General features: G+C 44.4%; 7 protein-coding genes, 3 long non-coding RNA genes and 2 other non-coding genes across 16 annotated transcripts in view; 6 read left to right on the forward strand and 6 right to left on the reverse strand.

Moving 5' to 3' along the window:
* LOC103792335 (large ribosomal subunit protein uL4) overlaps positions 1-12,790 on the reverse strand; it is a 521,713-nt gene extending 508,923 nt beyond the window's left edge. Inside the window, exons 1-3 of the transcript XR_013533875.1 lie at positions 12,665-12,790; positions 6,814-7,823; positions 3,471-3,546 (exon numbers count right to left, since the gene is read on the reverse strand). This is a non-coding gene — a transcript (large ribosomal subunit protein uL4). The remainder of the gene's footprint in view (positions 1-3,470; positions 3,547-6,813; positions 7,824-12,664) is intronic.
* On the forward strand, positions 4,551-6,178 carry LOC144582073 (uncharacterized). The gene is made up of 2 exons (XR_013533894.1): positions 4,551-4,764; positions 5,550-6,178. It is a non-coding gene; the product is annotated as an uncharacterized LOC144582073 (long non-coding RNA).
* POLR1H (RNA polymerase I subunit H) lies at positions 7,311-10,672 on the forward strand. 2 transcript variants are annotated; one of them, XM_002746299.7, is made up of 5 exons: positions 7,311-7,424; positions 7,591-7,745; positions 7,983-8,083; positions 8,290-8,399; positions 10,446-10,672. In XM_002746299.7, exons 1-5 carry the CDS (start codon positions 7,354-7,356, stop codon positions 10,468-10,470), a joined length of 462 nt encoding a protein of 153 aa, XP_002746345.2. In that variant the 5' UTR covers positions 7,311-7,353; the 3' UTR covers positions 10,471-10,672. The 2 variants fall into 2 exon arrangements, with proteins under 2 accessions (XP_002746345.2, XP_008992337.1); XM_008994089.5 differs by having other exon boundaries at positions 7,392-7,508.
* On the forward strand, positions 10,446-16,049 carry PPP1R11 (protein phosphatase 1 regulatory inhibitor subunit 11). 3 transcript variants are annotated; one of them, XM_078368487.1, is made up of 4 exons: positions 10,446-13,024; positions 14,313-14,421; positions 14,845-14,936; positions 15,140-16,049. In XM_078368487.1, exons 1-4 carry the CDS (start codon positions 12,630-12,632, stop codon positions 15,222-15,224), a joined length of 681 nt encoding a protein of 226 aa, XP_078224613.1. In that variant the 5' UTR covers positions 10,446-12,629; the 3' UTR covers positions 15,225-16,049. The 3 variants fall into 3 exon arrangements, with proteins under 3 accessions (XP_078224613.1, XP_008992334.1, XP_002746336.1); XM_008994086.5 differs by having other exon boundaries at positions 12,940-13,212; XM_002746290.7 differs by having other exon boundaries at positions 12,940-13,212; positions 14,845-16,049.
* RNF39 (ring finger protein 39) lies at positions 15,988-21,512 on the reverse strand. The gene is made up of 4 exons (XM_003732608.6): positions 20,968-21,512; positions 19,204-19,226; positions 18,901-18,992; positions 15,988-17,419 (listed from the first exon to the last, which is right to left on the reverse strand). The coding sequence occupies exons 1-4, from the start codon at positions 21,328-21,330 to the stop codon at positions 16,839-16,841; spliced, it is 1,059 nt and encodes a 352-aa protein (XP_003732656.3). The 5' UTR covers positions 21,331-21,512; the 3' UTR covers positions 15,988-16,838.
* An 18,608-nt stretch (positions 21,513-40,120) lies between these two features.
* LOC118153093 (uncharacterized) lies at positions 40,121-41,766 on the reverse strand. Its single transcript, XR_004742317.3, has 2 exons — positions 41,713-41,766; positions 40,121-41,352 (listed from the first exon to the last, which is right to left on the reverse strand). It is a non-coding gene; the product is annotated as an uncharacterized LOC118153093 (long non-coding RNA).
* A 16,545-nt stretch (positions 41,767-58,311) lies between these two features.
* On the reverse strand, positions 58,312-72,042 carry TRIM31 (tripartite motif containing 31). The gene is given in 9 exon segments (XM_078368496.1): positions 58,312-58,544; positions 60,946-60,987; positions 60,990-61,060; positions 61,717-61,739; positions 63,185-63,378; positions 69,613-69,650; positions 70,842-70,933; positions 71,579-71,655; positions 71,658-72,042. Coding segments are annotated over 9 exon segments (942 nt in total). The 5' UTR covers positions 71,980-72,042; the 3' UTR covers positions 58,312-58,461.
* Positions 58,542-73,877, forward strand: LOC144582074 (uncharacterized). The gene is made up of 4 exons (XR_013533895.1): positions 58,542-58,680; positions 60,555-60,678; positions 70,908-71,030; positions 73,725-73,877. It is a non-coding gene; the product is annotated as an uncharacterized LOC144582074 (long non-coding RNA).
* A 19,716-nt stretch (positions 73,878-93,593) lies between these two features.
* On the reverse strand, positions 93,594-93,723 carry LOC118153373 (small nucleolar RNA SNORA48). Its single transcript, XR_004742612.1, has one exon. It is a non-coding gene; the product is annotated as a small nucleolar RNA SNORA48 (small nucleolar RNA).
* A 2,547-nt stretch (positions 93,724-96,270) lies between these two features.
* Positions 96,271-111,767, forward strand: TRIM40 (tripartite motif containing 40). The gene is made up of 5 exons (XM_054254818.2): positions 96,271-97,529; positions 107,738-107,833; positions 108,706-108,909; positions 109,215-109,237; positions 109,414-111,767. Exons 1-5 carry the CDS (start codon positions 97,185-97,187, stop codon positions 109,667-109,669), a joined length of 924 nt encoding a protein of 307 aa, XP_054110793.1. The 5' UTR covers positions 96,271-97,184; the 3' UTR covers positions 109,670-111,767.
* TRIM10 (tripartite motif containing 10) lies at positions 111,540-121,500 on the reverse strand. Its single transcript, XM_003732609.6, has 7 exons — positions 120,726-121,500; positions 119,452-119,547; positions 118,700-118,930; positions 117,724-117,746; positions 117,306-117,421; positions 115,980-116,012; positions 111,540-114,639 (listed from the first exon to the last, which is right to left on the reverse strand). Exons 1-7 carry the CDS (start codon positions 121,152-121,154, stop codon positions 114,122-114,124), a joined length of 1,446 nt encoding a protein of 481 aa, XP_003732657.2. The 5' UTR covers positions 121,155-121,500; the 3' UTR covers positions 111,540-114,121.
* Positions 121,501-123,705: 2,205 nt separating this feature from the next.
* On the forward strand, positions 123,706-131,380 carry TRIM15 (tripartite motif containing 15). 2 transcript variants are annotated; one of them, XM_054254817.2, is made up of 7 exons: positions 123,706-124,217; positions 125,906-126,001; positions 127,028-127,258; positions 127,964-127,986; positions 129,213-129,328; positions 129,517-129,721; positions 130,535-131,380. In XM_054254817.2, the coding sequence occupies exons 1-7, from the start codon at positions 123,837-123,839 to the stop codon at positions 131,205-131,207; spliced, it is 1,725 nt and encodes a 574-aa protein (XP_054110792.1). In that variant the 5' UTR covers positions 123,706-123,836; the 3' UTR covers positions 131,208-131,380. The 2 variants fall into 2 exon arrangements, with proteins under 2 accessions (XP_054110792.1, XP_017827093.3); XM_017971604.5 differs by having other exon boundaries at positions 129,689-129,721.
* Positions 131,381-139,009: the final 7,629 nt, after the last annotated feature.

Genomic DNA, 139,009 nt, shown 5'->3' on the forward strand with positions numbered 1-139,009 from the left:
GATAGAAGGCCAGAGAACAGACACAGCAGCAAAGTTTACATGAGGCAAATCAGGAGGGTAGGACTGAGATTCTGATATGCATCCTGGCCAAATTCCAGAACTAGCAAAGAGAGGGCCAGTTCCTAATTCCAATCAAAGCAAATTCAGCCCTCTTATTTTCACACAGAAGTGGTCTATCTTGATTTTTAAATCTCTTGAAGGGATTAGGGAGCCTCTGAAATATAAAGGAAACTAAACTGACAGTAATGTAAAATGAATAGTGACCTATCATACCAGCAAACACTGTCAAAAACAGTAAGCTACTGGTGGGACTGGCCAGAGTCTAGAACACAGGAGTTATGTTTATCCAGTGCCACACTGTACAACAAAGCAGTCACTTCGCACATGTGGCAACTTAAATTTAAAAGAAATTCAATTAAACATTCCATTCCACAGCTGCACTAGCCACATTTTAAATGCCTCAATACCCACATGTAGCGAGGACTACTGTACTGAAGAGCAGAGGCACAGAACATTTCTATCATAACTGAAAGTTCTATTGAACAGCGGCTGACCTCGCAATATCCAGGGTAAAGGGTGTTCTGCTGGTAAAGCAAGTGGACATCAGAATTATCACAACTTAAGCATAATATTCCTGAGGGCATCCATTTCCATGTATTTGCATCTCTGCTCCTCTACTCTGGATCCCTGCTTTTCCAACTTTCTGGTATGTTGGAAGAAAATAACTGACTAGAAAACATAAATTTCATTCTGCTTTACAAGTGTAATTCTCACTTAAATTTATAAATTTACTTTCTGATTTATCAGTGAGTGCTGGAGGCCCGAGTTTGAGAAAGGCTAAGTTTGATTACCCCTGAATAGGTCCAAACATCAGGAAGGTCTTGCTTAAGTGGGTGACAGAAAGTGACAAAAAGAGCTGGAAGGAACGTGAGAGACTATTACACTCCCTTCTCTAACCTTTCTCCTTTTCACCCTGCTCACCTGAGCCAGGTTAGAATCCGTCCTTTGTACAGCACCCTGTACCTTTCTATGGCAACCTTTACTACATTATGTTTGTAGAGTGATCTATGCCATTACGAAAACTAGTCAAGGGCAGAGACTTCTCTTTATTCACCTTCAGTAACTAATACAATGCCTAGGGAAAAGCATGTAGGAGGCTCTCTAAGTTTCTCATACAAATAACTTGTATGGGGCAAATTACATTTTTAGGGCCTGGCTAGTAGTTCTCTGATGAAGGTATGATATTAAAGACAATATACTAAAAGATAGCAATCTCATCAAAATAACCCTTGGAGAGCTGGGGAGCAGGGAGAATAAAAGAAGCAGTTTAGAACAATTCTTCATTCACCATCATTGCCCAACACCAGTCTTCCCAAGTGGGGAAACTAATAGTTATGAAACAACTAATATATACTTACATTTCACAAAAACAATCGTCTTTCCAAAATGCTAGCAAATATTACTATTGCCACTTTAAAGATGAGGACACTGAGGCTGGGCACTGTGGCTCATGCCTGTAATCCCAGCACTTTGGGAGGCCAATGTGGGTGGATTACCTAAGGTCAGGAGTTTGAGACCAGCTTGGCCAATATGGTGAAACCCCATCTTTACTAAAAATACAAAAATCAGCCTGGTGTAATGGCAGGTGCCTGTAATCCCAGCTATTCGGGAGGCTGAGGCAGAAGAATCCATTGAAACTGGGAGGTGGAGGTTGCAGTGAGCTGAGATCACACCACTGCACTCCAGCCTGGGTGACACAGTGAGACTCCATCTCAAAAAAAAAAAAAAGCAGGGGCGCTGAACATTAGAAAGGATATAAAACTTGAACAAATGCAAATCAACTAAAAATAGTTAAGCTAATTTTCAAGTCCAGAACTATCTTCTTTTTTTTTTTTTTTTTTTTTGAGACAGAGTTTCGCTCTTGTTACCCAGGCTGGAGTGCAATGGCACGATCTCGGCTCACCGCAACCTCCACCTCCTGGGTTCAGGCAATTCTCCTGCCTCAACCTCCTGAGTACCTGGGATTACAAGCACGCGCCACCATGCCCAGCTAATTTTTTGTATTTTTAGTAGAGACGGGGTTTCACTTTGTTTACCAGGATGGTCTCGATCTGTTGACCTCGTGATCCACCCGCCTCAGCCTCCCAAAGTGCTGGGATTACAGGCTTGAGCCACTGCGCCCAGCCCAGAACTATCTTATATATCTGATACACACGGAAATATTCACTGAACCCCAGGGAGAAATGAGAATGAGCATTTTAAAAAGAAAAAGGTTCACATAAGAGATATAATTTTATCATAACAGCATTGAAAGTTTAATCTCTTATTTTTCCCATTTGACTTCTTAAAAAGGGTGGCATGGTCAAGAATTCTCTTTGATATGGTTTCATAATTGTATTCACTTTCTCTCCATCCTGAGACTTTTCCATAAGAATATTCACCTTAATCCGACTTCTACTGCATGGCTGGAAAAGAGGATATGCAATAACTCTTTCCAACTCCTTTATCTCTTTCTTTACTCTCTCATGCTTCTCACATGTAGGTAGTTGGCTCTGGCTTCTTCTCAAGATTCTTTCCTTGAGTCTTTGCTCTGTAAGTGCTCTCCCTTGAATCATGCGTTCCTGGTGATCCTAAATTTGCATCTGTTTCCTCTCATTTACCTGCTTTCTTCTCTGTGCATTCTGGATGCCATGCCCTTCTGGCATAATTTTTGGTAATTTTGTTTCACTGGGGAGTTGTAGCACTTGTCTAAGTGATTTGTTCTTAGATTTTCTAGCCTGTCCTGTATGATGTATGTGCCTTTCTATGTGTTTCATCTCTCTCTCAGGTACCAAATAATACTGTTTTAGTCCTGTGCTTTGGGTTGTTTTCCCCTTCATTTTTTTCTTGATTTCATTGCCAGTCTCTTCTTTCATCATTTCCAGTATTCTTTTATGATGAAAAGACTCTGCTTTGGCAACCAGTAGTCAAGAGAAAGAGCTTTCTCCCTACAGAGTGTTACATACTCATCTTGATATTTCTGAGCTACCAACCGTCTTGCTGCTGTTGTATGCAGACCACCTAGATTCTGTCAAAGTGAAGTTAGGAATTTACGATATGATCATCTTTTTCCTTTGAGAACACATTTAAACAAGATCCAAGCCCACCCTCCCTACTGACACCAGGAAAAGCTAGATGCTCTTTTACTTTAGCTCAATAATTATTATTTTTATTCCCATCACTCGCAGGTGAGCCTGTGAGCTCTGAAAGCATGAAGTATTCACTACCACAAATCAATAACTAGTTTAAAAAATGCATGGTGTTCGAAGTTTTCAAAATGATTTTTTATTTTGCAACTGTGGCTATAGCTGGGAAACATCTGCCAGTGTAGACATACTACCGGAATGCGTCACTTGGGCAGAAGGATTTTAAACCTAAGATTCCTTCTCTGTGTAGTTCTAAACTGTACAATATAAAGACAGTTTACTTACCAAGATCTTTTTCTCCAGTGGAGACTGCTGACCTGCAGCAATCCTAGGATCTTTAGATGAAGTAGCCCAGGCCAATCTGGAAGATAAAAAAACAAAGGTAAATTAAAATGTAGGAGGTGTCAGAACAAAGTTGCTAATAGGCAGGACTACAGCAGGGCCATTGCCCCCATGGGAAACCAGTGCATTCCTGTGGTGGAAAATAATGAATGCTCTTCTAAAAAGAGGATCTTTCCTTTCACATGAACAAGGATACTTTTCCTGTGGACTCAGTGTGAACCACTGTGAATCTTGTATTGGGGATTGTGAGTGGGAAGAGACATGCTCCTTATTGAGGTGTTGTCCAAGTACATCTGTGTCAGACTGCTCAGTCCTCAAGCCTCCTCTGTGTTCTGAGATGATTCTAGGTCCTAGTTTTCTAGATGATTCTAGGTTTCTAGTTTTCTCTTTCTGTAGTTTCTTGATCCAAGCCCTCTCTGCCTCTATCAGCACATACAGCGTTTCTGCCCTCTAATCTTTTGTTCTGAAATTCTGCTTTTTTTTTTTTTTTTTTGAGACAGTCTTGCTCTGTTGCCCAGGCTGGAGTGCAGTGGCGCCATCTCGGCTCACTGCAACCTCCACCTCCTGCTGGGTTCAAGAAATTCTCCTGCCTCAACCTCCCAAGTAACTGGGATTACAGGTGCATATCACCACACCCAGCTAATTTTTTTGTATTTTAGTAGAGATGGGGTTTCACCATGTTGCCCAGGCTGGTCTCTAACTCCTGAGCTCAGGCAATCCACCTGCCTCAGCCTCCCAAAGTGCTAGGATTACAGGTATGAGCCACTGTGCCCAGCCTGAAATTCTGTTGTTATTTGATTGCCCAGCCCTCTGCTTGCCTGCCTTCCAACGCCAATCATCCTTTACCCTAAATCCATCATGAAACTGTTCCCTGTTAGACTCCTCAGGATGGGAATTTGTGGTTTATTTGTAGAGAAGGCTGGTAGCAACACAAATGAAAACTATCAACTTTTATGTGTCATCCCTGGTCAAACCTGAGCTTACTGTGAGGTCATATTTAAGTCACTGAGGATGCCTGGCATTTCCTCTCTGTGCCTTTTATACCATTTACAGCTCAAAGGATGGGCTTTAGAGTCTGACAGGGCTAGATCTGAATCCTAATTCCACCACTTCCTAGGTGTGAAACTCAGGGCATGTAAATTCTGTCAGTTTTCTCATCTATAAAATGGAGACGTAAGACAAAAATCTGCCTCTCAGTGTTATAAAGAACAATTATGAATTCAAGGTAAAGAGCTTGGTAAGTTCTCAATAAATTCTATCTGTCCTTCACAGGTCAAGCTCCTGACTATAAAGTCTTTCTGCTCTACTCTGTCACAGTGATTTTCCCTTCCTCTAAACACTTGGCATATTTTAATTCTATAACTCATTTGAAAATTAATCATGACTTACACTGATATCTGTAGTCATATATCACTTTTAACATTTTGATGCTGAGATTTAGGCTCATGAGTGGAAAACTGTAATTTGTATCTACAATTGTGATGCCTCTATATTATTGGAAAGGACTTGATATCAAATATTTGGTCTCACTCACCTCTTAGGAACATTCTTATTTGCCTATGTAAGCTTATTTTGAGATTTTAAAAGTATGATCTTACTTTTACTTCTCTGTACATGGCTTCTAGCACAGTACTTAACATTACAGTCTGTGATCCCAAGTTCTCAAAATTAATGACTTTGTTGATTGCTGATGATCCTTGACACATATCTGAACATCTTTTTAAATATTTGCCATACATTGTATCTATCTTTTTATTAAATCATTTCCCAGTCCTCCTTGAAGTTTACAGACATGTTTTCTTTATATGCATGTTCTGGGCTCTCACATTTTGTACCTACTAGCACACTTTTATTGTATCATAATTATTCATTCATGTTCGTTGATGTCAGAGAACACATACTTCAACTTCGCAGCCTCAGCTCAAAACCTGGAATAGTTGCTCAATAAATACTTTGATTGTGAGCTTTTCTTGGGAAAAGGATATGCCTTGTAATGCTTTGTTCCTTTACTGAAATTCACAGGGGATGTTAGCTGAGTGTTTTTCAAATTAAAAAAAAAAAAACTGAGGAGGGCAGAAGGCTAATTTCAAGTTCCATTGACAAAGGACGCAGACACACAGATAAGTGAGAATAAAAACTGCCTATGACAATCAGCTCAACAACACATCTCCCTTTGTAAGACAAGACAAAATAACAAGCCATTTCACAGTTAAGTGATAGGCCTTGTCATTCTTCAGCAGTTTGAGTTTTAACCCTTTCGCTATGGTGTTCTCTCCATTACAGAGAAAGGCAGATGGGAGCCTCTTCCAACGAAAGACTACAGCTTCTGTCCTTCACAAGAGAAAATAGTGATGGCTTAATTATTCACAAGTGATCTTAGTTATTTATAGGTGATCTTAATTCTTTTACTAATGCCTCTCAGGTCTCAGGCCGGAAAGTGAGAACCTGGGGTGACATTGTGAGGGCAATGACCCTAAAGCAAGACGCTTTACAGCAGCTATGCCTGCATAAGGGCGACTAGGGCCGCCTCTGCTGTGCTACCGCGTCAGCACTGAGAAAATGCCCGCTGTTGAGCCAGCTAGGGAAGGAGGCGTCCAAAGCTGGCTGAGACGTCTCATTCACCGGGGGAGTTAAGCGAAAACTCCACTCCTCCAATCTCTTGCCTTAGGCCTGACAGCTGTCAGGTAGACCCACAGGCATCCGGGGGCTTATTTGTCTCTATGTGATGCTGTGCTTCAGTGGTCACATTCCATGTCCACTCTCATGTCCTACTTCTGTACCAGGTTCCTATTTTCTTAGAAGAGATAATCAGTAAGAGTAATATAAACTTAATGTCTTTGTTCTTTCTTAACAAGTATGGAAAAGTGCTAACGCATTAGGCTCCTTGCCTCATCCCGGCTCCTAGAAATTCCTGGGTCCGTACCTGTATGATATGTGATGTACTTGACCCTATCACTGCTACGCCCCATCTACCTTTCCCCTGGTTGCTGACCACCAACCACCAATGCCACACCTACTTACCCTGCCCTCAGCTTTGTACTCAAAAAAAGTCAGAATGCGCAGACACGACCGGGGCCACTGCCGGACTCCGCGATCTGGCTGGCAGTGAACCCCCCCCACCCCACGCCACCCCACCCAAACTTTCTATCTCTGTGTCTTATGTCTTTTATTTCTGGTTTCTTTTCTCCACACCAACAGAGAGGGGCTCACAGAACCCTGTAGGGCTGGACCCTGTACCTCCTGACTTCACCCTCACCACTTGCGGTCCCTCAAGAATCCGACTTACCCCTTACAAGCGGCGAACTGTTCCCAAAGCACACAAGGCTAGTTGCGCTCTGCTGAAAGCCCACGTTCTCCAGCGGGACCCAAGGAACACTAAAACTGTACGTCCCAGAACACTTAGCTTTCTTTTTAACTACTCTGCAGCCGCAAAAGGGAAAAACCTGCTCAGGATCAGGGATAGTTGTAGTTCTCTAATCCAAAGAAATCAGTATTCAGCAAAATACAGTTTTCAGGGGGATATCTCCCGGGACTCGGTTCCTGTAGGATGTGAGACAAAGAATAAATATCCGAGGATTGGGTACTGGTGGGAAAATTTGCTGGAAGCGCAGCATTGGCTACGAATTTTGTGCTCAACGTCTCAGCACTAGGGTGAAAGTGAAGCCGCAAACTCCCTTCGGAGAGGTTAGGCTCCATCTCTAAGGCTCCCGAGACAAGGTTCGCAATTATTTATGACGTCACAACCAATTGTCAGCCCGAATGCGTGACGCTCTAGCCGGCTCTAGCTCGCCGCTGAGCGGCGGGCGTAGAGCTGCCGCTCTAGCCCATGGAGTTGGCTCGCTCCTCTCGCCGGCCCCAGGAAAGGGTTGCAAGTCCTTTACTACCCGACGCTAGCTGGTAAGCCATTCCGGGCGTTTCAGCTCCCTGGTCACAGAGGCAGGAGGCGTGCGTGGGAGGAGAGCTCGGGTTATATACTCCCAGGTACTGGGACAGAACTGTTATGACCTCTGTGTTGGGGGGATTCCTCTCTTTTTGTTAATATAACTTCTAACTCCCTCTTCAGGCCTGACCGCATATGCGTCATGGACCTAGCCAGCACTTGCTCCAGCTTTCAGTCGGACTTGGATTTCTGTTCAGAGTGCGGCTCGGTCCTGCCTCTGCCAGGGGCTCAGGATACGGTTACCTGTACTCGCTGTGGCTTCAACATCAACGTTCGGGGTGAGAGGCTTGTACGCAGTGGTCCTGGCGGAGGGTCCAGGGTCGGAAACTTGGGGACCTCAAGATCGGCAGGGGACCCTAGAGCAGGAGATCAGGCAATTGTACATTTGGTCTCGAGATGAAAAATGAAGGAAAGGATATAGGGCTTCCTGGCCTAACCAGTCAGGGGAAAGGGGAGGTTTCCGGTGTCAGCTCCCTCTGGTTGTCTCCATAACCAGTTCTTACTTGCCTGTGCAGACTTTGAGGGGAAGGTTGTGAAGACTTCAGTTGTGTTCCACCAGCTGGGGACAGCCATGCCTGTGTCGGTGGAGGAAGGGCCTGAGTTCCAGGGACCTGTGGTAAGTTAATGAGCTCAATGACTGGCTCCATAAGGTGGGTAGGAAAGAAACGGAGGAATGATTGCAGAGATCTGGAGAGTTGTGTGCCCAAGTCCAAGAGGGAAAAGAGATGTAAAGCATCCATGTTTGAGAGGAGTGATCGCCTGATTCCTGTGGGAAGTGAGGGGATATGAACTGGCCTCCCTAACCCACCGGTTTCTTCCCAGGTTGACAGGCGCTGCTCTCGATGTGGTCATGAAGGAATGGCTTACCACACCAGACAGATGCGTTCAGCAGACGAAGGGCAAACTGTCTTCTACACCTGTACCAACTGCAAGTGGGCATCCCTTCCCCTCCCTCTGCTCAGTCTGTTTGCTAACTAAACAAATCCAGTGATTCTGTTGTTGTTGTTCTAAACCACCATTTCCTTTCGTCCCATTTCTGTGCAGTTCTGGTAATAAGAACATTTGTGGTTGGTTTTTTTTTTTTATTTTTTTTATTACACTTTTTTCTTTTTTTTTTAGTAGAGATGGGATTTCTCTGTGTTTCCCAGGCTGGTCTTGAACTCCTGAGCTCAAGCGATCCACCCACCTCAGCCTCCCAAAGGGCTGGGATTACAGGCATGAGCTACCCTGTCTGACCTACTTTTAGGATATATAAAAGGAAATGAAAAAACAAACAAACAAAAAACATAAGAAGCAGGTATTGTTTAGTGGTCGGCATCTTATACTGCAGTCTTCAACTGCAGTCAAGGTAGCTTTACATTGGAGAAAATTAGTCACGCACGATTTAGGGAACATGGGCTTTCTGAATTATTTTAAGACATCATCTTTGTCTTTGGTGTCCTTCAGTCACTACAGTATATAAAAATGTGATTTTTTAAAAATTCCGTTTGGGATTTGTTGCACTTTCTGAAACTGAGAGTGAATTTTTTTTTTTTTTAATCAGCCTTGGAAAATTATCAGCTATCATCTCATTTAATATTGCCTTTCCCCCATGTTCCCAGTCCTCACATTCTGGACCTCTAATTAGTTACAAGAAGAGAGGTGTCTCTTTTGTCCTCCATTTCTCTCACCCTCTTTTCATATTTCAATCGCTTTTCTCTTTATGCCACCTTCTGGGTAATTTCTTCAGGTCCCTCTTCCATGTCACTAATTCTGTCTTCAGTTTATTTTAAATATTATTTTTTATTATTGCTATTACTTTGAATTCTATTTACTTTTCAAATCTCCTCAATTTTTAAATAATTTTCAGTTCCTTAATCATATTTTAAATTGTTCATTCTTTATATATTTAAAATATTAATTATGGTTATTATAGTCTATGTCTCATAATTCTGATATCCATGGATTTTGTCTTCTGATGCTGCTGTCTTTTGTTTCTGCTCTCTCATGGTGCCTTTTTTCTGTTTTGTGATTTTGTCTATAAATTTGAGTTTTTTAGAACTTGAACTGTAGGAATTCTTTGAGACCTTGAGTGAGTGCTGTATTCTCAGCATTTGCATTTCTTTTCCTTGAAGCACTATCAAGCTGGAATTACTTTAAATAAATTCTTGGCTTCATGTTTTTTGGAGCAGACAGATAGTATGAATTTGAGCTGCAAATCCACGTAAGGGTTAGCTTATGGTTAGAAATTCTCAGGAGAGAGTTTTCTCTCCTGCCTACTAAGACAAATTCCCCTTCTATAGAGTTGAATTTTTTCTTTTCTTGTTCACTTTTACAAAAAAGGGCAGCTCTTTGCAGTTCCCAAATTTATGCAGGGAATCTCCTATCAGACCTTTTACATTTTGTCCCTCATTTCCTATGCTTTCAGTGACCGTCATAACAGTATTAAGGGCACCATAGTGTCACGTTTCATTGGGACTTCAGTTTTCACTGTCTGGATTTCTGGTTTTGCATAACTTTTACCAGTGTGAAGTTTGCCTTTACTTTCTCACCATCTCATCAATGGATTAAAAATATTCACAGTCAGATATATCTTTTAAGAGTATTTTTTCCTATCGCTGGTTGTCATTTTACCAAAAAAAAAAAAAAAAAAAGATTTTTTTTCCCTGACTGTGGCTTGCCTATTTATTTTCTTAACCCTCTTTAAATGAGCAGAAGTTTTAAGTTTTTATGAGGTCCAGCTTATCCCTTTTTATTCTTTTACAGCTAGTGCTTTTTGTGTCCTAAGAAACCTTTGCTTTGAGGTTATAATTCATTGGATATATTTTTAATCCCAGCATTTTTAGTTGTCTTGGAATTGGAATTGGAGGATTATTTAAGGGAGCTAGTCCTCAATGATGTCGTAAATAAAAGTCCTTCCTTGATTATTTAATTGCATATCTTATACTACTAGAAACTCTTCTTTGAGTGAATATAACAAGTCCTTTCTTTCCTCATAGGTTCCAGGAGAAGGAAGACTCTTGACCTTTTTTCTGGACAACTCAACAGTCCCTCCCTCCTTTTGGAAAGTGAAGGATGCTGGGTTCTTCAATGCCTTATCCATCCCATCTGGTTGCAATGTTTTGCTCCCAGAAGAGAATCAGATCATCATGTGGGGATTATCATTGTTCCCAGAGTACTCTTACCTTTAGTTGAATTTCCTTATTAAAGTTATATTTTTCCATAAGACCCTGACATATGTATGTTACTTATAATCTACCTTATTCCAAAAGGAATTTAAATGAGTTTACAGAGATATATGAAAACGAAAAGGGGGAAAAATAAGGACAAAAAAGTAGAGTCAGAAATGAGGCTAATGTAAACAAAAAGCAATTATAAGTATTGCCACTCTACTTAAATCTATTTGGTTCCTGAATTTAGGGTAAGAAAAACTAGGAATTTGGAGAGTGAGACATTTCACAGAAATTCTGACCAGATCTCTTCAGTATATAAATTTGGACAACAAAAAATCTACATAATACCACTAAGTGATCACTACAGGTGGATATTTTATTACTGAGATAAATACAATATACAGTTGACTCTTGAACAACACGGGTTTGAACTACTTGAGTTTACTTATGTGGATTTTCTTCCACCTCTGATACCCGTAAGATAGCATCACATTTAAGCCCTCCTTTTCCTCCTCCTCAGCCTACTCGACATGAAAATGTGATCCACTTCTACTTAGTGAATAGTAAATATATTTTCTTTTCCTTATGATTTTCTTAATGTTTTCTCTAGCTTACTTGGCTGTAAGACTGCAGTATATAATGCTATACAAAACGTGTTAATCAACTGTTTATGTTATTGGTAAGGCATCCAGTCAACAGTAGTTAGGTTTTGGGGGAGTCAAAGTTATATATGGATTTTCAGCTGTTCAAATGGTGAGCACCCCTTATCCCCACATTGTTCAAGGATCGACTGTATATTATAATAGATTCCTATATAGTAACATAGAAAAAAGTAAAGTCACAAGGAATCCTACTCCACAGAGATAACCAAATTATACGGTGTATCTGTGCTTGTGTATATGTATGTGGCTCTATATATGTGTGGTGCTATATGTGTTTGGTTTTTCTTAATGGACTATACTAGATATGCTGAACTGTCTTGCTGTTTTCTGTTTGGACCAAAAACTTTCAAGGGGAACAAATACATACTCAGGTTCTGCATTCTTGGGCTTAAATGGCGATCGAAGGGTTCAGTAATAATTATCACATAATTGTATGGCCCTTTATATATATTCAGAGCTCTCAAACAGCTATCTTGTTTGACAGCAACCTGGAAAATGGGTAGGGTAGTCTTTCCCACTGTACATTTGAACTGTTGCAGCAGTTGACTTTCCTGACCCACTCCTGAAATCTGAAACAAACCTATTCATGTTTCTACCCTACTTTAAGCCTTTCTCTGGCCCATAACACTGACTGGATTAAGCCCAAGTTTCTTAGGAAAGTATTCAGATCCTTGCATATAACCACTACTTACCTGTCAAGCTTCATCTGGCAGTCCCTCAGATCCAAGCAGTACAAAACTCCATTTCCTGTAGTACACACATCTACAACTTTGTAAGCTGCTCTCTAAAACCTACTTGTCTGCCTTCCTGGTTCTTGTTTTACCACTTTCTTTTGCCCTCTTAAGAAACGTGCATATATCTTTATAAAACGGTCTATACTGTAATTTATGACCATTTCTCTGCTTCATCCTACTCATCACCCCAGAGAGAATGTTGGCAGTAACTAAATTCAGATTTACAGATCAGACTTGGCATTTGTTAATGCTCCAATACTTCATATTTTTGTCAGTTTTCCGCTTGCCTACCTTTCCTACTAGAGTGGGAGCTAAAAGTCAGGGTCTGAGTGTCTTACGCGCCTCCATCTTCAAGGCGTAGCACAGTGACTGGGAAAAAAAAAAAAAACACCCACGTTGAACGTGCACTAAACTGCCCTGCTCAAACACCTACAGGCACGAGGCGAGGGCTAGGACCCACATCACTTGAGTCTTAAGTGTGTTTCCAACTGCTCCCAAGTTCCTTTTTCATTAGAGAAACCCAGACGAAACAACAAGGAAAGGGAAATAGGCCACGATAGGGTCTATATTTCTCCTCAAGTTTCCTCGCCCGTCCACTCACCCAGACAGGGTAAATGGACTGCGGCAGGACTCAGCCTGGTGCACACACCTCGCCCTCGTCACACCCACTATGCAGTTTCTTGCCCGGCTGTACCCATCTGGGCGCCTCTCCTGCTTCCTCTAGGCTGTGCAAGCGCGAGCTGCCCTTGACTCTCGCCCCGCCTCCGACACCGGCAATGATACCCCTTCCGCCAAATTTGTTTCTCTTTCTTGCAGCGCCTGCGCGCTGTCACGTTACGGCGGAACTAATCCAGCGACGCCTGCGCTTTGACGCATTTGGTGCCGGGGAAGGGAAAAAGGAGGACTGCAGAATGCGTCACACCCGGAAGCAGAGAGCCGGAAGTGGAGTTGGCCAGGCTATCCCGAGGGGTGGAGAAGCGGAGGCCCAAGAGGAGGGGGAAAAAAGAAGGTGGAGGATCCTGGCTACCACTCTGAATCCGATACCGCTTCTCTTAGACCTCAGAGACAGAAAAAGGGAAGGGTGTCTTATCCCCCTTCCTCCTCTCATCCCTCTCCTGAGCCTTAGCCATGGCCGAGGCAGGGGCTGGGCTGAGCGAGACCGTCACTGAGACAACGGTTACCGTGACAACCGAGCCCGTGAGAAAGGCGGGGGGCGGTGCTGTTAGGGGTCTGGGAGATACTGGGAGGGAGGGGACAGGGCTGAGAAGAGTTGCTGGAGGAGCTGGGCCTGGGGATATGGGAGGTGTGGGGTTGGGTATCTGGGGCTGGGAGAATCGGAAGGTATTGGAGCTATTTGGAGTGGCAGAGATGGTGCAGGAGGCTGATCAAGAGACGTAATAGGGAGGTACAGTAAGGATATGGATGTATGCTGCTTGGGTTATGTGTATAAGTAATGAACGAATGGGAAATTGAGGATTAAGGAGCCAGGAAGATGTTGGGAGGAAATCAAAGGTCGTGTAAGATAGCACAGTTGAAGGCCAACTTATCAATATTATCAATACTTATCATAAATATTTGTTGAATGGATGAATGTAAAAGGAAGTGACAGGAATGAGGAAACAAGAAAATTAGATGAAAACAGGCATTTTGAGAAATCAGAGAGCAAAGATGTAAATGGAGAAACAAGAAGTATTTTTCCAAAAACATGTTAAGTTTCCTTCAAAGGGAGAAGGTTGCATTGGGCTTAATACTCTTGGATTAAAGGGAGTTTAGTAATTAATAGATTAGTAATACTTGCTACTAGAGATGCCAGGATGCAAGGGAATGGGCGGATAAGAGGTAAGGAGGGCTGGAGCTTGAGAATGAGAGTTGTTGTTGTTGTTGTTGTTTTTAATGGGAAAAAGAATAGGGGATCTGGAAAAAGGAAAGGAAATCAAAGATTAGGTGCTGGGGACCGAAAAATAATTTTCATGTATTCATACTACCAAGGATGATTTGGGGAGGAAGACAGAGAAACAGCAAGGATTATATTTTCCTTCAAAGAGTTGCTGGGACCTTCCCTAGGTTAGCAATTGAATCCTCTTATACTGGTGGTATAAGAACAGGAAATAATACTATTCCTCAAGGGACTCCCTGAGGTCAAAGACCTGTTCTGTTTTATCTTGTCTCAGCTCCTCTGGTGCTATGTCTATGGTACTGATTGAACTAAAGAAGAAAAGAGAAAAGGTTCCCTGGGAGGGAGTGGGAAAGGTCAGTAGGAAGGAACTAGATAGGTACGCCCATCCTTAACCTTCTAGGAGAACCGGAGCCTTACCATCAAACTTCGGAAACGGAAGCCAGAGAAAAAGGTGGAATGGACAAGTGACACTGTGGACAATGAACACATGGGCCGCCGCTCATCAAAATGTGAGTAATTGTTGGCCCACAGTAGTCCTGGAGTTCTGGCTCCCTTCAGCATATCTTGTATCTACTCATATTCACTGGCTTTCCAGAAGCCCCCAGATGCTTGTAATTCTGTCACTTTTTTGGCGGTTCTCTGGTATCAGGGAAAGAGGTTAAGGGCTGAGGGAAAGAGGTAGGGACGGGCTAGAATTGGATTTGCCTAGGTCTGCCAGCAAGAAGTATCAGAGGTGGCAGAAGTGGGGCTTTGATTTCTTGGTTCTGTAAGAGGACAAGGGGGCTAGGGCCTGAGTCCCAAGGGGTGGGCCTGGGGGAGCTGGATCCTGGAAGGTAAGAGGAAATAGAAATTTTCACTGAGATTGAGTGCAAATGGAACTGATTGTACATCTTACCCTTCCTCTTTAACTGGGCTCCTCTCTCTAAATCCAGGCTGCTGTATTTATGAGAAACCTCGGGCCTTTGGTGAGAGCTCTACGGAAAGTGATGAGGAGGAAGAAGAGGGCTGTGGTCATACACACTGTGTACGTGGCCACCGCAAAGGACGGCGTCGTGCATCCCTGGGACCGACCACCCCTCCCCAGCCTCCTGACCCTTCCCAGCCCCCACCAGGGCCAATGCAGCACTAAATTCCTCTCTACCCAACCATTCCTGTGTCTGTCTGGCCCTGAATGTATCCATGTGGCTACTTCTCCAGCCCCTTCCTTCCCTCTCTTTTGCCTGATAGAGGGAAGAGGAAGAGAAGAGTGGACAGAGATCCTGGAATTCTGACTTGCTGCTATTCCAGAACCCAGGCTCCTGGGTTCCCCTAGTCCTCATTTTTCCTCCCAATACTCACCCTTCTCTCTCGAGGGATCTAGGCACCCTGGTCCCAGTCTCTTCCTTTTGTTCTCACTGCCAAACTGCCTGTCCTGGGATCTAGTTATCCTGGCCCTGCACTCTCAACTTGAGTAGTGAACACTTAAATTGGGTTTTCAACAATCCCAGCTTTCACTGCCAGGGCCCCAGTCAGATTCCAGGAATTCGCACTCTAGCTATGCTTGCTAATCCTGGTTTAGAGCTATCCCACTAAAATAGTTAATCCAATTCTTAGTTCTTGCCTGTGAGATATGAGGTCTTACAGGAGACCTCAGGGCTCCCAGCCCTTCTCCTTTTGCTAACCCTCTTCATGCCCTCAAGAGGAGTTAGGAGAGAGGTCCTTGCCATTCTCACCTCTAATGGAAAATGGAACGAGAAATAATCATATCCTGTCTTCCCACCCTTCTCCTGTGATTTAGGATTTCTGACAAAGCTGGCTTGAGATTGATCACTTAGAGCCAACTATCTACTCAGCCTTTTGTTTTTCACCTTCAGAGACAAATCCAATATAGTCCCAGGGACCTGGGGGGAAAGGGAGGGAGCAAAGAGATGGGGGTATATCCCCTATACTACACTCTTACCGCTTACTTCCTAGGCATTGATTTCTCTACCAGTCCAGATGATCAGTTCTCTTGGCCCTCCCTACCCCTTACTGGGATCTGGTTTTCATTTTCCAGCCCTTGCCATACACAATTGCAGAGATCAGTCAAATCCATACCACCACTGAGATCTCATTTATTGCCACAGATGCACAAAATAAATAACCCAAAATCACAAAATGTGTTAAATATGGGCCCATTTATACATATGGGGAAGGGCGTGAGACTATACACAAGGATGAGTTTGGGGATGTCTGAAGTATTCCCAGGTTGAGGAGGGAGAAGGGAAGTAGCACCATTGGTTTCTTTCTGTAAATATGTGCGCAGAGAAGTTTCAAGAAAGTTCTTATGGAAAAAAGGCTGTGAGCATAGAAAGCAGTCATAAGAGGTTGGGGAACTAGCTTGTCCCTCCCCACCCCCTGATCCCCCAAAAGGGTTATGAAGCTTCCTAGAGGGTCCCAGGGCCCAGACCAGGGTCAAGCCTCTTGTTTTAGGAGAACCCTCAGTGGACAGGCAGGGTAGCCCAGTCCTTAGATCTGTGGGGAAGGCCCTGAGCCCTTCTTTGGAGCTGAGAGGCAAGAGTGGGAGTTAAGTATTTGACTAGCAGAGCCTCTGTGTAGGAAATGCAATCACTTTACCAGTACTGCTAGGGAGGAGGAACTGTCCCCCACTGCAGGCCTAGAATAGTATAGAAGGGGGGAAGTCAGTTAGGAAGTAAGTACTGTAGTAGCTGTAGGGGAGAGAAGATCCTTAGAGCCAGGGAGCCCGAATGGATTTGGTTTTGAGCAGGGATGTGAAAACTTGGAGGCCAGCTGTCTTATTATTTTAGGGGAAAAAATGTGGGTTGGTATTAATACTCCTACAATGGGCGTGTGAATGAGCTCCCTGAAATTAGAAGGGAATTCCACGCCCAAAAAGAAGCAGCTGCAGGGCCAGTGGCCGGGCCAGACTTCTAGCTGGAGACGAGACTCAGCTTTCCGCTGGTACAATGCGGAGTGGGGCACGAGGGTCACGGGTGCAGAACAGCGGGAAGATGCGCTCCCCCAAGGGACCGGGCGCCTGGAAGGCGAAAAGCAAGTCCAGTGAGCGGCCGTCGTAGAAGGCCACACGGCCCCGCTCCCAGTCCAAGTCCACGCGAATGCGCCGCGGCGGGGGCTCGGCGCCGCCCAGCAGGGTAGGCTCGGGTGCCGTGAGGGCCCACAGGCGGCCACCGCGGCCCTCCACGGCCCACACGGCCCCCGCAGGGCACAGCCTCACGCGGCCCTTGCGTTGCACGGATTCCCCAGCGGCGCCCACAGCATAGTGGCTCTCCCCGTCGTCCTCATCCTCCCCAGAAGAGTCTCTGCAGGAGGCGGCGTCCCCAGTCTCTACTTCCCAGCAGTGGCGGCCGGCCCCGAAGCCCTGCGAGCCCAGCACAGCCGGGAGCTGATCGAAGCGCGTGGGGGCGTCAGGAGGCGAGGGTGTTCCTGGTGGAGCCAGTTGGACGCTGCGGCGGTCGGCGGAGATGAGTAAGCGACGGTGCGCAGTTCCAGGGTCCAGGGTCAGGTCGGCTGAAGAGGGGGAGGGAAGGAGAGGACATCATGAGTTTTCTAAATCACAGGTGGGGTAGGGTGGCGAATAGTCGACGGAGAGCATGTAAAAGACTGAGTGCTAGTGACCCCACAACAGCTCAAAAGGACCCAAAAGAAGGAAGGCATTTGACGAGCAGGCTTGGGCAATATCGGACGTTGCTCTGATGCACCACTTCTGTAGAAATGAACTTGGGGAAGGATCATACCGGCCCAGGCCCGGGGAGCACATCAGGAAAATCAAAGGAGAGGCTGTGGGGTTGAGGGAGGAAGAGTGAGGCTGATCTGACTTCGAGGGAGGAGTAAGGGCTGATACCTCAATTTGCAGCATCTGGGGTGGAGAATGGGAGCTGGGTCAGCAAAATGGGGATGGCTCATCTAAAGAGAAAGGCATACTGATACTGGAACCTCAAGTGACAGGGAGGGGCACAGGGAGGAATCCAAGGTATCCTGAGAAACCAGACCACCCACCCACAGCAATAGGCGGGGGTGGACAGGCCTATTTCTATAGAGGGTGTGGGGAAGAGGCGGAGAGCAAGTAGTGATAGCCAGAGACCAGAAAGAAAGAACCATTAACCTTGTATGTGTGGGGTGCTTTGAAGAAAGATTTCTGAATTAGGGGGTACCAGAAGCAATCTGGACTAGGTGAGATGATGGATGACCAAGAGGGTGAACCATTTTCTCTAGGCGGTTTAAAGAAGGGTAGAGGGCACCCTTGTTCTTGGGAGTGAGTGAGGAAGGAAGGGTCAAAGAGATGCTGGGGTCCCCTTCCAGAGAGGAGTGATGAGAGGTGGTGGAAGCAGAGGTTTCCTGGGAGGCACCTAACCTTCAGGGAGCTGCTGTTTGACTATGAAAAAGGAAGAGGGAAAATGGTTGGAATATGAGGACTCGAGGATGGACGTTGTTATAGGCTGAATTGTGCCCTCCCCCCACCCAACCCCCACCACTCGCGCGGGCACACACACACACACACACACACACACACACACAAAGATAGGTTGAAGTCCTACAAACTTCCGAATGTGACCTTGTTTAGAAACAGGATCTTTACAGAGGTAATCAAGTTAAAATGAGGGTCATCAGCATGGCCCCTAATCCAGATTGCTGACTTACAGAAAGAGAAAATTTGGGCACAGAGACAAATGCATGCAAAAGAAAATGTGCAGGCCTGTCACCCAAAGCAAGCGAGGCTACCAGAGGGCAGGAGACAGGCAGGGAACAGGTTCTGTCTCATGGCCTTCAGAAGGAAGCGACACTACCCACGCCTTGATTTAAAACTTCTACCTCCTGAACTCCAAGATAAACGTCAGTGGTTTAAGCCCCCTGTTTTATAGACTTCATTGCAGCAGTGCAGGAAACTAATGCAGACATAAGAAAGGACCTGATCTTTTTTAGGGCCAAAAGGGAGAAAATCTAACACAGACGCTCATTCAATTCCCTTCCCTCCCTTCTTCCCTCCTTACCTGTCAGTCTGTGAAGCATGTTTTTGACCACTGGATAATCTTCAGGGAGATCAGCCTCTGGATTAGGTGACTTGGGTGCTGGGACTTCAAATCTAGACAGATGAGGGGAAGGGTCAGCAAATCAGCCCTCTGATGCTAATGCCCCACACACATACCTCACTTGAATCTCTGGAGGGAGAAGGGGTGAGGCTATACCCCCAGAAAACCTGCCTATTAATGGGAACAAAGATGTGGGCCCAGTGGGAACATGATGGCTATGGTAGCTGCTAGTGAAAAGGAAAGAACAGTAAAAGCAGAACTCACCGTCTCCACGTCTTCCTCATATCCTACGATGGACAGAAACAAACATGGATGTGAGGTCTGGGCTTCATTCTGGGGCATCCTTCCCTATCTTCCCCCCTGCCCAGGTGAGCTCTGAGTTGGCAGCGTCCCACCTTACCTTTCAGGCTGATCTCGCCTCCTTACCCCCTGTGCTCCTTTACCTCTCATTCTCCTCCTTCACCTTTCATGATCCCTCCTTCCTCTCACCCTGTAACTTTTTCCTCATCCTCCTAACTCCATCCCCACTGTCCTCCCCATCTCCACTCCCCAAGCGTTCTCAATTTTCCTTTCCCAGCCTCATCCATGCCTGTTTCTTGTCCCCAGAGCCCTTGTCTTCCTCTGCTGCCTCCCATTCTCTGTCTCTTTCAGTGCCTCTATCCTTATCTGTCTTCCCCAGTGCATCCCAGAAAAACATCTGTCCCTTCCACCCTCCATCACACAGACCAAATACACACCCAGAGCCCTTGGGCTAAGAGTTGGTATATAAAAGCCTTACAATAAAGCTGTTTCCCCTCTTACAGTAAAAGCCCCATGGCATTTATTGGGCCCTTTGCATTGTGTCTCTGGACGCTGGCCAGGGAGGCAGCTGGGCTTGAGTGTGTCCCTAAAAGCCCAGCAGATCCGCAGAGTACTATGGGAGCCAGGAGAGGGCACTGGATGCTCCCCTCCAAATACTGGGATGCCGACCCCTCCACTTTACTGTCCAGTGCTGATGGCTGGAGTAGGCTGGTAAGGTAGAGAGGGGTAGAGAGAAACAATTTGCCTAATTGTGCCAATTACACTCAGACTAATTAGGTCTATGAAGACTTCAAAGGCCAGAAGCAAGACCCAAGACCAGCTTGGCTGCTGGGGAGAAGCCAGTCAGGAATCTCAGACGCCCAGGTGTCGGGCAAGGGAATGGGGTTGGTGGTGGCCAAGAAGCCGGGGCGAGGGAGAGACGCGGGGTTAGGTGGGTGTTAAGACTGAGAGGTGGAGAGGAGCCAGAGGCCGCGAGGACGGTTCTCCCGCACCTCGCCTCCACCCGTCCCCGCTCCTGCCCGGGGCCCTGGGAGGAGCCGAAATAACAATAACAAACAACACACAGCTTAGCTTGAGCCAGAGTCCGGGACCAACCCCCACGACGCTATAAGGGCGTTTGCATCTGCGCTCCCCTCCCCACCTCTTCCATCCTCCGATCAATCTCCTCCTCTCCAGCTTTTTCTCCGCCACCCACCAACCGGCCGAACCTCCTACTCCCCTCCTCTAAGCAGATTCTGCCCTCGCCCACCATCCTCCCAGACCCCCGCTCGCCCTCTCCTGGGTTGGCTCCCCTTTGCGCCCACCGCTCCCTTCCCTCCGCCAGCTCTCCTCCTGCCGGGCGCCTGCAGCGGCCCTGTCAAAACTCCTGCAGTTCCCGCGCTCTTCGCGGCAACTCTAGGGCTCTCCGCGTTCTATCCAGTACCCCTTCTCTGCCTTCCCAATCTCTTCTCCCCAGCCCCTCTCACAAGGCTCAGGCATCCGTCCAGCCTCCTCCCCTGTGAACCAAGTGTCAACTCCTCTTTCGTCCTTCTCGGCGTCTCGCACCTTAAGGAGCCAGCGTCAGCCCTCGCCCCCTCATCCTTTGCTTTTCTCTCCCCACCCCATCCTTTGCCTAAACTTCCACAGGGGCTCCGCCTCCGGAGGTGCCATTCCCGGCTTCCCCGAGGAACCCAGAAACCTCCCCCTTACACCAACAACTCCGCACTCGCAACGCGCGCCCAGCCTCACCTCTCCGTGCGGGTCCAGAGAGCCCATGGTGGGGATGCGCCCCCCTCGGCGTCTCCCAGTGAGGGCCCCAGGCTCAGCCAGCTTCTGTCGCAGCTCGCGGCTGATCCGCACCTCCACAGCCAGCCGCACATTAGACCTCAAGCTGCGGCGGGGACACGGCAGGCCGCAGCAGGGACAGGCGGTGGGGGAAGCCTCGGTGCCAGTCGCCGGCGGGGTCCCCCAGCGACGGGCCAGACACGCGCGGCAGAAGCTGTGCTCGCACGCCAGCAGCACCGGGTCCTCGAAGGGGCCCCCGCACAGAGGACACGTCGCCAGCTGCTCCAGACGCTCCACCAGCCCCGGGCCCAGCTCAGGCGCATCCATGGAAAGCCGGGATCTGGACGCCGCCCTTTCCGCGACCACCGCGACCGCCTTCGAGCGCGCAGATGGCGGGCCGCCCCTGCTGCTTGCTGTGTAGATGCCCTTCTCTCCGACTCCCGCATTAACTTTTGCCGCTTTCTGCCCCTCTCCTGGGATTGCCTCTCTCTTCAACCAGTCTCAGTCTCGGCCAATCTCTCCACCACATCAGGCTTTATAGGGAGGGAGGAGGCTCCCACGGGAGGTAAACACTAGGTCTTGCGCAACGCCTCATCTGGTTCTCCTGCTTCCCGAGTAAGGTTTGGGGGAGGAGGAAGGGGAAAATAGTACACCTGGGTCCCCGAGCCTAGGAGGCTGCCACTAGAGGGCGCTCTGGGGGCGGGGTAGCCCTGTAGGGGGAGGGTAGCCCCCTGTGACCCCCCCCCAAGAGCCCCAGTTTTACGTTATGCATGTGGTGCGCACATGGGCCGGGTGCCCAGGCTCGCTCTTGGCATGTGCACCCACATTGCCAAGGTGTGAGTCATTCCAGGTGGCTGGCACACCTACCTCTGGGGGCTGGGGGCCGGAAGCACAGATCCTGGTTTGCGTGGCTTTGGCAAGCCTCTGAGTGTTGATGTGTGGTTGTCATTCCCTCTCGCCTTTCCGTCTTCCTTCCTTACCTATTAAGGGCTTAAGGGCACTCTGAAGCTCTAGGGTAAGGGGTGGAGAGCAGGCGCCCACACTCGGCCTCGGAGTCAGAGCAGAGCTCTCTCTGCTCTAAGTCTGGCCAGCTCCCAGGGCTTCGCCTTACTTTCATTCTGGGTCTCTCTTTCTGATCCTTTCTCTCTATTTTTCCCTGTGTGTGTTTTTATTTTCATTTTTATCTTTCCCCGCTTCTTTGGAATGTACCCAGTATTCTCTATTTCCATTCTGGTAGTTCACTGAGGCTCAGGGAGCTGGAATAGCCGAGGTCACATAGTAAGGGAATGACCAGAAGTGGAGCCTACCCTGGTCTTCTTCTGACTTGTGCTCTTGCTGTGACTCAACCCTGCCTTTTTCGCTGACAGATCTCTGGGACTCCCTCCTGGTTCCTGATTTTTTTCTGATGTTCCTTTGTGCCTTCATTCCTCACTTCTATCTCTCTCTTTTTCTCCTTACCTGCTCCTCTCCCCACCTATCCTCTTCCTCTCTGCTCCCACCTCTTCCTAGCTTCTCTACCCTTTCAGTCCAGGTCTAGCTGACTGGATACTCATGGGGTTTGTGCATAAGTAAACATCCAGATGTCTACAACTATGATCACCCACAGTTATATAACATGTGTCTGCGTCCATCAATGTCCAAATGCTCTAATGTGTCTAAACCTGCAGATGAAAGCACTCATGTAATACAAACACCACAGATATATATCCTGTGTATGAATAGCCTCATACACATCGTCTATCACTGGGATAAATGTCCAGTGTTATTTAGGAACAGATGGACATGCTCAAAGAAAACAGACAAAGAGGCAGATACTCTATCATTAGTTTTCTTATTAATAAGAACAACAGTGTAACAGCAGTAAGTCTTTATGGAGCAGCAGGACTTCATTAGACACCCCTCCAGGCACCCTTCTTCTTCCTCCCTCATACTTATCAGGGAGACACTCAAATATGACACCCTGATAAACAAACCTGCACAGACAAACACACAGACATTCATCTTGGAACAGCCCTTCCAGCTCAGTGCCCATAAAACACACAGATACCCAAGCATAAGACTAGTTATGACTGAAATCTATTTTGTAACAGGAATAATGATCCCCCAAAGTTGTCTACGCCTGTCCTAATTCCTGGAACCTGTGAATATGTTACCTTACTTGGAAAAGGAGAATTAAGCATGCAGGTGGTATTAAGATTGCTAATCGGTTGAGTTTAGAGTAAGGAGTTTATTCCAGATTATCCACATGGGTCCAATGTAATAACAACCATCCTTAAAAGGGGAGGACCGAGGCAGGTGAGGAGGAACAGAGAGATAGCAGCATGAGAAGTGATTGCCCTGGCTTTGGAGACTGTGGCTGGAAGCCATAAGCTAAAGAAGTGGGGAGCCTCTGGAAGCTGCAAAAGATGGGGCAATGAAGTCTCCAGCAGACCATTCAGAAGGAACCAAGCACTGCTGCCACCTTGACTTTTGCCCAGTAAAACTTATTTCATACTCTGAACTACAGAATAATAAAGTAACAAATGTGTATTGTGTCAAGCCTCTACGTTTCTGGTAATTTGTTGCAGTAACGTTAGGAAACTAATTCACAAGCTTGCCTTTCTCCTCGTCTCTGGCTCTCTGCGTCTATGCACTCTACCACATGCACTCTCTGTTGTCGCACCTTCTAATTTGTCACATTTCTGGATTCTCTGCCTCTCTTGACCTTCTTGTCAGTCTCCTGTTGTCTCTTTTCCTTTGGATTACTTCATAGTCCTCGCTTATCCCCGACTCCAAGGCCTCTCAGGACCTTTTTGGATCTGGGCTTGAAGTACTAGAGAAATGTCCCTGAGTCTCAAGAACCTCAATTGTCACCAACCCAGGTGCCTTGCCATGGCCCTCATGAGCTTTTCAGTGGTTAACAGCTTCATTTGCGCATTAGAATCATCTGGGAAACTAAAATTCCTGATGCCCAAGTGACACCTCAGACCAATTAAACGGACACTCTGGGGATGGGTCCCAGATGTCAGGACTTTGAAAAGCTTTCCAGGTGGTTTCAGTGTTTAGCTAACAGGGAAACCATGGCTTTGAATGATGGCTGTCACTCCATTTTGCTCCTTATGCTCTGCTGCAGCGCCTTCTATCTGTTGTTCCCTGAGCATGCCGCTGCTGGCGCCTTTGCACTTGCCGCTCCCTCTACTTGGGCCTCTGCTCCTTCAGAGCTTCACATGGCTTTCTCCATTTTCTCACTCATGTCTCAACCCAAAGGTAACATTTAGAGAGGACTTCTTTTACCACATGATTCTCAAGTTGTCTTTCTCAAAGGCATTCACTAACTCTGTACCCAGATTTAGTATCTTCCTGGTATTTATTACTGTCTGCGATGATCTATTTATTGACTTTTCATCTGTCTCTCTCCAACAGAACTAACCTTCATGTTTGCTGCTGCTTTCCCTGCACCTAGAACAGCACCTGGCACACAGTGAGTCTCAATAAACTTCGGCTCCATTGTTGAATTGCTCGTGACTGATTGGACAATGTGAGAGGGTCATTTGATTGACTCTGCTTAGACCTTCAGATCTTCTCAATCATTAGTCGTGCCTCACTGACATATGCCAGGCACAGTGCTGGGAAATGCTCATGTGATATGAGACGTATGGTACTCAGTCTGGCTAGGAAGCTTGTGACTAGTTGTCGTTTGCCTTCCATAACCAGGTGATGAGGATTCCTGCTAACCAAGCATCAGCTCAGCCTTTATATCCTGGTTACAATGAGTTCATACCTAATGGTTCCAGGATGCCAGTAAGGGAAAAGGCATTTGGAGACAGACTCTGCCAGGGAACATCTCACTTCTCAATAACTTCTCCCTCCCTTTCCATAATCCCTAACAACTCTAAACTTGATCCCCTAATTACCTTCCAAAGAGACTGCTGGAAGGGTGGGTGTGATTTTCTATGTGTCGGCTTGGCTTTGCTTGCTCCAGTTGATCATGATGGGATCCTGTCTCTCTGCTAGGATCCACATCTTCCTTCCTTAATGTAGGTGCCTCCCCAATAACTGTTCCCACCCCTTTCCAGCTTCTTCCAGGATTCCTACTTGTGGTGTTGTGGAGTGTGACAGCTTGATACCCATGCATGGCGGGAGTTAGAGGTGGGAGAGGTCTTGACCCATGCCTTTCTTTTCTTCTCTTCCTCTTCTTTCTTCTTTCCTTTTATTTATCCTTCAGTGTATCTCCTTCATATTAGTAACATCCTCATGCTTTTTAAAACCCTGCAAGTTTTTAGAATCTTTCAAGAGGGAGAGAGAAGTATGAAGAGGTTTTGGGAAACTAATGAGAGGACAGTCATGGTCCCTGCCCTTAGGAAGTGTGATAAGGCAAGTAAAGAGCACCCATTCATCAGCAAAATTTACCACTAATGAATTAGGGTATGTAATACGGCAGATAAGGTGTATCCATCATCAACTTAAATCTGTCATTACCAAATTATAAAGGTGCAGTGAGGGGGGTTAGAGTGGGTGAGGATTCTGTTGACATATTGAAGGACAAGTGGGAATGATTTCAGGAAGTCTTCCAGGAGGCAGTGACCTACGAATGAAAGGAAGGTTGTGTTGAGTGGAAGAGAAGTGAAAAGGCCTGAGCAAAGAATGTGAAGCATCTCTGGGGAGAAAACTGGATTGGGAAAAGAAGGCCTTGGAGGGAAGAAATCCAAATGAAAGAGATCATAATTTTTTCTCAGTTCATACTCACTATGCTTCCCAAAGATTTTCTTCAGTCTTGATTGTTTCTATAATGCCTCATTTTTTAAGGACTTGGATGTTTACAATGTGCTTTCACATAACTGGAAATTCTATCAGAGCAGAGCAATTTTCCAAGGACACTGAGTAAAACTTGCCCTGATGGGGAAGGCAGTTTTAGGAGGGGTGGCTTGAGGCAGAGGTAGAGGAAGAAGATCCAGCCAGATCAATCCAATTAATCCTGACACTCAAATACATGACTATGATATAGAAATGTCACCTTCATAGTCCGTTCTCTCATTTAACCCTATAACAGCTGTGAGACCAAGTCCAGCCATGTTACAGTGAGCCCCCTGGGATTCTGGCATGGTAAGGGATTTGACGAGGCTCAAACAGCTCGGCAAGAGCCAGGATTAAAATTCAAACCTCCTGGCTCCAAAGTCTGTATTCTTTTCCTTAAATATTAATTTCTTTCTTCTGAGACTTACTTTCTCTTTTCTGTCCCTCCTGGAAGCCTCCTTCCTTTCTCTCCCTTTAAATCTCTGCTCAGGGCTAACAGTTTCTCTGAAATGTTTCCCATCCTTCAAGTTCATCCTAGGTGCTCACTTGTTCTCTTTCCTTCTAACAACCTACCTCTCAATGTCACTAATATTTCTATCCATCATTTAAATTCTCCCTTAAACATTCACTATTTGTTCTTCTCTGCTCAATTTTCTCAAGACCTTCTTGTTCACCAAGCCCTTAGCAGTTTCCTTTTAAGTGTTGTGCATTCACTCATCCATTCACTTAATTATTCAACAGCTATTTACTAAGCACCTACTATGTACCATGCATTGTTCTAGGAGTTAGGGACAGTGGAGAACAAGCCAGCCATAGTCCCTTGTCCTCTGGAAATTTAGATTCCATTGAAAAAGGCCAACAATAAGCAAGTAAACAAATTAACAAGGTAATTATAGATTGTGATCAGTGCTTTGAAGAACACAAAGTGGTAATATAAGAGGAATTAACTGGAGGAGGTATATACTACCTTTAATAGGATGTTAGAAAAAGCTCCTCTGAGGAGGTGACTGATGAGAGGGAGCCGGCAGTGAGAAGAGTTGGGGGAGAGCCCTTTCACAGCAACAACAGCAAATGCAGTGCCTCTGAAGTGGGAAAGCTCTTGGAGACGTATGAAGTGTGATGACAATGGCTTGATGTGAGATTGAAAAGGTACTAAGAGCCAAGCTGTGTAGGACCTTAGGGACCAGAATAAGGAGTTGTTCTAAGAGTAGAGGAATGCCACTGAGGAGCTTTAAGTGTGGTGTTTACATGGTCCAGTTGATTGATTGGTTGCTTTTAGAGATGGGATCTGCCTGTGTTGCCCACGCTGGTCTCAAACTCCTGGCTTCGATCAATCCTCTCACTGTGGCCTCCCAACGAGCCGAGATTATAGGCATAAGCTACCACACTCAGCCTGATTTGTATATTTTGAAGCTCATTTTGTCCTAGTAGTCTTTTCTCTCAGTTTTCTTTTCTAATTAACATCCCCCTTTACATTATTCACATTCAAGATGATCATTGAATTTCCATGTCTACTTCCCCATCAGGAAGAATAAGTTTTCCAAACAAGTTATTTATTAACCCATCAAGGATCTCTAGTAAGTGCACCAAATATAGCTAATTTGCCTCTGCCTCTCACCTCTATTAAAGACTTCAGAGAATCATGGATTTGTAGAATGTTGGAGTTGAAAGGGACACTAACAATGTGTAGTCTAGCCCTTATAATGTGGATAAGAAAATTGATACCCAGAGAGATGATCTAGCTGGTGTGTGAGTAAGGAAAACTTTCTGATCCTTATTCCTCAAGAATGCAGAAGCAGGTTCCTTCCTGTCTTTTAGGCACCTATTTCAATTTAAAAAATATTAACTGAGCATGCATGATATGTCTAGAGTCAAAGCCCAGCTCTACAAGAAAGAGAGGAAACTGAGAAGTTCATGCACAGGAATACTGGGGTATAATGATGTTTAACAGACACTGCCCTCAGGCAGCTTTGAGTCTGTGGCCAGCAGAGATCCTAAACAATCACACAGTGAACCTGTGGAAGTACAAGAGCAGAAGAATTGTATCAGGTTAACCTCCAGGCAGGAAGGGGAAATCACTCTAGGTATTTTAAGGAGCAAGGAACTTAATGCAGAGAACTAAATGATAAGAAAATCATTGAAAGGGCTGGAGGATTAGAAGTCAGGATATCGGTAGGGTGCGGTGGCTCATACCTGTAATCCCAGTACTTTGGGAGGCTGAGGCGGGTGGATCACGAGGTCAGGAGATAGAGACAATCCTGGCCAACATGGTAAAACCCTGTCTCTATTAAAATAAGAAAATTAGCTGGGCATGGTGGCACGCACCTGTAGTTCCAGCTACTCGAGAGGCTGAGGCAGGAGAATCACTTGAACCTGGGAGGTGGAGGTTGCAGTGATCCAATATCATGCCACTGCACTCCAGCTTGGCGACAGAGAGAGACCCTGTCTCAAAAAAAAGAAGAAAGAAAAGAAGAAGTCCGGACATCCTAACTGGACTCTTGGCTTCAAGGTCAATCACCATAGGTCAGTAATGCTGCAGCTACTGATGGCATAGCAGCCACTGGCCCAGCTGCCCGATGCACATCTCATATCTATTGGGGCTCATCCACGCTCTTCTGTAGGAAAATGGCCTCTACCTCACTTTTGCCTTTCAAATCTCATACACTTACGTTTAGTTGGAAGGACTTAATTCATGTCCAGAATCCTAGCTCCAAAGATTCTGAAAAATAGAGTTTTAACTTTCCAATCCCTTCAATAGAAGGGAAATGAAGTCAATCCACATATGTAGGGTTGGCAGATAAAATACAGAACATCCAGTTAAATTTGAATGTCAGATAAACAATGAGTTTTTAATATAAATATCTCCCAAATATTGTATGGGGCATACTTATACTAAATAATTGTTTATTATTTATCTGAAATTCAGATTTAAATGGACATCCTGTACTTTTATTTGATAAATCTGACATCTTGACAAATATTTAGCACAGAGACTGAGAGTAGAAGTCCTTAATTTAAATGGGGGACACTGAGGAAGGCCCATCCTCTGGGGTGATATTTAAGGGGAAACCTGAGGGATGAATAAGAGATCATCATGCAAAGAGGGGAAACAAGCGCATTCCAGGCACAGACAACAGCTTTGCATCAACCTAGAGGCAAAAACAATTTGGGCTAATTTAAGCAAAGTTGGCACATGATGAGTTGGGAGTGAAGATAGCACAAGATAATAATGAAGACTTAGGCAGAAACTAGAGCAAGTGAAATCTTAAGTTTTGGTAGTGGAATAAGCCAGAATGCAATGGGGGAGACCCAGGGCTACTATATGCAAATGGCATTCCCAGAGTTGTGTAAGGCCATCATCCCAAAGAGAGAAAACTGTGCCAGTAATTTAGGTGAGAAAGGATGATGGCTTGAGTTAGTGGGCTCCAGTGGAGCTGAAAATGAGCAGTCCAGCCAGGCATGGTGGCCAGCAGAGAGGCCTATAATCCCAGTGCTTTGGGAAGCGAAGGTGGGTGAATCACCTAAGGTCAGGAGTTCGAGACCAGCCTCACTAATATGCTGAAACCCTATCTCTACTAAAAATACAAAAATTAACTGGGCATGGTGGCATGCGCCTGTAGTCGCAGCTACTCAGGAGGCTGAGGCAGGAGAATCCCTTAAATCCAGGAGGTGGAGGTTGCAGTGAGTCGAGATTGCACCACTGCACTCCAGCCTGGGAGAGAGAGTGAAAAAAAAGAAAATTAAAATAAGCGGCCCAATTTAAAGTGCATTTTGTAGATAGAATTGACAGAAATGTTGAAGTGGCCTTGGGTGATGAGGGAGGGGAAAATCCAAGACGAATTTCTAATTTTTGGAATGGACAACCATGTAATTGCAAGTGCTGTTACAGAAATGGGCAACATGCTTAATGAGCTTTGGATGTTGAGAAGGGATCACAAGAGAGGGGGTAAGGACAGAGTGATGAGCTATTTTGTTTCAGTTGGACAGCAATCCACAATGACTGCCTCTCCTCTCTGCAGAATGTCCCCTAACATGCACTGAGACCTGTTTGCTCTGTCCTTCTCTCCTTCCTCCCTGCCTTCCCCTTCATCATTTTCTCTTTCATATTCTCCGTCCTTTCTTTTGGCTTTGTAGTCATCCTATTTCCTCAACAGAATCGGAGCCTCAGCCAGTGAGATGGATGGAGTGTAGGCAGCTAGAAATGGAAAGAATTCCTGTGCTTCTGTGATCCATGGTCTCCCAGTGGCCTTTAAACCACTTAACCTCTGTTGTCCAGACCCCAGGAAGAGGTAAGGCTGGAAGAGGGAAAAGAACTTGGACTGAAGCAGCAGGGAAAGCCCTGGAGGAAGAAGCCGGCATCACCCCCCAGCAAATGGGCAATCCCTTAGTACAAACTCCTCATTTTAAATTGAAAAAAACTGAAGGCTTTACCCATGTTGACTAAACCAGATAAGAAATTATACAGTATGAATAACAACTGACACCACTTACAAACACTATAAAATGAAAACAATTATACTTACATAAAAAATTGTTTTAGGAATGAAAAAGTAATTTATATTTATTCATTCAACAAATACTGATTAAAGACCTACTATGTGCCAGATGCACTGTTGGAAGCTGGGGACTCAGTGGAGATCACTCAGACAGGAATTACACTGCAGTCAGGAAAACAGCTCCTAACAAATAAGTAAGTGGAATGTGTGGCAGGTACGATGAAGCAACGTATAGCTGGGAAGAAAGATACAAATACCGGCATAGTTTTCTGTCTTTGGGATGACTGCCTTCTGCAACCCCGGGGAATGCCGTTAGCAAGTAGTGGACCTGGGTCTCCCCCATTGCACTCTTGCTTATTCCACGACTAGGTCTTCATTATTATCTTGTACCATCTTCACTCCCAGCTCATTATGTGCCAGCTTCGCTTAAATTAGCCCAAATTGTTCTTGCCTCTAGGTTGATGTAAAGCTATTACCTGTGCCTGGAATGCCCTTCTCTTCTCTCCTCTCTGTGCATCATTATCTCTTATTCATCTCTCAGGTCTCACCTTAAATATCACTTCAGAAGATGGGCCTTCCTCAGTGCTGGATGAAGTGCTGGATGGAGTAGGCAGAGTTACAATTTCAATAGATTCTATTCGAGCAAAGACTTGAAGGTGGTAAGAAAAGTCATCAAGTGCTTACCTGAAAGAAGAATCATCCAGATGAAAGGAAAGGCAGAGGCAAAGGCTGTGAAGCTGAAGCTGCTGATGTGTTTGGGATTTAACATAAGATCATGCGGCTGCAGCAGAGGGAGCATAGGCGTGGAGCAGGAAGTCAGGGAAGCCACTGTCAGGACTTCCTTCAGTACTGGGTGAGGCGAGTCTGGCAGGCGTTGGAGGTGGTGGGAAGGGGCTGATTTCTGGACATGAGTTTCTGCATCGGGGTGTGAGGGCAAAGGAGAAGGCAGGAAGCACTAACGAATTTGGCTGCCAGTGACTGCAATGGGAAGAACTGTGAGGAGCTGACCTGGGCAGGAGGTCAGGGTGGCATGTTGGACGTGTGAAGCCAGGAGGCCTGTTGGCCATCCAGCAGCGCTGTGAACTGTGCAGCCCAGTGCAAGCGAATCTGACATTAGGAGTGGTTGCAGAAAGAGAAAGAACAAGAATAGTTCATATTAACACAACAATAATTTTGTAATTTTTTAATTTCAAATCGTTAGGATTTTACACTTTCTTAACTCCTCCAGGAGCCTGTGTCACTTTCCAGGCACAGGGAGGAAACTGGGGGCCATGCAGGATGCAGGTCAAAGCTGCATGCTGGGCCTCAAATGTTTCTTCCCCAACAGTGTCAGAGCCCCGACTGCCAGGGACGCAGAGACATGAGGAGAGTGACCGGGACTTGGTCTGTGAGTCAGAGAAACCAAGCCAGAGGCATGAAAGGCAGCTCAAGGCAGAGCAGGGGAACCCAGCGAGGGAGGCAGCAGAGTGACCTAGAAAAGCCTGACAAGCTGAGAGCCAGCCGACAGCAGGCCCCATGTGCCTCTGGGTCTTGGCCCACATGACAGACTCTCCCTCCCTCCCTTCCTTCCTCTCCTCTGGTGACCAGTCGCCAAAACATCACCGGCACGCTGCTGGCATCCAGCCTGCCAATTAGTTCAGGAGCCACTCCCTCTGACTGCCTCCTGAGCCTCAGATGTTACCTCCTCCATCTCCCAAACACACCCCTCCAGCTCTGTCCTGCCCTGCCCTGAATCTCTGGAAGGAAAACTGGCCCCGGGACCTGCCTTGGACTCTCTGGCTCCCCACATCCAGCCCCTCCCTGCACAGAGCATGGTATCTCCAGCCCTTTTATCTGCCATCTCTGAGCACCTTTGTGAGCGTCCTTGAAACCAGCGCTTGGTAGAGTTATCCACGCCCATGCCAGGCTTCCCTGCCCCCGCTGTGGCATGTACCCCAGGAGGAGCAGGGAGAAGCAGGGAGGAGCTTCAAGAAAGCAGATGAAAAGGAACCCATAAAAGCCCTTGGGATGGCTTCTAGGAAGCTATGAAGATAGAGCTACACTGAAAGGAGAAAGGCAAAGGCTACAGAGAAGTGGACACTGAAGAGGAATTAGGCAAGAACAAGGCAAGCCTTACTAAGTCAGAGCAAGGGAATGGGAGGGCAAAACTACAGCACCGGAAAGGAATGAGGACCAGGAGTGGGGAGGAGAGACGTGATCTTACAGAAGGAGCTGGGCCTGAGGAAAGGATTTTGTCAGAACCGTGGAAAGTTTGAAATGAGGTTGAAGAAAGACTAATAGTAATACCTTTTCCATTTTTAGAGCATCTTCATATATTTTCTTTCATCATTAGTTCATTATAGATATCATTACCCCCATTTTACAGATCAAGAAACTGAGGCTCAGAGAGGCGATATGAGTTGCCCAAGATCACACAGCTAGTAAGAATGTACATTCTCCTCTATACCACAGAGGCAGCTGCTTCTCTATGTAGTGTTTTACATAGAAAAATGAGATTAGACATTTAGAAGTTGAGGATTCTCATCCAGCAAACATATATATATATATAAGGCACTTTTTATGTGCCAGGCAATATGCTAAACACTGAAGATACTAAGGCAGCCTGCTTTCAAAAGACTGATCTTGTGGTTAAGGAGTGATATGGGTGGTGCAAACCAGATGGCGGTGAGGCTGCCCATAGGCTGAGGGTTCCTCTGGGAGAGGGCAGCCTAGGGAAGCTTCTATAGGGAGTGTCTGGGAAGGAAGGAAACCTTTCCCCAGTGGACAGCGGAAGGGGATGGCAGAGGGCGTTTCAGGCTAAAGCAAGCAGAGTGTGTGGGAGAGCATGGAGGAGTTGAGATACACGATGGAGGGATGTGTAGGGAACTAGATGGAAAAGCTAAAGAAAATTGGGAAGAACAGTGACATTAATTAGATTCATGATCTCTTTAACACCATTGCATAGGGCCAGGCACAGTGGCTCATGCCTATAATCCCAGCACTTTGGGAGGCTAAGGCAAGAGCATCACTTCGTGCAAGAGTTAGAGGCCAGCCTGGGCAGCATAGCAAGACTTGTCTCAATGAAAAAAAAATCAACTTTTTTTATTTTAAACCACAGTGCATAGCTTAATAAGAGTTGAGGAGGCATCTTACAACTATAGTGTTACAGGAGGAAAAGGGTGTTTTGCTCTTATGTTGCGATGATGGGAGCTTCAGTGAGATGAGGAAATACTTGAGTCTTCCTATATGCCAGATGGCATGCAAAACGCCTTTATATACATTATGTAATTTAATTCATGTAGCAGTTAAAAATAGTGAAGATGACCTATTTGAGTTGACATGAGAAGATCTTTAAGATCATGGTTAAAAGAAAAAGTCAGGTCAGAACGTTATATACTATGAATTATGATCCACAGTAAAGAAACACATACAGGGGAAGGGTTTTGGTCAGAGGGAGTACAGAGCCAGGGCAGCCGAGAGAAGGAGGCGCATCTGAGCCTGGTGCAGGCTGCATGCCTGGGGCCGGCGCTGAGAGGGACATGGAGCGGTCATACTGAGGGCAAAATTCAATCCTGTTTCACTAGGCAAGTCTGAGAGTTTTCAAGTGGAAGCGAAGCACACTCTGAGGACGCAGGTTGTAGAGACTGTTCTGGCTGCAGGTGGGGAATGGATTGGAGGCAGGAGGAAAGCAGTCAGGTAGGAGACACCCCGAGGGCTGCACAAGGCTGGACCCTGGGAACGAAGTAGAGGGAGAGGAAGCAAGGGTGAAAAGCTAGGCTGAGGCCGGGCGCGGTGGCTCAAGCCTGTAATCCCAGCACTTTGGGAGGCCGAGGAGGGTGGATCACGTGGTCAAGAGATCGAGACCATCCTGGTCAACATGGTGAAACCCTGTCTCTACTAAAGATACAAAAAATTAGCTGGGCACGGTGGCGCGTGCCTGTAGTCCCGTGGCTACTCGGGAGGCTGAGGCAGGAGAATTGCCTGAATCCAGGAGGCGGAGGTTGCAGTTAGCCGAGATCGCACCATTGCACTCCAGCCTGGGTAACAAGAGCGAAAACTCCGTCTCAAAAAAAAAAAAAAGAAAGAAAGAAAGAAAGAAAAGCTAGGCTGAGGAAGTGAGTGTGCAACAGATCTTGACATGGCTGGTAGGGGAAAGAAAGGAACACAGAACACAATTAGATTATTTTCAAGATTTTAATAGCAGTTACACATGTAAATAAAAAGTTAAAAAATTAGATGGGTTAATTTTTTAAAATAGCAGCCCTAACCCTCATCTCCACTACTTTAAACTCTTTTAGCTGTCTTGGTGTTCACCTTCACATCTGTGAATACAAGGATTATATTAGTACTATTCGCTCTTCTAATTTTAGGCGTTATCTATTATTTATTTGCTGTTATGAAATATATAGCTTTTTCTTTTAACCACAGTCTCACTTGGTCCCACAAACACATTTCCTCACTATTCCCACTGTCCTTGGTCTATAGCTATTTCAAAAATACATACACATACATATATTTCTATGTGTGTAAAACTATATATGTGAATACACGGAAACGTGTCCTGAAGCAATCAAAGTAGGACTCAGGAAGATCATAGCTAAAGAAGACTTTGGGCTGGCGCGGTAGCTCACGCCTGTAATCCCGGCACTTTGGGAGGCTGCAGCAGGCAGATCACCCAAATTCAGGAGTTTGAGACAAGCCAGACCAACATGGCAAAACTTCATCTCTACTAAAAATACAAATAATTAGCCAGGCATGGTGGCAAGCACCTGTAATCCCAGATATTTAAGAGGCTGAGGCAGGAGAATCCCTTGAACAGAGAAAGCTGAGGTTGCAGTGAGCTGAGATTGCGCCACTGCATTCCAGCCTGGGCAATAGAGTGAGACTCTGTCTCAAAAAAAAAAGCAGATTTGAACCAAAAGGAAGAGAAGCACAAGACAAGAGGCCATGAAAAAGAAACCCACACACTGTGTGAGTATGTGCGTGGAGGGCAGGGATGAGAAACATTTCAGAACAGATTCAATTCAGCCTTGTGCAGAAAGGAATAAAGAAGGCAGGAGGCAGCAACTTCAGGGCTGTCTGATTTGAAGGAAATATTAAAGGCTTTATCAGGAAAGGGGAACCACTAAGTCAGACAGAAGCACTGGACTGAAGGACAAAAGGTCACAGCCCCACATCCTCAGCGAGTGTCCTCAGAGCCCTCGGGTGCCAGGCATCTGCCATGCTGTTGACTTATTCTGCAGTGAGTCACTGGATCCCTGAAACTGAGGGCAAGGGTGAGATCATTACCCCAGAAGGCAGGGAGCAGAGACAACAAGGCCCTTGAGGTCCAGGGAGCTGAACCTGTCTAGTCAGAGGCCAGTGTCACAAAACCAACAAAGAATTCATATCTAATAGGTTTTCCTCAGGGCTCAAACGAGCAGGATCGGGAGTCACCAGAAGGCTGTGATACCAGGTTTGTGATACAAACAAAAACAGCCAGTCAGGAAAACAAGTGCGGAGCGTTTGCCCTGGCAGAGCAAGAGCTGTCCAGGTGGAAGCCTGAGAGAGGCCCCAGCTCCTCCCTCTCCACAACTCAGAACCCCCAGGGACCTGGACCAGGGGTCTGTGACTGCGGGGGGCTGAAACTGTCAGCCGTGTGACCTGAGATTGTACGCCTGGATTCTGGAGGTGGATGCCTTGGAAATAAACTCCAGACTTCCTCACAGCTAAACCATGTTATTCACATATTAGGCCTAAACTATATTGCAGAATACCAATCTCAGACCAGTTTACACTTAGACCTTGATTAAGTGAGACAAGGCAAGGCTGCTTCATAAGTTTGTCTGAGCAGACCCATGAAAAGGTCATCGTGCCACCCACAAAATACCAAACACTTTTCTCTTGGCTAAAAGAAATGTTTGCTATTTCTTTACCAATTACAGTTTTCCCCTCATTCTAGTCTCCCCTGCCCACAGAAAATATTTATTTGGATATTCATTCACAGAATCTGCTCTACTTTTGAGCAATCTAGAGAAAACCCCCACTTCCTTAGACCTTCCCCCAAATCACCTAGCCAAAGCCCAAATCCTATCATAGGCTTTTTCCTAACACTCTTATTGATATGGCCCATGCTCCCTATGGGGTGCATTCTCCCTTGCTGTAAGGAGTAATAAACCCAGCGTGTTCAATGGCAGTTATGTTCCTGGAGGGTCTTTGTCTGGAAAACACGGATAACACTCAGTGTTCTTTGCTTCCTTCTTAACCCTCTGGGATCTACATTGAAGACCTGGCCCCATGTTGTGTGGGAGAAGCTGGTACAAAGGCAGAAGGTACTCTTAGAAAGGACAAACCCAGTCATGCATTCATTCAGCAAATATTTATGAAGCACCCACGCATGCCACAGACTGTTCTAGGTGCCAAGGACAATGGACAAATAAAGCAGGATCCCTGGATTTTCAGGAAGCTCTCAGTTGGGGTAGAGGTGAGAAACACACAGAAACAGACCATCTTGAGTTGTGGAGATTGGTGCAGTGATTAAGGTGTGCCCTGGGGACTGCTATGTGCTCACAGAGGAGGTGCCTAAACTAGTGTCAGAGAGGAGGACGGATCAAGAAAGGCTTTCAGGGACGGAGGCATTTGAGGCTCTGGAAGGCTGAGGACAAGCCAAGAAGAAGGAACAATGAAAGTGGGTCAGGGAGATGTAAACGGTGTGGTGAGTGGGGAATTTTAGGCAATTTGGCCTTTCTAGAGTGAAAAATGAGAAGCAGGTAGGGGCAAGGGTTAGGCTGAAGCGATGCCAATGTGAAGCTCAGCCTTTATCCTTTAGAGAAGCAGGCAGTGTGCGGGTGGCATTATTGAAAGTCCAAAAAGTCCTAACATGACCAGATTATATTTTTAAAAATTATTTGAATATCTGCAACTTACTTTAAGATGCATAAAATTATAAGATGGATAGATGGATGAAGGAATGGATCAATGGAAATATATTTGATAAAGCAAGTATAGTAAAATGCCAACGATAAAATCTAGGTGGTGGGTATTTGGATGGTCACTGTAAAATTCATTCAATCTTCTGTCAGAGAATTTTCAAAATAAAATTTTAGGAAAGCATAGACTTTGGCCCGGGTCATGGAAGATAGATTGGGCAGAATAAGTTCGGAGGCCGGGAGATGAGAAAGGCATTGTCATAATTCAGGTGAGGGCTGATCTAGACAGTGCTGGGAGGAAGGTTGGTGGAGTCCTGCGGTAGGTGCTAACATCAAAGAGTTTGGGGCCTCAAGGACTGTGAGAATGAGGAAGAAGAAAGAGTTGAGGATAACACCTGGGTTGGGTGACTGGGTGGGCGTTGGTAGCAACAATGAGTAGAAAACAGGCAGCAGGAACAAGTCTGGGAAGGGGACAAGATGACTTCATGACCTCAGATTTCAGTGGGAATGAATATGCTTTGGGAGCTCACAGACCCTTGGCTCCTCAAGGGGCCGCTCTGGCAGGGGAAGGGCTCAGCACCATGGGCCTCTGTCTCTTGACACTTGCCCCAGTTTTCACTGGATTTCCCCAAGAGTGGAATGGCTCTTACTCTCCCTCACTAGCGAGCAGCTCTTCCACCCTCCCAGTGACTTCTCCACTCCGGCCATGCTTTCTCCTCTTTTATATTTTGAAAACCATCTTTCTCCTTTCTTTGGTCTCCCAGCCCAGATATTCAAATTTGATCCTTCCTTGAGAATACACCCTCTATCCCCACTGTCTGTTTTCCTTTCTCCTCATCTTAGCCTCCCCCAAGTGTTGTCCTTGGCTCTCTTTTCCAACGCCATTGTTTCTTTTTCATGTCCTCACTTTCCCATGGGTGACAGTTATGGAGTTGTGGGTTGAATTGTGTCTGCCAAACACATGTTGAAGTCCTAGCCCCAAGTATGTGACTTTATTCAAAAATAGGGTCTTGGCCAGTTGAGGTGGCTCACCCCTGTAATCCCAGCACTTTCGGAGACTGAGGAAGGCAGATTGCTTGAGCTCAAGTGTTTCAGACCAGTCTGACCAACATGGCAAAACCCTGTCTCTATAAAAAATACAAAAATTTGCCAGGCATGGTGTGTGTGCCTGTAGTCCCAGCTACTTGGGAGGCTGATGTGGGAAGATCTCTTGAGCCAGAAAGGCGGAGGTTGCAGTAAGCCGAGACTGTGCCATTGCAATCCAGCCTGGGTGATAGAACCAGACCTTTTCTCAAAAAAAGAAAAAGAAAATTGGGTCTTATCATCAAGTTTAAATGAGGCCATACTGGATTAGGGTGGGCCCTTATAAGAAGAGGGAAATTTTTCATCACCCGCCTATGAGTGAGAATATGCGGTGTTTCATTTTCTGTTCTTGTGTCAGTTTGCTGAGGATGACGTTCTCCAGATTCATCCATGTCCCTACAAACGACACAAACTCATCATTTCTGATTGCTGCATATGGACACAGAACGGGGAGTACTAAACACTGGGGTCTATTGGGGGCAAAAGGGGAGGGCCAGTGGGAGGGGGAGGTGGGGAGGGATAGCCTGGGGAAAAATACCAAATGTGGGTGAAGGGGAGAAGGAAAGAAAAGCACACTGCCATGTGTGTTCCTACGCAACTGTCTTGCATGCTCTGCTCATATACCCCAAAACCTAAAATCCAATAAAAAATTTAAAAAATAATAATAATAAGAAAAAAAGAAAGAAAAACTATTGGTGTTGCACAACCAAATGAAAAAAAAAAAAAAAAAAGAAGAGGGAAATTTTGACACAGACACAGGGGAGACAGCAATGTGAAAATGGAGCCAGAGATTGGAGTGATGCATATACAAGCCAAGGAATGGCATGGATTGCCAGCAAATACTAGAAGCTGGAAGAGGCAATGAAGCATTCTTTCCTAGACCTTTTGGAGAGAGCATGGCTCTGCTGACACCGTGATTTCAGACTTCTTGCTTCCAGAACTGTAAGAGAATGTGTCTATTGTTTCAGGCCACACAGTATATGGTGATGTGCTATGGAAGCCCTAGGAAACTAATATAGGGGATAAGTGTGTGTGTGTGTGTCTGTGCACATGTGCGCGTGTGTGTGGCTGTGTAGGGAACTATCATGGAAAGGTTATTATTTGTTATAACCATTTTATCATGTATTTTATGGGAATTTATCTTTTGAAGACAACTTTGCATGTACTTTGGGTTAAAAGGTCTGAGTTCAAACATTCATGCCATATTTGGCATGTGTGAATGTAAAGACACCTAATTCAAGCAGTTGTGAGAAGCAAATGGAATAATGTATCTGAATCCATTTAGTAAACTGTTCAGCCCCGTAAACATGTTGTTAGTACTATCACAACTGTGTGAAGGGGCAGTAAACACTTTGGACTGGGAAATGGAAATCTAGGCTCTTGGCAAGGGTTCCCTATTCACTTGACTTCATGACACTCTTTAAGTAAATGTTCTTCTGAGAGGCTCCTAAAGAGGGGATACCTATCCCTCACAGCTGAGTAGAGTGTGGTCATAGTTCAAGGTTAAATTAAGGTCCAGGATGGAAGACCTTCCCAAATTTAAACCTTGCCACAGAGTATTCTTTCATTTACTTTGAATCCTTCCTTCATTTAAATCCCTTTAGGAACCAGGCCCTGTACTGCTCAAGGAGGGTGGGAGAGTGACAGGAAAATGAGTAGGGAGGCTGCTTCTGTTCTCCGGGACTTCACAGTCAACCTGCAGTAAGTGCAGGGAGATGGCAGTAGAGGCTTTGGGAGTGTGCACACTTCCGACAAGAGGAGTCAGGAGCCCTTTCAGGGAAGGCTTCCTGGAGGAGGTGAGGTGGAGCTGGTCCACGAAAATTGAGTGGGATTTCCAAGACATCAATCTTTTGCGGGAAAAGAGAAAGTAACACATGGTTTTAATTTAGTAAATATTTATTAATCAACTACCCCATTCTAGGGTTTGTGCTAAGTGTCAGGGGTTGGTGGAGCCAGGAGTATAAAATCAACTTAAGACAGTGGAGGAAAGATCTCCCTTTCTAGTGAGGAAGTTAAATCTGTACACAATGAAAGGAAACAAGATAAAGGGCGCGAAGTCCATGACCTTGACGAGGGCTGTGAGAACTGTAAATAGGGAATTTGGGCAGTCCCGGGTGATCTGAATAAACGTCCGGAGAGGCGTTGCTTGCGGGTCTTGGCCTGCGTGTCTCCAGCTCTCGGTTGTCCCCTCCTTAGGGAGGTGAAGGCTGTTTATGTAATCGGCGGCGCTTCGCGGGCGACCGGGGGAACTGGATGGGGGAGCCGGGCCAGGGCTGACTGCGGGCCCCTGGAATCCGCGCTCCGGGCGTTGGCTCGCTCCCGCCCTTACACCAGGGCCCGCCCTCCCGCTGCACAGCCACGCGCCGGGCAGCCGGGTGGTCGGGCGGGCGACTCCCCACGCCTCCTGCAAAACTGGCTTCTCCCTACCCTACCGAGGCGGCTGGAAAATCCTACAGACCCCTGAACCCATCCGCCTACCCAGTCCTCAGCCGGACTGAAGGAAGAGGAAGAGGAAGGAACCCATAATCATCTCATACTCTGGCCCAGATCGTGCGTTTTACTCTCCGTAGGTCATTTCGTCTCTGTGTTTCCAACCTCCTCGCCCTTTTATATTTTTGGGCTCGCTGAGGAAACAGGAGCAGTCCTCCTCTGGGTTTAACTTCAGTCCCTCACACGGCAACACTAGGAATGATCAAGACTTTGGTTTCGGGTAGTGGTGGTGCGGGTTTGAGAGGAGGATGCGTCTGGTCCTGGGATAAATTTTGGTTTCTGAGTACTATGAAGAACTAGAAACGTTCTGAGTATGTCGGTTTTCAGGATGAGGTTCGGATGGGTCAAAGCCCTGCGCAGGGCCGCGGGGGCTGCGGGAGATAAGGTGGAGGAAGAGAGAGGGAACAAGCCGGGGTCAGTGGTGCAGTCCTCCGAGTCTGTCTTATCCACGGTGCAGCTGGATGCTTGCACTTGGCAGCTTTTTCAACCACCGGTTGATAGACGTTTGTTTCCGATCTTATCCTGTTACCAACTGTGCTGCAATGAACAGCTTTGTGTATAGCTTTTCCGTGTATTTGATCCTTCCTTTTCAATCCAGGCATATTGCAGAAAGGAAGAAACTGAAAGACAGAAGGAATATTTAAAGCAGACATCAGGACTGGATCAGGAGGAAGCACGAAGGGTGTAGCCTTCCCATAGGGCTGCTGGTAGCCTAGCTTCAACAGTTCCAGCGGCAGCATATCCCAAAGTCAGGTGGTGGGGGCGCGAAGCGAGTGAGGAGGAGATGCAGAGGAAGACAAGGAACAACTCTAGGGGCCCAGGGTGATCTGGGTGCCAGAAAACAGAAGCTGGAAAAAGGGGAAAATCTGCCCCGGGAAGGAGGCATGGAAAGTGTAGATGTGGGTGCTTGACGTGGCGTCGCAGAAGACTACCTCTCCACCCTTCTAATCCACGCCGATGCCCAGTTTGTTTAGACAGACCTGGAGATCCTTCAGTGAACGCCTGGCACTCGGACCCGGTGATATGCAACTCCCAGAAGTCGGTCAAGGGCTCCACCTCCAGAAAGCCCCGCCTGGGAACCAACTCCGAGGCCACGCCCAGCATGTAGGCCGGGTTCCCGGGACCTTGGAGCTCCGCCTCCCAGGCGCATCCGCCTGAGGAAAGGCCCCCTGGCGAGTCAAGCCTCGCAGGGTCTAGTGGGTGTTCTTTTGTGTACAGAGAAGAATTCAGCTGGGCCCTGGGAACCACTGCTACCAAGGGGCGGAGTCCAGCAGTGGCCCCGAAAGCCTGGACGCGCTGATATTTATTGTATACAAGGCAGGGGGCAGAGCGGGAGAATAACTCATCTGACATGATTGGTAGGGGTCACTCAAATCACATTCTTACAATATGGGGGGGCCACGTGGGTACAGTTCAGGGGGCCCCTCCCTTTCAGGTAGCCGCTGCAAGAAGGGGAGGCACATACGTCAGTATCTTTCTATGCACTTATCAGAGAGATCAAAGGCCTTTTAGGATTCCTCTGTTCTTCTCACAGCTTCTAAGAATTTACAAGGGAGCATTGGTGGGAAAGTGGAACATTAAAGTGGATAAGGTTGGTGACCATCGGTGGAGAGGTGTTTAAACCCCTGGATGTCTGTGGGCCGGCCCGGCTAGTGTCAGACCTTCATCAAGAGCCGCAGAGTAGAGTTTTCTCTGAACTCCTCAGTGAAAGGAAAACTTCCCCCCATAGCCTGCTAAGTAACTCGTGCCTTCCCAGATGCTGGGGTTACCGCAAGGCCTGCCAGCTGAGTAACGGGCGCCTTCCCAGGCGCTGGTGCTACCGCAAGGCATTTATTCTTACCTCCTGATAACTTCTCACAATGTCCCTTCAGTCTCTAATTATATTTCACCTGATTATGTCTATACTATAAGACTAAAATATTCCTACACTAAAGCAAAGATTAATAGAGAATAATGATGTAATAAGATAGATTATATAATTGATCATGTGAGTGAATCTAATATCTATCTGGCGTCTTTACCATAACTTAGTAATCAGCAAATATATCATTGCTATAAGTAATCAGTAAAAATATTGGTATTATTGCTATAACTAAGTAATCAGTTATTTATTATGCTGCAATAGATTGTGCCTTGTCTCTTGCTGTGGAACCTGGGCAACTTTCTTTTCACACAGCTGAACTGGTCAAAGAGTCTGCAGTAGCCCGGCTTCTGCAAACCAACCTAGGAGTCGAGGTCCAGCATCACTGTCTTTAGATCCTGGGAAAGGATGAGGTCCAAGTGGGCTGCATCCAGTGTTACAGGGGCTGTGTGAAGATGAGGAGAAAGAAGTGGCCAACCCCTTTTGACAACCCCGGATCAAGTTGTCCAAACCCCCTACCTCCCTCTGACACCCCTGTCCCACTCCTAGCTCCACCCCATGTAGCCAGAGAGGCTTTCTCTTCCCAGTCACAGCCTTTGTGGTCCCCAGAGAAGTCTTAGGCCTGGCCCTGCCTCGTCCTTCTCAAAGTTAATCCCTAAATTTCACAGTGTGTTCTGTGGATGCAGAGAGAAGTTCCCACTGGTGGTAGAGATCATTTCAACACCCAAATATGAGACCATCTCTTCCTTGCCCATTTCCCCTGACCCTTAATTCCCAATATCTAAGAATTGCATCTAGTATAAGTGGTGTGGAGGCTCAGACTTTCTGAGCTCCAGTAATTTTCTAAAAGGGAGTTCCTCAAACACAGGGATGAGTGAAGTGTTGAAATATGAAAGGAGGAACAGTCACCACACACACACTTCTACTAGGATTCCACGTTCAGTCACAGTTTATTAAAGCTAGAAGTCACCCCCTACAGAGGCTTGCATAGTGCTTTTAGTTTCTGCTAAATATTTCAGAAAGGGGACCTCATTCTATCTACTGATTTATCCAATCTCATTAATTAATTTCCCTTGCTGATGTGAGGAGTTGAGAGAGCTGGAGAATGTGGGAATGTACGGAAGAGTGAGAGTGGTCTGTTTCATGGGTTTGACAGACTGTGACCCAGGCCAGCGGATGGTCATCTCTGGACTTCCCGCCTGGCTGAACTGGTGCCCTCGATAAACAGCTGCTTAGAGTGCACGGACTGCTGCAGGGACTTCCTTTCTCCACTAGGCGGCACCACAGCCAAGGCGATAAGAATGCAAGCGTGGGGCGGGATGGCTGAAAGTTGTATTTTCCCCTCCTTTTGCTCAAGAACTCGTCCATTCCTTCTCCAACTCTCTTCACCACCACCACCTCCCATTCCCACTCTCAGTAGCCCGAGCCCTGCCCCTTCTCCACTCCTTCCACCCAGTTCCACTCAGGAACCCACTCACTCAGTGCCATTCTATGCTCCTAAATCCGAACAGCACCGCCACTCCCGGTGTTCTCTGAGCTGGCTTGGCTTGAAGGAACCTCACAAAACAAGCCAGGGTCTCTGTCAGCCACTCATTGCCACGGGGAGCTCCTTGGACAGCCACAGCGTCAAAGCTCTTCATGTTCTGAGAGCTGGCTCTGCAACCAGATACCTCAACATAAGAGGACCGGAGGTGGCTGGGAAGATGGCGGAAGAGGAACAGCTCCAGTCTGCAGCTCCCAGCGAGATCAACGCAGAAGGCAGGTGATTTCTGCATCTCCGACTAAGGTACACAGCTCATCTCACTGGGACTCGTTAGACAGTGGATGCAGCCCATGAGAGGCGAGCCAAAGCAGGATGGGGTGTTGCCTCACTCCGGAAGTGCGAAGGGTCAGGGAACTCCCTCGCCTAGCCAAAGGAAGCCATAAGGGACTGTGCTATGAGGAACAGTGCACCCAGGCCCAGATACTATGCACTTCCCACAGTCTTCACAACCTGCAGACCATGAGATTCCCTCGGGTGCCTACACCACTAAAGCCCTGGGTTTCAAGCACAAAACTGGGCAACCGTTTAGGCAGACACCAAGCTAGCTGCAGGAGATTTTTTTCATATCCCAGTGGTGCCTGAAGCACCAGCAAGACAAAACCATTCACTCCCCTGGAAAGGAGGCTGAAGCCAGGGAGCCAAGTGGTCTAGTTCAGCAGATCCCTGGGACAGAGCACCTGGGGGAAGGAATGCCAATGGCCACAGCTTCAGCAGACTTAAACGTTCCTGCCTGCCCACTCTGAAGAGAGCAGCAGATCTCCCAGCAGAACACTCAAGCTCTGCTAAGAGACAGACTGCCTCCTTAAGTGAGTCCCTAACCCCCTTGCCTCCTGACTGGGAGACACCTCCCACAGGGGTCAACAGACACCTCATACAGAAGAGCTCTGGCTGGCATCTGGCAGATGCCCTCTGGGACAAAGCTTCCAGAGGAAGGAACGGGCAGCAATCTTTGCTGTTTTGTAGCCACCTGCTGGTAATATCAAGGCTAACAGACCCTGGAATGGACCTCCAGCAAACTTCAGCCTACCTGCAGCAGAGGGGTCTGTTAGAAGAAAATTAACAAACAGAAAGGAATAGCATCAACATCAACAAAAAGACGTCCACACAAACCCCATCTGAAGGTCACCAACATCAAAGACCAAAGGTAGATAAATCAATGAAGATGAGGAAAAGCCAGTGCAAAAAGGCTGAAAATTCCTAAAACCAGAACACCTCTTCTCCTCCACAGGTTTGCAACCCCTCACCAGCAAGGAAACAAAACTGGACAGAGAATAAGTCTAATGAATTGACAGAAGTAGGCTTCAGAAGGTGGGTAATAACAAACTCCTCCAAGCAAAAACATACCAAATTGTAAAGACCATTAACACTATGAAGCAACTGCATCAACGAATGGGCAAAATAACCTGCTAGCATCATAATGACAGGATCAAATTCACACATAACAATATAAACCTTAAATATAAATGGGCTAAATGCCCCAAGTAAAAGACAGAGACTGACAAATTGGATAGAGTCAAGACCCATAGGTGTGCTCTATTCAGGAGACCCATCTCACGTGCAAAGACACACATAGGCTCAAAATAAAGAGACGGAGGAATATTTACCAAGCAAATGGAAAGAAAAATAAAGCAGGGGTTGCAATACTAGTCTCTGATAAAACAAACTTTAAACCAACAAAGATAAAATAAACACAAAGAGCATGACATAATGGAAAGGGATCAATGCAATGAGAAGAGCTAACTATCCTAAATATATATGCACCCAATACAGGAGCACCCAGATTCATAAAGCAAGTTATCAGAGACCTATGAAGAGACTTAGATGCCCACACAATAATAGTGGGAGACTCTAACACCCCACTGTCAATATCAGACAGATCAACAATACAGAAAATTAACAAGGATATTCAGGGCTTGAACTCAGATCTGGACTAAGCAGAACCAATAGACATCTACAGAACGCTCCATGACAAATCAACAGAACATACATTCTTCTCAGCACCACATGATACTTATTCTAACATTTACCACATAATTGGAAGTAAAACACTCCTCAGCAAATGCAAAAGAACAGAAATCATAACGAACAGTCTCTCAGATCACAATGAAATCAAATTAGAACTCAGGATTAAGAAACTCACTCAAAACTGCTTAACTACATGGAAACTGAACAACCAGCTCCTGGATGACTACTGGGTAAATAATGAAATAAAGCAGAAATAAGTAAGTTCTTTGAACCAATTAGAACAAAGACACAATGTACCAGAATCTCTGGGACACAGCTAAAGCAGTATGTAGCAGGAAATTTATAGCAATCAATGCCCACAAAAGAAAGCAAGAAAGATCTAAAATTAACACCCTAACATCACAATTAAAAGAACTAGAGAAGCAAGAGCAAACAAATTCAAAAGCTAGAAGACAAGAAATAACTAAGATCAGAGCAGAACTGAAGGAGATAGAGACACAAAAAAACAACTTTCAAAAAAAAATAAATGAATCCAGGAGCTGTTTTTTTTGAAAAAGTCAAAAAAATAGACCACTAGCCAGACTAATAAAAAAGAGAGAAGAATCGAATAGACACAATAAAAAATGATAAAGGGGACATCACCACCAATCCCACAGAAAGACAAACTACTATCAGAGAATACTATAAACATCTCTAGGCAAATAAACTAGAAAATCTAGAAGAGATGGATAAATTCCTGGACACATACACCATCCCAAGACTAAGCCAGGAGGAAGTTGAGTTCCTGAATAGACCAATAACAAGTTCTGAAATTGAGGCAGCAATTAATAGCCTACCAACCAAAAAAAGCCCAGGACCAGGCAGATTCACAGCCAAATTCTACCAGACATGCAAAGAGGAACTGGTACCATTCCTTCTGAAACTATTCCAAGCAATACAAAAAGAGGGAATCCTCCCTAACTCATTTTATGAGGCCAGAACCATCCTGACACCAAAACCTGGCAGAAACACAACAAAAAAAGAAAATTTTAGTCCAATATCCCTGATGAACATCAATGTGAAAATCCTCAATAAAATACTGGCAAACCGAATCCAGCAGCACTCAAAAAGCTTATCCACCACGATCAAGGTCAGTTCAACATACACAAATCAATAAACATAATCCATCACATAAACAGAACCAATGACAAAAATCACATGATTATCTCAATAGATGCAGAAAAGGCCTTCAATAAAATTCAACACCCCTTCATGCTAAAACCTCCCAACAAACTAGGTATTGATGGAACATATCTCAAAATAATAAGAGTTATTTATGATAGACCCACAGCCAATATCATACTGAAGGGGCAAAAGCTAGAAGCATTCCCTTTGAAAACCAGCACAAGATAAGGATGCCCTCTTTCACCACTCCTATGCAATATAGTATTGGAAGTTCTATGCAGGTGGGAGACCCCATAAGTGCCAAGGCAGGAGTCGGAAGCCTCAGCCTGTTCCCATATAAATAATTAAGAAGAAAATAACTAGAGATATAACAATAGTAATTATTCATAGGTGATCTTAGTTATTCATAGGTAATCATTAAGATATAGATAAACATACCCATATATGCACCCATATATATACTCAGCATAATCTTTTACTAATGCTTCTCAGTTAACGAAGTGTGAACCTAAGGTGACATTGTGAAAGAAGTGGCCGTAAGGCAGATGCTTTAAGCCCTCTGTCTTGCCCAAGTAAGGGCAGCTGGAGGGTGCCTTGGCTGTGTGGCAGCACCAGCACTGGGAAAGCACCCGCTGTTTAGCAGGCTATGGAAAGAGACGTCAGAGATGTCTCCTTCCTCAGAGTAGCTAGGAGAAAACTCCGCTCCCCCAAGCTCTTGCAGTGGGCCTGACGGCTGTCAGGTAGGCCCACAGACATCCGCAGGGGTTTAATTGTCTCTATGTGATGCTGTGCTTCAGTGGTCACATTCCGTGTCCATTTTCATGTTCTGCTTCTGTACCTGGTCCCTCTTTTTCTTAGACAGAATCAGTAAAAGTAACATAAATCTTAATGTTTTTGTTCTTTCTTGACAAGTATGGAAAAGTGCTGATGCATTATTCTCCTTCCCTCCTCTTGACTACTTGAAAGTCCTGAGCCCCTACCTATATGACACATAATGTACTTGACCCTATCACTGAACACTAACACCTCACCATACCTACCCTGCCCCCTACTTTGTACTCAATAAAAGTCAGAGTGTGTAGGCACTCGGGGCCACTGCCAGACTCCACGCTTTGGTTGGCAGTGGACCCCTAGGCCCAAGCTCTCTTTCTCTTGATCTCAGTGTCATGTGTCTTTATTCCAACATCAGTAGAGAGGGACTTACAGGATTCTGTAGGGCTGGATCCTACAGTTCTGGCCAGGGCAAGCAGGCAAGAGAAAGAAATAAAGGGTATTTAAATAGACAGAGAGGAAGTCAAATTGTCTCTCTTTGCAGATGGCATTATTTTATGTTTAGAAAAACCTATCGTCTCATCCCTAAATCTCCTTAAGCTGATAAGCCACTTCAGCAAAGTCTCAGGATACAAAATCAATATGCAAAAATAAGAAGCATTTCTATACACCAATAATAGACAAACAGAGAGCCAAATCATGAGTGAACTCCCATTCACAATTGCTACAAAGAGAATTAAATACCTAGGAATAAAACTTACAAGGGATGTGAAGGACCTCTTTTTTTTTTTTAGAAGGTATTTATATTTTTATTTTATTTTATTTTTTTGTTTGTTTGTTTGTTTTAATTTTTTATTGGATTTTAGGTTTTGGGGTACATGAGCAGAGCATGCAAGACAGCTGCGTAGGTACACACATGGCAGTGCGCTTTGCTTTCCTTCTCCCCTTCACCCACATTTGGCATTTCTCCCCAGGCTATCCCTCCCCACCTCCCCCTCCCACTGGCCCTCCCCTTTTCCCCCCAACAGACCCCAGTGTTTAGTACTCCCCTTTCTGTGTCCATGTGTTCTCATTTTTCATCACCCACTTATGAGTGAGAATATGCGGTGTTTCATTTTCTGTTCTTGTGTCAGTTTGCTGAGGATGACGTTCTCCAGATTCATCCATGTCCCTACAAACGACACAAACTCATCATTTCTGATTGCTGCATAATATTCCATGGTGTATATGTGCCACATTTTTCCAATCCAGTCTATTATCAATGGGCATTTGGGTTGATTCCAAGTCTTTGCTATTGTAAACAGTGCTGCAATGAACATTCGTGTACATGTGTCCTTATAGTAAAATGATTTATAGTCTTTTGGATACATACCCAGTAATGGGATTGCTGGGTCAAATGGAATTTCTATTTCTAAGGCCTTGAGGAATCGCCACACTGTCTTCCACAATGGTTGAACTAATTTACACTCCCACCAACAGTGTAGAAGTGTTCCTTTTTCTCCACATCCTCTCCAGCATCTGTTGTCTCCAGATTTTTTAATGATCGCCATTCTAACTGGCGTGAGATGGTATCTCAATGTGGTTTTGATTTGCATCTCTCTGATGACCAGTGACGATGAGCATTTTTTCATATGATTGTTGGCCTCATATATGTCTTCTTTCGTAAAGTGTCTGTTCATATCCTTTGCCCACTTTTGAATGGGCTTGTTTGTTTTTTTCTTGTAAATCTGTTTGAGTTCTTTGTAAATTCTGGATATCAGCCCTTTGTCAGATGGGTAAACTGCAAAAATTTTTTCCCATTCTGTTGGTTGCCGATTCACTCTAGTGACTGTTTCTTTTGCCATGCAGAAGCTGTGGAGTTTGATTAGGTCCCATTTGTCTATTTTGGCTTTTGTTGCCAATGCTTTTGGTGTTTTGTTCATGAAGTCCTTGCCTACTCCTATGTCCTGGATAGTTTTGCCTAGATTTCCTTCTAGGGTTTTTATGGTGCCAGGTCTTATGTTTAAGTATTTAATCCATCTGGAGTTAATTTTAGTGTAAGGTGTCAGGAAGGGGTCCAGTTTCTGCTTTCTGCACATGGCTAGCCAGTTTTCCCAACACCATTTGTTAAACAGGGAATCCTTTCCCCATTGCTTGTTTTTGTCAGGTTTATCAAAGATTGTATAGTTGTAGATATGTTGTGTTGCCTCCGGTGCCTCTGTTTTGTTCCATTGGTCTATATCTCTGTTTTGGTACCAGTACCATGCTGTTTTGATTACTGTAGCCTTGTAGTATAGTTTGAAATCCGGTAGTGTGATGCCCCCCGCTGTGTTCTTTTTGCTTAGAATTGACTAGGCTATGCAGGCTCTCTTTTGGTTCCATATGAAGTTCATGGTGGTTTTTTCCAGTTCTGTGAAGAAAGTCAATGGTAGCTTGATGGGGATAGCGTTGATTCTGTAAATTACTTTGGGCAGTATAGCCATTTTCACGATATTAATTCTTCCTAACCATGAACATGGAATGTTTCTCCATCTGTTCGTGTCCTCTCTGATTTCGTTGAGCAGTGGTTTGTAGTTCTCCTTGAAGAGGTCCCTTACGTTCCTTGTGAGTTGTATTCCAAAGTATTTTATTCTTTTTGTAGCAATTGTGAATGGCAGTTCCTTCTTGATTTGGCTTTCTTTAAGTCTGTTATTAGTGTAGACAAATGCTTGTGATTTTTGCACATTGATTTTATATGCTGAGACTTTGCTGAAGTTTCAGAAGTTTTTGGGCTGAGGCGATGGGGTCTTCTAGGTATACTGTCATGTCGTCTGCAAATAGAGACAGTTTGGCTTCCACCTTTCCAATTTGAATACCCTTTATTTCTTTTTCTTGCCTGATTGCTCTGGCTAGGACTTCCAGTACTATATTGAATAGGAGTGGTGAAAGAGGGCATCCTTGTCTAGTGCCAGATTTCAAAGGGAATGCTTCCAGTTTTTGCCCATTCAGTATGATATTGGCTGTTGGTTTGTCATAAATAGCTTTTATTACTTTGAGATACGTTCCATCGATACCGAGTTTATTGAGGGTTTTTAGCATAAAGGGCTGTTGAATTTTGTCAAATGCCTTCTCTGCGTCAATTGAGATAATCATGTGGTTTTTGTTTTTGGCTCTGTTTATGTGGTGAATTGCGTTTCTAGACTTGCGTATGTTGAACCAGCCTTGCATCCCCGGGATGAATCCTACTTGATCATGATGAATAAGTTTTTTGATTTGCTGTTGCAATCGGCTTGCCAGTATTTTATTGAAGATTTTTGCATCTATGTTCATCATGGATATTGGCCTGAAGTTTTCTTTTCTTGTTGGGTCTCTGCCGGGTTTTGGTATCAGAATGATGTTGGTCTCGTAAAATGATTTGGGAAGGATTCCCTCTTTTTGGATTGTTTGAAATAGTTTTAGAAGGAATGGTACCAGCTCCTCCTTGTGTGTCTGGTAGAATTCGGCTGTGAACCCATCTGGACCTGGGCTTTTTTTGAGGGGTAGGCTCTTAATTGCTGCCTCGACTTCTGCCCTTGTTATTGGTCTATTCATAGTTTCAGCTTCCTCCTGGTTTAGGCTTGGGAGGACACAGGAGGCCAGGAATTTGTCCATTTCTTCCAGGTTTACTAGTTTATGTGCATAGAGTTGTTTGTAATATTCTCTGATGATGGTTTGAATTTCTGTGGACTCTGTGGTGATTTCCCCTTTATCATTTTTTATTGCATCTATTTGGTTGTTCTCTCTTTTCTTTTTAATCAATCTGGCTAGTGGTCTGTCTATTTTGTTGATCTTTTCAAAAAACCAGCTCTTGGATTTATTGATTTTTTGAAGGGTTTTTTGTGTCTCAATCTCCTTCAGTTCAGCTCTGATCTTAGTTATTTCTTGTCTTCTGCTGGGTTTTGAGTTTTTTTTATCTTGCTCCTCTAGCTCTTTCAATTTTGACGATAGGGTGTCAATTTTGGATCTCTCCATTCTCCTCATATGGGCACGTATTGCTATATACTTTCCTTTAGAGACTGCTTTAAATGTGTCCCAGAGGTTCTGGCACGTTGTGTCTTCGTTCTCATTGGTTTTGAAGAACTTCTTTATTTCTGTCTTCATTTCATTGTTCACCCAGTCAACATTCAAGAGCCAGTTGTTCAGTTTCCATGAAGCTGTGCGGTTCTGGGTCGGTTTCTGTATTCTGAGTTCTAACTTGATTGCACTATGGTCTGAGAGGCTGTTTGTTATGATTTCAGTTGTTTTGCATTTGTTGAACAGTGCTTTACTTTCAATTATGTGGTCAATTTTAGAGTAGGTGTGATGTGGTGCTGAGAAGAATGTGTATTCTGTGGATTTGGGGTGGAGAGTTCTGTAAATGTCTATCAGGTTTGCTTGCTCCATGTCTGAGTTCAAGCCCTGGATATCCTTGTTGATTTTCTGTCTGGTTGATCTGTCTAATATTGACAGTGGAGTGTTAAAGTCTCCCACTATTATTGTGTGAGAGTCTAAGTCTCTTTGTAAGTCATTAAGAACTTGCCTTATGTATCTGGGTGCTCCTGCATTGGGTCCATATATGTTCAGGATCGTTAGCTTTTCTTGTTGTATCGATCCTTTTACCATTATGTAATGGCCTTCTTTGTCTCTTTTGATCTTTGTTGCTTTAAAGTCTATTTTATCAGAGATGAGAATTGCAACTCCTGCTTTTTTCTGCTCTCCATTTGCTTGGTAAATCTTCCTCCATCCCTTTATTTTGAGCCTTTGTGTATCCTTGCATGTGAGATGGGTTTCCTGGATACAGCACACTGATGGGTTTTGGATTTTTATTCAATTTGCCAGTCTGTGTCTTTTGATTGGTGCATTTAGTCCATTTACATTTAGGGTTAATATTGTTATGTGTGAATTTGATACTGCCATTTTGATGCCAAGTGGCTGTTTTGCCTGTTAGTTTTTGTAGATTCTTCATTATGTTGTTGTTCTTTAGCAATTAGTGTGATTTTGGAATGGCTGGTACTGGTTGTTCCTTTCTGTGTGTAGTGCCTCTTTTAGGAGCTCTTGTAAAGCAGGCCTGGTGGTGACAAAATCTCTGAGTATTTGCTTATTCGCAAAAGATTTTATTTTTCCTTCACTTCTGAAGCTCAGTTTGGCTGGATATGAAATTCTGGGTTGTAAGTTATTTTCTTTAAGAACGTTGAATATTGGCTCCCACTCTCTTCTGGCTTGTAGTGTTTCTGCCGAGAGATCTGCTGTGAGCCTGATGGGCTTCCCTTTGTGGGTGACCTGACCTTTCTCTTTGGCTGCCCTTAGTATTCTCTCCTTTATTTCAACTTTGTTGAATCTGACGATTATGTGCCTTGGGATTGCTCTTCTTGCGGAATATCTTTGTGGTGTTCTCTGTATTTCCTGTATTTGAGTGTTGGCCTGTCTTGCTAGGTGGGGGAAGTTTTCCTGGATGATGTCCTGAAGAGTATTTTCCAGCTTGGATTCATTCTCTTTGTCCCCTTCTGGTACACCTATCAAATGTAGGTTAGGTCTCTTCACATAGTCCCACATTTCTTGGATACTTTGTTCATTCCTTTTTGCGCTTTTTTCTCTAATCTTGGTTTCTCGTTTTATTTCATTGAGTTGATCTTCGACTTCAGATATTCTTTCTTCTGCTTGGTCAATTCGGCTATTGAAACTTGTGCATGCTTTGCGAAGTTCTCGTATTGTGTTTTTCAGCTCCTTTAATTCATTCATATTCCTCTCTAATTTATCCATTTTTGTTATCATTTCCACATATCTTTTTTCAAGTTCCTTAGTTTCTTTGCATTGATTTAATACAATCAATGTTTTTCAGCTCACAAAAGTTTCTCATTATCCACCTTCTGAAGTCTAATTCCGTCATTTCATCACAGTCATTCTCCGTCCAGCTTTGTTCCCTTGCTGGTGAGGAGTTTTGGTCCTTTCTAGGAGGCGAGGTGTTCTGGTTTCGGGTGTTTTCCTCCTTTTTGCGCTGGTTTCTTCCCATCTTTGTGGATTTATCCGCTTGTCGTCTGTGTAGTTGCTGACTTTTCGATTGGGTCTCTGAGTGGACACCCAGATTGTTGATGATGAAGTATTTCTGTTACTTGGTTTTCCTTCTACCAGTCTAGCCCCTTCGCTGTATGACTGCTGAGGTCCACTCCAGGCCCTGCTTGTCTGGGGTGCACCTCTAGCAGCTGTGGCACAGCGAGGGATGCTACCAGTTCCTTTTTCTGCTATCTTTGTCCCAGGATGATGCCTGCCAAATGTCAGTCTTTTGGATATAGAGGGGTCAGGGAGCTGCTTGAGGAGACAGTCTGTACTTTATAGGAGCTCAATTGCTGAGCTGTGAGCTCTGTTGTTCATTCAGGGCTGTTAGGCTGCTATGTTTGATTCTGCTGCAACAGAGCTCATTATAAAAACCCTTTTTTCTCAAATGCTCTGTGGTGGGGGGTTCGAGCTTTATTTTTGGATGACCGTTGATGTGTCCTGCCCAGCTAGGAGGCAGACTAGCCACTGTTTGCCTGCCGAGGCTCCGCCCTGCTGTTGTGTGGTTCACCCTGTTGCTGCAGGCTCTGCTGTTCTGCTGTGGTCTCTGCCACGCCCTGCGGCGGAGTCTCTCTGTTGTAGTGCATTGCCTCAGCAATGGCAGGTTGTGTCAGCAGTGGGCATGTATCTCAGTAGGGATGGGTTGCCTTGGCAACGGCTGGCTGCATCAACAGTGGGCATGTATCTCAGTTGGGGTGGGTTGCCTCGGTAATGGTGGATGCCCCTCCCCCACAGAGCGACTCGGACCGTCCACATGGGGATCATTTGAAATCGCGGTTTTGTTCGTCCCACTGGGCTACCCCAGACGCTTTGTCCCTGCAATCCCCTGGGCTGGCCCACTGTCCAAGTCTCGTTCAGTCTCAAGTCCAGCCCTCTCAAGTCTCAGGTTGCTGCTTCAACAGGGCACCTGGACAAGTGCGCCCTGTGGGAAGCGCTGGGTAGGGCCGGCCTCCGCCACCCCGGCTGCCGGCTTCGCCAGGCGGAGGTACTACCTGGCGTCCCATGTCTCCTTTATACTTGGGAATTTCCCCGTTCTGTGGGCAACAAATATCAGTCTGGAAATGCAGCTCTGACTCACCTCTCCACAGATTCGAACAGAGCTCCAATCCTGGGTTGTTCTCACAGCACCATCTTGAGTCCTCCCCCCGTGAAGGACCTCTTTAAGGAGAACAATAAACCACCACTCAAGGAAATAAGAGAGTACACAAACAAATGAAAAACATTCCATACTCATGGATAGAAAGGATCAATATCATGAAAATGGCCATACTGCCCAAAATAATTTATAGATTCAATGCTATCCCCATCAAGCTACCATTGACTTTCTTCACAGAATTGGGAAAAAACTACTTTAAATTTCAAATGGAACCAAAAAAGAGCCCACACAGCTAAGATAATCCTAAGCAACAAATACAAAGCTGGACGCATCATGCTAACTGTCTTCAAATTATGCTATAAGGCTATAGTAACCAAAACAGCATGGTATTGTTACCAAAACAGATATATATATATACCAATGGAATGGAACACAGAACAGAGGCCTCAGAAATCATGCCACACATCTACAACCATCTGATCTTTGGCAAGCCTGACAAAAACAAGCAATGGGGAAAGGATTCTCTATTTAATAAATGGTGTTGGGAAAACTGGCTAGCCATATGCAGAAAACTGAAACTGGATCTTTTCCTTACACTTTATACAAAAATTAACTCAATATGGATTAAAATCTTAAATGTAAGACCTAAAACCATAAAAATCCTAGAAGAAATCCTAGGCAATACCATTCAGGACACAGGCATAGGCAAAGACTTCATGACTAAAACACCAAAAGCAATGGAAACAAAAGTCAAAATTGGCAAATGGGATCTAATTAAACTAAAAGCTTCTGCACAGCAAAAGAAACTCATCAGAATGAACAGGCAACCTACAGAATGGGAGAAAATATCATCAGAATGAACAGGCAACCTACAGAATGGGAGAAAATATTTGCAATCTATCCATCTGACGAGGGGCTAATATTCAGAATCTATGAAGAACTTAAACAAATTTACAAGAAAAAAACAATTCCATCAAAAAGTAGGCAACAGATATGAACAGACACTTCTCAAAAGAAGACATTTATGCAGCCAAGAAACATGAAAAAAAGATCATCATTACTGGTCATTGGAGAAATGCAAATCAAAATCACAATGAGATACCATCTCACCCCAGTTAGAATTTTGATCATTAAATAGTCAGGAAACAACAGATGCTGGAGAGGAGGTGGAGAAATAGGACTGCTATTACACTATTGCTGGGAGTGTAAATTAGTTCAACCATTGTGGAAGACAGTGTGGCAATTCCTCAAGAATCCCAACCAGAAGTACCATTTGACCCAGCAATACCATTACTGAGTATATACCCAAAGGATTATAAATCATTCTACTATAAAGACATGTGCATACATACGTTTATTGCAGCACTGTTCACAATAGCAAAGACTTGGACCAAACACGATACCCAGCAATGATAGACTAGATAAAGAAAATGTGGCATATATACACCATGGAATACTATGCAGCCTTTAAAAAGGATGAATTCATGTCCTTTACAGGAACATGGATGAAACTGAAAACCATCATTCTCAGCAAACTAACACAGGAACAGAAACCAAACACTGTATGTTATCACTCATAAGTGGAAGTTGAACAGTGAGAACATATGGACATAGGGAGGGGAACATCACACACTGGGGCCTGTTTGGGGATGTGGGGTTAGGGGAGGGATAGCATTAGGAGAAATTCCTAATGTAGATGACAGTTTGATGGGTGCAGCAAACCACCATGGCACGTATATACCTTTGTAACAAACCTGCACGTTCTGTGTATGTATCTCAGAACTTAAAGTGTAATTTAAAAAAAAGAAAGGTCTGAGTTTGTTTTTTTAAAACTCTTGAGGTTTTATGAGTCTCATATTGTAAAAAGATTTGTTATTAGTTGTGTAAACACTTGCCACATTTTTTTTCTTTTTTGGGACAGAGTCTCACTCTTTGCCCAAGCAATGGTGTGATTTCAGCTCACTGCAACCTCCACCTCCTGGGTTCAAGCGATTCTCATGTCTTAGCCACCTGAGTAGGTGGGATTACAGGGGCATGTATGCCATCACACCTGACTAATTTTTGTATTTTTAGTAGGGATGGGGTTTCACCATGTTGGCCAGACTGCTCTGGAACTCCTGACCTAAGTGAGCCGCCCGCCTTGGCTTCCCAAAGTGCTGGGATTGTAGGTGTGACCCACCACACCTGGCCCTGCCACTGAAATTTGGATTTGCAAGTAGACTGTTTTATTTTGGTTGTACTTTATAAAAAATGGGTCAGCTTTAAAGAAACAAAAGAAAATATAGAAAGAGAAAAAAAATGGGTCAGCTTTGAGAGAAGGAACTTACTCATGATAAGACTACTCATGAAAGAAAGCTGGAAACTTAGAATAAAATTTGGAAAAAACTGGATTTTGGTGTGGTGGATGGAATGTGTAATCCCAGCATTTTTGGAGGCAGAGGAGGCAGGATTGCTTGGGGCCAGGAGTTCAAGACCAGACAGACTGGACAACATAGTGAGACCCTGTCTCTATTAAAAAGAAAGAAAGAAAAAAGAAAAAAAAATTCAGATAGTTAAACTACTCTGTATGATACTATAATGGTGGATGCATGTTATCATACATTTGTGCAAACCCATAGAATGTACAACAGCCAGAGTGAACCCTAATGTATTCTATGGACTCTGGGTGATAATAATGTGTCAATATAGGTTCATCAATTATAACAAATGTACCTCTCTGGTGGGAGATGTTTATGATAATAGGGGCTATGCCTGTGTGGGGGCAGGGGGTAAATGGAAATATCTCTGTACTTACACTGTGAACCTAAAACTGCTCTAAAAAATAGTCTATGAAATTGTAAAAACAAAAACAGAAAAGGAGGGCCAGGAGACATTCTGAAGAGCGACTTTCCCAGCAGAGGAGGCCCAAGACCAGGAGTGGGATGGGGCTGAGGAGTGGCAATTTGGTGGCCTTGATGTAACTGTTCTGCCCAGAGGAGTTTGTCCAGAAACCTGGTGCCCTGTAGGGGGCGGATACTACAGAGGTGGGGCTGCCCCCTTCATGTCCCGCTTTTTCTTCTCTGTCTTTAGGAGTGAAGAAATAAATTTATAATTTTCTACTACTTCTAAATACTTAAAAGTTTGGGATTCGTAGCTGTTTTGTGAGTTGCCTGAGTTTAAAATAATAAAACAACCACCTGCCTGTTCTCTCAGTTGGCTGAGGAATGGGCGTTCACTTGCATCTGGCCTGCATGTAATCATAGAGACACAATTCTTCCCTTTTCTCACTTTCCCCAAATGGCAGGAGCAACAACCATCATTTCTCACTTACAGCTCTTCATGTCGTTTTCATTCATGCTTTTGAAGAATCTGTTTTCATCTCTTTCCCTATCAGCCTGCAGGTGGTCTGGGGAATAAAGAATGGGATGAAATGGTGAGAGGGGTTGAGCGAAGGACTCCGTATCACACAGCAAGGCACGGATTTGAAATGCCTGGGAGAAATGGGAGCTACATTTATCTCATATTCTTAGTGGACCGGGAAGGCATGAAACCCTGGAAGATGCCCTTTCTGCTTTCCTGTGGTGGCTGCCTAGCCCGGCACTGTCCAGTATGAATGTAATCTGACTCACAAATATATAAATTTAAATTTTTTAGTCGTATTTAAAAAGTAGAAAGCAACTAGCAAAATTAATTTTATATATTTTATTTAACTCGATAGTCTCAAAATAATGTCATTTCAACATGTATTATAAAAATTATTGCTATATTTTAGTCTGTTTTTAGACTCAATCTTGTGAAATTAATGATTCTTCACATATAGCACATTTGAACTTGGACTAGCTACATTTCAAATGCCCGTCGGCCCTTGTGGCTAGCAGCTACCAAATTGGACAGTTCAGAGCTAGCCCCTTTCTCACTACATGATGAAGGCAGGTGCTTGGGACAGAATGCTCTGAGGCTTCACTCTCTAGCTTCAGAAGAAGGCCTACTGTGGGAAAAGCCGCCCAGGAGCCAGGTGGGGTGGGGGGGGCCCCACTCTCCTAAACACTGGATGGCAGTCCTGCCTTCTTCCTCATGAAACAGGGCTTGAGAGGGGGAACCAAGACAGACCTCCTGAAAGGGGAGGCTGAGTGCCCTCATCTCCCAGTTCACCTCTGCCAGAAATAGGGGCAGAGCATAAGAGACTCCTTTTGCAGGTAGAAGATGAGCCCAGAAGTTGGAGACAATGGCCCATTCCTGGCCTAGATTTCCTGTAGGGGTGCTGGACTGAGTGAAGTGCTGTAGGGTGGAGCCCCTAGATGGGGAGCTACTTCGGGCCCCAGCACCCGTCCTCCAGTGTCCTGCAGCCCCAAGAGGGCACAGGACAGCCTGGGGCTAGGTAGTGGAATAAGCATGGGCAGCTTCCCTGAGAGCCACCAGCCCAGTCATGAGGACTGCTTGGGGCAGACTCGGTGGCCCTCTTAGGAGGGGTCTGCAAATCTAGAGCAGAGGAAACATTGCCAGGGAGCACTTCACCTACAAGGCCCTTTGGACACTTCAGGGCCCAGCCACGCCCATCTCCATCTATGGGATCCAGACTCAGTCACCTCCAGCAGGAAGAACCAACCCTCATAATAAGAATTGTGGAGACTGGACCTGTGGTGTGCTGGGCTCTTGTATTTCCTGGGCTTTAATAGGGCCAGGTGATCATTGTGACTTCTTCTTTGGGATAAAAATAAAAGATGGAAATAGGGCCAGGTGGGAGTTGAGGGACTGTGTGTGTGAGTTTGTGTATGTGAGAGAGGGAGAGAAAAAGGAGACACTGAGCAGACCACACTGATCTCCCCCACTCCAAACCCGATGGGAAAGGGCTGGTCCCCTTTACTGAAATCCCAAACTAGAACCAAACTATTCTTGACCTGAAGAGATTATAAAGGTGCTGGATTGGCTGAGATCATGCCCAGCGGGATAGGAGGAGCTGGACAAAGCAGAGCATTAGTGGATGAAAGAAAAACTCAGACCACAAAATTAAGAATCTGCTTATGTCTGCCGAGTGGAGATGACTGGCTGAATGGGTGGGGATCTTGGGGCATTGCCCTGGTCCTCCTTTTCCATAGTCCCAAGGGGAAGTGTTTGTGTATGGAGGGCTGGGGGTCAGGGCAGGGGAGGAGAGCATGGAACTCCTGGTGATAATTTCAGAACATTCCATCTAGCTGTCTTTTTTCCAACACAGTCTTCAAAGTAAAGGGAGTCCTTACAAATACCAACCCTTCTTCCTAATTGCAAACACAGACAGGTTTTTTAAAAATATCTGGCCAAACATCTAAAATCCAAGTCATCCACTACTGGTCTGCTGATTTCTGTTTCCCTGTAAGGCTGGAAGAGGGATTTCCCCAAAATGTCACTGATTTTGAATTTATTTTCTCTTCTTCTATAGTCAGGAGGAGACACCAATGCACCTGAGAAGTAAAAGCCAGAGATCACAGTCCTTGCCTGAGGGCCATCTCTGGCCCACCAGACAACTCAGCACCCACTTCCTGACAGACACTGCTCTAGGCCAGGCATCCATGTGTGGAATAGGTCCAGGCCCTCTTTATGGTTCTCACAGTGGTCAGGGAGGCAGGTAAGTAACATATCACAAAGACAGAATATAAGAAATGCCTGGGAGGAGACATACTGAGGCATGGAAAGTGCTCAGCCAGGAGCCTGGCATTAGAAGGGCCCAGGGATTATTGACACTTATGAGTCACAGTTCCTTTTCAGTGGAGTGAGCAGGGAGAGAATCTCCTAGAAGCAGGTGAATGGAGAAAATACAGCCTCTTCCTCACCTTTTCATTGTTTGAGGCTATTGGTGATGGAGTCATGTCTTGTTTTGCTTCACTGAGTTTTCTCTCCAGCTCCAGAGGAACAGGGGTGGGCTTGAGAAACTGAAACCCTTCATTCCTAGAAAGATGTGGCTGAGCTGGGTGGTGAGATCAGGGGATGAGGTCTGGGAGAAGGATGATCTGAGACAGGGGCTGAGAAATGAGGGGATGAAGACCTAGGGTAGGATTGGGAGCAGCGGCTCACACCTGTAATCCCAGCACTTTGGGAGGCTGAGGTAGGAGAATCACTTGAACTCAAGAAACGGAGGTTGCAGTGAGCTGAGATTGTGTCACTCTACTCTAGCCTGGGCAACAAAAGAAAAACTCCGTCTAAAAAAAAAAACTGGGGAAGTCCAGGCTAGGGATATGGGGCAGGAGTGAAGTAGGACATGAGGAGATATACGGAAATGAAGATAAGAAATGGAGACAGAGGAGAGGAAAAAACAGGATCAGGGAGACAGAGTAGGGGAGCTATTCAGTTGAGCAAGGGGGCATTCAGGAAATAGGAGAATCTGGGTTGAAGAAGCAGGAAGCCTGAGAAAACAGTTGGTTTCTTTAACAATCAACCACCTGCTAATATGGTTGGCCTAGGCCTTCCCCTGTTGCAGCCTAAATGTGTGACTGCAAAGTTAGAGGTGGGTGAGAGAGCAATGTTGACTGCATTTGAATATATTTTGAGTATTGTACATGTGGATGAATCAGTAGGCAAAATACATTTGGGGTGGCCCATCATACCTGCACAAGACAACTCTGATATCCTAGAAGAGAGAGAAACAGCACAGCTTCAGCACTTGGCTGATTCCCAGGAGCCAAAGAGGAGGTGCAGACCCTGCTGGGTGTGGGGCAGAGCAGGAGGAGTAAGAACCCCTCCCATTCTCTCTCGCCCCATCCTCATCCCCTCTCCTCCCCACGGAGGGCTTCTCCAAGAATCACCTGCTCTGCCAGTAAGCAGGAAAAGGTTTAGACCTCAAGAAGAACTGAGTGAAGAAGAGAAGAGTGAGATTTAGAAGATAAATTTGGCTCTGAGACTGAACAGGGGAGCCCTGCTAGCCAGGGCAGGAGAAAGGCTAGAATGGCTTTGCATAATCTTTCTTAAAAGAAGTGAATGGGTTTTTGAAGCTATGGGAGAATAGGGGATGACTTGAGGAGGGATCATCTCAGCTAGTTTCGAGCACCAGCTAGACCTGCACTGTCCAATACAGTGCATGTGGCTACTGAACACTTGAAATTGTGGCCAGTGGACAAAGAACTGAATTTTTAATTTAATTTTTACTAATTCAAATTTAAATTAAAAATAGAGGCTGGGTGCAGTGGTTCATGCCTGTAGTCCCAGCACTTTGGGAGGCTGAGGTGAGCAGATTGCCTGAGGTCAGGAGTTCAAGACCAGCCTGACCAACATGGTGAAACCCCATGTCTATTAAGAATACAAAAATTATCCTGGTGTTGGTGGTGAGCACCTGTAATGCCAGCTATTAAAGAGGCTGAAGCAGGAGAATCACTTGAGCTCAGGAGGTGAAGGTTACAGTGAGCCGAGATCGTGCCACTGCACTCCAGCCACTGCCACTCCCTTTCTCTGGGCAACAGAGCAAGACTCAATCTAAAAAAAAAAAGAAGAAGAAGAAAAAGTGTAAAATACTTATTTCTGCTCATTCATGGCAAAGGAAAAAACTTTTTTCCATTAAACACAACTTTATTTATATGGTAGAACTGCATTTTACTTTAACAATTGACAATTTAGCATCTGAATTGAGATGTGCTAAAGTGAAAAATATACACACCATTTCAAAGACTCAGTGTTAAAAAAAAAAACGAAAACCTAGAATCTGAAATAGCTCATTAATACTTTTAAAATATGCATTACAGGCTGAAAGGATAATAGTTCAAATATATTGAATTAAATGTTTTATTAAAATTAATTTCACTTTTATCTTTTTAATGTGGCTAACTAGAAAAATTTATAATTCCATATGTGGCTGAAATTGCATTTCTACATCATACATGTGGCCTGTATTATATTTATAAATTATATATGTGGCTCACATTATCATTCTAATACATGTGGCTCACATATTGCTATTGGACAGCACTGGGCTAGAGGTAGGATGGTCGGGCAATCTCAGGTATTCTGCCAGTGGCCTATGCTCTGACCTGAGACTAGGGATGGGCTACCACCTCTCTACAGTTCTTTCCCCAAAGGACTCACCTCCAGCAGCTGCCTGGGTGGCATTTTCTGCTTGATCTTCAGGGAACCAATGAGCTCCCTGAGATTGTTCAACTGTGGCTCCGTGGAGGGAACATAGTGTTTCCCTGCTTCAGCTTCCTAATGACCCAGCCAGTAAATCTGTGACAGCAGAAAAGTCTTCTCCTCCTCTAGGATCTGATGCAGGTGCTCAGGTTCTCATGTTCCACCTGGTCCTAAGAAAAAGGGACAGGCAGAGGATGAGAGGATGTCCTCGAAGGTGTGTCTAGCACCCTTTATTCAGCTATTAATTTTATCCAGAGTTCCCAACCAGAGCAGTGTGCCAGGGCAGAGCTGGAAGAAAGGAAAGGAGAGGAGAACAAACTTATAAAAGCATTTACTACATGCTCAGCTTTAGGCGAAATTATTAATTTGTGGTTAATTATTTGCTTTCAAGGAACTGAGTGTCTAATGCATTTCCAGAAGGCTTTTCACTTTATAATCTTTCATATAGATTTTATTCCTTTCACACACACAGGAAAATAAGTAAAGGTGTTGGGTGGGGTCACAATGTCTTCATTTTCTCTCTCTCTTTTCTTTTTTCTTTTTTTTCTTTTTGAGACAGGGTCTCATCTGTCACTGAGGCTGGAGTGCAGTGGCATGATCACGGCTCACTGCAGCCTTGACCTCCCAGGAACAAACAATCCTTTCACCTCCAGCCTCTGGAGTGGCTGGGACTACAGGCGTGCCCCACCACGCCCAGCTTTTTTCTTTTTTTCTTTCTTTTCTTTTCTTTTCTTTTTTTTTTTTTTTTTTTTTTTTTTTAGACGAAGGTCTTGGTGTGTTCCCCAGGCAAGTCTTTTTTTTTTTTTTTTTTTGCTTTTGAGTTTCTTTTTTTTTTTTTAATTTTTTATTGGATTTTAGGTTTTGGGGTACATGAGCAGAGCATGCAAGACAGTTGCGTAGGTACACACATGGCAGTGTGCTTTGCTTTTCTTCTCCCCTTCACCCATATTTGGCATTTCTCCCCAGGCTATCCCTCCCCACCTCCCCCTCCCACTGGCCCTCCCCTTTTCCCCCCAATAGACCCCAGTGTTTAGTACTCCCCTTTCTGTGTCCATGTGTTCTCATTTTTCATCACCCACTTATGAGTGAGAATATGCGGTGTTTCATTTTCTGTTCTTGTGTCAGTTTGCTGAGGATTACGTTCTCCAGATTCATCCATGTCCCTACAAACGACACAAACTCATCATTTCTGATTGCTGCATAATATTCCATGGTGTATATGTGCCACATTTTTCCAATCCAGTCTATTATCAATGGGCATTTGGGTTGATTCCAGGTCTTTGCTATTGTAAACAGTGCTGCAATGAACATTCGTTTACATGTGTCCTTATAGTAGAACGATTTATAGTCTTTTGGATATATACCCAGTAATGGGATTGCTGGGTCAAATGGAATTTCTATTTCCAAGGCCTTGAGGAATCGCCACACTGTCTTCCACAATGGTTGAACTAATTTACACTCCCACCAACAGTGTAGAAGTGTTCCTTTTTCTCCACATCCTTTCCAGCATCTGTTGTCTCCAGATTTTTTAATGATCGCCATTCTAACTGGCATGAGATGGTATCTCAATGTGGTTTTGATTTGCATCTCTCTGATGATCAGTGACGATGAGCATTTTTTCATATGATTGTTGGCCTCATATATGTCTTCTTTCATAAAATATCTGTTCATATCCTTTGCCCACTTTTGAATGGGCTTGTTTGTTTTTTTTCCTGTAAATCTGTTTGAGTTCTTTGTAAATTCTGGATATCAGCCCTTTGTCAGATGGGTAGACTGCGAAAATTTTTTCCCATTCTGTTGGTTGCCGATCCACTCTAGTGACTGTTTCTTTTGCCATGCAGAAGCTGTGGAGTTTGATTAGGTCCCATTTGTCTATTTTGGCTTTTGTTGCCAATGCTTTTGGTGTTTTGTTCATGAAGTCCTTGCCTACTCCTATGTCCTGGATAGTTTTGCCTAGATTTCCTTCTAGGGTTTTTATGGTGCCAGGTCTTATGTTTAAGTCTTTAATCCATCTGGAGTTAATTTTAGTGTAAGGTGTCAGGAAGGGGTCCAGTTTCTGCTTTCTGCACATGGCTAGCCAGTTTTCCCAACACCATTTGTTAAACATGGAATCCTTTCCCCATTGCTTGTTTTTGTCAGGTTTATCAAAGATTGTATAGTTGTATGTATGTTGTGTTGCCTCCGGTGCCTCTGTTTTGTTCCATTGGTCTATATCTCTGTTTTGGTACCAGTACCATGCTGTTTTGATTACTGTAGCCTTGTAGTATAGTTTGAAATCCGGTAGTGTGATGCCCCCCGCTGTGTTCTTTTTGCTTAGAATTGACTAGGCTATGCAGGCTCTCTTTTGGTTCCATATGAAGTTCATGGTGGTTTTTTCCAGTTCTGTGAAGAAAGTCAATGGTAGCTTGATGGGGATAGCGTTGATTCTGTAAATTACTTTGGGCAGTATAGCCATTTTCATGATATTAATTCTTCCTAACCATGAACATGGAATGTTTCTCCATCTGTTTGTGTCCTCTCTGATTTCATTGAGCAGTGGTTTGTAGTTCTCCTTGAAGAGGTCTCTTACGTTCCTTGTGAGTTGTATTCCAAGGTATTTTATTCTTTTTGTAGCAATTGCGAATGGCAGTTCGTTCTTGATTTGGCTTTCTTTAAGTCTGTTATTGGTGTAGACGAATGCTTGTGATTTTTGCACATTGATTTTATATCCTGAGACTTTGCTGAAGTTGCTTATCAGTTTCAGAAGTTTTTGGGCTGAGGCGATGGGGTCTTCTAGGTATACTGTCATGTCGTCTGCAAATAGAGACAGTTTGGCTTCCACCTTTCCATTTTGAATACGCTTTATTTCTTTTTCTTGCCTGATTGCTCTGGCTAGGACTTCCAGTACTATATTGAATAGGAGTGGTGAAAGAGGGCATCCTTGTCTAATGCCAGATTTCAAAGGGAATGCTTCCAGTTTTTGCCCATTCAGTATGATATTGGCTGTTGGTTTGTCATAAATAGCTTTTATTACTTTGAGATACGTTCCATCGATACCGAGTTTATTGAGGGTTTTTAGCATAAAGGGCTGTTGAATTTTGTCAAATGCCTTCCCTGCGTCAATTGAGATAATCATGTGGTTTTTGTTTTTGGTTCTGTTTATGTGGTGAATTACGTTTCTAGACTTGCGTATGTTGAACCAGCCTTGCATCCCCGGGATGAATCCTACTTGATCATGATGAATAAGTTTTTTGATTTGCTGTTGCAATCGGCTTGCCAGTATTTTATTGAAGATTTTTGCATCTATGTTCATCATGGATATTGGCCTGAAGTTTTCTTTTCTCGTTGGGTCTCTGCCGGGTTTTGGTATCAGAATGATGTTGGTCTCATAAAATGATTTGGGAAGGATTCCCTCTTTTTGGATTGTTTGAAATAGTTTTAGAAGGAATGGTACTAGCTCCTCCTTGTGTGTCTGGTAGAATTCGGCTGTGAACCTGTCTGGACCTGGGCTTTTTTTGAGGGGTAGGCTCTTAATTGCTGCCTCAACTTCAGACCTTGTTATTGGTCTATTCATAGTTTCAGCTTCCTCCTGGTTTAGGCTTGGGAGGACACAGGAGTCCAGGAATTTATCCATTTCTTCCAGGTTTACTAGTTTATGCACATACAGTTGTTTGTAATATTCTCTGATGATGGTCTGAATTTCTGTGGAATCTGTGGTGATTTCCCCTTTATCATTTTTTATTGCATCTATTTGGTTGTTCTCTCTTTTATTTTTAATCAATCTGGCTAGTGGTCTGTCTATTTTGTTGATCTTTTCAAAAAACCAGCTCTTGGATTTATTGATTTTTTGAAGGGTTTTTCGTGTCTCAATCTCCTTCAGCTCAGCTCTGATCTTAGTTATTTCTTGTCTTCTGCTGGGTTTTGACTTTTTTTGATCTTGCTCCTCTAGCTCTTTCAATTTTGACGATAGGGTGTCAATTTTGGATCTCTTCATTCTCCTCATATGGGCACTTATTGCTATATACTTTCCTCTAGAGACTGCTTTAAATGTGTCCCAGAGGTTCTGGCACGTTGTGTCTTCGTTCTCATTGGTTTCAAAGAACTTCTTTATTTCTGCCTTCATTTCATTGTTTACCCAGTCAACATTCAAGAGCCAGTTGTTCAGTTTCCATGAAGCTGTGTGGTTCTGGGTTGGTTTCTGAATTCTGAGTTCTAACTTGATTGCGCTATGGTCTGAGAGGCTGTTTGTTATGATTTCAGTTGTTTTGCATTTGTTGAGCAGTGCTTTGCTTCCAATTATGTGGTCAATTTTAGACTAGGTGTGATGTGGTGCTGAGAAGAATGTGCATTCTGTGGATTTGGGGTGGAGAGTTCTGTAAATGTCTATCAGGTTTGCTTGCTCCAGGTCTGAGTTCAAGCCCTGGATATCCTTGTTGATTTTCTGTCTGGTTGATCTGTCTAGTATTGACAGTGGAGTGTTAAAGTCTCCCACTATTATTGTGTGGGAGTCTAAGTCCTTTTGTAAGGCGTTAAGAACTTGCCTTATCTACCTGGGTGCTCCTGCATTGAGTCCATATATGTTTAGGATCGTTAGCTCTTCTTGTTGTATCGATCCTTTTACCATTATGTAATGGCCTTCGTCTCTTTTGATCTTTGTTGCTTTAAAGTCTATTTTATCAGAGATGAGAATTGCAACTCCTGCTTTTTTTTTGCTTTCCATTTGCTTGGTAAATCTTCCTCCATCCCTTTATTTTGAGCCTTTGTGTATCCTTGCATGTGAGATGGGTTTCCTGGATACAGCACACTGATGGGTTTTGGATTTTTATCCAATTTGCCAGTCTGTGTCTTTTGATTGGTGCATTTAGTCCATTTACATTTAGGGTTAATATTGTTATGTGTGAATTTGATACTGCCATTTTGATGCTAAGTGGCTGTTTTGCCTGTTAGTTGTTGTAGATTCTTCATTATGTTGATGCTCTTTAGCATTCAGTGTGATTTTGGAATGGCTGGTACTGGTTGATCCTTTCTATGTGTAGTGCCTCTTTTAGGAGCTCTTGTAAAGCAGGCCTGGTGGTGACAAAATCTCTGAGTACTTGCTTGTTCGCAAAGGATTTTATTTTTCCTTCACTTCTGAAGCTCAGTTTGGCTGGATATGAAATTCTGGGTTGAAAGTTATTTTCTTTAAGAATGTTGAATATTGGCCCCCACTCTCTTCTGGCTTGTAGTGTTTCTGCCGAGAGATCTGCTGTGATTCTGATGGGCTTCCCTTTGTGGGTGACCCAACCTTTCTCTCTGGCTGCTCTTAGTATTCTCTCCTTTATTTCAACCCTGTTGAATCTAACGATTATGTGCCTTGGGGTTGCTCTTCTTGCGGAATATCTTTGTGATGTTCTCTGTATTTCCTGCAATTGAGTGTTGGCCTGTCTTGCTAGGTGGGGGAAGTTTTCCTGGATGATGTCCTGAAGAGTATTTTCCAGCTTGGATTCATTCTCTTCGTCCCCTTCTGGTACACCTATCAAACGTAGGTTAGGTCTTTTCACATAGTCCCACATTTCTTGGAGACTTTGTTCATTCCTTTTTGCGCTTTTTTCTCTAATCTTGGTTTCTCGTTTTATTTCATTGAGTTGGTCTTCGACTTCAGATATTCTTTCTTCTGCTTGGTTGATTCGGCTATTGAAACTTGTGCATGCTTCGCGAAGTTCTCGTATTGTGTTTTTCAGCTCCTTTAATTCATTCATATTCCTCTCTAAGTTATCCATTCTTGTTATCATTTCCTTGAATCTTTTTTCAAATCTTTTTTCAAGGTTCTTAGTTTCTTTGCATTGATTTAATACATGATCTTTTAGCTCACAAAAGTTTCTCATTATCCATCTTCTGAAGTCTAATTCCATCATTTCGTCACAGTCATTCTCCGTCCAGCTTTGTTCCGTTGTTGGGGAGGAGTTTTGGTCCTTTCTAGGAGGTGAGGTGTTCTGGTTTCGGGTGTTTTCCTCCTTTTTGCGCTGGTTTCTTCCCATCTTTGTGGATTTGTCCGCTAGTCGTCTGCGTAGTTGCTGACTTTTCGATTGGGTCTCTGAGTGGACACCCAGAATGTTGATGATGAAGTATTTCTGTTGCTTGGTTTTCCTTCTGCCAGTCTAGCCCCTTCGCTGTACGACTGCTGAGGTTCGCTCCAGACCCTGCTTGTCTGGGGTGCACCTCTAGCTGCTGTGGCACAGCGAGGGATGCTACCAGTTTCTTTTTCCCAGGATGATGCCTGCCTAATGTCAGTCTTTTGTATATAGAGGGGTCAGGGAGCTGCTTGAGGAGACAGTTTGTACTTTATAGGGGCTTAATCGCTGAGCTGTGAGCTCTGTTGTTCATTCAGGTCTGCTAGGCTGCTATGTTTAGTTCTGCTGCAACCTAACTCGTAAGAAAACCCCTTTTTTTTTTTTCCTCAGATGCTCTGTCTGTGGCGGGGTTTGGGGCTTTCCTTGTGAGTGTCCGCCTCACTGTCCTGCCCAGCTAGGAGGCAGTCTAGTCACTTTCTGCCTGCCGAGGCTCCGCCCTGCTGGTATGAGGTTCGCCCTTTTCCTGCAGGCTCCGCCCTTCTGCTGTGGTCTCCGCCCTGTTGCCACGGGCTACGCCCTGCGGGGAGTCTCTCTGTTGTACCGGGTTGCCTCCTAGCGGCAGGCTGCCTCAGCAATGGACGTGTACCTCAGTAGGTGCTGATTGCCTCGGTAATGGCTGACGCCCCTCCCCCGCGGAGCTGCGCTTTAAAAAAAAAACCTATTCACCGGGAGCATTTGGAATGGCGGTTTTGTTTGTCGCACTGCGCTCCCCCAAACGCTGAGTCCCTGGGATTTCCTGGGCTGGGTCACAGTTCAAGACCCGTTCAGTCTCAAGTTCAGCCCTCTCAGGTCTTAGTTTGCGGTTCCACGGGGCACCTGTAACAGTGTGCTTTTGTATGGAGCGCTGTGGTGCGCCTCTGCGCTCTGGTGCCGGCCGGAGCCCCACCGGCTGCGGAGACCTCTGCCTGGCGTCCCGCGTCTCTTTTATACCTGGGGATTTCCCCGTTCTGTGGGCAACTAAGATCCATCTGGAAATGCTTCCCCGACTCACCCTCTCCGTGCGTCCAGCGAGCTTCAATCCTGGGTTGTTCTCACAGCACCATCTTGAGTCCTCCCCCGGCAAGTCTTAAACTCCTGGGGTCAAGCGATCCTCCCAGAGCCCTGGGATTACTGGCGTGAGCCACCACACTCGGTCAATGTTTCATTTTGTAGTTGGGGGATCCGCTGAGGGCGCAGCTGTATCTTAAACCTGAGCTTGCGATTCTAAGACCAGCGCGGTTTGGCGTTCCCCACCTTGTTGCAGGTGGAGACCGAAGCAGCCAGCCCGCGTTAACAGCGAGGCCAACGCGGGAGGTGCTGCCGCCTGGCGGGTCAGGGGCTGAGGCACAGAGGAGAGGACTTGGCCCAACCCGCCGCGCCGCGCGGCGCCCTCTGTCCCAGGCCCTTCTTCTGGCGCTCTGTTCAGCTCTGCGCCACTCCTTCGTTTTCATTGGGTCTTTTTCTGAGGAGTCAGTGTAATAGGGGATTCCAAGAGCTTTGCAGAGATGTTTCTGCTTCCGGTGATCATGGGATGGAGTTTTTCTTACCCTGAAGTCACGGATGCTCTGTTCGCCTGTGCCTTCACTTGTACCGTCTCCTCCTTTGGCTGTAAGACTTCCATCTGCGCTTGACTCTGCCCCTGCGGAGAGAGGGCCGTTTGAGCAGGCTGTGCCTGGTGATTTCTGGGCCTCATAAAATCCTCCTGGTCTCTTAGGAGAGCATGTGACACTCTCCAGGTGAGTCCTTGTGTAATTATTAAGGACCCGCCTTTCTCAAGCTGGGGGAAAAGGGGTGGCTGGGAAGGAAGAAGTCTGGAGCCTAAGTGACCTAAACGAACAGAACACGGTTATTTATGACTAACTATGAAGCTATGAATGGTGCTTTGGGATTATCAACCCCTACGCACTTCCCTTCATCTGTCCTACCAACAACTTTAAGGGAGATGTTTTGTTTTTGCCATTTGAAAGGTGAGGTACCTGAGGCTCAGAGAGGTGAAGTGATTCCTTACAGGTTACACAGTAAACTCAGGAGACTGAACTTGAGCCCAAACCTTCTGAGTCAAATTTTCACATCCTTTTCATTCTGCCTTGAGCCTTGATTTAAACAGCCAGCAGTTCCCAGACTCAGCTCTTTGAACCCACTGTGCCTGACTGCAAGTTGCCCACTCAAGCCCAAGGGGTGGGGGCAATGGGGTGCAAACCCACAGTGGGAAGGTAGCAGTTTCCAGGGCCTCACTGAATGCCTGGGCTGATAAGGGAGCAGGGAAAAAACCTCAAATGCCTACCTGGTAATTCTGGGCAGCTTCATCAATCAAGCTGGCATTATGAGATTTGTGGTCCTTGGATTCATGACACACAAATCATCCTCGCAGAAATAATGGAACATCTCCTGGTGCCCCCGGCATGCAGGTGTTTTCCTTTCAGACTGCACCTCAGAGGCATCTAGAGCTTGGATTTTCTCCACCAGATTCACCAACAGTCAGTTGGACATCATCGTGTTCTTCCTTACAGAAGTTTTGCAGAGGGGACATTTGAAAAATTCGCATGATGCTTCCTCACTCTGAGTGATGCATTTGAGGCAGAAATTGTGCCCACAGTCAATGGTGGCAGGTTTCTCCAGAACATCCAGGCAGATGGAACAGATCACTTCCTCTTGCAGCTTGTTCACGAACTGCCCACAGGCCATGACAGAGCCACGGCGCTGTTGCAAGACTGCAGGAAGCTGTGTCAAGTCTGTAGGAGTCCAGGAGTCCATGTGGACACCGCTTCTAGGAAGGGAGAAGGGAGTCAGAAAAGGTGGAGGGCAGAGATTCTGCCAATTAGTTAGAAGAGCAGGGAGAGAGGAAAAGAAGAAGGAGAGAAAAAAAATAAAAGAATGATAGAAAAAGGTAAAATTTAGATCTAGAAAATATCATAAAAAGAGGAAAACAGGTGGGCAATCCTACCTTGCTACCTCTTGAGAACAAATGGTTATTTTGAATGTGTAATAAGCTGCTTATAAAGTGGGATAAGTTGTCCTGAACTTTGAACTAAAGATATGTTTGTATGGTGGCTAAGATCAGAATGATGGGGGCACCAAACACCACTCACAGGGGATTTCCATCAGCTCTGAGTAGGGAGTGGAGAGGTGGGTGGGGTCACAGCTAGTTCACCACAATGCTTTGGGCATCTTGTATGCAAAGTTCAAGCCTGGGTACAGCATCTAGAAAGGAAGGAAGGAAGGGAAGGGCAATTTTCTACCTTAGGTACTTTGGTTCCTCACAAAATTTTGTGAAAATGTGGAGATTATCATCACCTACCTTGGAGAATTTCCAGTCACAGGGCCAACCAATCACTACCTAGTTCAGTGGAAGAGGCAAGGAATTTCCTTTCTGAAAAGTCATTCTTTGTTTTTGTACTTTGCTCTTCCCCTGGTGATCTTCGGCCTCCCCACAGCACCTGCAGCAGTCTGTCCTCTGTTATTTTTTTCCCTGTATGTCTCCAATGGGCTGGTGTCTCCATGCCCGTTCTTCGCTTTGCCAATTCTGTCTACATGTGCTTCCTCTTCCTTCTTGGTGCTTCTCTGATCCCTGACTCGCCTTCCTCTATGGCTTTCGTTCTTACTAGGAATACATCAACCAGTGTCACATACATTCCCTTCTGTACATTTGTGTCCTAACCTTCCCTCCTTGCCTCTTGTCTTAAGGAAAAAGATGCTTCCTTCCTACCTCTTCCCTTGGTCTAACTTCCACCCTCCCTCATTATTGGCTGTCTGTCCCCAGCAAGAAGTACACCATTAAATTTTTTTTAATCTTAATTTTAGGTCAAACAGGGCTTGTGGATGATTTTATAATAATAGTCAGTGATTATACATTCTGCTTTGCCTGGAGCCATCCTGGGTTTCACTTTGTCCTGGTGTAATTATTAATAGCACCTCCTTTCATTTTCAGAAATGTCCAGTTTGGACTGTGAATTATGTGGTTCCCCTAATCATAGCAACTGTTGTAAACCAAAGACTTTCAGAAATGTTATACCTCCAGACCTGTTTATTTGCTTTAGGGTTGAATTAAAACAGCCTAACATCTGTATATTGTTTTACTATACTCCTAAACTGCTGGCCCCTAGAGGCAGAATTTAACTTTTGACAGGTCCTGTTTGACTGGCATGACGATTTAGAAAATAATGATAACGTAGATGCCTTTAGAGCGGGTGGCTATGATGTGTTCTCCACCACTCCGCTACCTCAGGTCTTTTTGGCCCTTGAAGGCAATTTGACATTATGACCCTGATTTATAGATTTATTTTGCTTATATTACCTCATTTAAGTCTCACCGGTGAGAAATTATTTGTATCCATTCTCAAACAAAGCAATTCAGTATTCTTCAGAATCACTTGGAAAACTGTTAAAATTCAGATTTGTGGAACTCCAGCAAAGACTTTCTGTTTTAACAGGTCCTTGGTGGGGCCTGATGATTGACATTTTAGGCAAATTCCCTAGAGATGTTGATGCTGCTGATAGAGGCCCACACGTTGATAACCCCTGGTTTAGAGACACTAGTAATTGTTCCAGCTCATCCAGCTAATAAATGACAGATCTCAGACTTAGTTCCAGGTTTCCTAGTCCATATTACATCTCCTTTATTCTTCCTTGTTTCAGCATTAACAAAAACAAATGGTAATCTTTAAAAATGATAAACAAATATTTTAAAAGAATATTAGTATTTCAATGAAGTTGGGCAAGCCAGCAGAAGGAATGAAAATACACCTATGAACACCACTGGAGAGTTTCAAACAACTATCACCAAACAGGTACCAATGATTTCATGAGAAAGAAAATTTAGAAATAAAGGAGAATCTATAGTGTTTCAAAGGTGCTTTACTCTCTCAAATTATTATTGTTATCCTGGGTTATCCATCCACTGGACTGAATGGATATATATTTTTTTGAGACGGAGTTTTGCTTGTGTTACACTGGCTGGAGTGCAATGGTGCGATATCGGCTCACTGTAACTTCTGCCTCCCAGGTTCAAGCAATTCTCCTGCCTCAGCCTGCCAAGTAGCTGGGATTACAGGCACCTGCCACCACACCCAGATAATTTTTTGTATTTTTAGTATAGATGAGGTTTCACCACATTGGCCAGGCTGGTCTTGAACTCCTGACCTCAGGTGACCCACCTGCCTCAGCCTCCCAAAGTGCTGGGATTACAGGTGTGAGCCACTGCACCCAGCCCCTGAATGGATATCTTAAACTCTTAGTAGTCTCAGTAGTCTGAAACGAAATGTCTCCAATTTGCAAGGGCTGGGGTTTTGAGAGAGCTGTTATTGTGTTAGTTCCAAAGGACTTCCAAGTCAACTCTGAGGCATAGAGTTTATAAAAATTAGCCATAGAAGAGGAAGTGATGCAGAGCTGTCATGCACGAGACAGCTATCACACACAAGAAAGCAGACAAGGAGCCATGCAGCCGTGGGCGCACAGATCTGGAGGGACACACCAAGACTAATGGGATGAGACACCTTATCAGAGCCCAGTGAAGGCTAGAGGCAGCTCACTTGTCAGACTAGACAGCCTCACAACATTACATAAGCCTCCTTGCATCAGGATTCCAGCTACAGAGCTGCTCCTGCCTCAGGATTCACATTTCAGAGTCAATGTAAATTGATAGAATGTCTACAGAGGTCAATACTGTTATGTTTCAAAATTACAAATGCTTATCTCCTTTGTCCTAGAAATTCCGCCTCTAGGAATTTATTCTGCAGATATACTAACACATATAAATTTACTTTGGACTTCATGGTAATGTTCGCATTAGCAAAATTTTAGAAAACAACCTAAATGTACATCAGTAGGGAAATATTTAAATAAATTATAGCCCAGCTTTATAATTGAATAGAAATAAAAAAGAATCAGGGACTTCTTTATTTACAAGTGAAAGTATGCCCAAGATATGTTATTATGTGAAGAAATTAAAAAACAAATAATGTAGAACAATGCATGTACTATGCTACCATTTAGGTAGGAAAAGAATACCTATTTTTTTGAATATGCATATAAGCTTTTTCTGGAAGGATGGGAATCTAATAACTAAAAATGGTTGCCTCTAAGGAGACGGACTGGCTAGCTGAGGAACAGGGGTGGAAAAGAGGCTTTTCTTTATATGATATTTTACATTTTGTGAATTTTTAATTGTATAGAAACATTCAGTGTTTTTAGTATTTTTTACATTATGTTTTTACAACATTAAATAATAAATCAAAAAATGGACAGAGAATGATATGGAAATTTACAGAGCAATAAAACCAATTGACCAATAAATATACGAAAACAGTGATCTTGAAAATGCATGCTGAACACATTAGCTCATGCCTGTAATTCTGGCACTTTGTGAGACCAAGACAAGCAGATTTCTTGAGCCCAGGAGTTCAAGAGCAGCCTGGGCAACATGGCAAAACCCTGTCTCTACAAAAAATACAGAAGTTACCCAGGCATAGTGGCGTGCACCTATATTTCCCAGCTGCTTGGAAGGTTGATGCAGGAGGGTTGCTTGAGCCTGGGAGGTCAAGGCTGCAGTGAGCCGTGATTGTGCCAATGCACTTTAGCTGCCTTACTGCACTCCAGCCTGGGTAACAAAGCAAGAACTTGTCTCAAAAAAAAAGAAAAAGAAAAAGAAAAAAATGCAAATTAAAATAAAAGAAGATATCATTTTGTATCTTAAGATTAAGTCTGGAATATCAAATATAGCCAAAAATATGGAGAAATGGGGACTCTTATACCCTACTGGTGGGAGTATAAATTACAGTAATTTAAAAATATTTAATAGAATTTAAACAGTGTGCTTTCATTTTAAGGTTATGTAATGATAATATTGATTATGAAAATACTGCTACCTCTAAATAAAAGCTAACATTTCTTGAATGCTTACCGTGTGCCAGGCATAGTCCCAAGCATTTTGCAAATTAGCTCACATATATAGGGAAGTATTATTATTCCCATTTTGAGGACAAGTCAACTGAGGTCAAGAGAGATGAAGTAATTTGCCCAAGGTCATTCAGGAAGTAAATAGTGGAATGGGGACTTGAGCCCAGAGAGCCTCTAGAGCCTTCTTACATTCTGTATGATTCTGCCTCAATAGAGAAAATCTTGCATATGTGCACTCAGAGATGCATGTAACGGTGCTAAGTGTAGTATTGTTTATAAAAGCAAAATATTGAATAAACCTTATATCAGGGTTTTTCAATTACAGCATTATTGGCATTTTAGGCTGGATAATTCTTTCATGTGGGGTGGGCCTGTACACTGTAGGTTGTTTACCAGCATCCCTGGCCTCTACCACTAGATTCCAGTAGCACTCCCATCCCCAAGTTATGACAAACAAAAATGTCTCCAAGCATGACCGAGTGTCCCTGGGAGACAAAACCTCTGGTTAAAAACCAGTGATCTGTATGTAGTCATATGGCTCGGTCTCAAAACACTAATGAATATGTGATAATTTATATACACTTAGAAACACACAACAATTCATGTAGTTTGCAGTTTCCATATATATGATAGAAGTTTAAACACAGGGCCTGAAAGGATACACACCATATTTATGGTGGTGTTTGCTTCTGGGGAGAGAGAGAGACGGATGGAACTAAGAAGGGAACTAAATGGACAGAGAAAACCTCAAATCTACCTGTAATATTTAATTTTTTAAAATACGAAGCAAAACAAAATGTTTATATTTGTTAATTCTAGATTGTGGGAACAAGAGTGCTTATTATATGATTTTCTATTATTTTCTGTGTTAAGTTTTTCAAAATAAAATATTTTAGTTAAAATAGGAAAACTGTAGAAAATGAACAATGGATAGAGATAGAAATTCACAGGAATTCTAAAATTAAAAATAAGTTCAACTCCTTCCCTACTACTCAGGAAAATACAAATAATGAGATACAAATACAAAGATGAAATTAACTTTGTACTCATCAGATTGGCAAAATGTTTCAAAAATGTCCTGAGCTGATGAGGATGTGGAAAAATGGGACTCTTCATACATTGCTGGTAGGAGTGTGAATGGGCACCATCTTTCTCAAAAGCCTCAAGGCAAATGACTTGAAATGCATTCAAAGGGTGACTAGAAAGAATATTATAAGAAAAGTAAAATGTACACAGGATTTCAGAAGGGTTTTTAGGCTTCAAGATAAGTCAGGCACTTTGTGGTCGGAATGATGTCAAGGGACAGCTTACACAGAGATACCCTATAACCAGTCTCCCGAGGAGAGAGCTAGATTTTACTTAGTTGAAAATGGAAATTAGAAACTAGAGGTAGTAAAAACAGTTCTCTTGCTTTCTTTCTTTCTTTCTTTCTTTTTTTTTTTTTGGACAGAGTTTTGCTTTGGTTGCCCAGGCTGGAGTTCAATGGCATGACCTCGGCTCACTGCAACCTCCACCTCCCAGGTTCAAGTGATTCTCCTGCCTCAGCCTCCCAAGTAGCTGAGATTACAGGCATGTGTCACCACACCTGGCCAATTTTTGTATTTTTAGTAGAGATGCGGTTTCACCATGTTGATCAGGCTGATGTCAAACTCCTGACCTCCAGTGATCAGCCCACCTCGGCTTCCTAAAGTGCTGGGATTACAGGCATGAGCCATGGTGTGGCCATGAAAACAGCTCTGTTTAAAATACCAGAATGATTCTGTAGATGTAAATCTGAAATTTAAAAAAAATAAAATAAAATAAAAAACTACCAGAATGATTAAGATGTTTACTTTGTTTGCATGTATATGATCCCGTTAAAAAATAAGTTTAAAGTTTTGTATAGAGATCATATGCATGCAAACAGAAAGCAAAAAAAAAAAAAAAAAAAGGTGGGGCCATGCAAATAAATGGAGTAACAAAGGTCAGTTTTTATATGGCAGTCAATACAACACTGGGCTGAATTGCCCAACCAAAGGATCAGCTGTGAGATTAAAAACCCCAACAAAATGTAAAGCTCCCTTCTTCCCTTAGAGAAACCCATTAAAAGATATCAGCAGAAATCCAGAGATAGTTTAAGGTCTGTTGTGCCAACACGAATGGAAGAACTTCGTGGTCTCACTCCTCTCCCTTTGCCAGGAGAAACTGCAGTCCTCCTAATACCATGACTCCAGCTTAGGTAGGAGCAAGGGCAGGGAGAAGAAGCTGAAAAGACCTGGCCTTCACTTGACTCAGTTATCTAGATTGTTTAAATTATTGGATTGACCGTGAAATGACTAATACCATGTGTCAACTTGTCTGGGCTCTGGAACCTGGGTATTTGCTGTAGTTATGCTACTTGAGCAATAAATGACATCAGAGAAAAGTGATTGAGAGAAAACTGGCAAGAAGAAATAAACATATGCTTGCATTTAAAGATCTAAATGCCCCTATCAGAACACATCAGACTCACTATGTAATATTCTTGTACCACAGAAGTACTGTGCCCAGAGCCTAAAACAGAGCTCCCTATAACTCCTCTCTCTGGGAACATTTTAATCAAGGTACCCGCAAACTGGACTGCCTTGAGAGGAGGGCACTTGGATGACAAGCAGCTTTGAAATCCCATTTCAGGAGGCATGGAGGAGGATCTATGGGCCCTGAGGGACTCAGGAGTACAGAGCGCAGCCTTCCAGATGCTGGGAGGTTTGTGGTGGATGGCTGTCTCGCCCATGGTGTCAACTTCTATGCAGATTTCCTTGGGTTGAATTGTGTCCCTCTCACTCACTCCTCCAAACTTGTATCATGAAGCCATAACTCCAAAAACCTCAGAATGTGACTATATTTGGAAATAGGGCCTTTAAAAATGATTAAGTTGTTGGTGAAAAGAGTTAAACTCTGTAAAATATTCAAAGAGATTTATTCTGAGCCAAATATGGGTGACCATGGCCCGTGACACAGCCCTCAGGGGATCCAGAGGTGGTTAGGGCACAGCCCAGTTTCACACGGTAGGGTCCAGCCCTACTAGGGTCGTGGGGTGTCCCCTATCACTGTGCTGAAGTGTTGGATCCGAGAGATAAAGAGACAAGACACCAAAGGACTGGATAAGAGCAGCTGGGCTCGGAGGGCCAATACCACTTACAAGCGGAGACAGGCAAGGCCTCTGTATCCAGGAGCGTCTGTATTTATTGGTACAGGTTGGAGGGAAGGGTAGTGAGTGAGGTCATCTTAAGGATAGTGATAGAGTCAAGACAATCACGTGAGCAATAAGCAAAGGGGCCACCCCCATTAGGTCACTGAGGCAAGGAGGTGGGCTGTGTGTGGCAAGGAGGGTGCAGTGTGCAATATCTCTTAGCTAGGGGCAAGTAACTTCTAAGGATTTCTATAGAAGGATGCTTTGCGTCAGCACAGTAGCAAGAGAGCTAACAGCGTTCACAGCCACCAAGGTGCGATTATACCGGAGGGGTTTTAAGCCCTCCAGTGTTCAAGGGATTGCCAGCCTGAGGCCAGCTTTCCACAAGAACTGGACCAAGATACTACAACTCCCTTACAGGAGGAGTGACTCTTGCTCCAAGCCTGCCATACTGCAGGTGTCTTTATGATACTGAATGCTGCCACCTGGGCCGGCCTGCCATGTAGCAAATGCCCTTTCAGGCAGGGGCACTGTTGGGCCATAGATTCTTGTCCTGGTATGGCTGTTTTTCCCTAGTTGACGCTCTGCACCGTGTCTGCACTTGACACTCCTTCGACTACAAACTAAGATATAATTATATAAAAGGATTATATATAAAAGGAAATAAATACACAGTTAAATATTCTTCAGGCACTAATTGTGCCAGGGCTCAGCTTAGCTCTCCTTCCTCGGTGCCCAGAAAAGGGGGTTACACACACATACATTTCTGGGAGACATGAGACATCAATCGAATACATTTAAGATGTATGTTGGTTCAGTTCAGACAGTCAGGACAATTCAAAGTAGGGGGTTTCCAGGTTGTAGGGAGATTTAAACATTTTTTGGTTGACAATTGGCTGAGTTTATATAAAGGTCTACAATCAATGGAAAGGAAGTGTCTGGGTTGAGATAAAGGACTGTGGAGACCAAAGTTCTTTTTTATTTATTTATTTTTTTAGAGACCATGTCTCGATCTGTTGCTGGAGTGCAATGGCACAATCTTGGCTCACTTTAACCTCTGGCTCCCTGGTTCAAGCAATTCTTCTGCCCCAGCCTCCTGAATAGCTGGGATTACAGGCACACGCCACCACGCCCAGCTAATTTTTGTATTTTTAGTAGAGACAGGGTTTCACCATGCTGGTCAAGCTGATCTCGAACTCCTGACTTCATGATCCGCCTGCCTCAGCCTCCCAAAGTGCTGGGATTACAGGCATGAGGTATTGTGCCTGGCCAGAGACCAAAGTTCTTAATGTGCAGAGGAGGACTTCAGGTAGCAGACTTTAGAGAGAATAGATTGTAAATGTTTTTTATTAGACTTACAAAGGGTGCCAGACTCTTAGTTGATTATGTCCTGGGTCTGGAAAAAGGGAAAAGGGATTCTCTATAGAATGCAGATTTTTTCCCCCATAAGAGATGATTTTTCAGGGCAACTTCAACCTATGGCCAGGAAATATACTTGGGGTTAAAATATTTTTGCTTCCTTCCTTTTTATGTGATGTTATACCAGAGCCAGTTTGGAAAGTAGGCCATGTTATGTAGGGTTAAATAAAACCCCTCTTAGGAGATTTTATAGTTTGTAGGGCATTACTCCTCAAGCCCCTTAGGTAGAAATTTGGGCAAGAGAAGGAAAAAGTTTAGAGTGTAGTCCTCAGAGTTAAAATAAGGCCATCAGAGTGGGCCTTCGTCTAGTCTGACTGGTGTCTTCATAAGAAGAGGAGATTTGGAGACACAGAGAGGCACCAGGAATGCTCCATGTGAGGAAAGACCTCATGAGGACTCAGTGAGAAGACAGCCGTCTGCAAGACAAGGAGAGAGGCCTCACAAGCAACAACCTTGACCTTGATCTTGGACTTTCAGCCTCCAGAACTTTGAGAAAATAAATTTCTGTTGCTAGAACCACCCAGTTTGTAGTACTTTGTTATGGAGGTCCTAGCAAAAGAATACACAGATATCTTAGCACTTTGAGGGTCCGAAGCAGGCAGATCATGAGGTCAGGAGACCGAGACAATCCTGGCCAACATAGTGAAACCTTGTCTCTACTAAATAAACAAAAATTAGCTGGGCGTGGTGGCACATGCCTGTAATCCCAGCTACTCCAGAGGCTGAGGCAGGAGAATCACTTGAACCAGGGAGCTGAAGGTTGCAGTAAACCAAGATCACACCACTGAGCTCTAGCTCAGTGACAGAGCGAGACTCCATCTTACACGCACGCACACACACACACACACACACACACACACAAACTCACATATCACTGCAGAGCCCACCTCCCATCCCCCCACCAGATCTGAGTTCCCAGCTCTCCACGAGGGGTCTTCCAACCCTCACACCTCCTACTGGATGCAGCCCTCATTGCCTCTTTCCGCCCTCCCAGACTTCAGTGCAGGCACTCCATAATCCTCCAGCTGCAATGTGAGCCAGTTCAGCCCCTCTGCACTGTATGTGGGCAATATATACCGAAATTATTTTAAAATGCACCTAAGATTTTTTGGCCCAGCAACTTCATGTCTGAAAAGTTTCCCTGAGTGAAGTCATCCTCACAGGGTTAACAAGAATTCTGGACAGAAATATAGGTATAATTAAGCCTTAATCAGACTGCACTTCGACTCATTTCCTTGAAACCGAAAGTCATGTAACACTAGATACTGACAGTCATATCCCATTGTTGCTATAGGTAGGATTTCTCACATAAGAATCAGAGAAGGCGGGAGGATTGCTTGAAACCAAGAGTTCAAGACCAGCCTGGGCAACAAAAGCAAGGTGCCATCTCTACAAAAAAAATAAATAAATAAAAATAAAATAAGTATTTTTTTAATTTAAAAAAGAATTGCTTAAGCAGATCCTGAATTTCAGCAGAACGACTGATGAAAACTAGTTTAAGACCTCCACAAAGAACTGTATCCTCAGCATAATTAATACAGCTTTTTCATCTCCCTGTCCTATGACTTGCACTGCACTCTTCAGCCAATCACTTTGGCCCACTCCAAAACCTCTAAAATGCCTAGCTCCAAATTCTTTGGGGAGATCGATTTGAAGTTCCCTTCCATGCCCACATTTGGCAGCCCTACAATTAAACCTCTCTCTCTGCCACAAGTAGGTTTCAGCTCATTTACTTGCTGTGCCTGTTGGGCAACAAATCTATTATGGTTACATAAAGAAATAATCAAAAGCAAATGTAGTCAGAGAAAAACCAGAAGGAAAACTTATTTATTCATTACAACAGATAGTTATTACTATGTGTCAGGCGTAATTCTGGGCACTTGCATTGCAGAGAACAAAGTAGACAGAAGCCCCGCCCACTGAGAGCCAGGCAGTAAATCAGCTAACCAAATGAATCATATGTTAGGAGGAAGTATTTTTTTTTTCACATTAAGGCTCTAAGTAGGAAATAAATATTATGGAGAAAAAAATAAGGGCGGAAGGGGGCAGGAAGACCAGTGATATGGTTCCAGTTTTCAATAGGGCTGTCGAAATGAACCTGAGAAAGTGAAAACCGGCATCAACCTGCAGGCAGTTAACAGCAAAGTGTCAACAGCTGTTATAGCTGGTTGGCGAAATTATGGGTCATTATATTCTTTTATACTTTTTTGTGCTTTCCGAATACAGTATAATTAACATACTTGCTTTTACAATTAGAAAAAGCCCACAATAAATGTTACTTTAAAAAACCTGACACCTTCAATTGGTCCCTATTTTCTACAAAATAAAGTCCAACTCTTCCTCCATGGGCCTCTTCCCTTTCATCTAAACTTATCTTTCATTCCTCTAATGTCTTTTCCAGTCAGCCTGATACCCTGTGACCCAGATTTGCCAAATAGGGTTTCCAGATTTAGCAAATAAAAGTAAAGGGCACCCAGTTATATATGAACTTCAGATAAACAATAATAGTGCAATATTTGAGGCATACGAAAAAATTATTTGTTGTACATCTAAAATTCAGGTTTAACTGAGCATCGTGTGTTTTTCCTGGCAATGTGACAAGTGACCTTCCCTCCTGTGCTGGAATAATCTCCTTTTCATTTTTTGAAATTTTTGCAACTTATCAGAGAGCAGGGTGGAGAGATGGGTGCGGGTGGGAATGCAAGACAAGCCTGCCTATCAACTCCTATATTTAATATAAGATATTCTTGGGGAGTGGTGGGGGGTAGAGGGACAAGGATGGGGCATTGTGAAAACATTGTTAAAGGGCTCCTTTTTATTTTTCACCTTGAATTATGACTTTCCTATAGTTAAAAATTGCACCTTTAATTGGAGAACAATGGCCCAGATGTCAGGTACAAGTGAAAGTCCAAAGTTCTCTTCAGAAAGGAAACTCTATTTTAGTTATACAGAACAGTTATTCAGATCTTCTATTTAATTCATGTAGAATACCCTATGTTTTTAACCCAAGTATTTTTTAAAACTGCTTTTTAAAAAAAGACAAAACAATCTTTTAAAACATTGAACAATTTATGGGGGCTTTAAAAACAGCTTTTGTCCCAAATGAGGATGCCTCTCCTTCCATTCGTCTGATTTACCCTTTGCCCTCATGGTCCCCTACTCCACTGATTAGCTCCACAGAGACTTGAAAGCACCTTAAAGTCAATCCCTGAGTAAGGCTGGTCCTGTCACAAGGTCAGCTCACATCTGAGATCAAGCCTCTGCTGTGTCTGTGGAGTAGAAGGCTGATACTCCCTTCTCTCCTGCAAGACAGCTGTGTGCTCTGGCCCAGAGTGGGCACAGAACTGTTGGGCCCAGGCTGCCAGAAACTCCTGGGCTGACATCCAGCTATTCCAATGCACAAAGCCAGCTAACGTGGGCCAACCATGCCAATGAGTCCAATTACAGATGGATGGGAAGCAGTGGGACGCGGCACCCAGGAGTAGCAGTCTCATCCCTCCCAAAGCCAAATTCTGGAAAAGAATTCCACTTCAGACTGTGAAAATAAAAGTTTACCCGTGACCGTGGTTTTTCATCTTGACATCCTCAGCACTTATCATGGTACCTGGCACAAAATCACTAATTTTTCAGCTGCCATACTAAACTGAGCCATTTTATGCAGGCTGTCTATGTTCCAATGACAACAGTGTTTAGGCAACATTGTTAAGTGACAGAACAGTGTTTAGTATGCAAAACTTTTCTTAATAAAAGGGAGACATAGCTATATATATACTTGTATTTACTTCTACTTACATAAAGAAACATTGAAAGGATACACAGAAAACTAATAAAAGTATCTACCTATGGGCCAGGGACAGGGTTTGTGGTAAATGGAATTAATGAAGAAGGACAACGTGGTCACCACTCTACTTAATGTACACTTTTTTTATATATTACTTTTTTGAGCTAAGCGAATGTATAATCCTTTAAGTTACATAGTTAAAATCATCTATTTTTGGTTATATAATTGTGTAGTAGCAAAAACCTGAACTCAAAAATAGGAAGCTATGCTCTCCATTTCTCTCTGCGGTCACATAGCCTCTCATGTTTATTTCTTCCTAGCTCACAGATTGACAAGCAAGGCCACCATATTTGAGTTTCCATGACTTTATAACTCTAGTGCCCATCACTGTCTCAATCTAGATTTCCTTTTCCCCCCAAAAATCTGCTGCATCACTTGCTGTAATTTCTGGCTCTCTGCCAAATGTTTCAAACATGGCTTTTATCTTTTTGAACATAGCATATACATTGTTATACAGTCTATGCCCAATAACCCCAGAGTCTGGAAGCTGTGTGGGTCTGATTCTGTTTTCTGTTTTATATTAGTGTGTGTGTGTGTGTGTGTGTGTGTGTGTGAGACAAGGTCCGGCTCCATATCCCAGGCTGGAGTACAGTGGCATGATCTCAGCTCATTGCAACCTCTGCCTCTCAGGCTTAAGCCATCCACCCACTTCAGCCATGCAAGTAATGCAAGTAGCTGGGACTACAGCTGTGCACCACCACACCCGGCTAACTTTCTCATTTTTTGTAGAGATGGGGTTTTGCCATGTTACCCAAGCTGGTCTTGAACTTATGAGCTCAAGAGATCCTCCAGCTTCAGACTCCCAAAGTGCTGGGATGACAGCATGAGCCACCACGCCCAGCCTGTTTCTTCTTTTCTTATTGCAATCTCACCTCTCTGGTGCTTGGTTATTTTTGCTTGTTTGCTAAATGCCTTTGAGGCCTTGGATGCTGTCATCTTCTTCCCAAAATAATTTTTGTTTTTGACACTAGCAGTTTAGAGTCACTTCGAACAGGTTAAGCGGTTGCTTCAGATTTTCTGGGCTTGGGACTCCACTTCTACTTCCTTTAAGACTCTAAAGGCGCCCAAAAATGCAGGTTGGATTCTTGAACTCTCTCCAGCAAATGCTCCCAGAACAGAAGCAACCTCAGTTCTAGGTTCGCCTCCACGTTCCTTTCCTTTCCCAAATTTTGGCCCAGCAATTCCTCACTAGCCCTTTAAATTTTAAGTGAGATACTTTAAAAATATTTTACCCAGCATTTTTAGTTGTCTTCACTTGGAGGCTTGGTCTGAATTACTCAGTCTGCTAATGGAGGCAAAAGCCCTTCTGATCCAGGCCATAGTTTTGTAGTAGTTTGCTCTTCTCTGGACCTTAGCTTCCAGAAAGATTCTATTTTCTGTAGTAGTAAAGTCTGCATGGACTTTTCTTGCATACACGCATTGCCCCATTACCTCCAGTCAGGGCTGGAAGAGAACCTTGCATTTTTCACATCTAGTATTTCAGAAGAGCTGGAGTCAGAGCAGTCCTCTTCACTGGGCCCAGAAACAAAAAGCTGTTTGTGCACATATTCAGGCTGGGGCCTCTAAAATGCAGACATGTATGTGCTGCAGCTTTAAGAATTCTAGTTTCAGTGTGACAACAGCACAAGGAGTTGCCCTGTGGCATAAAGGCCCCTGAGAGGTCTCAGTTTGCAGACCAGGTTGTGACAGGAGATTGGAGCTGCAGTCAGCTCTAGAGGCAGAAAGAGAAGCCAAACAGAAAACACTCAATGTAAGGGTAGCCGGGAGAAAGGAGAATAGACCCAAAGTCAGGCAAGAAAGTTTATTAACCTGCCTGGCTGCTCTGTAACAGTCAGAGGAGGCAGCCCTGAGCTTACAAAATCATGGGTTTATATAGGGTGAGAGGGGCAAAGGGGAGTTTCAGGATTGATGTCATCTATTCACTGGTAACAGGCAGACAGTTTGTTAACTTGTTGACAGCCCTACAGTACATCATCCTGTGACTTTTGTGGCAGCAGTCTTTTAGAAAAAGAGAGAAATCAGGAATTTTTTACAGATATGTGTCCAAGAGGAATTAACAAGTATGGATAACCAACATAGGTTTTCCCTGTCCTCCCTGGAGCTGCCCGGATGGCTGTAATCAGGCTTTGCTTAATTGTAGCATGTCTGGCAGCCTCGATGTGGTGCCTAGGTAGGGGGTTAGGAATGCAGCCGCAGAGCAATCGGAGTGGGGGGAGGGGTCAGCCTGCGCAGCTTGTCCCTAACACTCAAGAGGTGCCAAAGCTACCTTTAAATTCTGTAAGCCAGCTAAGAGTTCTGCAGGCTCAACTAAACAAAACTTTTTTATTGCATTGGTTTGGGAGTACTGTTCTTAGAGCTTTTGCTAGTGGTGACTAGAAGGATTGGGGGTCTGCACGGAAAAGGCCTGGAGGCCAGTTGTTTGAGGCTGCCTGTTGCAGGAAATAAAATGCAAATCATGTAAACCCTTCCAGAGCCACAGAACTAGCATTTGGAGACCACTCTCAGGGAGGGGTCTTTGGGGTACGACTTTCAGGGCTCTGGGCCTCTATTTCCCTATTCGTAGAATGGAGACAGCTACTCTGTGAGAAGCCAGAGATGCGTAGGACCCAAGTGAGGAGCCAGCGACCGCAGGGTGAGGAGGGACCCGAAGGAGGCGGTGCCGAGACTCGGGAAAACCGCCTAGGGGTGGGAAGAGGACACCCCGGCCCTGGCTGCAGGCCCAGGTGCTGTGATGGGCTTCGTGCGCTCCGCATCAGCGCCCGTGCGAAGAGTGAGGCAGCTCGGGCGGCGGTTGCGGAATGTTAGGGAGGTTGGGGCGCGGACCACCGGGTGAGCGCCCAGGAACGCCTGACGGGAAATCTCACTCCCAAGTGACTGGCGGCGTTTTAGAAAAGTTATATTTCAAAAGCAACTGATTGGGGTGAAGGTGGGGGTAGCGGGAATCCTGATTCTATTGTTCCAATTTGAGGTGGGTTTTTTTTTTTTTTTTTTTGAGACAGAGTCTCGTTCTGTCACCCAGACAGTGAGCGATCTCGGCTCACTGCAACCTCCGCCTCCCGGGTTCAAGCAATTCTCCTGCCTCAGCCTCCGGAGTAGCTGGGACTTAGACCCGGCTAATTTTTTTGTATTTTTATAGAGACGGGGTTTCACCGTGTTAGCCAGGATGGTCTCGATCTCCTAACCTCGTGATCCTCCCGCCTCGGCTTCCCAAAGTGCTGGGATTACAGGCGTGATCCACCGCGCCCCGCAGAGGTGGGCTTTAAAAAAAAAAAAAAATCCCAAAGCGCACATTCGATCAGGTTAGTTACAAGAAAGGCTGAGGAGGTGGGGCTGGAAACACCCGAGGACGCAGATGCCAATTGGCGACAGTTTTCTGCAAACGACACAGCGCAAGCCTTGCCTCTGGAATTCTGGAGTCGTGTCAAAGACAGGAATTCAAAACGGCCTGAGCGCCCTGAGAGGCAGCCCTTCGGGACGGTTACTAACCTTCAGCAGGACTTCCAAGGGAGCTGACCGCTAGGCACTGAGCTCTGCTTTTCACCTGTTCCTCCTCCATCCACTGAGCTCTGACACGTAGGACCAGAGCTACCGAGAGACTTGTTTTCTGGTTCAACTCCCCTTAGGGCTCCTGTTGGAAACTGGTCCTATCTGAGGAGCGTGCCTAGGCCACTCCCACTGCTGGAAAACTCTCCTGGGGCAGGAAGAGGGCCCAGGTTTGTGGGGTTTCAACCTTACACAGTGTTCGATCTTTTCAAGAAAAAGAAATACAAAATTTGACAAAATTAAGAATAAAAGAAAATATGACTTAGAATGAGGAAAAGCAGCGACAGCAAATGATCAATGTTTAAAAGCTGACAAATACCGCAAACATCAAAAAAAAATCCTAAAAAAGTTCTATAACTGCTTAAACCACTGCTATATTTTCACCTTTATACTTTTTGATTTTCTCTTCATTTGACACTTCTGTAATGTATTTTCTTGGGTAAGAATGAATAATTTGGTATTTCATCTAGCATAGGTAAGCAAAAAACATTTTTTTAATTGAAAGTTTAGGAAAGTTAATATCTGTTTCACAATCATTATTGGTAAAATTTTTAGTGCTATTAATCTTGGAGACGCCTCTTTGAAGAGTTTCCTATGTAAGTCTGAGATTTCAGAGCATTTCAAGTTATTTGTGCAGTGACTAATCTTAAATACTCTTTTAAGTTGCTACAGGTCATTGAGCTGTTTATTGTTAAATCCTTGTTGTAAAGGTGTAGTAGAAATTGTTCGTCAATGTCAATATTTTATGTCAAAACCTTTTAAGTTTTAGTATGTTTATGCGGTTCATTCTTCAAGTGATTGTCAAATAGGCTAGGCATCTATTTAAAATGTATCCCTTCCCTCCAATAAATTACTGCTTTCGACTGGAACCAAACATTTTTTCTTCTTCCAATTCCCTTTCTGATGTCAGAATAACTTTTACTAATTTCATGTGCAAATATGTAAGAGATCATTTTATTTCATGATGTATGTATAATTATATATGTATAATTGTTGTTAAGTATATTCCTAAAGAAGAGGACTTCCATTTTGATTCGACTTTGATGAGACTGAGTTCTATGCTTGTAATTTTCTACATCTAGGGGTTAAAAGGATTTATTAGCTTCACTGTCCACAGACTTCTGGTGCCTCATGTGACAGCACCCATTCTTATCCTGACAGATTTCTGACCTTGCACTTTAGTCTCTGATGTCAAGTGAGTTGTCTCAGTGGGCGGTGGTTCCTGTAAGCCACTTCTACACTGAGACAGGTAGCAATAACTTGGCTATACATGCAAGTGCTTATGAGCCACATGTCCTCGTAAGCTCAACCAATGTAACCCCAATTTAATTTCCCCTTAGCTAGATCCCCCAAATGTTGCCTGATACAAGAGAAACTGTGACAGAGGGAAGTTGGCATGGAAGGAGACAATAGTCCTAACCGTGGTTAAAATATATTACTTTTGCAAATTTTACAAAACACCTGGTATGACCATGTGAACACATTGCTTGGAATTCTGGGGCCTTGGAAAGGGCCGGTGCAAGGGATGAACTTCACAGCAGAGCTTCCTCTGCACACCTCATGATTGCAGCAGGATTGTCTCTAGATTCTCCCTGCTGGGGTCCCACTTCAGGCTGACTCTTACTGTCTGTCTCACCAAACATCACTCTCTGCATTTGCTTACTCTTTTTGATTCTTCCCTGTGCCTCAGTGTTTGCAGTTGGAAGCTCATAAATTCCCCTATTATAGGGAAGTAGCTGATTGTGTAACCTTATCCTTTTGTTGAAATAGGTGTGTCCAGTTAAGTATTTACTGTAAGCTAGCCCCTCATATGCATTCCGCTTGGGGTGGACTCATTCCTTTCCATAACCTTGCCATCTAAAATGCCCACACTGGTCCATCTGGCTGTGCTTCTCAGGAGCAACTCTTTTGTAGGACTTGAAATAAGGATTCCTTATAATCTGATGAATGCCTAATGGCCTCAATGCATTTCAGGCTTTTAGTTTTCTTTCATTTGGTTTTCTTGTTTTGTGATGAGAATATTTAAAATCTACTCTCTTAGCAATTTTCAATAACAGTGAATCATTACTAACAAATCACCATAAGGTACAATAGAGCTCTTGAAGTATTCTTTCTTGAAGTAACTGAAACTGTATCCCTTGACCAACCCATTTCCATGCCCCCATTGCACCGCCTTTAGCAACCACCACTGTATTAACGCTATCTGCTTCTATGGGTTAACTTTTTTACACTCTGAGTATAAGTGAGGCCATGCTGTATTGGAGGTTGTTCCCTCCACGCCACTGGGTGGAACTCAGAGGTTTCTACCAATAACTTGTTGCTTTCACCAGCAACTCCCAAGGCTCTGCTGAGTCCCCAGTGCCTCCTGAATCCCAGATCTTGAACCCCTGCTCCTCCCCAACCCTGTTTTTCTGAGAACTCCATCATCAAACATAGAGCATAGCACCTTTCCTGTGATTCCTCTAAATTTCCTCTTACTCGAGTCACTGTGTGCAGAGGTAGAATGGGAATCTGAATCCAGCCTCTCCACCTGTGAAGTCCACGTAGTTCCTCTTCAAAGTTTCATAAGTTTTAGAAGGAATAGTTTATTTTAAAGACTTTCTTCAAAGCCTTCTTGCTTTTTGCTAAAAGCCCTATCATATGTAGCTGTTAGACATGCTTATAGGCATGTAGTACATTCTACGTCCTTGTACCTTAACCAAGGTATCTGTGCTGGACATACTCACAGGCATGTCCCAGCTCACAGCCTATGCCCCTTCCTTATTTAGACTTCCTTTTTGTTCTCCATTGATTTTACCTGTTTAGAAAAGTTTTAAGTTATTAGCCAATCAGGTTTTAGTTTAAATTGTGAGGTCTGGCTCTAACCAATGGAGATCAGACACAGCAGTCAGGACAATTCCAAATGCATGAAGGATAAATATGTCTGCTTTTCCTTTGTCCATTGCACTCTCGTGGCAAGATGGCTGGCCAGAGTACCCTTCCTGCAGGAAGTAAAAATTGCTTTGCTGAGAGATCCTTTGTCTCAGTGCTAATTTTTCTTTGTAGCACCAAGCATCTATTTTCAACACTATGTATAACAGATTGACTGCTTATTTCCTGGAAGTCTAGGGATAAAAGGTATTGAGTGTGGGGTTAGAGGATGGGTTTCGTCAGAGGACACACTCTCAGAGCAGACAACTTAAGGTTCAGTATTAGGCATTTCTGTTCTTAAACATTTCTTCGCTATTTCTGCCCAAGACATCTCACTGGTAAAGTTCCCTCCTTGGTCGCCTGCCTTCTGCAGCCCTGCAGGCTCTGTGCCTCTCTTAGGGCCACCCCTATTCCTCTTACACAGTTTTATGCTCCCGTTCCCTCCTCTCTCCTCCCAACGTCAATCTACGTATTTCACAGCTAGATTTCCACAGCCAAATATTTCTTGTCCTAGGAAATTACTCTACCAGCTTTTAAGCCACCATTAAAAAATGAAAAATCCCAGTGCCCTAGTCTTGGCAGCAACGCTCCACCTTCCGGAGGTGAACCAGAAGCCATGTCCTATCTTGAAAGACAGCGCCACCTACTGCCCACCAAGAGACAACTGCCGAAAACAGCTAAATGACCCTGTCCATTGCCTGTTCTGGGCAGGGTGGCAGATAATCCAGGTAAGAGTAATTAGAAGGTACATTGAACTTGCGGTGGTGATGGGACATTTAAGAATGCACAAAAATTTAAACTCAATAGGAATATCAAGACTAGGGATGGCATCCGGCCTTAAGGAGGCTACAGGATCTGCATAGTGCTAACAACTGTGCAGAGGTAGAATGAGAATCTGAATCCGGCCTCTCCACCTGTGAAGTCCACATAGTTCCACATCGCTGCACCAGGATAGAGTAGATTTCCTTTTATGCATCAGCCAATAAGTGAGAGAGAACCCAGGAGCAAGTTGGGAGAATTTCAAGGAGGGAACTGCGGATGATCTAACGTTTGAGTCATCAGTTCAGATGTGAACCGAGAAAATATCGCTGGGATTTGAGTTTAAGACTTAGTTGGAGACCTTTAGTGAGTGGTTTAAGGTGCCCAGCCCTGGGCTAGGTGTAGGAAAGTATGAAAAGATGGAAAGATATAGTCCTATCCCTCATAGAGCTAAATATGAGCCAAAGCCAGGGAAGTTGGCAAAAATCAAATGGTAATCAATGAGACAGCGATTTTAAAAAGAGAGATACATACAGGCCTGCAGGCCTCTCTGACACCTTTGTGCAAATTAGGATGGATCCATTCACTTCCTTGGGGCTACTGCTGCTCTGAGCCAGAGCCCTTAGCTTGGCAAGTAACCTATGGGGTAGGTCTTAGCCCCCATTCATCAGAATGAAGGCTGACTTGTTAGGAAAGTTCAATTCAGGAAACTAGGACTTGAGCTGAGCTTCCACTGATGTGAAGTATTTGGAGCAGCTGTGAGAAATGGGTAGGAGGTAGGTCTTTTCTGCTGGGAAATGTCAAAACGGAGGCAATTAAGAGTCATAAAGGAAAAAGAGAAGACAAAAATCTCCTGACTCTTGTCTCCAATATTTTTAAAGTAGGAGAAATTAGATAAGATTACTCCTTTAAAACAGTTACTGAGCATCAAATATATGCAAGGAGCTCTGCTGAATAGACTGACTCAGGGAAGTAAGAACGCTGACAATCGCACATTGGTTTGTAGTTTATGAAGCACATCCATTTCCAGCTGTGACATTTCATCCACTTTCCTGTAAAGGAGGCTGAAGTTGTGGCTGCCCCTGAACATGAAGCTGCAAATCTCTACAATTAGGATCATAATCCAGATTCTTTGACTAGTCCAGAGTTTCTTTCATTCTGACCACCGATTCTTTCTTTTCTTAAACATTTTAAAATTTAAGTAATTGTTTAGATTACACACTTTCTGGTTCAAAATTTTAAAAACACGGGGGAAAGGCTCCCTCCTGCCCCTGGTTCCAGACATCTAATTTCTCTCTCCAGAAGCAATCTTTACTAGTTTATTGATGTATCCTTCCAGAGATATTCTTTGGATAAAAAGCAAGTAAGAATGTTATTTATTGTTCCCCCATTTATGCAAATAATGCCATATTACACACACTGTTCTGTACCTTGCTTTTTTGTTTTGTTTTGCTTTTTTCTGAGATGGAGGCTCTGTCACCCAGGCTGGAGTCCAGTGGCGCAGTCTCAGCTCACTGCAACCTCCACCCCCCAGGCTCAAGTGATTCTTCTGCCTCGGCCTCCTGAGTAGCTGGGATTACAGGCGTGCGTGACCACACCCAGCTAATTTTTGTATTTTTAGTAGAGTCAGGGTTTCACTATCTTGGCCAGGCTGGTCTCGAACTCCTGACCTCATGATCCACCCGCTTCGGCCTCCCAAAGTGCTGGGATTACAGATGTGAGCCACTGCACCCAACCTGTACCTTGCTTTTAAATGTATTTTTATTTTTTAAATTCAGTAATCTACATGTCCAAAGCATAAACCAGGCATGGGCATAGACTGAAAGCCAAGCTGGGATAAGGAAGGGGTTGCTTTGTTCCTGGCTCATACAAGATGGGCACCATCAAGCTTTTTTTTTTTTTTAACGTATCAATTATGTTGGAGATTATTCCAATGGCAAAAGCTCCCTTCTGCACCCTACCCCCTACTAATGGCTGCACAGTGGTCTACTGTATGAATGTAGCTAGTTTATTTAGCTTAACTTCCATTGTTAAACATTTGGTTGGTTTCCAAAATTTGAAGCAAATGTTTTTGAAACATTGATGCAATATTTATATGCATATATTATTTCACATATGCATGAGAATATATGTATGTTAAATTTCTAACATCAGACTTGCTGGCTGAAAGAGAATGTTCATTTGTAATCTTAGAGGAAATTCTCAAATTCCTACTCCTCTAAAGGAGTACTAGTTGACATTTCCATCAGCAGTACATAGGAGTGCCTATTTCCTCCCGCACATACCAACACTGTGTTACCAAACACTTGGATTTCTGTCAATCTGATTGGGGAAGATAGTATGCAGTGCTATTTTAATTTGCATTTCTTTATAAGAGTGAGACTGAGTATCTTTTAATATGCTTTAGAGACATTTTGTATTTCTTTTTCTATGAAATGTCTGTTGAGATACTTCTGCCCGATGTTCTTCTTGGTAGTTGATAAATTCTATTTGTAAGAGCTCTGTATAAAGGGTGATTAATTAGCCCTATGATTTTGATGGCAGTTGTTCCATTTTTATTTGGTCATTTGTCCCTCGTCACTGCACTTACAGGTTTTTTTTTTCCCTGTGCAGATCTTTTTAAATGTGACTGAATTTATCTCTCTTTTCTTCTGTAGTTTCTACATTTGAAAGCTAGTGCTAGTTAAATATAGTGGATTTCCACCTTCAAGTTACTCACTAAGCTGGCAGGAAAATCAAGAAAAGTACCTAAATAATCAGTAGACGTTACTATATAATCAATACTATGAGGTGGTACAACGTGCTGTTTCTTCATCTGTCTATCCATACATCTAATTATCAATCTATTTGCCCATCTGTCCATTAACCCATTCACTTATGAAGCTTTTACTGAATTCTTTCTAAAAGCAAGAAAAGGTATATTTTGATAATGAAGCCCGTGGGCTGGGATGACAGACATTCAGATCTGAATCCCAACTCTGATCTTACACCACTGTGGTCTTGGGCAGGTTACTTAATCTGTCCACATTTTTGTTTCTTATGTTATTTTATGAGATATGACAGACATGTAGATTGTGGAGGGGTCAAGGATTGAAGGTTAAAGATCAGATGTTGTAAGAAACGGCTTAGGAAGAGAACTATAAGTGAGTACAATGCCTAGATTTTTAATTTCAGGTGGTGAAATCTGAATCCTGACTAGATCAAGAGAGTGGCCACTAGGGTGGGTGGCAAAAGTAAAGGTCACTGGACGTGAGCAGGACAAGGAACTGAAAGGCCTTGGTGTTATATGATCATGTATACGGCTTTAAAATCACCAGGATCATGGTGATTTCATGGCCAGATGAAGGGGTACACATCTGAGCACAGGAGCTGCTGTCCCTGGTGGAGTGTGGGATGTGCCACCCTCCCAGCATGTTGATGCACTCACCAACCTGGAATCTCTTCAAACTTCTTTGTTTAGGGTCTTACGGAGATTCCATGATTTAGGTATGATTGATTAATTACTGGCCATTGGCGATTAACTCAGTCCCTGGGCTCCTCTCCTCTCCCCAGAGTCAAAGGTGAGAATGAAAGTTCCAACACTATAATCGCGTGGTTGGTTTTTCTGGCAACCAGCCCCTATTCTTCCTCCAAGAATCACCTCATGAGCATAAACTTGGGTATGGTTGAAAGGAGCTTATTATAAATAATAAAAAAATAGGTTCGTTGGAATGTAACTGTGTGGTAAGTTGAGCTGTATCTGGATTTAGGATGATTCAACTTAAAGTGCTTGACTTTACAATGGGTTTACTGGGGTATTGAGTACACTTTCAACTTGCAATATTTCTGACTTCAGTGAATTCATTGGGACGTGACCCCATCATAAGTTAAGGAGCATCTGTTCAAGGATTTTAGGAGCTCTGTGCCAAGACTAATTGTATCTATTTTTTTGTATTACAATATTACACAACCCCACAGCAACAGTAGCAAAGTGGGATTGAGGGAGGAGGCTAAGAAATGAGGTTTTTGACAAGCTTCTTGGACCCTTAAAAGTTTGAAGTGACAGCCCTTATCAGTGGCACCCCTTGGGGGATCCCCCAAACTTAATGCCTCCTGACATTAAGGAGGGAACTTAGACATTCGGGTGGGCAGTTGATGTTCCAGCAACTTGAGTGGGTGCCATGGTTCCGTGACATCTGGATGCTGAGGTTCCATAAGCTGTGGTTCTGGGATGTCCGTTCTCAGTTGAGTCCTGTCATATCGACGTCAAAGGCCCAAGACCTTCCTCCTCTCCATGAGCAAACAAGGCACACCCTGCACCAGTCAACGTCCATCTCACCTTCCAGCTACCCTAGGTTTATTTTCCTAGTAATGCAGTGTTTCTAGGAAAGGGCGAGTCTCTCCACCCCACACGAGATTTACTGACATATGAACACATATGATTGGCACGATTTAAGAACCACTCACCTGCTGGCCATCTCTCTCCAGGTCTAGAGCTGGAGAAAATGATCTGAAGTTACAGCAGAAGAAATTGAGGTAGGATACTAAGAAAGCTTTTCGGGAGGGGGAGTAGGCAAGAGGTGTAGCATGAGGGAATGAGAGTGAATGCTCGGTGTGAAAGGAAGTGGTGGGTGGGGTGGAAACTTCCTTCTTTGGGTCATCTTTGGAGGTGATTTGACAGCAAGGAACAAAGTGGCTTCAAACATTACACAAGTCTCTGGTCTGTTCTGTGTCCTGTTTTCTTTCTCATCCTTTCGGTGTGGAATCTATATGACCCTGGGAAGGATGTTGGTTGGGAGAATAACCAGCTGATGGGGGTGCTGCTGTAATGATTGGTGGTACGAATGGGCAGCAGTGAGCCGTCTAGTGTGACAGTGTGGGAGAAAACAGTTCAAACTCCTACCAAACTCTCTCTACTGACGGCAAATCAGCGGAGATTCACATTGTAAGTTTATGGTGGTCTGGCTTTTGGCCACGACATTGACACCTTGCCCTTTTAATTTGGGGCCCATAAAAATATTCACATAAGGCTCTCAAGAGGAAAACGAGTTAGCTATTGCATCACTTGCTTCCTCTAGGTGTATGAAAAATAATTTCAAGCTTGACAAATACAAGGAAACTGCAGGGTCCATGTGAAAGCTGATAAGCTATTTCTGAAACTTGTGCAGAATTGTGGTTTGTGTGGTCTATGTCACGGCATCCTTGAAGGAGAGCGGGCAATTGCCTGAAGTTAGAGGCTGTGTCTTATTCTCCAGGCTGCTCCAGGGCTGCCTCCTTCCAACCCGGCCTTCTTATCTGGGACTATTGAGGGCCACAGGCCTTCCGAAGTCCAGTGAGGAAGGAGACCCTGCAGACAGAAGGCAGGCAGGAGGCTGACAGGGTGGGGATAAGGCCATGATCCCCTTGCATAAGGACACCCAGGAGGAGGGTGTCTGCCCCATCTGCCAGGAGAGCCTGAAGGAGGCCATGAGCACCAAATGTGGACATCTCTTCTGTCGAGTGTGCCTGAAACAGCATGTGGAGAAGGCCTCAGCCTCCGGGGTCATCTGCTGCCCCCTCTGCCGGAAGCCCTGTTCTGAGGAAGTGCTGGGAACAGGTTATATCTGTCTCAACCACCAGAAGAGGGTGTGCAGGTTCTGTGAGGAGAGCAGACTTCTTCTGTGTTTGGAATGCCTGGTGTCCCCTGAACACACGTCTCATCATGAGCTGACCATTGAAAATGCCCTCAGTCACTACAAGGTAAGCCCCGGTCACTGTAGCCAGACCCTGCCCCCGCCCCCCTGAGGTGCTGCATTCTGCATGTTCATCATGCCTGGCACCTCAGAATAGCTCGACAACGGACACCTCTCTTTGTTTCTTCTGCCTCATCCTATTTTGGACCCTTGTCTTTGCTTTTCTGTGTATATTTTGAGGCTGACGTTCCAAAGCATGAATGTGAGTCTGTCTAAAAGAGAATACTGTCACTGTGATGTCAGGGTCCCAATATGCTCATCTGTAGAATGAAGTAATTGGACTAATTAATGCAAACACTTTCAGGACTGACTGTGTGAATTCCTGGTTGAGAATACTGGAAACCGGACTAGAAATGTAATCAGGTTTTATATACACTAGTAATTATCCTGAAAATATATTAAAACCTAAAAGTACATAATTTTTTCTTTCTCTTCCTTCTGCATTTGTCTTTTCTTTCCTTTTCCTTTGTTTGCTATGGTAATTATTTTTATCTTATTCTGTTAAATTTTCTATGACAAAAGTTACATGCTGTAGATAATAAATTCAGAAAGCACTGAAGGTATAAAGTCAAGACTAAAAATTTGTCTTCCTTTCTCCCTCCATTCACAGTCCTCAGAGGTAACCATTCTCAGATTTTTGTACATCCTTCCAAAAAATGTGTTTATAAATGCACTCTTAAAACACACGCACACACACACATGCACACACTCAAAGGATTCTCTATTTTTTTCTGTAACTCACTTTCACTATCTAAAAGTGTGTCTTGGACATTTTCCCATCAGCATGTATAGATCTTCTGAATTCTTTCCAACAACTGTGTGGTATTGAATTCTATGAATGTACCGTAAATTTGCAGACACTGGGTTATTTCCAAGCTATTGTTGGATTTATTTAAGATTACACAGAATGGCCGGGTGCGGTGGCTCACGCCTGTAATCCCAGCACTTTGGGAGGCCGAAGCAGGCAGATCACAAGGTTAAGAGTTTGAGACCATCCTGGCCAACGTGGTAAAACCCTGTCTCTACTAAAAATACAAAAAAAATTTAGCTGGGCGTGGTGGCACTCACCTGTGGTCCCAGCTTCTCAGGAGACTGAGGCGGAAGAATCGCTTGAACCCATGAGGCGGAGGTTGCAGTGAGCTGAGATTGCGCTGCTGCACTCCAGCCTGGTGACAGAGCAAGACTCCATCTAAAAAAAAAAAGAAATTACACAGAATGTTCTAATGAATATCCTTCAACATATATATTGGAGGATATAGACTATCCAAGATATATTTCAGTGATAGCATAAGGTAGGAGTCTAACTTTAGTTTTTCCAAGTTATAATCATTTGTCCTATCACCATTTAGTGAATGATTCATATAGTTTCCCCACTGATTTGAATGCCAATGTTATAATACACCATATGTGCATCTTTTATTGCATATTTCCTTGATTCTCTGTTTTGTTCTATTCTGTCTATGCTTGCCTATAAGCCAAAGTATTTTAAACACTTTATCTTTACAATATGTTTTAATGTCAGATATTTTAAACTCACAATACTCTTATTTTTCAGAATTTGTGCAGATACTTGTATATCTTTATTTTGCCAATTCGCTTTAGAATTTTTTATCAACCTTCACCCTGACCCCAATCTGGTTAGAATTTGACTGGACGATTGACAATGTTTTCACAGGTGTCCTTTTATCCAATAGTGAAGGCTGAATTTCCAAAGTCTTCTTTGAGATACTTAGCTTTTGGAGAACATGTTATGATACAAAATAAGGAAGTGGGAAGTCCATATTGGAGATGACTATGGAAAGGTAGAGAAATAATTCAAAAAGCCAGTTTTTGAATTTAAAAAAAATTATTTTACGACGTTCTGCTTGGTTCTAACATCATTTCCTTTAGGCGCAGTGTCCACAGAGAGTGGGGTGGGGGATTTCTCATCTGCCGATGACACAGCGTAAGATGGAGAAATTTATTCCCCTCACTAGATGATTTATTCAGGTCTGTACTTGGTGTTAGATGTCATGCTAGGCATTGCAGGAAGTACAAAGATGATTTATAATTCTTGTTTCAAATCTGACTTTAAGTAATGACAAGAAACCTAAAACAAATAAGTAATGAGGACATTTGTTCATTAAGTAAAAACTTAATAAGTTCCTGCTGTGTGTGAGAAACTACAGTGTATGCCAGGAATCAGTGAAGACAGACACCATTCCTTCCACCAGGAGTTTGCAGTTTAGTAAGGGAGACACAAATAAGTAATCAAAGAACTGTAACGTTTTATTAGGGAGAAAATAAGCAAGGGTCTGGGATGGACAGTAATGGGTGGCCCATGTCCATGTGGTCAGTGAGGGCCTCATAGAGGAAGTGACGTTGACGCTGATGGCTGGAAGAAGAGAAATTGACCAGTGCAAAGACTGGGCGGCAGGGAGTGCATGCAGTTGCCCACACCTGGGAAGTCTTGTTATATTTGAAGAATTTATCATTAGAATTTGAATCGACAGGACTTACTGATAGATTAAAAGTGGATTGAAGGAAGGAGGAGGGTCAAAGACAATTTCATGAGTTTCTGGTTTGAGAAACTGAGTGAATGATGTGAAAGACAAGAACTTGGTAGAACACGTTTGAATGCAACATCAAGAATTTCATTCAAGACAAATTGAATCCAAGTTGAGACACATCAAAACAGGATCTTAGATATGCAACTGGATCACAAAGCTATATCTCCAGAGTCATATTCCTAGAACCTAGAACAAAGATCCATCAGGACAAAGACAATATTTAAATCCAAGGAAAGTGGGCACAGTGGCTCATACCTGTAATCCCAGCACTTTGGGAGCCTGAAGTGGAAGGATCTCTTGAGCCCAGGAATTCAAGACCAGCTTAGGCAACAGTGTGAGACACTATCTTTACAACAACAACAATGAAGTGAAATTAGCAGGATTTAAAAAAAAAAAAGGACTTGACAATTTGGGGCTGGGTGCAGTGGTTCATGCCTGTAGTCCCAGCTACTTGGAAGGCTGAGGTGGGAGGATTGCTGGAGCCCAGGAGAGTGTGGCTGCAGTGAGCTGTGATTTTACCACTGCACTGCACCCAGGACGACAGAACAAGACCCTGTCTCAAACCAAGAAACCAAGGAATTGATGTAAGCCTCAAAAGAGGCTAGACAGAAAAGAAGTTTCAGGGTAAGTTTCTGGGAAATGCCATCATTTAGATGCAGGTAGAGGAGGACCAGCAAAGAAGACATAGGGTGAGTTGCCAGAAAGGCAGAAGAAAAACAAGGGTAATGGAGGAGTCCCAATTGCCAAGATAGAAGGGTATTTTAAGAGATGACAATAGATTGCATTGAATGATTCTAATTTATTATTCAGTAAGGTGGTGGTAGAGGCATGGGAGCTGGGTTGAGAGGAGGCACACTTCTTCCATAGTAATAATAATAGGGAACAAGGGAAGGTGTCTGCAAGTGTACGTAATTTTGCAGTTTTGGAAATGCAGGTTTTGTTCTGGTTTTTATTTTCTCAGTAGTAAGTGAGGAGAGAGCATCAGCAGTATGGGTGAGGTCAGGATGGATGTGAAAGGTTTGAAAAGAAAGATGGTGTGATGCAGTGTGGGAGAGTGAACTCATAAGAGAAACTATGCAGGGTTAGCAGACAGTATGGAGCACCAGCTTGAGGTCTGAGATGTTTAACATGTTTCAGGAGGCTGCCTGAGGACAGACAGCCAACAAGAAGTGATGATACATTTTACCAAGAATAAGGAGTTGTCCAAAAAGTAATAGTGGAGGGTATTTCTGAAGAAGTGATTGTAATGGTGGACCCTATGTATACTCATGGATATTAATAGCATACTTTTGAAATCAAGGAGTTTTTTTAACTGATTTTTTTTTACCATATCTCTATTTATTTAAATTAGCTTTGTAGATTAAGTATTATAAATTATGTTATTTAAAGAATCATATAATCCCTGACTATACTCTAAAAAGACTGAAAAATTTGTAAAATCTACAAATTCTTATTTGTATACCTGTTTCCTCACTGACCAACCAATGCCAGTGTCGCTTTAATGTATTTTGCTGGTTTGGTAAGTGAGTGATGGTGATGTACATTGTTTTACTTTGCTTGATTATGAATGCTAGTGGTGAGGCTTTTATCCCTGAAGACTCGATATCTGCATTTTCCCCTAGAATCAGGGCATAAATTCTACATGATTGCATCAAAGTAGTTTATCTTTTGGTTAATGGGCTACATTAGTTGTGTTTAACCTACACCCAGACTGGAGTACAATGGCGAGATCTCAGGTCACTGCAACCTCCACCTTCCCAGTTCAAGCGATTCTCCTGCCTCAGTCTCCTGAGTAGCTGGGACTACAGGCATGTGCCACCATGCCTGGCTAATTTTCTGTATTTTTAATAGAGACAGGATTTCACCATGTTAGCCAGGACGGTCTCGATCGCCTGATCTCATGATCCACCTAGCTCGGCCTCCCAAAGTGCTGGGATTACAGGTTTGAGCCACCACGCCCGGTCTTTTCACCTGCATTTTCTTTTTATTCTGTTATTTCTTCTTAATTACATTTTTGGGCAAAAGTTTAGAAAATCGTATTTAAATTGGTTGTATTCTTTTTTACAATATAATCTTCATGTTCTAAATACACAGACATTTGTCAATATGAGTGTGCTGCTCTGTTTTATTTTTAAAGGTTTATTCATTCCTGGCTTACTTGGATTTTATGTAGTATGTTGTGTGACTCCATATTAATTTTTCTTCATTCTGGTATCCAGTTGTCCCCAAAGCATTACTATAATAGTGAGTTCTTTCCACATTTATGTATTGTTTCTCGCTTGGCATAAATTATTATGATGGGTTTTTTTTTTTACTCTAGTCCATTGATTATTCTCTCTGTTATTATGATTACTTGATACACATTACTTGATAGTTTATTTTTTAATCTAGCAGCATTTTTGCCATTTAACAATTTTTATTACCTTATATTTTTGCTAAATATTCATTAAGATGAGTGCTTTTTTACAATGTTTCTAAATTTTACAGAGCATTCCCTAAGATTTTAATGGTTATTGCATTAAATTTGTTGATTACTTTAAGAATCATAACTTTTGGAATTTATTTAGTCTTCTCAACCAGTACCAAGATACATCACTAAAAGCTTTCCACTATGTATTTGAATCAGATACTAGATTTTCTCTACTTAAACCTCATGTACCCTGACTCTATTTAGGGTAACTATATATTTTATAACATTATTGTTTTGACAATTTGTATTTGAAGATTCAAATGAGGTTCTTTGCTGAGCTCATGTATTTACTCATACATTTTTTAAAACTTTTCTAACATTTTCTAGATCATAATCATGTGAGTGATATTTTAAATCCATATTTTGGGACACAGTTCTATAAGGAGCATGCATTTTGAAAGCTGTTAATTTTTCTTTTTTTTTTTTAATGTCAGGGATAGGTACTTCTTGTCTGTTTAATGCCCTTTTTTGGACAGATTTTTAAAATTTAATGATTTAATCTGAATGTCTGACAGAATTTTAAAATACTCATTGAGATAAGACAGGCCTTCGGCTGTTTTCTAGATTTCAGTTTGTCTTTCTTTCGCTAAGGAATATTTTAGTAGGTGGAAGTGTACAGAATTTGGTTTTTCAATTCTAATGAGTGACTTACTTATATGCTATGCACCCATCAAATATTTTAATGCAAAAATTGGTGGAAAAGCATTTTTTAGAAACGGAGGACTTTACCTTACTCATTTTGAATATTGTAAATGTTATGAATGTATTATCTTCAGTTGTTCTATGCTTTTATCTTTATTGCCGTTATCTTTGCCTTCTTTTTTCATTTACGCAGTGCCTGTAGTCAACTTAATTAAATTTTAAACTGCCAGATAATAGGACTGTGGCTTTTTGAGCTGGACCTTAACAGATCTGAATTTGACAGGCAGAAACATAAAGCTTTCTGGCAGAGGGAAGTAAAAGGCCATGAGGAGGCGTGGCTGCACGCGTGTGTTCAGGAAGCGGAATGCAATGTTGTGTGCTGCCGAAGAGAGCACGGAGGGAGAAGAGACAGAATCCCGGACAATGTCCACTGGCGCTGGGTCACAGGTGCCTTGGATGCTGGGTGAAGGAGTTTGGGTTTATCTTTGTTAATGAGAAGCCATTTTGAAGGGAGGAGTAACATCAACAAAGGTGAAAAATGACAGATTTTTTTTTTTTTTTGAGACGGAGTTTCGCTCTTGTTACCCAGGCTGGAGTGCAATGGCGCGATCTCGGCTCACTGCAACCTCCGCCTCCTGGGTTCAGGCAATTCTCCTGCCTCAGCCTCCCGAGTAGCTGGGACTACAGGCACGCACCACCATGCCCAGCTAATTTTTTGTATTTTTAGTAGAGACGGGGTTTCACCATGTTGACCGGGATGGTCTCGATCTCTTGACCTCGTGATCCACCCTCCTCGGCCTCCCAAAGTGCTGGGATTACAGGCTTGAGCCACCGCGCCCAGCCCCATATGACAGATTTTAAGCTGAATGTCAGGCAGAATGGCAGTTCCAATGCCAGAAATATGAAGGTCAGAAAGAGTGGACTGCAGAAGAGGGTGGGGAAGGGGGCAGCATGTTTGATTTGACAGCATCGATTCTGAGCTGCCAACAGGGCAGTAGGCAATACTTAGCTCTCAGTTGGAAGCATGAGATGGACTGCTGGGAAGAAAGATTTGGTTGTGGAATTATAAGATCTGAAGCCTCCAGAAAGGAATGCTAAGGACATAGTTTGAGATACAAAAGGGTTGAGGAGCCAATTTCAAGGCTTCTTTTTACAGGAAAAATGAAGAGGCGAAGAAGCAGTGATAGAAGGCACAGGTCTAGGAAGGATGGGGGTGGAGAGGTGGTCCAAAAAGGCACCTGCAGATTTCGTGGCTGGAGATCCCAGGTGACCTTGGAGAGAGATGCTTGAAAGGAGTGATGAGAAACAAGGTGGCTGGCTGAGGAATGATGGCAGGGAGGACGTGAACAGAGCAAGACCAGAAGACTCGACTGTGAGGGCAGAAAGAGAGTAGATGCAAGGGGTGGAGACTGTGCTTTTCAGGACCTGACCTCTTGTGCGAACTCAAACAATTCCACAGGCACCCAGCCCGCCACCTTCTTCAGCGAGACCCGTGAGCGACATCCATGTTGCCCATTTATTACCCCCCACTCCTATCACTTTTTATTCCCCCTCTGCTGAGAAATGCCTGCAGGTAACACCCAGTGATGTGACACATTTTTAGTAACTTCGTGGTGACATCACTGTCTTCTCTGCTTACTGCAGCTTTTTGTTTGCCAAATGCCCTTGCTTACCTGTCGTACACACAGTCCTTTGACCTTGATTTCACCAGCAAAGTTTCGGGCCAGGAAGAACTTTCAGTTGTTTTCTCCATCCCCCGACTTCTACCCGTCCATCAACAAAATCTTCTCAAAAAAGATTCTTTTAAAAAATCCAAAGTGGGAAAGATTGAATGAAGCACACACTTTCCAGCTAATAGTGCATCCTGCTCTTTAGTTCACAAATCTGTTTCTCGTTTTGTTTTCCATTTTATCATACACCCTCCAACCACCTCCCTGAACCATGGGCAGCCATTTAAAGCATTTGTTATTTTTGCTTCTCTTATAGGTCATCAAAAACCTGAAAGCAAAGGTTTTCTTTATTTTTATTTTTATTTTTTTGAGACGGAGTTTCAAAAGCACTGAAGTGCAATGGCACGATCTCAGCTCACCACAACCTCCGCCTCCTGGGTTAAGGCAATTCTCCTGCCTCAGCCTCCTGAGTAGCTGGAATTACAGGCACGCACCACCATGCCCAGCTAATTTTTTGTATTTTTAGTAGAGACGGGGTTTCACCATGTTGACCAGGATGGTCTTGATCTCTTGACCTCGTGATCTGCAAAATTTTTAAAAAACTCAAATCATTCATTATCTTCATAGCTTCAAGGATACAGTGACCTATCCAGATACTGATTTAAGATTGAGGGAGAAGGCACTTACACCTAATAAAGGGTCATTCATCCTAGTGAGGACCAGGGAGCAGTCGTAGCAGAGGCTTGCTATCTCATCTTTTTTTTGAGACAGAGTTTTGCTCTTGTTCCCCAGTCTGGAGTGTGGAGTGCAATGGCACAATCCTGGCTCACTGCAACCTCTGCCTCCCTGGTTCAAACAATTACCCTGCCTCAGCCTCCAAAGTAGCTGGGATACTACTACTATATATATATATATTTTTTTTTTTTTTTGCATTTTTAGTAAAGACGGGGCTTCACCATCTTGGCCAGACTCTGGTCTTGACTCTTGACTTCGTGATCCATCTGCCTCAGCCTCCCAAAGTCCTGGAATCACAGGCATGAGCCACCACACCCAGCCACCATCTCCTCTTTAAGGCAATTCTCTCCCTACTGGCTTCACTTGTTAATGTAAAATAGTAAGAAGTGCTAGAAGACTGTCATATAACTTTCATATGTTGAGAGAAAGCACCTTGATGTTAACTATTTTATCCATTCGTTTATATAAATTCTTCTTTATGTTGATGCTCTCTACTTATATTTTTAGAAAGGCTAATACTGGTTGTTCCTTTCTATGTATAATGCTTCTTTCAGAAGCTTTTGCAAAGCAGGCCTGGTGGTAATAAAATCTCTGAATACTTGCTTGTTCATAAAATATTTTATTTTTCCTTCAATTGTGAAGCTTAGTTTGGCAGGATATGAAATTCTGGGCTGTAAGTTCTTTTCTTTAAGGATTTTGAATATTGACCCCCACTCTCTTCCGGCTTGTAGGGTTTCTGCTGAGAGATCTGCTGTAAGTCTAATAGGCTTCCCTTTGTGGGTAACCTGACCTTTCTCTCTGGCTGCCCTTAGTATTTTCTCCTTCATTTCAACCCTGGTGAATCTGACGATTATGTGCCTTGGGGTTGCTCTTCTTGAGGAATATCTTTGTGGTGTTCTCTGTATTACCAGGGGTTGAATATTGCCCTGCTTTGCTAGATTGGTAAAGTTTTCCTGAATAATATCCTGAAGAGTATTTTCCAGCTTGGATTCATTCTCTCCGTCACATTCAGGTACACCTATCAAACGTAATTAGGTCTTTTCACATAGTCCCATATTTCTTGGAGACTTTGCTCATTTCTTTTTATCCTTTTTTCTCTATTCTTGTCTTCTCATTTTATTTCATTAAGTTGGTCTTCGACCTCTGATATCCTTTCTTCTGCTTGATCAATTTGGCTATTCAAACTTATGCATATTTTGCTAAGTTGTCATGTTGTGTTTTTCAACTCCATTAGTTCATTTATATTCCTCTCTATATTGTCTATTCTTGTTAGCATTTCATCAAACCTTTTTTCAAAAGTTGGAATGGATAAAATAGTTAACATCAAATGGCAGTAACCCTAAATTTAAGCCAACTAAATCCCCCAATCAAAAGACACAGCCAAAACCTAACAGTATGCTGCATCCAGACCCATTTCACATCCAAAGATACACAAAGACTCAAAACAAAGGGATGGAGAAAGACTTACCAACCAAATGGAGAGCAAAAATAAATAAATAAATAAAAAGCAGGAGTTGCAATTCTCGCATCTGATAAAATAGATTTCAAAGCAACAAAGATATAGTGGTAAAAGGATCAATGCAACAATAAGAGCTAATGATCCTAACACCCAGATTCATAAGACCCATAAAGAGATTTAGACTCAATGAGACAGAAAATTGATGAGGACAACCAGGACTTGAACTCAGATCCAGAACAAGTAAACTTAATAAATATTTATAGAGCTCTCCACTTTAAATACACAAAATATACATTCTCCACTTTAAATACACAAAATATTGATCGGCCATTATTAATACCCATTTTTAGAATAAAGCAATATTCCCGTTCTCTCTCCCTCTTTTTCTTCCTCTTTCTTCCTCTCCTTTACTCCTTTTTTTCTCTTTCTTTTCTTCAAAAAAAAAAAGAGAAAACACCTTGAAGTCAAGTAGAAATGGTTCTGTTGCTAGCTGTTATTTTTCTGTAGTAATAAGCCTGTAAAAGAAAAATGCTCATTACTTTTATCCCCACCATTATCCAATAAATAAACTCTCAAGTTCCTTACTCCAACCATGATCCTGGGATCAGGCTCCCTTCTGTGTTCCATTGACTCTCCCCAGGGGTTGCCCCCCTCACTCCCTGTCTGACAAGCAGGTGTCTGTCTCCTTAGGAACGACTCAACCGCAGGAGCAGGAAGCTCAGAAAAGACATCGCAGAACTTCAGCGGCTCAAGGCTCAGGAGGAGGAAAAACTGCAGGCTCTGCAGGTGGGTTTTTCAGATTCCTGGGAAGGACTACCTGGAGTGTTCTCAGGGGCCCTTACTTACTGTTCTGCACATCTGTCTGTCCCTGGAACAGCCTGATGTGGGCAGATGGTCATGGAGGCTGAATCCTGGGTGTTGGTCTTGGCATCAAGATTTGCTGAGTAAGTGGCCTAGGCAGGTTAAGCCCTCTGATCTTTTTTTTTTTTTTTTTGAGACAGAGTCTTAGAGTCTCACTCTGTCACCCAGGCTGGAGTGCAGTAGTGTGATCTTGGCTCACTGCAACCTCTGCCTCCTGGGTTCAAGCAATTCTCCTGCCTCAGCCTCCTGAGTAGCTGGGATTACAGGCACCTGCCACCGCACTGCCTGATTTTTGTATTTTTAGTAGAAATGGGGTTTCACCATCTTGGCCAGGCTTGTCTTGAACTCCTGACTTCGTGATCCACCTGCCTCAACCTCCCGAAGTGCTGGGATTACAGGCGTGAGCCACCATGCCAGGCCATCTAAGCCCTCTGATCTTTATGTGATTTACATGTTAAATGATAACAAGTCCTGCTCTACCCGGCTCACAGTAAGGATCAAAGGAGACCAGTATCTCATCCACTGAAAATTACTACACAAGCCATAGGCCTCTGTTTCTGTCTCTGACAGTCTACCTTTCCATCCTGTCACATGGCATCCGTAGATGTTCAGTGTGAGGCAGAAAGGGGAGGTGTCCCTGCCTTTATGAGAACCACAGTTGCCTCTGCAGTACCTGTGACACATAGCAGAAACACTATAAGGGGAAGAGGTTTGAGGAATCAGCATTCCTGCTCAGATACTCAGAGACTGTGAGGGAGCCACCTGACATTGAGTCTTAGGGAGCCCCTTTCCTGTAGTTTCAGGTAGACTATGGGAACCACAGGCTGGAGAGCCAGCACCAAACCAGGGAACAGCTGGATGCCCTCCCTCAGCAGCAGCCGGGCCAGCTGGAGCACATGCCAGCAGAAGTGGCCAGAATCTCTAAAGCAGTAACTCAGCTCAGCAGCCTGGTCATTGATCTGGAGAGGATGGCCAAGGAGTTAGACACCAACACCCTGAAGGTGCATACCCTGAGGCCTCCCCAAGGGCTGGGATTCTCCTGGATAGTAGGCACCCCATCTGCATCACCCTTCTGGGAGGTGTAAGAGGGAGGGGCCCATGTGATATGTGGTGATTTGTGGTAGACAATGCTTGTTCCGGTCTACAGAGTGCTGCTGCAGCAGAATGGGTACAGAAGAGGGGTGTTGCTATGTTCCCCCAGTTCTCAAGGTGACCCCAGAGTGGCCTCTAAGAGTGAATTGGGAAAGGAATTTGGAGGTGAATGGAATCTGAGAACTGATTATGATTCTCACCTTTTCTCTCCTAGAATGCTGGTGACTTACTCAACAGGTATGAGCTGTCCCTTCTTTCCCACATGTGCGTATAAACCCACACAACATAGACATGCACAGGGGTTCATCAAGGTCAAGGAGACCCACTGCATGAAGGTTTTTGTACCTTCATCCTACATGGCCAATTGAATATATGAATATATATTAATCTATGAAGGATTTCTTTGTTTCTAGGAGTGCTCCACAGAAATTAGAGGTTATTTATCCCCAGCTGGGGAAAAGAGTCAATGAATTGCTTCTTCAGCCATCCTCAGAAGCTCTGACCTGTTCATCTCTGGGACACCTCACTTCAGGCTCACCTCAGCCTCCTCTTTCTCCCCCCTCCAACCTGTCCAGACCACCGTTAGATCTACCCGGTGCATCTTCAGGCCTGCCAGCTCCTGAACATGTCCCCGTTTCCTCATGCCCACAGTCATCACCTGATGCCTGACACTCGGACTCTTGGATGATAGCCAGCCTCCTTCCAGGACAGGCTCATGCTTGTGGCTGCCACTGCAGAGGTCAGGGTCCATGGTCTCCAGGACTATTTGTGAGATCTCCATTTGCCTGTGAACTGATGGTAGTGCCCTTCTCTCGCAATCTCATTAAAATAGGATCCTCCAAGGATCTGGATGGCCCGAGCTCACCAGTGGTGACCCCACCTCACATATGGAGCCCAGCTGAGCTCCTGCAGTACTTGTTGTCTGTACCACTTGCCTGGCATTTACTCATTATTGTTGTGGAAGATAGACTCAAAGACAGCCCCCCTTGGTGATCCTCACCTCTTGGTATTAATGCCCTTGTTTGGTACCCTTTCCTTGAATGTGAACAGGATCTGTGACTTGTTTCTAATCAATGCAATATGGCAAAGGTGATAGGGTGTCACTCTGGCAACTGCGTTCATTGTATAGGACTCCTCCTCGTTGGCCAACTCACTTAGGGCCCCTTCTAGGAGCCAGGAGCAGCCTCCAGCCAACAAGAAGCAGAGGCCCTCAGTCTTGTGGCTGCAAGAACTTGAATTCTGCCAACAACCCAAGTGAACTTGGAAGCAGATTCTTCCCCAGATGAGCCAGATGAGAACCCATTTCAGCCAACGCCTTGATGACAGTCTCGTGAGTCCCTAAGCTGAGGACCCAGCAAAGCTGTACCAAAATTTCAGACCCACAGAAACTGTGAGACAAAAAATGTGTGTGGTTTTAAGGCAATAAATTTGTGGTAATTTTTGTGGAGCAATGGATAATGAATACAACTATACATTAGTCATTTCTGCATAAGCCTCACTTCTTTGGGTGAGCAGGGACCATACTGTCTGTGTCCTCGTGTCTAGAACAGTGCCTGGCTCACAGTTGGTGTTCAATAAAAGTTTAAATGTATGTATAAATGAATTAATTAGAAAGCAAAGGGGCCCTTCTTAATCCTCTGTTTAAAAGGAGCCATCAATGACCATTTAATTAGTATTTATTGAGCCCTCGATGAAGTAGTCAATACCATACTGTGAGGTATAAGGAATAAAACATGGCCACAAGAATAAAACAAGCCATGTGGTGGTGCAAAGAGTAAAAACTACAGAGTCAGACTTGAGTTTAGGTCTCGGTCCTGACAACTAATTCCTCTGTAACCTTGGGAAAGAACACCCCTGAAGTGACAGCTAGCAGTTCCTGCATCCCAGCTGAAGCTAATGTCACCAAGAGAACTTGTACCAGGAGTCGGAGGAGAATGTCAGCCCACAGGGTCCCTCCACAAGAGAGAAGTTTGTTATACTGAAGACGCCTGCCAGGCCCCCTATGGCTCCTTCTGACATGACCACAGATGATCGGGCCAGGGGTGAGTGTCTCAACAGCAGATGATTGGCCATTCGAGTCTATGAGGTCAGCTGTCAAGAAAGGCCTTATCAGTGAGGGACAATAGTAATTAACTGAAAGCATCAGGTCCTCTTGGAGATTCAGAAGGGATCCATGATAATGTGTCATCAGTTGACAAGAAGAGCAGACACAGAGAATCAGAGCTGCATGCGTAGCCACCATGTATTGGAGCAGGTGTCCACCACCCATGCTGCTGAGAGGCCGCAGGAAGATCCAGTCTTCACACTGCCTTGGACCTCGAGCCCCCTTCTTACCAGTAGACAACATACCACTGCATAATGGTCATGAGCACAGACTCAGGAGCCGAAGCACCAGAATTCAAATGCTGGCTCTGCTACTTACTATCAGCTGATTTGAGACCAGCGGCTCGACCTTCACATCTCAGTTCTCTTAAGTACAAAATGGGGATATTAATAACAGCGCCTGCCTCCCAGGCTGGTTGTGAGAATTAAACGAGATAATATAAACGAATATTTATTCTGGGGTTTGGCCACAATGAGCTCTATGTATGTTATTGTTATCAACATTTTTTGAATCTCTAGTTCTTTTTTTGAATCTCTAGGAAGGAATGGTGACCCCACCAACTCACTCACCCCGACACAGCTTCTCACGAGGGCTGGCTTGTGGTGGAAAATCCCATTTTCCTTATTTCTGTGCCTGTTCTTACAATAAACTTACCTATTATTTGAATTAACTTGAGTGGGTCACTTCTTTGCAATAGAAAGTGTTGCTACCATGGAAGCTGTGAAAAATGAAGTGTAAACTGTGGATGTTACAAGTGTGCAATAGTCCAGAGTCGGAAAGGGCAGCTGGGACTTGGGGGCCTCTAGACTTGAGCACTTCCTGGGGAGGGAACACAGAGCTCCACTTCTGGCCAGCAGAGCAAGGAGCTTCGTTAAGCTACCTTATCTTGAAGTTTCCAGGTTTTAGGATGTATCCACTTCTCCTGTGCTGACTGCATACTCCAAAAGCAAGTAAACTTCAAGTAAAATTACCCTCAGGGAGAAGCAGCTGCTGACAGACCAACATGAGTGTTTCCACTTATGAGCAGTTTTATTCCTCAGTGTGAGACATAGAAATTGTTTTCACTGACATGTAACTATTAAAAGAAAAAGAAGAGAATTTAAAAAGAAATATAAATTGTATTTCTGAATCCAAGTCACTTGTGGTGTAGCCAGCATTTAATCACTAAGACCCATGCAGGCATTATCTCTGAATGAGGCAGTGCAGCATAGCGGTTAAGAGCCCTTGGGTCAGACACGGATTAACTGGGTGCATGATCTTGGCTAGCTACCAAGATAGAGAGACACAAGGTGTGTAAAGCTCCCCAGCAGCAAGCCAGGGTCTTTATACACATACATTTTAGTGGATAATAGTCCATTTAAAAGACACAGCTAAAGCCAACAAAAATACACAGAAAAATAGGATCTACCTTTTAGTGGAATCACAGGTTTGGGTGCTTTGGCTGTGTTTTATCCTTATATAGGCACTTGTGTGTGTCTAAATTTTTTGAATATGCAACATTTAAATGAGATGCTGCACACTCCCAGGGAAAGCAATTCAATCTCTAATCCCTGGCTTCTGATCATATCTTTTCTACCTGCTGAGCTAAGGATGAACAGTGGAACTTCTCAATTGAGTTCTAAAGTTGAGCTTAAGCACACTGTGCCCTCTGCCTTTGAGATTGTACCCTGGTGGCGCCCCTCCTCCCAGGAGACCTAGTAGGGAGATGATAGAGTTGTGTAGTTTACACCTGAGCAGAGAAAACAGAGACGATGTTAAAAAGACTGTCAGTGAAGGGCATGATTATGCAAAAGAAAATACAATACTGACAAGAACTAGAAAATAAAACATGGTCACTCTTCCATCCCATTTCTCAGATGTCACTACAGTAGCCTCCATTACAGTAGTCTCCACTCTTTAGGCTGAAGGTCACAGGTCATCCAACTTATGCCCTGGCTTCCTTCTGGAATTCTTTTACCTAGCAATTTCTGAGCCCACAGCTGAGCTATTTGTGACCCATTTGCTTCCACTATCTCATTTCTTGGCCTCATTGGTAATCAACTAATCAGGAAGACAATTTCCCCAGGAGTGGAGTGTGGTCCTTGAGTTATGATTTATAGCTATTCCTTATGTCCCCCTGCCCCCAGGTCCTGCACCTTCACCTCAGCCAGAAGGGGCACCACCAGGAGGAAGGAGGCAGTGAGTGTTATCGGCTGGGGATGGCACACATCTGCCCATGAGGACAATGGAGATGACCCATTGCTCCATGGGTCACAGGTCATCCAGCCAGTTCTCTGCTGTTTCCTCTTCTTAAGATGCTTCTTCCCCTCTTTTCCTTATTGACCATAGGCATCCTTTAGACTACCCCTTTCAGAAAGCAATCCCCCACTCACCCTCTCCCTCTAGGCTGAGCTATGCCCCTTCCTCTGAGCTTCCATGATGCTGAGGTTGGACCTCCCATAGCACTCACCACACTGTGCTGTAATTTCCTCTTTATGTTTCTCTGCCTTCCCAAGAGCTCTTTCAGATATAGAAAAGGTTTTGTGTTTATATATATTTTCAAATCACCAGTGGCTACCACACTGCTTGGTTCATGGTTAACACAAAATAAATGTTTCTAGAGAATGTGATTACATGAACCCTAATATCATTGGAAGAAAGCATGATGAAAAGAGATGATATCTTGCTTAAAGTCATACAACTGGTTACAAGGCTGGTTTAAGAACCCAGGTCTTCTGACTCCAAATCCAGTGCTCTTTCTATGCAGCTACTTGTGTGTTTGGCAACGATGGTGGTGAGGAGAGCTGGCAGCAGCCTGAGTCCCCAGGTACCCTGGCCATCCACTGGGCATTGGGGAAATGTCTTGATCAGTAGATTGAGTGCCCTCTCCTCTGTCCCTTACCAACCGGCCCCATCCATCTTCTAAAACAGTAGTTTCTATTCAAGTCTTCCAGGTGACCCAGCCAGGGATTAAGTCCACATGGTTCTTGAGTTGATTTGGGTCCTGTACTTAGAAGAGGGTAGGTAACTGCACCTTCTCAGGAGCTCAGGGAGAAACTGGAGCCTCGGCCCCAGAGCCCAAAGAAGGGAATGACCTTCCTAGTGAAGGAGGCAGTGAAGGTGTAGATGGGCTCTCGGGTGACAGCATTGGTGAAGGTCACCCAGCCCACCTCATAGTCAAGAGACACCCGCACCTGCCGGGGCTGCTCCTTCAGAGCCAGCCGTGTGGGGAAGGAGCCCAGAGCGGAGATGAAGCCCCAGGCCAGCCTCACAGCCCACACCCCCTCCTCTGGCCGCAGCCGAAGCTCCCCCTTCCGCTGAACATCCTCGCTCACCACGCCCACCGTGCAGCTGCCCCCGTGGGCCAGATCTACACTCACCACCCACGTGTGTCTCCCCTCTGTGATGCCAGCGTGTGCCAGAACACAGGTGGCCCGGTCAAAACGCTGGGGGTTGTCTGGTGAGTTCTGCCATTTGTAGGAGAACTGAGCCCGCTGGCGGTCCTCAGACAAGAGGAGCTTGGGGTGGGAAGTCTGAGGGTCTAGAGAAATGTGGGCTGTGGGGATAACCAAAAGGGACAGGTGTCAGAAGACATGCTATTACCTCCAAGGAAGCCCTAGAAACTTCCCCGGGGACCCACCTGCTAGTGTTATTATTACCAAAACCATATATAGTCCCTACGTGGACCAACAGTGTGGCATCACCTGGGAAGTTGTTAGATATACACTGTCAGAATCTGCATGCTAACAAAATGCCCAGGTGATTCGTGCACATGGAAAGCCTGAGAAGCCTGCCTCAGAGGATGCAACAGCTCTCATTTAGTTCCATGTGGTCCTCGGGTAAGCTCTTCTGCTCACCACAAATTGATTGGCTTCCAAAGCTGCGTGTGCCTGCTCAGATCTCCTGCTGCTGATACACCACATTCTCCGCTCTTCCCAGCTCTATCCCACAGGGCAGAGACATTTCTCCCTTCAGTCCAACCTTCATGATTCCTCCCGGCTTTCCTCCCAGAGCACTTGTGATTCATTTATAGTCTTCCTTTCTGCCAGGCTCTCTGGCTCACCCCCAGGTTATTCACACTGCCTCAGTAATTCTAAAACTGTCCGAGTCTGAGGACCACACTTTAACACCAATGACTTCTGCAAAGCTTTGCATTTTGTTACTTTAGTATTCATAAGTTAAGAAGCTTCTGTAAATTCAGATCCATCCATGGGTTACAGAACCCTCTCCAACAACTCCGTGATTCCCAGGGTCTTGCAGGGTCCATTCTGTTCATTTCTTTCCCACCCACAGGCCCCCTTCCTTCTGTCATCTGTGAAATCACATCTGAGAGGAAGCAGGGGCTCCTCACAGTTCTAAAGATATGGTTATAAACCCAGATCAAAGTTCCCTTTATCCAGAAAGCATTCCCAGATGGACCTTATCCTGTTCTGCATTAATCTTTCTATCTACTCAACAGGCTTTCCATGTGTGTGAATCACCAGGATGTGAGCTTCATACCACTAATGTGGTATGTGTGTGTGCTTGTCCTTTCTTCATGGTTCTCCTGAGAACCTTACAAAGAATGTGACAAACACACACACATATATATACACACACACGTTTGTGTATATATGTATATGTATACACACATGTATTCTATACCCACACTGGGGTTTATCCGGTGAGTTCTGCCATTCATAGGAGAACTGAGCCTGCTGGACCCTCAGACAAGAATATTTATATGTACATATGTGTATATATACATTTATGCGTATGTACTGTACACATGATGTGTATGAGGATATGTATGTATGTATGCTATGACTATTGTAGTGCCCAATATAGAATTCTGCAAAATGGTCTCTCCTTTTTGAGGACTTCTCATTCTCTCCCATTCTGACATAGGCTGCTTACCTGGCTCATAGTCCAACTCAAAGCATAGTTTTTCTGTAAAGAAGAAATAAAACAGGATGATATTTTATTAGTCTTACAAAACCATCAGACACTTAACAATGAGAAAACTGAGGCCCAGAGGAGGGAAGGGACAAGAAGAATGAAGCTGGAATCCTCTAGACCAGTTTCCAAGCTTGCATCAGAATCACCTGGAGCACTTGCGAAAACACACCTGTTTCAGATTCAGATGCTCTGGAGTGGGGCTGAACATCTGTATTTCTAACAAGCTCCTGGGTGATGCTGCTGCTGCTGCTGATGGGAGCCCCATTGCCCTAGCTTGAAACAAGCAGGGATCGTGTCTGCCTTGCTCACCTCTGTACCTGCAGAGCCCAGGACAGAGTAAATCCTCAAGAAATATCTGCTTAATGAATAGAGAAGTGGGTTCATTTATTTATTATTATTATTGGAAATAATTCTGGGGAGAGTCAAAGGTCAGCTTCGGGGTGACCAAACAATCAGAATAAATGCTGATACAAGTTAGGGTCACGTAGGCCACCAGGGTCCAAAAAAGTAGTGTTAAGGTTACGATCAGTTAATAGTATAGTAATGCCAGGGGCATTGATTAGAGTAAAATTTCCTTCACTGCCAGGCCACTGGAAGTATTTGCAGGAAGTGGACTTATGGGAAAAGTCCTTCTAAGGTGACATCATTGTGGGTGAGTCATTTAAAAATAGGTGGCATCCTTCCTTCTGTCAGGGTTAGTGAGGGAGTGGTTGGCAGAGAGCCATATCCCATTCCTCTCATTCCAAACCCTCCCCACTCCCCTACCACCACTCCCAGTTCCAGAAAAGGAAGGGGAGCGCAGTCCCTACAAGACAGTCCAACTCTGACAGCCAGGCTAGCAGAAGGAAAGCAAGGAGGAGGGAGGGAAGAGCCAGCTACCACAGGGTAAAGATAAATACTGTCGTTGGCTATTAATTAACAATGTTCATCATCAAAAACTTACCATGTATTACAAATGTTGCTGTGGGATTTTTTAACGTATTAAGAATGATTTATTGTTAATCATTATTTTTCATATTGCTTAATGTTCACTGATCAGATTTGCTGAACTATTTTTAAATCAGTTTAACTTTTTTGCCAGAAATATTCACCTTTATTATCTTTCTTCATTGTCACAATATTCTAATAGGCAGATTTCATAAAAATCTGCAAATAAGGAAATCAAGGCACAGGAAGGACTAAGCCTTGTCAAAGTCACACCTTTCAGCAGCAGAGCGTGGAGGCCACTCCTAAGCCCAGGCTTGATGCCCACCTGCTCTCTGTGGAGACCTGGGGTTCTCTTACCCAGAAACATCTTCATCTCCCTTTGCAGTGGGACGGCCTGCTGGGGGAAGTCCCGAATCCGCTGGCCCAGCTCTCGGGACACAGCCTCTGGTTTCCGGCACTTTCTGGTTTCACATCTAGGAGCACAGAAGTGGTTGGGTCTGGGAATTATTATCCTTAATAATGTCTCCAGACTCAGCCAGTTGTTTTCTAATAGGGCATGAAAGTGCCACTTTCTGCAGGCAGACATACTTCCTCTAGGATGAACCCCACTGCCCACTTTTAGGCATCTGTGGGTATACCTGAGAATGTATTTGAGTATGTTGAAGTTTATATGTAAATTTACGTCTTTAAGTGAAAATGTTATATATTTGTATGGCAATATCTAGGCATGTATGTATTTTTATATGGGAAAAGAAAGAGAAACTATATTGCTTACCTGATTAGAGTGCTTCTGATATCCTAGGAGAAAGAGATACCAGGGATTCAGCTTCCAGCCTCTCCTTCCCATTTTCCTTTTATTTTCTTTCTTTCCTTTTTTTTTTGTTTTTTGTTTTTTGTTTGAGAAAGAGTCTCACTCCAGACTGTAGTGCAGTGGTGTGATCATGGCTCACTGCAGCCTCAACCTCGTGGCTTTATGCGATTCTCCTACCTCAGCCTACTGAGTAGCTGGGACTACAGGTATGTGCCCATGCCTGGCTATTTTTTTTTTTTTTTTGTAGAAATAGGTTTTGTTATGTTGCCCAGGCTCTTCCTACTTTTTTTATGACTGGAAAAGACAAAATATATTTCTAGCCCTGGACAGGAAAAGGACAGGGCTAGAAGTCACAGAGCATTAGGGCTTACCCATCTCTAGGAATCAGAGCCCAGAGCCTTTATTTTTTAGATACAGGCGGTGAAATGACCTTCCCTTGCTCATTAGAGGCAAAGGTCTCATACGAAGGTCTTCTGTTTCTCAGTCCTGAGGGCATCCTGCTAAGTCATGCTGCCTTTCCAATGCCTTGCGGGCACCCTAATGTCTTTCCTCCAGCATGAGGAAGTGAAATGCTAGGACAAACTTCCTGACTGACTAATGGATGGTGACATTCACATTACAGAGAATGGTTTGCAATGTACTCAATACTTTTCAAAGTGCTACTTTCACTTCCATCTTACTGTTGAATCCTCACAAAAGCCCTGTGAAATATTTAAGGCAAGTATCCTCCCTAGTTGGCAGATGATGGGATGGAGAGATGGAGACCAGAGAGCAAAAAGTGACCAAGGAACTCTTGGAAAAGCATGGACTAGAAATGAGACCTTCTGATCCTCTGACCCACCTCCCACCTGCCATACAGAGGGAGACATGGCTCAGGCAAGGCAAAGATGCAAGAGCCACAGGACAGCACAGGTAGGGCAGGTTCAGGTTCAGTCCTCACCGTCAGGAGCTCCCTTACTGGCCTCTCATTCTTCTCCTCCAGTTCTTCAATTAGAGCACTAAACCGGCAGATCTCCCCAGCAACCAGGAAATCAAATTCATCCCGTTGCTTCAAGATGTCTCCATCCAGGCTCTCCAGCTGTGCTAAGAGGATGCTCTGCTGTTCCTCTAGAAACTTGCTCAGATGTGAAAACTCAGAAATCACCTGCTGTCTCTTGGTGGACACCTGAGTCTGAGGGGGCAGGAGGAGAGCCCAGGAGAAAGTTTGCTTCCTCTTTCTCCCCTGCTCCTCCTCCTCCTCTCCTGTCCCCAGGTAGATCTGGAACTGTGTCATGGTTTCCTTTTCACCTGTCATCCCATGTCTGGGGGCAAAATTTATAGTAGTGCCTCAGCACCATCTGCTATAGCTTCTAAAAGGGGTAGGGCTCAGAGGAGGTGTAGGGAGAGGTGGTGGGGGAACCCTACCTCCTGTCTTGTATGAAAAGCACATGATACACACAACCCTAAGCTACTTTACAGGCACAATCTGGTTTAATGTTTACAGTCATTCAATAAGGTCATAACGATTTTTACTCTCCATTTTACAGAGAAGTAAACTGAAGTTGGAGAGTTGCTTGAGGCCATAGAATTAGTGTCAGAGTCAGGATTTAAACTCATAATAACTTCAAAGCCCTATAATCTATGTTGCTTCAGTTTCAGGAAGACACTGGACCCTGAGGATGGAGAGGGGTCCGGGGAGGGGCGGTAACCTACCAGGAGGACTTGTATCCTTTTATTTTCTCTTGACTGGATCTCTTGAATCTCCTCTCTTTCTTTTCTTAGATGCTTAAGACACTTATGTATTTGTTCCTGGGGAGAAGGAACATAAAATATTCAAGATGGATAATGATTTGTTCAGGGTTGTCATGTCATCTGACCCTCTGCCTCCAGGAATGAAATGGCTCCAGGAGAGTAGTCTCTTCCTTAGCTGACAATGCCCAAGCCTTCCCCGCCCTGACAGCTTATGCCCTGACAGACTCCCTTTGAGTCTTGTTCCTCTTGATTCGCCTCAAAGACTTTTGATCAGGACTTTCCCCCTTTATCCTGTGCCATTGGAGGCTGTGACTTGGTTTTCCCACTTAAGTCTTTCTTCAGGTTAAACATCCTACTTTGTTTTGTTTCAGGTAAGTGGTATCTGTGGTCAGTCCTGAGCTTGATATGCCCTGCACTGAAATCATTCCAAGTTTCCGACTCATCCCAAAGAAACGTGCAAATAACAGCCCTCCCTTGTTACTGGAATCAATCACCTGTGTATGACTCCAGAAGGGAGAAGAAACTTGGGTAATGTAAAAAAATTGATAAATTGTTTTAAAAATTATTTGCTCCAGAATAGTTAGGAACAGTACACACACATAATAAATATGTGTGTTCAAAGATACCTTAGAATTCTCACTATCAATTGCTAATTAACTAGTTAAGTCATCCACACTCAGACTTGTACTAAAATACAATTCATAGACAATGCATAAACAACTAAAACCAGCAGACACTTATTTAATGACAGATAAAATGACATGCCACATATATTTACCAACATGAATATATGTAAACACGAATTTATTCACAAACAGGAATTCTCAGTTACACTTACACACTCAAATACATACACACTCAAACTCCCACCCAAACACACCAGACACACTTCTAAACACGCAAACATTAACACATGTACACACTGTTTGTACAATCATTCCCTCAAATACAAACTTCAGACACACCCGATCCATGGAACAGACACACATACTTGTATTTTGGTCACTCATTCATTCAACAAGCATTCATTGAACTCCCATTATCTGTTGGCCGCAAGTGAATACGGAACACACTCAAAAAAAACATAAACACAAATTTCCATGCCTGGTCTACTGCCTGGGTGATCACATAAGTAAGGAGAAAGAATTTGGCCCCAGGGTGGCCTAAATAATCCACAACTCTGCTGTTTCTCTTAGTCCAGTCCACCCTGGGATCCCCCAGTTCCCCTTTCCTACCCTGTACGGAGCTGCTGCATCCTCCAGGAAGCGCATGGTGTGGGTGGCATGCTCCCCAGCCTCGCGGCACACCACACACAACTGCATCTCATCATCCTCACAGAAGAAGTAGATCTTCTCCCCATGCTCCTGGCAGACGTCCTCCTCTCCCAAACCCAGTGTGGACACCAGCTGGAGGCGCTCGATGTTCTCCACCACGTTAGCCAGCTGCCAGTTGGGCCGGAAGCTCCCAGGACGGAAGGGTTCTTTGCAGAGTGGGCAAGTAGGGGACTCCTCTGGGTCTGGGCCTGGGATCTCACAGTAGCGGGTAAGGCAGCCCCGGCAGAAGTTGTGGCCACAGTCAATAGTGACCGGCTCCCTCAGGGTACCCTGGCAGATGGGGCAGTTGACTTCATCTGCCAGGCTGGTCACAGAGGCAGCAGAGGCCATGCTGGCACTGCTACTATGGCTTCCTCAAAGTCACCCTCTCTGCTTGGCCAAGGGGGAAGGGCTGGGCCACACACTCACACACCCACATGTGCACATGGCTGGACATGGACACAGGCACATATAAAATATGCACCAGCACCCATATCGTCACACACTTGCATCTCTGGCGGCCAGGGTGCTATTCTTCTGCCAACAGCAGAGATGGAAAATAGCAGAGGAGAGGAGGAGAGGAAGGAAGAAGGCCTCACAGCATTTCATAGTTGACTTAGATGACCATAACCAGGAGCTGACTGTTCCTTTCTGTCCATCCAGAGACACTCCAGTAGAAGCAAAGTGGTGATATGCCAACTGCCTACTTTCAAAACAAATATTTGTATGAGGCCAGATGGGAGACTGGGTCACAGAGTGGAGATGCCACTCCAGCCTTTCTGCAATGTGGACAGCTGTCTCCAGAGAGATTGGAGGTATCAGCCAGCCCAGGGTTTGCCCATCAGCGAGCAGGAGAGTGTGGGGACTCAGATAAGGTCCTTGTGCCAGGGTGTACACTACACCAGCAACTTCAATGGTGATGCCTCAACTGGCCTGCTGCAAGCCTCAAAGGAGGCTGGAATATTCATTCCCTATGCTGGGGAGGGGAAAGAAAACTAGTAATGGCCAGAATTTACTTACAACGACAGTACATCTTACATTGACATAAACAATGTAAAAATATGATCTGATTTCGGCATCTGCTCTGCAACATCAGTGCTATTAGAATCTCCATTTTATAAATGAGAAAGCTGAGGTCCAGCCAGGTCATTCAGCTTGCCCAAGGCACACAAGTAAACAGGTAGGTGACTATAAATAATTTGCTGTCAAATGTATGTCTTCCAAGCAATGCTATACAACATAAATACAATGCGAGCCATATATGCAATTTAAAATTTCCTAGTAGCCATATAAAAATAGTCTAAATAGAGAAAGTAATTTTAATGATGTTATTTCATTTAGTCCTATATTTCCAAAACATTATCATTTCAATAGGTGATCCACATAAAAAGTTATTAATAAGATATTTTACATTTTTTCATTTGTGCAAAGCCTTTGAAATCTGGTGTGTATTTTACACATACAGCACGCCTCCATTCAGACTGGCCACATTTCAGTGCTCAGTAGACATGCGTGGCTGGGGACTCATTCATGTATTACAGTCTAGGTCTGAGCTGAACTTGCGGCAGGAAGAGCAAAGATTGGGTGGGAAGGGGCGATGATAAAGTTATTAGCGAAAAAAGTAACAACCACAGGGGGCTGGGCTGATCACCCAGTGGGAGAATAGGGGAAGGTCTGGTTTTATTCACAGATGTGAGTAAGTGGATGAAACACCGTGGCTGCTGATCTTGATCTTGGTGTGGGGTGTGGGAAGAGCATAGGGCTTTAAGCCAGGAGACTGGGATTGACCCTGATATGAGACTTTCCAGCCCTATGACCTTCAGAAAGTTACTTTACCTTTCAGTTTACATTTCTTTCTCTGTAAAATGAAAGTAATAATGTCTACATAGAGGGTTGTTAAAATTGAATGTAATAATATAAAAGTACCAAAACTTAGATAAAGTGGTTGAAGGGTTTATCTAATTGTTTTCTAACGTGTATCAACATAAATTGTTTGCATTATGGTTTCTTGCCTTCTCCCTGCTACAGTAAAAATACATAAATAAATAAATAAGACAGTCCAGTGTTACCCAAACCCCAGCGGGGACTGTAGTGCCAGGTGGTGGGGGATTTGGGATGGTAGGAAGGGTCAGCATGGGCAGATGCAGTGAGGGAGGAAAAGGGAGCAGAAGAGGGGACCCAAGGGGCAATCCTTACACGCCGACCTGCAGTGTCGAAACAGCGTGCCCCACACCCTTCTTGCAGAATCTCCGGAACTCCACACCTCTCACTCCAGCCTGGACTTTGATGCTGTGGGCACACCTCAAAGCCAGAAGTTTATGGCTCCCACCTGCTCAATCTGACAGGAAGCGTCTGCTTCCAATTCTCCCCAGCCACTGTGGTCTAGAGATTCTAGGAAATCCCATCTCCCTGTGACCTCATGGTGTGCTCTTTTTTCCACCCCTGGGACCAGAGGAGCCGGGAGTAAAGAACTGGCTTACTGGGCCGGGCAAGGTGGCTCATGCCTGTAACCCCAGAATTTTGGGAAGCCAAGGCAGGTGGATCACGATGTCAGGACTTCGAGACCAGCCTGACCAACGTGGTGAAACCCCGTCTCTACTAAAAATACAAAAATGAGTCGGGCATGGTGGCATGTGCCTTTAATCCCAGCTACTCAGGAGGCTGAAGCAGGAGAATCACTTGAACCCAGTAGGCAGAGGTTGCAGTGAGCCGATAATAACGTCACTGCACTCCCGCCTGGGCAGAAAAAAAAACTGGTTTATTGGCCACCACTGGGAAATGCTGGGTAATTCGAGACGCCCTGGAGTTTGGACCCACTCCGCTGATAGGTGGTGGCTTAGGGTTCTAGGGAGCACAAGAGGCGGAGCCAGGTGGCTTCCCTGTGCTGAAATTCCTGCCTTTCTCTCTCTCTCTCTCTCAGCCTTGCAGTACTTCCCCTCTGTGTTTCCTATAATTGTGACTGGATTTCAGGGGAAGCGATTTCGCGTGCACTGAGGCAGAGGTCTGAGTGGACGAGCTGGAGAAGGCACAGTGATGCCCTCAACCCTGTCCCTAAAGGTGGTCCACGGGCCGCCCTCCTGTACCTGCTGTGCGGGGCCGCTGGAGGATGCGGTGACCGCTCCCTGTGGACACACCTTCTGCCGGCTCTGCCTCCCCAAGCTCTCCCATATGGGAGCCCAGCCCTCAGGCAAGATCCTGCTCTGTCCGCTCTGCCAAGGGGAGGAGGAGGCAGAGACGCCCATGGCCCCTGTGCCCCTGGGCCCGCTGGGGGAGACTTACTGTGAGGAGCACGGCGAGAAGATCTACTTCTTCTGCGAGAACGACACCGACTTCCTCTGTGTGTTCTGCAGGGAGAGCCCCTCGCACCAGGCGCACACCGTGAGGTTCCTGGACGAGGCCATTCAGCCCTACCGGGTAAAAAGCGTGGCTTTACCTAGGGCCTGTTTGGGGCAGGATGATGTCCGGTGATGAGGGGAGGGAATGGAGTGGGGATCTGGATGAAAGGCCGGGCTTCCACATCAGGGGATCCTAAGGCTATAGGAACTTTGAGACATTCCCAAACTGAAGGCAGATAGGGCTCAGCTCAGGTGTGCTGATGTGCTGATGTGCTGATGTGCGGACGTGCGGGAGTTCCGGGCTGTGGGAACTTCAGCTCCGGCTCTCAGAGGACTCCACAGAGGTGGGGTGCACAGAACTAGAGCCTTGGCTTCACTCGCTGTGGAAGGAAAGCCCAGTGCCGAGTGGGATCTTCTGTGGGCTATGGGCAAGGTGAACTTGTTCTCCCAGGATCCACACTGGATACGGGATTTATAGGGCCCTGACTGCCGAGGGGAGGGAGGAGCTGGGAAAAGGAACGGGCTAGTGCTGCTCTTCTTCAGAAAGGGAGGGCGGCAGTAGTCCAGAATTGTGAGAATTCCCCATCTGGTCTCCGGCATTTTCCATCCCCGACAGCCTCTCAGATCTCGCTCTTGTCATCCAGTCACCAGGTCTGGAAGTGGTTTCCTCAGAAACATCTCCCGAATCTTTAATTCTGCCTTATCCCCACAGCCAGGATCACCCCATCTCTTTCCCAGACTTTGCGGTCTCCAGGGCATTCCCTGTCTCCATTCTCACCTTTTCTAGTCACCTTCCAATCTGCTGGGAGACAGGTCTTCCTAAAACCCAAAGTCACTCCTCTGCTTAGACTCTGTCCGGGTATCCCTAGTGCCCAAAGAAAGTCCAGTGTCTTTAGCAAAATATTCAAGGCCCTTTGCAATCAGGATCCTGCCTCCCCATCCAGCCTCATCGTTCAGATGCCCTCCTCGAGGCACCCCAGCCAGACTGAGTTGCGCTTGCTGTTTTTTCCTGAACTGTCTTATTCATTCCTCCTTCCAATACTTTTTGCACTTAGTCTCTTTCTCCTAGAATACTCTTCTGTCCTCCTCCCATCTCTCTGTCTTCTCTCTCCCTCTCTTTGAAATGGAGTCTCGCTCTGTCACCAGACTGGAGTGAAGTGGCATGATCTCAGCTCACTGCAACCTCTGCCTCCAGGGTTCAAGCAATTCTCCTGCCTCAGCCTCTCTAGTAGCTGGGATTACAGGCACGCACCCAGCTAATTTTTGTATTTTTAGTAGAGACGAGATTTCATGGTGTTGGCCAGAATGGTCTTGATCTCTTGACCTCACGATCTGCCCACCTTGGCTTCTCAAAGTGCTAGGATTACAGGCGTGAGCCATCATACCCCGCCTCTCTCTTGTTAAGTATACAATTCAGGGGCACTAAGTCCTTTTCTCTCCCTCTCTATTCAACTGGAAATGTATCTTTCAAGGCACACTGTAAATGTTTTCTGCTTTCTAAACCTTCCCTTAGGCCTACAGGCAGAGCTGTCTTCTGTGTTCCCATCTCACTGTGTGCACCCCTGGACTATTGCATTTATCTGTCTGCATTTTAATCACTTGAAACTGACTTCTTACTAGATGGTGATCTCTTTAGGAACAAGGACTGGGCCTTTTCCACCTTCGAATCCCTCAGCACTCAGCAGTGTGCTCAGGATGTGGTAATTAATATTTGTGAGTTGGATTATGAATTCAGCCACCTCTGTCCACCCATTCTTCTCCCCACAGGATCGTCTGAGGAGTCGATTGGAAGCCCTGAGCATGGAGAGAGATGAGATTGAGGATGTAAAGTGTGGAGAAGATCAGAAGCTTCAAGTGCTGCTGGTACAGGCCACGTCACTGTCTACCTTTTCCTTTGAAGGTTTTTCTTAACAGACTCTGGGGAAAACTGTTGGCTGGTATCTGTCGCCTGGCTGAAAAGAACTGGCACACTGTTCTCATTCACCTTTCTGTGGCTGCACAAAGGCATTTGGGATCTCAGACCATCAACACTGGAAGTGGTTCTGATGTCTTCTAATACAAGATCCATCTTACACATCACATTTTACAGAGCAGAAAACTGAGGTCCAGAAAAGCAACATTCTCAAGGCCACGTAGCAAAGTCCACATTCATAATGAACCTGGACCTCTTGGCCCTTAATCCATTGTTCTTTCCGTCCTAGTCTGTCTTCCCGAATATACCACCTTCAGATGGGAAGCTTGGCGTCCAAAGGTGTATATTAGTGTCAGGATTCTAGTCCTGACCAAGGTTGACCTTGAGGACAGTAGGCTGATGGTGTGGCTGCATCTGGCTCCCTCACGCCTCTTTTTTCATGCTGTAAAGTTATGGAGGAATCGGAGTGTGGGGATTTCTGGTACCCTGACCAAGGAAACAGTGTGGGGACAAAACAATCTCTCACCATCCCTCAGCTTTCATCAAAGTATGCCCTGTAGATGGTGATTTCCATGGCTAAGACCAAAATCACACACTCTCCCACTAAGTTGTATTGACTCCAATCACAACTTTCTTTGGTCTCTAAGAAATGACTACAGTGTTCCCCACCTAACTCTAAAAAGGTATAGTAGGGTTAAGATGGTATTGCAGTTGTGGGAATATTTTTGAAAAGTTCAACGTTGTTCTGAGAGCATAATGTAGCATTATTATTAGAATCTCTAGCTAAGGCTGAAGCACAGCCCCTGTCATTGGTAAGTTCATCCTGAGACCTGTCTTCTAAGCGTACTCACAGGTGGAATGAGTCTCAGAACTAGTTACTCCCTATTCCTGTTAATCAATAAGAAGTACATAGATGATCGTCCTGGTTGCTATCTCTGAGCCCTTTCCTAAACATGTCTGTCTTGTATCCCTTGCAGACTCAGATTGAAAGCAAGAAGCATCAGGTGGAAACAGCTTTTGAGAGGCTGCAGCAGGAGCTGGTGCATCAGCGGTGTCTCCTGCTGGCCAGGCTGAGGGAACTGGAGCAGCAGATCCGGAAGGAGAGGGATGAATACATCACAAAGGTCTCTGAGGAAGTCACCCGGCTTGGAGCCCAGGTCAAGGAGCTGGAGGAGAAGTGCCAGCAGCCAGCAAGTGAGCTTCTAAAAGTGAGAGACACCTCACACTTCGTGGGATAGGAGAGGGACTCCACAGGAAGGGGGTGGGCACCATGCTGTGGGCTGGAAAGAGGCAGAAAAGGGAAGTGGAGAGTTATGGGGATGCAGACCCAGAGGGGCTGGAGACTTGCCCAAGTCATACAATGTGGTCATGTTAAGGGCTTTAGGGTCAGACAGTCTTGGATTTGAATGTTGGCTCTTCCAGTTGTGTGACTCAAGAGAGTCTCTTAAGCTCTCTAAACATGGGGACGAAATAGCACCTCCCGCATTAAGTTGTTGCAAACTTATAAGAAACAGTCCATATAAAATGCTTAACATGGCCCCTGGTACATAGAAAGAACTCAATAACTGATGTCTGCTGTGGTTATGAATATGTGATCCCGGTTCACATCAGGTTCAGCTGATAACTGATGCAAGGCAGGTCCCTGCTCTCCACCACCTCCTAATCACTGCAGACACAACCCACTCACAATAAGGCTGAAACAAAGAAACCAGCACAAATGAACTGACTATAGAGACGCAAATTAGTAGGAAAGCATGATGTAAAAGAACAATTGAATGAGTAGGTAATTAAACAGGAAAGCTCTCTGCAGGAAGAGAGTTTTTAGCTCACATTTTAAGGAAAAAGGATGTACAGAATCCCTAACAGGAAAGATTTATGAAAACTAAATGCATGTTCTTGTCTTTCTTTTGTAGGATGTCAGAGTCAACCAGAGCAGGTAGGGTCCACTCCCCAGCCTGGCCTCCTTTTACTCAACTTGAAGACTGAAGGGGAAGGGGCAAGGGCAGTGGCACTTAGTGCCACCCACTTCCCCTCTTCCACGAAAGCAAAGGCACTCTGGCAGACACACTGTCTCATTCACCCATGCACAAACAGTCCAAACTCACTAAAGATTCATGTTCTAAAGGTTAATTTTTAAACCAATTGGTTTGTATTGGTGACATGTTTTTCCCCTAGAAGTGAAGTTATAAATAACAATCATGTTTTTAGGTTGATCCAGGAACATTTATTTAATCTATGCAATTATTAGTACTTGAGTCAGTGTCTAACACCATTTAAAATGTAATTCAAAGGGGAAATACTTTCTGCAGACTATGATAAGCATGGAAACCACGAATACCAGCCTATTCTTTCATTCATTCATTTTTTTTTTTACACACATCTCTTGTTTCCTTCAGAATTTTCTAATGCTGTTGCAAAAGGACAGCCACCAGGAGCCAGAGGCACTGTAAATGCATTTCCTTCCCTGTCTGCTCTGAGATGAGAAGAGGTGTAGTAACTAGGGAACACTTGTCACATGCTTTGTGCCTATTCACGCGCAGGGAGGAAAAGCCCAGGGTCCATGAATCAGGAAATGTCTCCAAACATACTTTTCAAAGAGCATTAGAGGTTTAGATCTAGAAGGGCTTGGAGATCTTCCAGTTTGATGAAGAAACTGAGACCCGGGGGTGAAGAGTGCTCAAGGTCATGCAGCGAGTATCTAATGAGGACTGAACTGGGACCAGAATCAGGAGTTTTTTTCATTGCAATATATATTTTCTTTTATCTTTTTTTTTCTTCCCTTCTAGCCTCGTTTCCTTTACAAATAGCAGCACACAGAGGGTAGTTTAAAGCTGTTTTCAAATGGTACCCTGTTGCCCTCTAGGGGCTTTAATGGGTAATGATCTCTGTCCCTGGCCCACACAAACCCACTCTCCTAAAGGGGCCTACCTCTCCAATTCTTGAGAAGTAATTATTGTTAGTTCCTCTTAGGTTTAACTGAAATGCCTGCTACTTTAGTAACTACACATTTCTAGTAAAAGTAAAGAAATGATACTCAATCTGATTGATTATTCACCACAGACATCAAGATCATTCTTTAGTTTGATTTTTTAGCTTCACTGGGTCTCACCCAAACATTTGTTTTTGGAATTTGGAGCTAACTGGTTACCAAACTACCTGCAGGTGTGAGATGAAGACTTTTGTGAGTCCTGAGGCCATTTCTCCTGACCTTGTCCAGAAGATCCGTGATCTCCACAGGAAAATACTTCCCCTCCCAGAGATGATGAGGATGTTCTCAGGTAAAGGGGAAGGGGCCTCAGTTTTCCCCAGTTCCATTAGCTGCCCTCCTGCCTTCCACCCATCCCCATCCTTCTCTGCCTTCAAAAACTGGCTCAAGACATCTTCCCTCCCCAGATCCTTCCCTTAGTGATCTCAACTGACTCAGGGGCACCATTCCCAGAGCATCTCTTCCACTCCCTAAGGACAGGTTCTGGACTGAGAGTCCGGGAGGGCAAGGACCACTTCTCCTCTACTAGTCCACAGCAGAAGCCACAGCCTCTGTCCTCATCTTCACACTGTACTCGAGACACCTTGCCCCTGGGGATGCCTGTAAGAAGTAATAAGTCACAGATCTCTCTTTCTATTTCTACTTCCCTTAGAAAACTTGGTGCATCATCTGGAACCAGATTCAGGTAAACAGCCTGGGATTTGGGGAGTCATTCTTCCATTCACCCATTCAGTCCATGGCAGCAAATAGAGCAAAACAATGCATGAATTCTGGAGCGCGATTGCGTGGGTTCCTGATTCAGCTTTTGCTAGCTCTGAGACAGTGGGCTAGTTATTAAGCCTCTGTCCCACAATATTTCTTCATCAGTAAAATGAAGGGAAAAAAAGTACTGTACCTGTCCCATAAGTAGCTGTGAGGGCAAAATGAATTAATACAGGCCAAGAGCTTAGTATATTACCTGACTCATAGTAAGTGCTTAATTAAGGTCATCTACTTACATAGATATCACTCGTTAAAAAATATTTATCAAGCCCTAGATTTCTAAGCAGCATTGCGCTGGACTCTATTGATTTGAACAAATAATGTTCGATTTTTTAAAATCACATTTATTTTTTAATTGGTGCTTAATTTAGCAATTGTTTCCACAAGCATCACCTCACTCTGGTATAGATCAGTGCTTTTCAAACCCGACATGCAGAATGGTCTCCTAGGGATCCTGTTAAAATGCAGATTCTGATTTAGTAAGGTGGGATGGGATCCAAGATTCTGCATTTCTAACAAGCTCCGGGGCGATGGGGTTGCTGCTGGCGCCTCCCCCTGCACTTTGAGAAGCAAATCTTTACAGCACCACTTGCCTATTAGGTAGAAGGACTGTTCAGAGAAGTGGCCCAATAGCAGGCTGCCCCAGTCAGTGCTCCTAACTCCCACTCGCCTTGCCTGCTCTAGGAACAGCTGTGGCTGCCGCCCGCTGTTGAGGTCTGCACCCTCTTCCCTCTAGGGGTCATCACTCTGGACCCTCAGACCGCCAGCCGGAGCCTGGCCCTCTCGGAAGACAGGAAGTCAGTGAGATACACCGGGCAGAAGAAGAACCTACGAGACAGCCCCCTGCGCTTCGACGGCCTCCCGGCCGTGCTGGGCTTCCCGGGCTTCTCCTCGGGGTGCCACCGCTGGCAGGTGGACCTGCAGCTGGGCGACGGCGGCGGCTGCACGGTGGGGGTGGCCGCGGAGGCGGTGAGCAGGAAGGGGGAGATGGGCCTCAGCGCCGAGGACGGCATCTGGGCCGTGATCATCTCGCACCAGCAGTGCTGGGCCAGCACCTCCCCGGGAACCGACCTGCGGCTCAGCGAGATCCCGCGCGGCGTGGGCGTCACCCTGGACTACGAGGCGGGGCTGGTGACCCTCCTCAACGCCCAAACCAGGGAGTCCATCTTCACCTTCACTGCCTCTTTCTCCGGCAAAGTCTTCCCTTTCTTTGCAGTCTGGAAAAAAGGTTCCTACCTTACCCTGAAAGGCTGAAGTGGGGCGCGCGAAAGGCGGTGAAGCGGAGACCGTGGCGCCCTGGGATCCAGCTCAGCCCCTGGCCAGCTCGCGGCCCAGGCGGCCCCCTGTGCCCGCGTGAGGCGAGAGGACTAAGTCTCGAACAGCGGTTGTTTTTACTTTATTTATCTTAGGCCCTCAGCTCCCTGACGTCCTGAACCTCCTGTGACTTCCGGCCTTCTCTGCACCTCCCAGTGAAGAACCACAGAGGGGCTCAGTTTAGGGCAACAGCCAACCTAGGAGCCCGAGGGCTTTGGGGTGCGGAGAGAAAAAACACCTAAAATAAAATGTTTATGCTGCTGCAAAATAATCATCGTAGGAATAACCAGGGTTTTGTTGGACTTGCATTAATTTATACCGTTAACTTCGTACTTTGACACACACCTGAAGATCCCTCCACCTTTGTAGGGCTTAGGGCCTCTTCATCAGCCCTGGGTGGACCCCAGGGCCCCTTCCTTTCCCTTCCCTTCTGGTCATTTCTCTAGACTTGCAGAGTATGTCCTAAGTGTGACTCACAGACCTCTGCATTCCATGTGTCTAATTAGTGTGGATAAGGCTGAAGGCTTAGATCCAGTGGAATCTGCCTATGTTGGCAATTTGGGGCAGAGATGGGTTGGCGGAGTAGATGCAGAGAGGATGGGTGCTGATCCCTCTGTGACCAAGACACAGTCGGGTTCCTTTACTCAGGACACCCCTGATGACTGGGACAATCACCAGGCCCCACTGTTAAATAAAATAAGGCTTTTGCTCAGGTTAACTAACCTCTCAACATTGCAGTTATTTGGACACAGAAACAGACCACAGGTTAAAAGAACTTTACAAAGCAAAGTATGAATCCCTATACAGTTGATGGTTTCCCCAACCCCTACCCTTTCTCCTCTCCAGTGGAACACTCATTCTCACCTCCCACCCTAACCTCTGAAAAAATCTGCCTTCAACTCCAATCCAGGGTCCCTGTAGTGTAAGATGATACTCTATGTACAAGAACACCTTAGGATCAGTCAGCATGGTGGCACACATCAGTAATCCCAACACTTTGGGAGGCCAAGGCGGGTGGATCACTTGAGGTCAAGAGTTCGAGACCAGCCTAGATAACATGGTGAAACCCCATCTCTACTAAAAGTACAAAAAGTAGCTGTAATCTTAGCAACTCAGGTGGCTGAGGCAGGAGAATCACTTAAACCTGGGAGGCAGAGATTACAGTGAACCAAGATCACATCACTGCACTCTAGCTTGGGTGACACAGTGACACTCCATCTCAAAAAAACGACAAACAAAAAAAACAGGCTGGGCGCGACGGCTCACACATGTTATCCCGAGTTCAAGACCAGCCTGGCCAACCTGGTGAAACCCCCCATCTCTACTAAAAATACAAAAATTAGCTGGGTATGGTGGCAGACGCCTGTAATCCAAGCTACTTGGGAGACTGAGGCAGGGGAATCACTTGAACCTGGGAGTCAGAGGTTTCAGTGAGCTGAGATCTTGCCACTGCACTCCAGCCTGGGTGACAAAGTGAGACTGTTTCCAAAAAATAAACAAGCAAACAAATGAAAATAACAAAAAAAGAAAATCTTTGTTTTTGGGTGAGCCTCTGCTCCTAAAGCATGGGTCAGATGTTTTAAAGGCACTCAAAGAGTGTGAACCATATGTGAATTATATTTAAAAATTGCAACATGGGCTGGGCAAGGTGGCTCATGCCTATAATCCCAACACTTTGGGAGGCCTAGGTGGATGGATCACGAAATCAAGAGAGTGAGACTATTCTGGCCAACATAGTGAAATCCCATCTCTACTAAAAATACAAAATTTAGCTGTTCATGGTGTGCCTATAGTCCCAGTCCCAGATACTCAGGAGGCTGAGGCAGGAGAATTGCTTGAACCCAAGAGGCAGACGTTGCAGTGAGCTGAGATCATGGCCCTGCACTCCAGCCAGGTGACAGAGTGAGATTTTCTAACTCAACCAAAAGGGCTTAGCGTGGTGGGTCATGCCTGTAATCCGAGCACTTTGGGAGGCCGAGGCAGGTGGATCATGAGGTCAGGAGATCGAGACCATCCTGGTCAACATGGTGAAACCCTGTCTCTACTAAAATCAAAAAATTAGCCAGGGATGCTGGTGCTCGCCTGTACTCACAGCTACTCGGGAGGCTGAAGCAGAGGAATCGCTAGAACATGGGAGGCAGAGATTGGAGTGAGCCGAGATTGTGCCACTGCACTCTAGCCTGGCAACAGAGCGAGACTCCGTCCCCCCACCAAAAAAAGGTAACATGAATCATTATGATGTGAATAATTAACCCTAACTTGACTGTTGGGCAAATAGAGGTTCTTGATATAAAAGAAACCAGACAATGCGGGGTTTCTTCTGCCCCGGAGTGTGGTGAGCAGAGCCATCCATGACTTGGTAGTCCAAGTAGTAGTAGTAGTAGTAGTATTGCCCGGTGCTTATTATAAAAGTTGTGTATGCTCATGGTTAAGAAAATTTAAACATTTTCAAAGTATATAGATAAAAAAAACCTATTTCCCACCCGCTCAACACTTCCTCTTGTCACTCCCCATAGTTAATAATTGATATCAATTTTTTGTATATCCTGCCAGTTTTGAATACAAATTTATATTGCTTTCTCTTTTTTTTACATAAATTAGATTATGCCATAAATACTCTTTGCAACCCCTCCCAAAAGAAAAACTATGTGCAACACATGGTAATTGTAACGTTGGTCAAACATTACACAAGGCTATAAAGTTAAAAAAATTTTTAAAGTCACATCTTCATTTGAACCTTACAAGAAGCCTGGGAACTACATAACCCCTATTTTGTTTTTGTCATTCAGTGGTTGAGAAAACTGGCACACAGTTAAATGAACTTGTCTAACCAGTTTCACAGCTGGTGCTTGTGACCTGCTAAAGTAGAACCTACCAGTCCTGGAGTTCAGCACCTCAGTGCAGTCACCTTCCCACCACACTCAGGCTTCTGAAACAGACAGATCCCAATGGGGCTTTGTTTCATTTGCTACCCACTGAATTCATGTTTTAGACAGACAGGGCATTTTTAGTTCCATATGAAACAGAAAAAAAAAGAACCAGTGAACCATAAACACACTGTATTTCCAGGTCTCTGGTACTTCTAATGTTAGAGTGGTCCCGATAATTTAAAAGTGTGGATATGCACATTTGGAGGCTCTGTGACTATATTAATAAATTGTTCTGCATAAGAAAGAAAAGAGAAATTTAGAAGCCAAAGGAGGTTTGGGAGTGGCTAAGACCACAGGGTGAGGACTGGGAGCTGTCAGAAGGAAAAGCAGAGGAAAATGATCCATTTGGTGGTCCAACTGGAGTGGAGGATAGCTGTGCTGCAGTGTTTGTGATGTAAAACTGTCCTTTATCTCCCCTACAGGATCCTCAGCACAACCTATCTTGCCCCTAATGCTTTTTATAAGTGTTTCTGAGTTCCAAGTGCTGAGTTCTGTCCACTACTAGGCAGGAGGCAAAGAGACCCCGCAAAAGAACTGCTGGGCTGCTGGACTGCGTGAGGAGCAGTCCCACTGAGGTGCCTCAGAGAACCAAAGGGGATATTGTAAGGATCCAGGTGAGACCTATAAGGGAATCTCTCTGGAGCCCAAGAACTGTGATGACAGTGAGCTGGTTGTAATGAGAACTAGAGCTGACGCAGATGCATTGTCTCTCTGGTCGGCTTACTCTGCTCTGGATGTGGGGCCCATTCTCTTGTCTACAAGGAAGCTTTCTGGCTCTACTCATGGCCTTTATTTTCTCTTTCATTTTCAGTTCTTTCCTTCTTTCAGACTTCAGTGTAGAGCGCTGACTCAATCATACCTCTCGGTTCTTGGAACACGATCATCATCAGTCCATGCAAGTTCTTCTTGTTTTATTTGTATTTTCTTCTCTCTCTCCAATTTTTATTCCCATTCTCCTCATTCCCACAGGCAGCTATTCCCTAATGTTTTTCTTTTTTAAAAAAAGTTCCAACTTTTAAGTTCAAGGGTACATGTGCAAGATGCGCAGGTTTGTTACATAGGTAAATAAATGTGTGCCATGGTAGTCGGCTACACAGATCATCCTGTCACCCAGGAATTAAGCCCAGCATTCATTAGCTCTTCTTCATGATCCTCTCCCTCCTTCCACCCCCATCCTCCAACAGAGCCCAGTGTGTGTTGTTCCCCACCCCGTGTGTCCATGTGTTCTCATTATTTAGATCCTACTTATAAGTGAAAACGTGGTATTTGGTTTTCTGTTCCTGGGTTAGTTTGCAAAGGATAATGGCTTCCAGTTCCATTCATGTCCCTGCAAAGGATATAATCTCATTCCTTTTTATGGCTGCATAATATTCCATGGTATATGTGTACCACATTTTCTTTATCCAGTCTATCATTGGTGGGCATTTCATTTGATTTCATGTTTTTGCTGTTGTGAATAGTGCTGCAATGAACATACACATGCATGTATCTTTATAGAGAATGATTTATATTCCTTTGGGTATATACCCAATAATCAGATTGCCGGATTGAATGGTATTTCTGCCTCTCGATCTTTGAGGAATCACCATGCAGTCTTTCACAATGGTTGAAATAATTTACACTCACACCAACAGTGTAAAAGCATTCCTTTTTCTTCACAACCTTGCCAGTATCTGTCGCTTTTCAAGTTTTTATTAACAGCCATTCTGACTGGTGTGAGATAGTATTTCATTGTGGTTTATTTGCTTTTCACCTATAACCATCTGATATTTGACAAACCTGACAAAAACAAGCAATGGTGAAAGAATTCCCCAAGCACTAAACAGAACCTAGTTGAAAGCAGAACAATTCTCTCTTATCCGTTCTTTTTCTTATGTGTGACAAATCCAGCCCAGCACTCTAAGACAAAGAAAACCAAGGTAGCAGAGCTCATACTCAGAATAACAGACGAAGGAAGGAGTGGAGCCAAGGGTGGACTCTGGTCATGGCCAACTTTCCCTGCATCTCTAGGGCTAGGTGTTCCTAGAATGCAAAGATAAGTACAGCTTCATTGTCTGGGGGCAAGAGCAGGGAATTAAAAAAAAAGAAAGGTGTATTCAAATTCAAAGAAACAGAGAAAGATCCAAGATGGCTGATTGGCAGCGGCTCAGGATTGTGGCTCCCAGTGGGAGTGTGGGGGGTGGGTGGACACCACTCTTCCAGACGAATTTTTGTTGCCCACAGACCAGGGGATTCCCAGTGGGGGAGCCCCACAGGTCACCAGCGTGACTCTTTTGGCCAGCACCGCTGTTTTGCCTGCGCCCTGGCGCAGCGGTTCTCAGTGCGGAGTGTGCGGGATTGGGTACCTTTGTGGTTAGTGTTTGGAGCTAACCACAATGGGGAAGGCAGAGTCGCCCATTCAGCTGATTGAAGGGGGGGCTGAGGCGGGGAGCCAGACTGGGAGATTCCCGAGGAGAAAAGTGCCGCAAATATCAGCACTGCTGTTTCAGCTGGTGCAGTGCCCCCACAAAAAAACAGCAATTGGAGGCACTGAAGATGAGAGTTTCACAGCTAGCACAGCTGAACCCAGGAAGGTCCAGCTCTGTGGGGAGGGGTGTCTACCAAAGGTAAACTAAGAAACAGAAAAAACCTCATCACCAACAAGCTGGACGTCCACTCAGAGACCCAATCTGAAAGTCAGCAATTACAAAGACGACAGATGGGTAAATCCACAAAGATGGGAAGAAACCAGCACAAAAAGGCTGAAAATACCTGAAATCAGAGTGTCTCTCCTCCTACAGGGGATCGCAGCTCCTCCTCAGCAATGGAACAAGGCCTGATGGAGAATGAGTGTGATGAATTGACAGAATCAGGCTTCAGAAGGTGGATAATAAGAAACTTCTGTGAGCTAAAAGAACATGTTGTAACCCAATGCAAAGAAACTAAGAACCTTGTAAAAAGGTTTGACAAATTCTAACGAGAATAGATAATTTAGAGAGGAATATAAGTAAATTAATAGAGCTGAAAAACACAATACAAGAACTTTGTGAAGTATGCACAAGTTTTAACAGTCGAATTAATCAAGCAGAAGAAAGGATATCAGAGGTTGAAGACCAACTTAATGAAATAAAACGAGAAGACAAGCTTAGAGAAAAAAGGCTAAAAAGGAATGAGCAAAGTTTCCAAGAAATATGGGACTGTGTGAAAAGACCTAACCTACGTTTGATAGGTGTACCTGAATGTGACAAAGACAATGAATCCCAGCTGGAAAATATTCTTCAGGATATTATCCAGGAAAACTTTCCCAACCTAGTAAGGCAGGACAATACTCAACTCCAGGTAATACAGAGAACACCACAAAGATATTCCTCAAGAAGAGCAACCCCCAAGGCACATAATCATTAGATTCACCCGGGTTGAAATGAAGGAGAAAATACTAAGGGCAGCTAGAGAAAAAGGTCAGGTTACCCACAAAGGGAAGCCTATCAGACTCACAGCAGGTCTCTCAGCAGAAACCCTACAAGCCAGAAGAGAGTGGGGGCCAATATTCAACATCCTTAAAGAAAAGAACTTTCAACCCAGAATTTCATATCCAGCCAAACTAAGCTTCATAAGTGAAGGAAAAATAAAATTATTTGCAAACAAGCAAGTACTCAGAGATTTCATGACCACCAGACCTGCTTTACAAGAGCTTCTGAAAGAAGCATTACACACAGAAAAGAACAACTAGTATCAGCTATTCCAAAAACATACCAAAAGGTGAAGAGCATCACCACAATGAAGAACTTACATCAACTAATAGGCAAAACAGCCAGCATTAAATGGCAGTATTAAACTCATATATATCAATATCAATCCCAAATTTAAATGGACTAAATGCCCCAATCAAAAGACACAGATAGGCAAACTGGATAAAAAGCCAAAACCCATCAGTATGCTGCATCCAGACCCATCTCACATGCAAGGATACACAAAGACTCAAAACAAAGGGATGGAGGAAGATTTACCAACCAAATGAAGAGCAAAAAAAAAAAAAAAAAAAAGCAGGAGTTGCAATTCTCATCTCTGATAAAATAGACTTTAAAGCAACAAAGACCAAAAGAGACAAAGAAGGACATTGCATAATAGTAAAAGGGTCAGTGCAACAAGATCCTAAATACATACGTACCCAATACAGGAGCACCAAGATACATAAGGCAAGTTCTTAATGACTTACAAAGAGACTTAGACTCCCACATAATAATAGTGGGAGACTTTAACACTACATTGTCAATATTAGACAGATCAATGAGACAGAAAATTAACAAGGATATCCAGGACTTGAGCTCAGACCTGAAATAAGTAAACTTAATAAATGTTTACAGAACTCTCCACCCCAAATCCACAAAACATGCATTTTTCTCAGGATCACATCACCCCTATTCTAATAGTGACCACAAAATTGGAAGTAAATCACTCCCCAGCAATTGGATAGCATTTCACAGGTTTAAATGAAATATTGGTCGGCTGCTTGTTTGTTATTTGCCTTCCTTATTCCTTCCTGTCTCCATTGTTAAGCACATTTATTGGCATAAAAGAGGTTTTTAATGCCCATTTTTAGACTGCATTCTAGCCTGGGCAATAGAGCAAGATTCCCGTTCTCTCTCCCTCTTTCTCTTCCTCTTTCTTTCTCTCTTTTATTCTTTTTTTCTTTCTCTTTCCTTTTCTTTCTTTTTCTTCCTTTCTTTAAAAAAATGTTATTGAACTAAATTATTAATGGGCCAAAGGAAAAACTGGTTATAGTAATGGAAATCAAAGCATTTTCTTACGTGTTATGATACTGCTTTTCTTCATGAAAGCAGTTTTCTGATTACTTTGCCATTTCCTCTCTTCCAAATTGGTTGATATACTGAACCCAGTTCTCACTCTTTTGGCCTGTACTTAATTGAGCTCAGTAAGGTAATCATAAATCTGAGTCTGGAGTCCATTTATCTGTGACTATAATGTAA

Source organism: Callithrix jacchus, chromosome 4 (genome assembly GCF_049354715.1).
Source record: "Callithrix jacchus isolate 240 chromosome 4, calJac240_pri, whole genome shotgun sequence".
In the NCBI taxonomy this organism is placed as follows: domain Eukaryota; kingdom Metazoa; phylum Chordata; class Mammalia; order Primates; family Cebidae; genus Callithrix; species Callithrix jacchus.

Excerpts from the sequence above, each read along its gene's own strand:
- RNF39 (XM_003732608.6), bottom strand. The coding sequence starts at position 21,330 with ATGGATGCGCCTGAGCTGGGCCCGGGGCTGGTGGAGCGTCTGGAGCAG. Across the intron at positions 19,227-20,967 it reads CTCTGGACCCGCACGGAGAG|GATATGAGGAAGACGTGGAG; the intron begins GTGAGGCTGGGC and ends TGTCCATCGTAG. Across the intron at positions 17,420-18,900 it reads CATGCTTCACAGACTGACAG|CCGACCTGACCCTGGACCCT; the intron begins GTAAGGAGGGAA and ends CCCCCTCTTCAG.
- PPP1R11 (XM_078368487.1), top strand. The coding sequence starts at position 12,630 with ATGGACTGCGGCAGGACTCAGCCTGGTGCACACACCTCGCCCTCGTCA. Across the intron at positions 13,025-14,312 it reads GAGGAGGGGGAAAAAAGAAG|GAGAACCGGAGCCTTACCAT; the intron begins GTGGAGGATCCT and ends TTAACCTTCTAG. Across the intron at positions 14,422-14,844 it reads GGGCCGCCGCTCATCAAAAT|GCTGCTGTATTTATGAGAAA; the intron begins GTGAGTAATTGT and ends CTCTAAATCCAG.
- TRIM40 (XM_054254818.2), top strand. The coding sequence starts at position 97,185 with ATGATCCCCTTGCATAAGGACACCCAGGAGGAGGGTGTCTGCCCCATC. Across the intron at positions 107,834-108,705 it reads AAAAACTGCAGGCTCTGCAG|TTTCAGGTAGACTATGGGAA; the intron begins GTGGGTTTTTCA and ends CCTTTCCTGTAG. Across the intron at positions 108,910-109,214 it reads TAGACACCAACACCCTGAAG|AATGCTGGTGACTTACTCAA; the intron begins GTGCATACCCTG and ends TTTCTCTCCTAG.
- TRIM15 (XM_054254817.2), top strand. The coding sequence starts at position 123,837 with ATGCCCTCAACCCTGTCCCTAAAGGTGGTCCACGGGCCGCCCTCCTGT. Across the intron at positions 124,218-125,905 it reads AGGCCATTCAGCCCTACCGG|GATCGTCTGAGGAGTCGATT; the intron begins GTAAAAAGCGTG and ends TTCTCCCCACAG. Across the intron at positions 127,259-127,963 it reads CAGCAAGTGAGCTTCTAAAA|GATGTCAGAGTCAACCAGAG; the intron begins GTGAGAGACACC and ends TTTCTTTTGTAG.
- POLR1H (XM_002746299.7), top strand. The coding sequence starts at position 7,354 with ATGGAGTTGGCTCGCTCCTCTCGCCGGCCCCAGGAAAGGGTTGCAAGT. Across the intron at positions 7,746-7,982 it reads CTTCAACATCAACGTTCGGG|ACTTTGAGGGGAAGGTTGTG; the intron begins GTGAGAGGCTTG and ends TTGCCTGTGCAG. Across the intron at positions 8,400-10,445 it reads TACACCTGTACCAACTGCAA|GTTCCAGGAGAAGGAAGACT; the intron begins GTGGGCATCCCT and ends CTTTCCTCATAG.
- TRIM10 (XM_003732609.6), bottom strand. The coding sequence starts at position 121,154 with ATGGCCTCTGCTGCCTCTGTGACCAGCCTGGCAGATGAAGTCAACTGC. Across the intron at positions 117,422-117,723 it reads ATCAGAAGCACTCTAATCAG|ATGTGAAACCAGAAAGTGCC; the intron begins GTAAGCAATATA and ends CTGTGCTCCTAG. Across the intron at positions 116,013-117,305 it reads GGAGATGAAGATGTTTCTGG|AAAAACTATGCTTTGAGTTG; the intron begins GTAAGAGAACCC and ends TCTTCTTTACAG.